The sequence below is a fragment of the Gopherus evgoodei genome, chromosome 1, assembly GCF_007399415.2.
Source record: "Gopherus evgoodei ecotype Sinaloan lineage chromosome 1, rGopEvg1_v1.p, whole genome shotgun sequence".
In the NCBI taxonomy this organism is placed as follows: Eukaryota; Metazoa; Chordata; order Testudines; family Testudinidae; genus Gopherus; species Gopherus evgoodei.
In genome coordinates this window covers 361,626,701-361,770,879 of record NC_044322.1, presented here as the reverse complement: position 1 = coordinate 361,770,879, position 144,179 = coordinate 361,626,701, and the positions used below count along the sequence as shown (strand labels likewise).

The 144,179-nt window shown below is 49.3% G+C and overlaps 1 protein-coding gene across 1 annotated transcript; it reads right to left on the bottom strand.

The window, feature by feature from the left end:
• Positions 1-50,965: 50,965 nt before the first annotated feature.
• On the bottom strand, positions 50,966-142,634 carry LOC115645307 (fibril-forming collagen alpha chain-like). The gene is made up of 20 exons (XM_030549760.1): positions 142,498-142,634; positions 141,904-141,939; positions 141,395-141,428; positions 140,425-140,550; positions 138,225-138,296; positions 137,716-137,751; positions 129,967-130,026; positions 120,330-120,374; positions 118,099-118,134; positions 117,276-117,311; positions 113,918-113,974; positions 112,299-112,370; positions 110,894-110,965; positions 83,301-83,417; positions 68,284-68,361; positions 65,671-65,724; positions 61,437-61,485; positions 59,463-59,471; positions 56,898-57,065; positions 50,966-51,045 (listed from the first exon to the last, which is right to left on the bottom strand). The coding sequence occupies exons 1-20, from the start codon at positions 142,632-142,634 to the stop codon at positions 50,966-50,968; spliced, it is 1,374 nt and encodes a 457-aa protein (XP_030405620.1).
• Positions 142,635-144,179: the final 1,545 nt, after the last annotated feature.

Sequence of the window (144,179 nt, the reverse complement as noted above, 5' to 3'; positions counted from 1 at the left end):
GAGCTGATTATCCTATAAAGAGATGCAGGAAGCTGGTGGATCATACCTCTCCAGTGCCCTGCATTGTACAGGACATCCCACACCTGGTCCCGATTTTTACAGCTGTCCCATATTGCCATTGCAAAGTCCTGGAGGGGCTGCTGGATGGAGGAGAGGGTGGTCCCTGCCCTTTGCAGCCCACCACTGGCCAAGTGCCTAGCTGTGGGGCTGGCCCAGTGGTGGGCAGAAGCATTGTCGGGAGGGGGAGGGGAATCAGTCAACACTGGGCAGTGACGAGGTTGGAGGCAAATGTGGTGCCTTCCCCTTGTGAGACCCCCCCATCCCTCCCCCCACACCAACTGGGGAGTGGGCAAGTGGCACAGCTCTTGGGGGTGGGTGTCCAGGGGAACTTTGAGGGGAATGGAGGCAGGGTGTGGAGGGTATGGTTGGGTAGATCTAGCTGGTGGGGATGTGGTGGGCAGGTGTGACTGGGATGCTCCAGGAGCAGGTGGGGGGCCAGGAGCTGATGAGAAGCAGGTGTCACTGGAGGTGGGGAGCAGATCTGCACATGTGAGGGATGGTAGAGGCCAGGTGGGGCTGGTTGCTGCTCAGTCAGTTTCCCTGGTTTCCCTACAGAGCAGCATGTTCAGAGGTAGATCAAGGTCTCCTGGGACCTTGGGCCGGAGCAAGTGAGGGGGTCCTGGTGCTGGAACTGTGGCACTGCCCCTGTTCTGCCCCTTCTGCCTGCGAGCCCGCCCACGGCCCCACCACATTCCGCCTGAGACCCCAACCACGGCCCCACCACATTCCACCTGTGATCCCAACCACAGTGCCACCACATTACACCTGTGATCTCGCCCACGACCCCATCACATTCCACCTGTGACCCCAACCACAGCCCCACCACATTCCACCTGTGACCCCACCCACGACCCCACCACATTCCGCTTGTGATCCCAACCACGGCCCCACCACATTCTGCCTGTGACCCCAACCACAGCCCCACCACATTCCACCTGTGACCCCGCCCACGACCCCACCACATTCCGCTTGTGATCCCAACCACGACCCCATCACATTCCACCTGTGACCCAACCACCTGCCCCACCACATTCCACCTGTGACCCCACCCACGACCCCACCACATTCCGCTTGTGATCCCAACCACGGCCCCATCACATTCCACCTGTGACCCCAACCACGGCCCCATCACATTCCACCTGTGACCCCAACCACAGTGCCACCACATGCCGCCTGTGACCCCGCCCACGGCCCCATCACATTCCGCCTGTGACCCCAACCACAGTGCCACCACATTCCGCCTGTGACCCCAACCACAGCGCCACCACATTACACCTGTGATCCCGCCCACGGCCCCACCACATTCCACCTGTGACCCCAACCACGGCCCCATCACATTCCACCTGTGACCCCAACCACGGCCCCACCACATTCCACCTGTGACCCCAACCACAGCGCCACCACATTCCACCTGTGATCCCGCCCACGGCCCCACCACATTCCACCTGAGACCCCGCCCACAGCCCCACCACATTCCACCTGAGACCCCGCCCACGGCCCCACCACATTCCGCCTGTGACCCCAACCACAGAGCCACCACATTCCACCTGTGATCTCGCCCACGGCCCCACCACATTCCGCCTGTGACCCCAACCACAGTGCCACCACATTCCACCTGTGATCCCGCCCACGGCCCCATCACATTCCACCTGTGACCCCAACCACAGCCCCACCACATTCCGCCTGTGACCCCAACCACAGTGCCACCACATTCCACCTGTGACCCCAATCACAGCCCCACCACATTCCACCTGTGACCCCAACCACGGCCCCACCACATTCTGCCTGTGACCCCAACCACAGCCCCACCACATTCCACCTGTGACCCCAATCACAGCCCCACCACATTCCACCTGTGACCCCAACCACAGCCCCACCACATTCTGCCTGTGACCCCAACCACAGCCCCACCACATTCCACCTGTGACCCCCCCATGGCCCCATCACATTCCACCTGTGACCCCAACTACAGCCCCACCACATTCCACCTGTGACCCCGCCCACGGCCCCACCACATTCCACCTGTGACCCTGCCCACAGCCCCACCACATTCCACCTGTGACCCCGCCCATGGCCCCATCACATTCCACCTGTGACCCCAACCACAGCCCCACCACATTCCACCTGTGACCCCAACCACAGCCCCATCACATTCCACCTGTGACCCCAGCCACAGCCCCACCACATTCCACTTGTGACCCGCCCACGGCCCCACCACATTCCATCTGTGACCCCAACCATGGTCCCATCACATTCCACCTGTGACCCCAACCACGGCCCCACCACATTCTGCCTGCGACCCCGCCCAAGGCCCCACCACATTCCACCTGTGACCCCACCCATGACCCCACCACATTCCGCCTGTGACCTCAACCATGGCCCCACCACATTCCGCCTGTGACCCCAACCACGGCCCCACCACATTCCACCTGTGACCCCACCGACGACCCCACCACATTCCGCTTGTGACCCCACCCACGGCCCCACCACGTTCCACCTGTGACCCTCCCCATGGCCCCACCACATTCCACCGGTGACCCCAACCATGGTCCCATCACATTCCACCTGTGACCCCAACCACGGCCCCACCACGTTCCGCCTGTGACCCCACACATGGCCCCACCACGTTCCGCCTGTGACCCCGCCCATGATCCCACCATGTTCCGCCTGTGACCCCAACCACGGCCCCACCACATTCCACCTGCGACCCCACCCACGGCCCCACCACATTCTGCCTGAGACCCCGGCCACGGCTCCACCACATTCCACCTGTGACCCCACCCACAGCCCCCCCACATTCCGCCTGTGACCCCACCTACGACCCCACCACATTCCACCTGTGATCCCGCCCACGGCTCCACCACATTCCGCCTGTGACCCCACCTATGACCCCACCACATTCCACCTGTGACCCCGCCCATGGCCCCATCACATTCCACCTGTGACCCAAACCACAGCCCCACCACATTCCACTTGTGACCCGCCCACGGCCCCACCACATTCCGCCTGTGACCCCGCCCACGGCCTCACCACATTCCACCTGTGACCCCACCCACAGCCCCCCCACATTCCGCCTGTGACCCCATCCACAGCCCCCCTACATTCTGCCTGTGACCCCACCTATGACCCCACCACATTCCACCTGTGACCCCGCCAACGGCCCCACCACATTCCACCTGTGACCCCAACCACAGCCCCCCACATTCCACCTGTGACCCCGCCCATGGCCCCATCACATTCCACTTGTGACCCCACCCATGGCCCCACCACATTCCACTTGTGACCCGCCCACGGCCCCATCACATTCCACTTGTGACCCCACCCACGGCCTCACCACATTCCACCTGTGACCCCAACCACAGCCCCCCCACATTCCACCTGTGACCCCAACCACAGCCCCCCCACATTCCACCTGTGACCCCGCCCATGGCCCCATCACATTCCACTTGTGACCCCACCCACGGCCCCACCACATTCCACTTGTGACCCGCCCACGGCCCCATCACATTCCACTTGTGACCCCACCCACGGCCCCACCACATTCCACCTCATCCTCTGTGGCTCTGCCCCGTTCTGCCCAGGGCTGCGCCCTGTTCCACCCCCTTCCCCATGGCCCTGCCCCCACCTCGCTTCTTTCCAGCCCCATTCTCGCTGCAGCACTGGGACTGGAGAAGCGAGAGTTCCTCCAGCCCTGGGGCCATGGCCGGGGGAGATTTTTTCCACAGCCGGGCCCCTGGTTATGGGCCCCATTGGCCCAGGGAATAATCCACTCAGTAAAACATCTGAGGTCCCTTATTTCCAGGCGTGTTGGCCTTTATTCGGCGCCTCACTGCCCATCATTGCAGAATCCAGCGGGTGTTTGTGTCTGTGTCTGTATCTCTGTGCGTGTGTGTGTCTATTTGTCTGTCTGTCTGTGTCTCTGTGTCTGTGTGTATGTGTCTGGGTGTTTTCATTGTGACCAGAACAGTAGGGAATGGGGCACAAGTAGCCTTAATTGACGTCCTCAATGGGGCTACTCGGGTGAGTAAACGCTCACCCTGAGAGTGAAGGCTTCACAAGGAAGGAGAGGGAAGGTTTCACCCCTTGCTCAGGCAAACACCCTTTGACTTGTCTAGTGCCCCAGGGCAAAGTGTCTCTCCTGGTTGGCTTGTCCAAGGCGGCGACATGAAACCCCTCAGCCTCGCCCTCCACACAGAGCGAATGTTGATAAATGAGACCTACTTTCAGCCAGGCCGGGCCCCCCTGCAGGGGCACTGTTAAAGTGATTTCCCATTGGACCCATCAGAGATATTTGAACTCGGAAGCCCAGTGCCCCTAGTTATAAATCCTGCCTCTGCCAGACAAGAGGCTGGGGCAGGGGACTTGAGTCAGCCTGTAGCTTAATTAGCCTCGCTGCACTGAAAGACACCTTGCAGAGCCAAGAGCAGAACTGGGCAGGTGCGATATGGATGTTTCCTGAATAAATGCATGTTTCTTAGGGTGATGGCCAGCACGGGGGTTCAGGGGGCGGAATGAAGAATGGGCTGGTCTGAAATACGCAGGTAGCGTACGGACTAGTATCTTATTAAAGCAGCTAAACGTGGGCACCGTCTTCTCTCCTTCGCTTGCAGTCCCTCGCTGTGATAACTGAACGTCTTCCAACCGCGTGTTAAGCAACCTGCCTAGAATTGATGGCATGGGGCTGTGGCCTGTTACTTTCCCCAGGTGGGAAATTGCCTGCCGATTACTTTGCGTGATGTCTGCTGTGCCCTGTGTGTTAGCGATGGCGCGGTGGAAGACGGGAGTGAGCTTGGCAGCGGTTCTTCAATCTTGTGGCATTCTGTTCCACAGGCTGGGACCGGCCTCCCAGGAAACCTCTGGCTCCTGCACAGATGAGCTAAACCCTGCCCTGGACAGGTCCATTGTGCCTGAGGGGCAGAGCTGTCGATGGCGGTCCCCTCAGGCTGGACTCTAGATAATCTTTTAGGTATCCTGGACCCAGGCTGTTGAGAGCTATGACTAAAAGAACTGATCAGAACCTTGTTCTTTAGATCCACCAGGTCCAATGGGGTGTGTCTGTCTACTCTATCTGCCAGGGTATTAGCGGTGACAAAATAGTCACAGAGGAATATGAACAGTACTATTCCTGTTTTGAAACGAGCACTGAGAGAGTATTGCTGTACATTGAATTGTTTGCCTGCTAGCCCTTGTTGAGAAAACTCCAGAGGCTACATTTACCGTCTCCCCCAGCCCTATCCCAGTTCCAATCCCAGTCCATCCCTTGATCTCTGGACTTCGGGCTCAGACACATTTTTTAATGAGATAATCACGTCTTTTTGTTGTAAGCTGGCAGGCTGTGGTCCTGATTCAGATTTTGGCAGTAGAAATCAGGCATGAAGCCAATGGGATGAGCTCAGGATCCGGCCTTGTGTGTAGTCATTTGATCTCGTACAGTATTTAGAGGTTAAAGCTACTGACTTTCCCGTATGGGAAGAGAGGGGGGTTTGTACCAGCTGGTTCAGAATGAACCCCAGTCCTATATTCTGTGGGCCTTGTGGCCATGGCCTCGGCTGGTGTAGTGAATGGGCTGCATCACCTTTGTTCTCGAGCTCTGTGCTAAACCAGCTGTGGCTTCTGCCCCACGGGGCTGCGCCGTCCTCCAGCCAATCAAAGCCGGGCTGAAAACCTCTCTGTAAATCATTGCGGCTCCTAACTGCTTGGGGCGACCTTTCCACACCTGCTCCTGCGGCTGGTAAAGAGGCGAAGTGAAACAAAGCCCGGAATGGAAGGCCAGGGTCCAGAAGGGGGGACGCCGACAGCCCACACCCTGACGTCACGCCCCAGGCTGTTAAAGCCTTTCTGATTTCTCTTTAAAGGGACCAGGGACCAGCTGGAAATGCCAGGGTGGCATTGGGGCCACTTCTTCAGGTGCTGTTGTGTAGTGTGTGTGTGTGTCTGAGAGCGAGAGAGAGAGAGAGAGAGAGAGAGAAATACTGTCATTTTGACAATGAGTTTGGGCTCCTTGCTGCTTGGCAACTGTGCCTTGCTACCGTCTCGGCCTGGCACAGTTCCCTTTGCATCCGTGGAACTACTCCCCTTGTTAGCCCTCCAAAAGGTCCTTGGGACCTTCCTGCCAGATCCCAGTGCTTAGATGTCAGTTTAGCATTCAGGAAACCTGTCTGCAATGCCCTGCTCTGCTCCAGACTCCCTGTGTGGATTTGGCTTCTTTACATTGTTGCCAACTCTCTTTAGTGTTTTGCTTAAAGCCTCAGCTGCTGGAATCATGGTATTGCATCCGAATCTCAGCTTTCATTTAAAATCCCAGTGGCAGAGAAAAGCTTGAAAATGTGAAACCAGTGCAGGCTGAAGGACGATGAGCCAAACGGCAAATCAAAAGAACCCAACCTTTTAAAATCAGTCAATCAATCAATCAATGAATCAATCTCACTCTTTTGAAGCCAATCTTGTGATTTGGGAGGGGGAGATCTGGGCTTTCTCATTCTGAGTGTTTGGGGTTGGAGATACTGATTCTCCCTCTGGCCGATGGGGCTGATAGCACTACCCTAGCTCATGGCGGGTGTTCGGAGGATAAACACATGACAGATTGTGAGGTGCTCAGACACTGTGGTAATGTGGGGGCATATTGAGTACCTAAGCAAGCACTGGGGTTCCAGTACATATAGCTTAATATAGAAGTGGATGAATTTGGGCCTCACTTTACAGCATGCAATAGGAAAGGCCTGAGGGCGTGGCTGAACGAACACGTAGGGTATGTCTACAGCAGGGGTCGGCAACCTTTCAGAAGTGCTGTGCCGAGTCTTCATTTATTCACTCTGATTTAAGGTTTCGCGTGCCAGTAATACATTGTAATGTTTTTAGAAGGTCTCTAGCTATGTTTATAATATATAACTAAACTATTGTTGTATGTAAAGTAAATAAGGTTTTTAAAATGTTTAAGAAGCTTCATTTAAAATTAAATTAAAATGCAGAGGTCCCCAGACCTGAGTGCCACTTAAAATCAGCTCGGCATGCATGCAGTAGGTTACCTACCCCTGGTCTGCAGTGTAAAGGAAAACTTGAGTCTTTAAACCACGATTTGAGGACTTCAGTGACTCAGCCAGAGGTGAGGGTTCTGTTACAGGAGTGGGTGCGTGAGTTTCTGTGGCCTGCGATGTGCAGGAGGTCAGACTAGGTCAGTGGTCCCCAAACTGTGGGGCATGCCCCCCTAAAGGGGGTGCAGAGGAACTTTCGGGGGAGTGTGGAGCCCCCATGGGAGATAGGGAGGAAGTGCCACACAGCCCCACCCCCAGCCTCACCTCAACCCTAGCCCCACCTCAACCCCAGCTGCAGTTCTGGCCCTGGCCTTAAACCCCCAGCTCCCAGCTCTGACCACAACCCCTGCTCCTGCACCAAAATGCTGATTAAACCTGTGCTAAATCTGAACACGTTAGCAGCCACAACGGAGCAGGGGGTTAGCATGGGGTGAACAAAAACGTTGAGCAACATGAAATTTATCACAGCAAAACTCCAATGCACACCCACAAAAGAGGCATCGGACCAGTGTGGAAATGTTGTTTAAAGAGACTAAATGCATCTTGTGGGGCACTGAAATGCATTGCACTGCACAGTCATCTCAATTAAGTTGATTTTTGGATCCTACTAAGCTGATCATTCAGTCTGCCCTGCCCTCATAAATGCTGTGTTCTGTCTGTCGCTCACTAATAATAATGTGTTACAGGTGGGGAAAATGAGGCACGGAGCCATAAAAGTGCCCCATGTCACACGGCTGAGCCAGGAAAAGAATTCTTACTCCTAATCCTGTGGTGTAACCACTGGACGATGCGTTTTTTTAAAATTCCGTCTGTACAGCTATTCCTCATTGTTTTCTTGCTGTGTCACAGAAACACAGACTTACTAAGAAATATCTGGTGAAATTGATAGTTTGGGTATGTTTTGAAGCATGGCATATTAGAGATTTCTAAAGCTGCAACCCTTAAACGGCTCTCTGTTCTCTTACTCCGTGCGGAATTCACGACAGAGGTCAAATCATAATTCCAGACATGGAGTCTTCAGTTTAGGGGTGATTTTATTAAAGGGAAATAAGAAAGAGAGGATATTGATTAATAAGAAAGATAAAGGAACTTGAAACATCCATTTTACCTCTGTTAAGCTGCTTAAAACACAAATGTTTTATCCACCACTGCTCAGCTACGGAACTGAGCAAGCAATTATACTGCTTTGTATTTTGCTTTTTGTTGCAAAACTAGAAACATCATGGCAACCCCCCTCCCACCCTAATGATCAATAATGCAGTGGTAGTATTGTCACAAACAGCCTAGTATATACATGTGGGGGAGGGATAGCTCAGTGGTTTGAGCATTGGTCTGCTAAACCCAGGGTTGTGAGCTCAATCCTTGAGAGGGCCATTTAGGGTTCTGAGGCAAAAATCTGCCTGGAGATTGGTCCTGCTTTGAGCAGGGGGTTGGACTAGATGACCTCCTGAGGTCCCTTCCCACCCTGATATTCTATGATTCTAACTCTTCTGCCAGTGCTTGTCAGCAGTGAAAAGAAACAGGTTCAAATAGCCAAGGGTTGCTCTAGAAATTATCATGCACCATTGGCTTGAGACCCTATCTAGAAACCAGGGAAAATGAAATCCCTTCCCTGGGTGCCTGTAATGGGTAATATTTCCCCCTTGCAAGCAAAGAGACAGTGTCTGTGTATGAAACAAAGACAACTTTAGTAAGGGAGAAAGGAACCAGGCATTAACCTAGGAAAACACAACAATAAATCAATAGTATGGTTATATGAATAATAAGTAAAAGGCCCACACACACACAGTATCTTTGCCAATAGTCCCATGCCTTAGTTTCCCCATCTGTTAGTGTGACCTTCTAATGGACAAATGTTCCTTTACACACCACTTTCCCTTTCCCTTCTGCTGCGCTCCATTCACAGTTTGTTGCCTGTGGTTAGAAGTCCCAGAGTGCACTTGAACAGGTTCATTTCCAGCCCCTAGGGGGCATGTTGTCTGGCTTCCATGAAGAGATGCCTGACTGCCAACTCTATGCCATCTCTTTCCAGGCTGCCACTTCTGGCCACGATGCCAGAATGTCTATGCCAGTCCCAGTACAAAGGCTCCACCACCAAACCTAGCTATAGTGAGTACAGCTCTAGTGGTGCTGGGTGGGGGGCATCTTGCTACATCACTGCACCATCTCTCACCACAGTGCAGTCTCCATGCCACCTCTGGATGCTTAGGCTCCCCCTCACCCAGCTCTAGCACTACCAGGTAGGGGAGAGAGGCTTATCAGAACTCCTGCATTATATGGTGGAGAGGAGTATCAACAATATATAGGACACTTGAACAGAATCCTTCCTACCAGGAATTCACTGCTAAAGAAAAGAATGGATAGAATTCTTTTTCCCCACCCTCACCTCTGGCTTGTGGCCAAATCTCATTATCCAGAGCTAGAAGAATGAGGTTTTGATTAGGGTGACTTTTCACTTAGGGCATATTCAGTACAGTTCCATTGTCCTTTTATCGCACAATAAGGACAATAACATTCCATTACCCCTTCACGTAAAACTTAAATCAACTTTAAACAAAATGACCAAAATCTTCACACTGAGATGGTGCTTAGCAACATGCAAATAAGGTTTGACTCATTCTGTGTCTTCCTCTAGCTTACCAATAGATGGCGACAGAGAGTTCCTTCCCTTTAGCGAGTCAGACCACAGTCTTACATGTGTATGATTGCCCTCTACTGTATGGAAATAGAATTGTGGGTCATACAGCCTTTACTACTAAACTCTGAAAGAAGATTCTCCTCTAGCTTGAGTGGCAGGAGCCTGTGCTTCTGGAGCAGGAAGATCTGATGATCGTGCTGTTGCCATGAAGTTTTGAGTGGTCAGGACATACAGTATAATTACAACCCAGAAGTTCCTAAGTGGGTGTAGCTATGTTACAGTATGTTATCCTGGCCATCTGATTTTCACTGCTGCTCTGTAAGGGAGCATAGAGTTGGCAGTCCACAGCACTGCTTACAACCCATGCTGAAAGCATATACGAATGACACAGCAGGCGGTCATGATGATTTAGCAGTAGATTTGCACACACTCATCATCAGGCTGAGCTCCCGGCATCCTAACACTTCACCACTGCTTGGTGTCGCTGGAGTGGTCCGAAGGACAAGGGCCTATCATTCTGATTCTGATCTCCTTGAGATCAACATAAATCAGGAGTCCTGCCACCAACCTCAACACCGGTAAGTCGATGCGAGTGACAGGAGACCCAGGCATTTTGCTGTAAACTCTCCGCAGAGCATGAAGACGCATTTCAGAATGCGGCCGAGTGCTGTGAAATTTCACTTTGCATTTTTATCAAATGAACGCCAACCCTCCCTTCTGCCCCCCGTGCACGTGTTATTCATCTTTAGCTCATTTGGGGCTATTTGTTCTGCACATTTCTTCCAGTCGTACCGCTCAGCGTCACCTCAGGGAATCCCACTTAAACAATGGCATCTGAATTCTGCTACAGCGTCTTCCCAAGAGATAAGTGTAATAATGGCTGTGAGATGTGAGGGAAGCAACAAGACTAGTAGAAATGGAAGGGACGGCTTCTGTGTTGAGTGTTTGGAAGCTAATTGTGTCCCATGCCTCCTCCCACCTTCCTCCTCTCTAAAATGAACTGAAAGTTTGAATATTTTAGGGGATTTTTAGCATGGAAGAATGAAAAAAGGAGAAATTTCTCGGCACGTTTGTGTCAGGGACAGCTGAGGTGAATGGGCATAGCTCCATTGACGCTGATGGGCCAGTTCCTCATCTGGCGTGAACTGATGGAGCTCTGTTGATGTCAACGGGCCAGATCCTCAGCTGGTGTAAATCTCCACTGAAGGCAATGAAGACAAGTGCCATCAGCTGAGGATGAGTTCCTAAGGATTTGCCAAATTGCTCCCACAGCTGAAATTGTCTCTACGGCCAGGTCCACGCTACAAGCTTTTGCCAGGGGTGCGATGAAGTGTGATTTGTGACTGACAGAGCTGTGCCAGCCAAAGCCGCTAGTGTAGATGCACTTTTGTCAATGTTGTGTGTTTCACATGGCAGGGCTGGTATACACTCTAGTTTTGCTGGTGTAGCCGCACCCACTCTAGGAGTGCTTTAAATCATGACTTGAGGAGTTTGGTCACTCCGCCAGAGGTTATGAGCCTATTACCGGAGTGGATGGATGATGTGGCCTGTGATGTGCAGGAGGTCAGACTAGATAACCATGATGATCTCTTCTGGCCTTACAGTTTATGGGTCTATGGGCTTGTCTATACTTGAACTCTACTGCGGCTTCAGGGTAGACACTACCTGAGGGTTTTCCCCTCAGCATGGGTAATCCATCTCCCCAAGAGGCAGTAGCTAGGATTGACCTAGAGCTGGGGGTTAGGTCATTGTTACTACATTGCTCGGGCAGGGGGTGGATTTTTCACACCCCGGCAGCTGGGTCGATCTAACTTTTTGGTGTAGGCCAGGCCTATGATGAGTCTGTGGTATGTATGCTGGTATAACAGCTATACAGGCAAAACCTTCCAAGCGCAGAGCTGTCTGTAATCTGCGGGAATAACACTGCCAGCACAGCAGACACTGGCAAGCTGGAGAGGATGGAGGTTCATGATGGCATCGCATCTGTCTCTGCAGGGCAATGGGTTTACAATCCTTTCTCTTTACTAGCCAAGGGCCCCAACCAAGACCCATAGCTCCAAACACCTGGAGAGTTTGTAATCTGAACCTGGAACTCGATCAGAGTGTTGCCAAGAGCCCCTGTTTTTATAATGAACTGAACTAAAACCTTGTGTCTTTGGAGTATTCACCATCCAGACTGGAAGATTGTACTGACCTTTTAGCACCAGAAGAATAAAATTCTGCTCTCATTTATAGTGCAAAGCAGCTCACTGAAATCAACGCAGCTCACAGTGACTGCAGAGTCAAGGAAAAGATGATCAACTACAGGTTTTTATCATCTCACGGGGCGTGGGTAGCAATGTTGCTGGCGGGGGGAGGTTGTCATTCTTTTTAGTCTGTGCAGCACCTCTAGATAGCAGGAGTCTCCCTGCGTGCTGCAAGGGCATGTGTGAGGCAGCTGCGGCTCTGAGTTTTGGTTCAAATGCAGACTGTTACTGAGTGAGAAACACACTCTGCTCTCTGATAGATGCCAAGCACCTTCACTGAATCTTTGCAATCTTTTACAGATGGTATTTAAACCACTGCTGTCCAGTGTTTGACAGCTGCCTTTGTAAGGGCCAGGTCAACTCACACTGACTTCTGGGCATCTAAGCCCCACACACAGGGATTCTCATAATGACCCTCTTGCTCACTTCTCCAGCACACGCAAAGTCCAACAATTTTTAAAAACAACTAATTGAACTTGTAACTCAGACTGAGCAGTGAATTCTCCACCTTTAGGGTATGTCTGCACTGAAGCTGGAGGCTGTTGGCTAATATATGCTGGCTATCAAATATGTAACAAATATATATATATAATATATTATATGTATTAAGCACTAGTAATATTAAGCACAAATATTGTACTGTAAGGTGATATAGCCTAAACTGGCCTATACCATAATCCTGTTCACTTATGCTAAATATCCTTGAATTTAAACACTTATGCTAAACACCTTGAATTTACTGAAGTAATCATTTGTCACCAGTAGATAAGAAACTTGTCAAAATCAAGAGACATTTGTTCTTTGGCTTAGTACAAGCTCGGGACATCCCTTCCTGGATCAGTACCTGGAATGCCAGGATCCAAAACAAAGCTAAGGAAGGAACAGAACAAGAAGCCAGGGAACTGGGACTTACTGCTGGGTTGGATTTTAGTGCCATGTAAAGAAATGTGTAACTAGTAAAATCGTATCACTAGTACTAGGTGAAATGTGTAACTCGGGGAGCACACCTGCGTAAGGTGAATGTGGCATCGCTCCATGGGACTGCACTTCGGAGACTGGAATCATCTAGAACCTCTTTCCTGTACCATATTAATAAACCTGATTGATACTGGCTATTTGGTCTCTTGATCATATTTCGTAGCAAAATAACGAATTCAAGTGTGGTCAAGCAATTGACCATATAATTAATCAATGAGGTGTAATCACCAGCGTGAGTAGACAGACCCTTGCTAGCTCTGACCAAGCAGGCGTGCTAAAAATAGAATTGTAGTAGTAGTGGGAGGGGCTAGCGGTCTGAGTATGTACCTAAAATCTGGGATGGGATTATACACGGGGCAGCTGGCCCTTCGCGACACTCTTGCTGCTGTGGCAACACTAGTGCACCATATCTCTCACAGCTAGCATGGGGATGTCTGCTGGAGCTGGGAAAGACCCTCCAGCTCCAAGAGCAGACAAACCCGTGCAGTGAAATTCTGCTTTCAGTTACAGCCTGGTCAGTCGGGAGGCTCTTGACCGACGTCCCTGGATTTACACCAGTGTCAGCAAGCTAAGCATCAGATCTGTTTGCATCTAGTTTTGAACCCATTTGAACGTTGTGGACTCCGGCACGTCAGCGAAATCCAAGCCTCGCCAGCGCTGTGCGGTGCTGGGGGTACTGTGTCAGCAGGAGGAGTGGAAAGACATGAGCCAAGGAGTCACTGCAGTCACCCAGACTTGCCTCTTTTGTGTCTATTTAAAGCATAATGGACCCAGCTCCTGAGTTCCATCCTCAGGGCTGGCCGCACTGTGCAGGACCCAAGAGACCAGGGGTCTCTGGAAAGCTGTAGCCACTCTGACCCAGCCCTCTGTCCCACCCACACCTCTATGGCAGGGACTGCATGGACGGAGAAGGGGGAAGAACTCTTCCTCTGCTGCCCGGGCATTTCTCCAGCTAACATCGCGGAAGATTCGGTCTGCACTGAGCATGCTCCAACCTGAGGTGGTCGGGTCTGAGCAGGGCCTTGCCCTGCAATTGCTCCTCCTGCCTGCTGCATTGCAGGCATCAGGTCTGAGAGCTGGGAGCATGTCTGTCTCATGCTCTAACTGCTCCCCCTGCCCGTGCCCAGGTCACATGGAGGCCTGTAATGCAGAGGGATGAGGAATGGGGAGGGGTAGGGGCGAGGCGTAAAACAGCAGAAGAACAGGAGCAGGAGGCAGTGAGGTGAGGCGGGAGCAGCAGCTGATGCGTGTGTGGAGGAGAGGAGGACAGGAGCCAGGATGGAAGTGGCTGGGGTGCATAGTAGCAAAGGGGGGTGGAGCAGGAGCTGAAGTGGGGTGGATAGGATCAGAGGGTAGCTCAGACAAGCTGGGAGCACATGAGCAGAAGGGTCTGTAATCACTGGAGTACGCTCATCTCCAAAACCTGGAACTGAACCCAGCAGTACTGACTCTCCACATTCCTCCGCTGTGAAACTATTCATAGACTACACAGCTTAGTTCATTCTTTGGGTACTGTGCAGCCTGAATGAGATAGGGCTTCTGGGGACGGGAAATACTATGTGATCATGTGATTAAAGTCTGTGCCATCATGAAGATGCACAAATGGGCAGAGTTAAGGTTGCACAGGCAACCTTAATTCTGGCATTTCTTAACTTTTGAGTGCTTGACTTTGAAACCTTGAAGTTCATTTAAAATAGATTTTTTTAAAAAGTAATAACTGGGTTTAGCAGATTTTTTTTAAATAAATTTCAGTGGATAATATGTTATTTGTAAGGATTTTTAATTTTTTTATTTATTTAAATGTTCACAGTTGTGCAAAATTATGAGTGTTAAGCTTTTTAAAATATTTGTATCTATTTAAATTTTCACAGCAGGAAATTGTGGAGGGGCTTAGATAATAATTAATTAAGAATTGTAGATGTTGAGATTCAAAGAGTTAAAACACAAACCGTTAAAACACAAACCTATTAAAACAGAAACTGTCAACATCACGTCAAAATATACAAAGTAAATAGCCTTAAATCAAACTCTAAGTAGTTCTCAAGCAACATTTTTCTCACTTTGCCTGTCTGTAAATTTTGATTTGTATCGATGACAATATTTATTCATCAGTTTATGCGTGTGCAGGGAAATTGACATTTATCAATATTTACCGATATAAATTTATTCCTTCCAAGCCTAATTAATAATAAATAATAATCATGGGCCACAAGGCTACGAGAAAGGCAATAAAATCCTCTTCTAGCTGGTGTTCCTGGAGGATAAAAAGAGACCATAGGGGGGTAGATTTTTCTCTCTCAGTTCTCTGGCATTTTATTAACATCGATAGAAGCCAGGGATGAAAGGTTATTCCATAGAAAATACTTCCACATCGTGAGATTCCCTCCCTTCCACGTCAGCTCTCGAATGATAACACGCTGCTCTTAAGCTGATGGCAGATCTGGACTCACCAGAGCGTGGACATATGGCTGTCAGCTGGCACAACGAGCTTGTAACTCCCTAACGACTAATTTGATCCAGTGGCAACCCTACTCAAGGCTGTGACTATTGAGAACAATTGACAAGCGAACCCTCCCGCTCCCCACTCTGCAGTTTCTTTTATTGTGGGATTAACTCTACCATTTGCCATGATTTGCAACTGCACACATCTCGATACTCCCCACAGGGCTTTGAAGGCAAAGGAAATGTACAGAATATTGTTGCCAACTCTTGTCATTTTATTGTGAACATTGACATATTTTTTGGTTTTGTTTGGTTTGGGTTTTTTTTTAAATAAAGCTCCAGCTACTGGAGGCAAGTGATTAGGTGAGACTCTCAGCTTTCATTGTAAAAAAAAAAAAGAGAGAGAGAGAGAGAGAGAGATTTCTAGCCCCCATGGCTGCAAAGAAAAGCTTGAAAGCATGGCTCAGGTCCAGGCTAAAGGCTTTGAAACCAGATAGAAAAAAGAGAGCAGCCAAAATGCATTATTTGGAAAAAATCATATGATTTTGAAGCCAAATGCTTGATTTTTTTATATTTTTTGTATTCTGATTAATTAATTAATTAATTTATTTTTGTGGCAGGAGGCACTCAAGATCTTTGACTGTTTGGACTTGGCAATCCAGCGATTTGCTAATAAAAGGAAAGAAGAGTAAAATAGTTAATCGGCTTGAGCCAGCCAGACTGTGTGTGTGTACCCCTCTACACCCGAGACAAAACGGGAGTACGGCCAGCGCTGCAAACAGGGAGTTGCAGCGCTGGTGGTGCCCTGCAGATGTGTACACCTTCAAAGTTGCAGCGCTGTAACTCCCTCACCAGCGCTGCAACTTTCTGATGTAGACAAGCCCATAGAAGCTGTGTGTTCAGTGAGCCAGCTGACCACATGGTGGAGGCACTGAGCATTCAGAAGACCAGCTGGTGGAGGGGTAAGACCCACCAGCAATGAACTCAATGGACCTACGGTGGGCCACTGAGTCAATTTAGGAGGGAGGTGTTCCAGGAGGGAGCTACAGTTATAGATTCAGATTTCTCCTCTATCTAGCTGGCTGAATTCAAATCTTTATAAACACAAATGTTTTGATACCTCAAGATCACAGTCCTAAAGGATATGTTTTAATAAGTTGCATGTATTTAGTAATACCAGGTGCTGAGATCAATGGCCACATCCTCTAGCTGGCCAAAGTTTGGGGAGTTTGAATCCGGGGCTTTGGTTCTACCTGTTACCGAGATGAGGGACAGGGCAGAGTCAGCGTTTGGATCTGGATCTAAACTTCCCCAAAGTTTGGGCTGATTTGGGTAAAGGTTTTGACCCTGCTGAGGCTGCCCACCGCTCCTTGTGTTGTTTGGTTCCACACTGGAAAACAAGTTTACAACCAGCCCGTCCTCCCGCAGCTCTGATTTGAATGAGTCCTATAAACTTTGAGCTCAGTGGGCAGAGTAAGATTGGAGAGCCAAACGAACGGTGTGGGGGTGTATGTGGTACCTTCCTGACCGCCAGCACGTGGCAACGGCAGCCGGCTTGGCAGTGAGGAAAGGGACCCATTCCGGGTGAACAGCTGCATCAGGTGATTGTAACTGCAAATCTGGGAGCCGTTCAGAAACAAAAATAAGCTGTAGCTAAGTGTGCAGTGAATTGAGTTAAAGCAGCTGACTGGAAGGCCAGTTCTGTACACCGGCTGCTGTTGGCGTCTAAATTTGGTAGGGAATATGGTGCTAGTGAACTAGTCACAGCGATTGAAGTGTCTATGTATGTGACGGAGCAGGGAGTGGGCAGTATTGACCTGGGGATGTTGCAGGGGAGTTTTACTGGGACTGTCTGCATTGTTGATGGGATATCAGGGGGTGACTTCACTTGAGGGATGATATCTGAGCATGTAATCTGAGCCCAGGAGGGGGCTGGGGCCAGGTGACACCTTCTGCCTGGGGAAACTGGACAAAGGCTGGAGAAGGAGCTGGGGTGTGTGGCTGGAGAGAGACAGCTGGAGGGGGTTTCAGTTTGGAGTTGAGTGAGGAAATGGAGGGAGGCCAGAACCGGGTCTGGCTCCCACCCCCCCAAGATGGACCTGACTGAGGGGTCTTGTTCTCTGTACCTACAAGCTCTGTTTGGGACTGTGCTCCTGTCGTCTAATAAACCTGTTTTACTGGCTGGCTGAGAGTCACGGTGAATCGCAGGAAGTGGGGGTGCAGGGCCCTGTCTCCCCTCAAACTTTGTGACAGTACTGGCACAGCACAGGCAGCTGCGGCAGTGGCCCAGTTCATACCCCACCCCATTCAGTGCATGGGGATCTCCTCTGTGCACATCTCTCTCCACCTGTCGGTGCAGGAAGGGGCCTCTGTGTGCCTGTCTATGCTACCAGTGAAGGTGGGACTGTGGGTAGCGAGCCCAGGCGAGCTTTAATCTACTAGCAGGGGTAACGATAGTGAAGTCATGGCAGCACAGGCTAGGAAACAGGTACACGCCTGCCTGGGACCCTGGCTCTGTATTCTGGTTGCTAGCCCATGCCACCGCGTCTTCATTAAAGCAAGCACTGCTATGCCAGCCCATGCTGCCATCAAACCTTCCCTTGCAGTGTGGACCACAAGCACTGACGTTTGTTTTTGCCAGTGGCTGCTCCTCTCTGCCCCTCTCGCCCATGCAAGCAGTGGGTGGGGCCTTGGGAGGAAAAGGCTGAGCAGAGGTGGGGCCTCAGGGGAAGCGGCTGAGTGGGGGTGGGGTCTCAGGGTGGAGCAGCGGGCAGGGGCCATGGTCCAGGTGCAGGGACCCACAAAAAATGAAGCTGACCCTGCAGGTGCTGAGCACCCCGTATCTTTTTTGGTGGGTGTTTGAGCCCTGAAGCATCCCAGAATTGGTGCCTATGGTGTGGACAAACCCTGGGACACTATTGTCCCAATCCCAGGGTACATGGATCCCCCTCCACATGCAATGGGATATGCTGGGGGAAGAGCAGGATGCTAACTGGGCCAGGAGAGGAATGGAACACACCCCAGCATCCTCTGGCCTGGTGGAGTTGATCGTGGAAAGGTAATGCAGCCCTAGGTTAGATACCCTCTCATGCTGCCCATCTTTCTCTATTTCTCTCTTTCTTTATAGGAGGAAATATCCAAATCTACTAACGTCGTAGGTGGGTGGGGACCCTAAAAGGCAGGTATCCAGTTTGTCCCCACAAAGGGGTCTTTTGGGAAGAGAATCCTCACTATTCTCAGCACGAGGGATCCAGCTGTGGAAGACGAGATTAGATGAAACCAGAGACCAGCTTGAGGTAACACTTCCAAACCTTCCTAGTTGATAAAGCTTTCCTACTCTAACCGGAGTGACCCTCACAGCGTCAGCCATCCACCCCCAAAACCCACTCTAAGCAGAGCATTGTATACCCTGAAACTGGAGAGAAGCCCAAGACTCCAGAAGTCTACTAGGCACCTCTTCTCTATTGCTAACCTATTTTCTGTGGAAGGCGCCTGGATACCATGGTGAGGGGCAGCAGTGCAAACCACACAGATGGAGGGAGCACCAGTCTGTGATGGGGCTGGCTTGGAACCTGGCCTGATCCCAGGTTTCTAAAGCAAGTCTAACCCATGGGTGAGGTCATTTACATTCGAGCCTCGTATTCTTTGGGAGGACTAGCTCCAGGACAGTCTAGCTGTTCAGTAGTTATTCAAGGTCTATCCAGATTACAGGACAGCCCATACCTGGGCTGCCTTGTAGCAGCTAAACAACTTTGGAAGCCTGAGGTTCCCTTCCCCTTTAAGCTCTACAAAGAGTTTTTCTTGCAACCCCAAGGTCTGTCTAAACACAGCATTGCGGCAATTGCCGGAAGGTACGGTTTTAAACAGAGTTAGGTCTGCACTTAAAAGTTAGGTTGACGTAACTATGGAGCTCAGGGTTGTGAAAAGTTAACACCTCCCAGCGCTGTAGCTATGTCAGCCTAGCTCCTGGTGTAGACACAGCTGGGTACATAGAAGCATGCTACCATTGCCTGGGGAGGCGGAATTCCTACAGCAACGGAAAAACCCCTTCCATTTCTGTAGGACCCCTTCCATTTCTGTAGGACCCCTTCCATTTCTGCACTAAAGCCACATAGCCATGGTGCTGAAGCTGTGCCACAGAGCACCTGTACCACAAGGATGGCCTGAGGGCAGCTTTGCGTGTAGAAGCTGGTTATGAGTCAGCAGTGTGCCCTTGTTGCCAAGACAGTCAACGGCATATTGGGCTGTGTTAGGATTGGGGGACGTGATCATTCTCCTCTATTCGGCACTGCTGAGGACACACCTGTAGTATTGCATTCAGTTTTGGTCCCGCCACTACAGAAGGGATGTGGACAAATTGGAGATAGTCCAGTGGAGGGCAACGAAAATGATTAGGGGGCTGGGGCACGTGAATTATGAGAAGAGGCTGAGGGAACTGGGGTTATTTAGGCTGCAGAAGAGAAGAATGAGTGGGTATTTGATAGCAGCCTTCAACGACCTGAAGGGGGGTTCCAAAGAGGATGGAGCTCGGCTGTTTTCAGTGGTGGCAGATGACAGAATAAGGAGCAATAATCTCAAATTGCAGTGGGTGGAGGTCTAGGTTGGATATTAGGAAACACTATTTCACTAGGAGGGTGGTGAAGCACTGGAATGGGTTACCTCGGGAGGTGGTGGAATCTCCTTCCTTAGAGGTTTTTAAGGCCTGGCTTGACAAAGCCCTGGCAGGGATGATTTAGTTGGGGTTGGTTCTGCTTTGGTTCTGCTTTGAGCCCAAAGCTCTTGAGCCCATCCGTAACTGACTTCTGTCGTGGAAAATGACCACCACTGAGTTGAGTTGATCAGACAGCCTGAGGCTCCTTTATTGATTAATCAGAGAATACATGCATATGCACGGAGAGACGACTAGTCCTCTAGCAAGAGGTAAGTCGCTCTGCCCTACAGCAATGATACCTGGGTTTATATAGCCAAAAACCGCAAATTACCATATGAACTTATACATCCGAGGATACCATATTTGGTTAATACAATGACATCTTTTAACCATCTGCTAAAACAACTACTATTAATATACCGGTTATGAGCTAATTTGCAAGCTTGCTCTTTGTAACTTCCCCTTTTTACGGGTTTTTGTATTTGTCAGGACTTTGACACCTGGTTTCCACCTACTTGCGGGTTACTTGTGGTTAAGCTGTTGCCTGTTGTCCAAGCTTTTTGAGGAACTTGTATTTAAAAATACATGTTGTTTGTACTTTTGGTCAAGTTGCCAAGAGATACAATTTATGCATAAGCAATTTTAATGAACTATAGCAACCTAGTAGCTGTTAGTCTATTCCGGCAGTGATGGATGGGTTATTTAAGGGATTTTATGTCAGTTTTTAACCCCATATAGCAGCATTTTTATTGTTTAGCAGCATTTGGTGGTTATTGTAGTGTTAGTAGCATTTAATAGTGTTATGATAGTGTATTAAATCAGAGAGTGAGCCTCAGGCGAGTTAGTGATTGATTATTTTCCTTACTCTTCTATATGTTAGTATGATTGAGGCCTATGGCCTTGATGTAATTATTAGCTTGATCAAGACCCGGCTTTTGGGCCTGGGGTTAGTTTTCTTTATCACTTCTCACCCCTTGTAAATGTCAGAATATTGGACTCTGGTGCTTTCATTATTCTGGCAGAGCTCGGAACCCAGCCCCTCCTTTGGGCACTCTGTTCATTTTAACTGAGCTATTCATCCCCAGATGTTTCATGTTTCTGACAATTAATTAGCTCTGCTTTGAACTTTCGAAGTGGAGGTACAACAGTAGCATCAAAAAGCTTATTCCTATTCAGCGTACATTGGGCGCCTCGGTATTTTATAGGTTCCTGAGCCCCTGTGAATATTAATGTTGTCTCAGTAAGAGTTTCCAGAGTCTAGCCTTAATGCTTCTGTGTTTGCATCGATAATCTTAAACCCAGAGACCAAACACAAAATGTAATATTCTGCGTTAAAACCCAGCACCTATTTAATCTGTTATTGACCGTTAGAAGTTAAAAAATCCCTTAAGAACTAAATAAAACTCTGGTTTTGATCTTGCCATCCAGAGGGGGAAAAATCCACACTGGAGCAGAGAAAAAGTATCTTAAAATACAGCGAGTACCTTGGTGTGCTGTGTTTGCTGCCTTGTTATTATTTACATTACAGCCACACCTGAAGGCCTCTGCCAGTACTGGAGTCCCACCAAGCCAGGCACTGCACATCCACAGACTCAGAGACAGTCCCTGTGCCAAAGAGCTTACAAGTAGCCTAGAAACGAGGTGAGAGAAAGGACAGCTTTTCCCTATTTGACAGATGGGAAACTGAGGCACAAAGAGTGAAGTGACTCACCCAGCAAGTACTTTAGCCTTGTGACTGTCCGACCTCTTCCTGCTTCACTGCTGGGTGCCCATAAGACAAATTCTCCCCCGTGCATCTGGTCTTTTTTCCTGTCTTCTACAAAAGCTGTTTGCCAAAAGCAATCAGAGAATTTAAGGGCATTGGACCAGGGCATATACGCTGCTTGAGTGCCAGCCACCTTTTCTGAAGAAGGGTGGGGGGGGAGGGTGTGGGTGTGTGTGGCAGTGAGGCTATCTAGCCTGGAAAGAAGGAAATATTTGCAGATACATTGAGGGGCTCCTGTCCACGAGTCCCCACGCCCAGATCCACATATTTGAGCCACATCAGGCTCTCACAGTTGATTCTGACAGGTGTTGTATAAAGAAAAACTAATGATACCACATGGAGCAAATGATTAAAAATAGCTTCCCCCCCTCCTGCAAGCCATGGCTAGCTCCAGCTAATGAGGCTGTCAGGCTGCGGAAGGGACAGGGGATTGGTAAACAGCGTGCTTTCCCATGACAGCTTCATCTAGTCCCTGGTTCAATGCAATTGCCTTTTGCACCTCTCCAGCCATCATGTTCCCGAAGGCTCTTTGATCTAATGACCAGGGAGTTGGTCTTCATTCTCCCGCCCCGTAACAAAGCACAGATTTCTATTTCCTTTGCAACCTCCTGCCGAGCAGCCTTTTTGTTTTTGTTTCTGAGCATCGTAGCAGTCAGGCGAAAAGCCCCCCACAAAAACGAGACACAGGTTTACGTCCCGTCTATGCATCCCCTTCCTCCGGGCGAGGCGTACAATTGCATAGCAGTGCCCCCGCTAGCCCGTCCCAGGAATTGATCCCCTCTTGCCCATCCTGCTCCTGCTCCTACTCCAGGGGGCTCCAGGCCATCCCTCCTACTTTCTCGCCCACCACCTCCCACCAGAATGGCTCTCGACCCCCTTAGCTCACCTCCCACGTTTCCACTCTGGGGTCCCTCTCTCCTCCCCTAGCTGCTGCAGTGGAGTCCAGCAGTCTCTGGCTTAATCACTCTCCTCCTGCCAGCCCAAGAGGAAGTTGGCTGCTCGGCAAGGATGGGTCCGACTGGCTGCCTGGCGCTGGCAGGCCAAGGAGCGTATGGGAGGCTGGGAGACCATGGTTCGGGGAAGGAGAGTGTTCTGATTGGCACGTGGGCCAGGGAGGGATAAAATGGGGAAGGGAGAGATGGAGAAGCAAGCAAAAATAAAGGCAAAGACCATTGAGAAGGACAGAGTTCCCCGGGGGAGCAGAGCAGAGGTTAGGACTCAGTGGAGGGGCCTCTGGGGTGATCTGGGAGCCACCATTGGGGGCTACCATTGCAGGAGACAGAGTCAGGCTGGTCCGGTGAGGAGGGCACTAGCCTAGAAGAGACCTGGGTTGGCCTGCTCTGCCCCTGGCTTCCTGAGTGACATTGGGCAAGTCACTTAGGCCCACATTCTCAAAGGTATTTAGGCCCCTTGGTTTCAGTGGGAGTTAGGAGCCTAAATACTTGACAGGAGCTGGGCCTTACCAGCTCCATTCCTCAGTTTCCCATCGGTACAGTGGGGATAACAGCACTGCCCTGCCTCACAGGGGTGTTGTGAGGACAGGGGCACTGCAAAGCGTGAGGTGCTCCGATACCATGGAGAAGGGGGCCAAGGGAGGGGCTCTCTTGCATCTCCCTGGGGTCCTGGTCCCCTATTGATCCTGGCTGCTGTCCTGAGCATGGTGGAGGAGTTTGCCCAGGAAGTTGAATGCATTCCACTGTACTGAGCCATCCGACACAGTGACGCTTTACACCACACAGTCCAGACAGGCGCCTTGTCCTGTCTGTCCAGGCGTCCTCCTGGGGGCCCAGGCCAGCCTCTCCACGGGGAGCTGTCGCCACAGACGCTGTGATGAGGTCTAGAAGGCTCCCCTGTCACAGGATCGCGGAGGCGCTTTCCTAAACGAGTCAGAGTGCAGAGCTGGTTAATGAGATTTGATACGCAGCGCTGCTGATACCAGCTCCAGCGATTCCCACATTGAATTAAGCCTGTCGCTTTCAATGAGGGAGACTGCTGGGGAAAGAGAGTCGCCACCCAGAAAGCCAGGTTTTAACCTTCCCCATCAGCTGCCGGCAGCTCGGTCATTCAGCATCCTTGTCAAGCATCAGATCTATCAGTGCTGGAATGGGGCGGAGGGGGGCAAGGGGCCCTGGCCCTCCCACTTCTGAAAGTAGTTGGTCCATTTTTCACCATGGGCCCGGCTCTTTGCCCCTCCTCTTCCCCCTGGGGTCCCTCCTCCCAGCCTGGCTGGAAGCTGGAGCCTGGCCTGGGTAAGTGCAGCCCAGGGAGCCAGGGCAGCTGTGGGAACTGTGGACTCTCCATCTGCCCCGGGCGAGGGACCTGGAGGGCAGGGACACAGGCCGAGGGCTGCTCTCAGGCCTCCTCCAGGCAGGTGGAAGGGTCTAGGCTCCCCGACCCGACTCTGGCTTGGCTGGGCACGGCGTGGCTTCAGGGAAAAAAGGCTGGGCAGGGGTGGGGCATGGAGAGGGCAGGGCCTCTTGCCCCTCCCACCATACACTTTTAGGAAGAATCCGTCACCCCTGTGTGACTAATACCGATTTTACCCCCCCCCCCCTCCTTTTTACCTCTGGCCGTCTGCCTGGCCGGGGTGGTGCTGAAAAGGACTAATCAGTGCTGCGCATGGAATGACCAACGGCCATTGAGATCAGTGGGAGACTTCCGTTGACTCGAAAGGGAAGCTAGATCCGGCCCTAGGAGAAGCTGCCCTTGCACCTAGTTTATTTGTTATATTCCCCTGGAATTACTGGGCTCTGTAATTCCCAGAAATGCATTAGGCCCTGGCCAGGACAAGCCAAAGGCCTCCAAAGAGGTTACGATTGAATTGTAGACGTGACACAATGGCGTGTGTGTGTGTGTGTGTGTGTGTGTGTGAGAGAGAGAGAGAGAGAAAAGCCAACAGTGGGCTAAGGGCAATGAAAGATCAAGGTGTTCCAGCAGTAAGATCACCTGGTTCCCCATTTTACACGGGGGTTATTGTAAAGGTGCTGTTATTATGATGTGTGTGAGGGTATAAAGCTCACTGGTCCAGGACAGGTTCTGTGTCTGCCTCTAATGGCTGGGACACTCACTAAGAGAAGCCCCTGCAGCTGATGACTGGCGTTACTCCATCAGTTCAAGTGCCTTTGGCATGGCAGGTTGCTGATTTGTTCTCCACAGAGGATCCATAGGGAGGAGGCACTGAAGTGGGCACAGTTGCATGTATATCTATTATTTAAACATTTTTTTAGCTCACCTCTCATAGGTGAAAAGGTGGAGGGGAGTGTCTCAGAGCACCTGAGTCAGGAGAGTGTGACCCACGGACCTCTGGATGCCAACTAGCAGAGGGCACAGGGGTTACACGGGGTTTTACAGGGATCCCCATGGTCAGATAGATGCATAATAATTCCCTAAAGGGTTGCCTAAAGCTGCTGCTGAGAGACAGTAGCCCCTGGTCATCATAATCACTTCGAAATCTATGTACAGAGCTATGTTTCTATATTGAAAATTATGTTCTTAAGGCAGGTACCCAGCAGGTGATGTGTTTCAGACAGGTTCTGTTCAGGCAGGGAGTAACAGGCGCTTAGCTGCCTAGCTGGTCACTGTGTAGTGTTTGCTTCACAATGTATGTTTATTTGCACCCTGAGCCAGATGTGCCAGGAATGGCAACATCTACAAGAAAGGCGTATACAGGAGAAAACCACCAGTGGGAGGAGAATGTGGGGGATAGGGAGCATCTTGCTTCCAGATCAGGACAATGAATTATTCTAATATCTGGGGGGTGGGAGGGGAAAAGACCCCCAGGATCTTTCCCCAAGTAGGCAACCTGGCGTCATGACTTGTCTCATGAATGGAAGATCACAGCCAAGCCTGGCAGTAAAACAGTGGAAGGACTTCACCTAAACTTTGGCCTATGAGACGTGAAAGTGTCTAGATACCAAGTCCACTACTGTTACTTGCTATCCCTGGAATCTCTGCACTCTTTTAAACCAACTTTGACCTGCTTTTGCTATCACCATGTCTCCGTGTTGGGTGTGAAGCGGAGCAGTGAGACAAGGTGGAACTGGTGAGCTTGGATTTGCTGTTTCTTTGGAAGCAGCGACTCTGTGAATACTGCGAGCATCCAGTGGACCAGGGGCTGGACGCTGCAGGTGGATGCTTGGAGGACTTGGGGGCTGGACTCTGCCAATCACTAACCTGATAGAGATAGAGAGTGGGGCCTGCGTAGGCCTGGAGCGGAGGGCTTGTGTTGCCTGTGGCCGGTGGAGTCATGGAGCTGACCCATGCTAGGCATAGCCAAGGCTTCCTCAGCCTAAGGACGGGGTAGTGAGGTACCTCACAGCTCTGGGACTCCTGGGAAGAGAGACAGCTTTGGTGCCCATGGTCTGAGAAGGAGTCCAATGGAGGTCTAGCAGAAGAAGGAAAGATTGGGGGTGTGGAAACTTGCCACTAGTGGGACAGAAGGGGCATCTATAAGGTGTTTTGGGATCCTTCAGGATGAAAGGCACTGCACAGGTGTCAGGATCTAGCCGGGGATACAACACGCACAGCCCCTGCCTTGGCAGCTGCCAAGTGGCATTCGATGTGCACTAAGGGCGCCTTCTGTGCTGAAGCAGAGGTCGCTCTCCTTGCAGGGAACTGACAGGCCAATAATTAAACAGGCATCTCCACCCTTATTTGCCAGTCACAATACAGGCCCAAGAAAGATTTGATTTAATTGCTCGCTATCCCCACGAGGAGCTGCCTGTCAGCGCAGCAGGGTGGCCGTTGGCGGCTCTGGGCAACAGGAACTCTGTCAGAGGGGACCTAGTGAGTGGCTGGTGCCGATGGGTTTGTTTGGCGGGTTCCCGTGCCGAGGGATGGGGCGCGGGTGAGCGATGCACCGCACGGCACCTCTTGGCCTTGCAGAGCGGCTCAGTGGCACAAAGAGAGGAGACTGGGGATCAGGAAGTGAGAGGCTGGCCCCTCCTGCCAGGGTAAATGCCCTACAGCATTACCAATTTATCATACAAGGGGAAGGGGGAGGAAACAACATTTATTTACGGTGGGGCCCACAGTGTTCATGGAGCTTTCCGGATGTGGAGGAAGGGTGGGGAGGTCAAGACAATGGGCAAGCCAACGGGGAACTTTTTATACAAGTCAATTCAGCTCACTGGAGCCAGCAGGGTTGGAGTCTAAAAGGGACTTGAAGGTGGGCAGGTGAGGGACCCATTGAGCTGCTCACCAGCTAGATGATGATTATTATTTAGCCGATGGCAGCACCTACCAGCTGCAGCTGAGATCAGGGCCTGGTGAATTAGGCACCGTCCCTACACATAGTAAGAAACTGTCTCTGCCCCTAAATAGACAAAGGAGGGGGAAGGAAACTGAGGCACAGGGAAGTTAAATGACTTACCCAAGAAGACTGTTCTCAGAGCCAGAAAGTGAATTCAGGCCAGCACCTTCCCCACAAGGCCCTGCGCCATAGGACTGTCCCTGAAGAGACGTTTGGGACATGATCCATCAGCATGTGTTGGATTTACACACCAGAAAGGAAGGGAATTATTTAGCCTGGCACCAGGGGAAACAGCTAGCGATGAAATAACTAAAATAGAGGTGGGCTAAATGGGGGAGGTGGGGCACACATCATAGACGTGTGAGCTCAAGGCTGGGGAGCAGTTTTCAAGGCCAGTGGCGAAAGCCTGACTGAATTGGTTTTGCTAAGAGCCCAGAATACAAAACCCTCTGCCCTCTGGTCCTTCTTCATCCCTGATGCAAAGCGACCATCTGGGGACTGGATTCTCCCAGCTAGCCGCTGAAGAGTGGGAACCTAAGCAGTACAAGTCCTTCTGCAGCTGCCTTAACAATGTGCTTCAACGTTGGCAGGGCAGGACCATGTCTATGGACAAGAGTGTAGTTCAGGACCCAAGACCCATTCAATCCCATTCAGACGTGTTGCCGGGACACAAGAACAGAGGGGCTTGCTTGCTTTAAGGGCGAGTGATGAGGGGGCGGGGCCTCGGGAGGAAGAAGTGTGGTGGGGGCGGGGCCTCAGGGAAGTAGCGTAGTGAGGGTGGGGCCTCAGGGGGGAAAAGGGAAAGTGGGGGCAGGGCCACTGTAGTAGCCACTAGGAATTGGATGGAATCCACCAATTGAGTCACCGTATTTATTTATTCTGGAAGGTGGGCAGGCCCAGCTCCAGAAAGGTATTTTAGATACTGTGACTAGTTCTCTGAAGATGTCCATGCAGTGCGCAGAGGCGGTCAAAAAAGCAAACAGGATGCTAGGAATCATTAAAAAGGGGATAGAGAATAAGACTGAGAATATATTATTGCCCTTATATAAATCCATGGTATGCCCACATCTCAAATACTGTGTACAGATGTGGTCTCCTCACCTCAAAAAAGATATTCTAGCATTAGAAACGGTTCAGAAAAGGGCAACTAAAATGATTAGGGGTTTGGAGAGGGTCGCATATGAGGAAAGATTAAAGAGGCTAGGACTGTTCAGCTTGGAAAAGAGGAGACTAAGGGGGGATATGATAGAGGTATATAAAATCATGAGTGGTGTGGAGAAAGTGGATAAGGAAAAGTTATTTACTTATTCCCATAATACAAGAACTAGGAGTCACCAAATGAAATTAATGGGCAGCAGGTTTAAACAAATAAAAGGAATTCTTCTTCACGCAGCGCACAGTCAGCTTGTGGAACTCCTTACCTGAGGAGGTTGTGAAGGCTGGGACTATAACAATGTTTAAAAGGGCACTGGATAAATTCATGGTGGCTAAGTCCATAAATGGCTATTAGCCAGGATGGGTAAGGAATGGTGTCCCTAGCCTCTGTTCATCAGAGGATGGAGATGGATGGCAGGAGAGAGATCACTTGTTCATTGCCTGTTAGGTTCACTCCTTCTGGGGCACCTGGCTTTGGCCTCTGTTGGTAGACAGATACTGGGCTAGATGGACCTTTGGTCTGACCTGGTACGGCCATTTTTATGCTAACTCCCATTAACATCTAGGGAGCTGGGCCAAAGATACCATAGTGAAAAGCATAGCCCAGGACAGCACAAGAGCCTCAGGAGACTAGAAAAGAGCTCATTTCAAGGAGTCTACAAAATAACCCTGAGGAAGTCAGAGCTTCCAGTCACCTCCTGCACGGGATGCTCACAAAAGGGTGAATATGGAAAAGGCAGATTTTCAGAAGCTGCTGGAAAGAATCACGCGCACAGGGCCCTCTCAGCCGATGGCAGACAAGTCGCTCTGAATCTGGCAGTTCATTGGTCGGGTGTGTCACAACCTGAGTCCTGCGGGAGGTGGAGTTCTGCGAAAGCTCCAGGAAGTTTCTCTCCAGCATCCATCTGAACTCAGCTCTGGTTAAACCCTGTGGCTAGATTCCCGACTCACCTCCAGACTCTAAATAACCCTTGCTCCAAACAAAGCAGGTAATTAGCCCGATTCAAACCAATGACATGGAGATGAACGTCTTCATACGCTGGTGTGGGAGGCAGGAGCCATTGCCAGCTTCCTTGCAAACAGCCGATCACCTGGGTACAGCAAGAAGACACCAGACAGTGCTTTGGCCCCTGCTGTCTGTACGCGCAGCCATTATACTGACTGTAACATTACCAAATTACTCAATTAGACTACCCTAGCCTTGTGATCTCACAGCCCATTTTCTTTTGTCAAGGTCACTCAAAAACTAGGCACTGACATTTTAATCCAAGATTAGTCAGCTCCCCTGCCCCCAAGTACTTTCTTACTCAATTCAGACAGCTACCCTGATAAAAACAAGCTGCAACGCAGTCGCTGCCCTGGCTGACCCAATGCTGTCCATGCTGAAATAACTAGCGTCAAGGAGGACTGGATCACCGAAAACAGACTCCCATGCCTAGTGAGCACACACGGCTGCAGCTGTTCTGTGTCGATAGGCCCAGCATTGAACTGGTTCTTGAAAACCCAGCAGTGGCAGGCTCTGGATTTATGTATGAAGTATCTGACTATTATCTCCCACTGAGGAGTATAGAAGACATGGGAGGTCATTTTCCCACTCTCCTCAGCACTGGGTGAGGCCTCAGCTGGAGTTAGGGTGACCCAGATGTCCTGATTTTACAGGGCACAGTACCATTTTTGGGTCTTTTTCTTATATAGGCTCCTATTACCCCCACCCCCGTCCTGATTTTTCACATTTTCTGTCAGGTCAACCTAGCTGGAATATTTTCCAGTTTAGGAAAGATGTGGCCAAATTAGGGAGAGAATCCAGAGGCAAGCAACAAAATGATAAAAGGCTTAGAAAATCTGACCTACAAGGAAAGATTAAAAAAACTAGTCCTGAGAACATAAGACTGAGAGGGAGACCTGATAACAGTCTTTAAATATGTTAAGGGCTCTTATAAAGAGGACAGTGATCAATTGTGCTCCAGGCCCACTGAAGGTAGGGCAGGAAGTAATGGGCATAATCATCAGCAAAGGAGATTTTGATTAGATTTTAGGAAAAACTTTCTAATTATAAGGGTAGTTAAGCTCTGGGAGATAATAATTGCATCCCCGTCACTGGAGGTTTTTAAGAGCAGGTTGGACAAACAGCTGTCAGGGATCATCTAGGTTTACTTGGTCCTGCCACAGGACATGGGGTTGGGCTTAATGACTTATAGAGGTTCCTTCCAGCCCTACAGTTCTGTGATTCTGTGTTTCTATGTATGTAGCACATATAAAACATTGAAACACACACACACACACACACGTACGTACGTATATGTCTAACATATGGAAGCAAGTGGGCATTTTTAGGTAGGTAGAGTATAATCGCCCAAACAGGCATTTGGATCAGCCGCTAGGGCAAGCACCATTGCGTAAGTGAAAAGTATCATGGGATCATTGACGCTAGAGATGGCAAAGACCTCTTGGTCATCCAAGTCAGGTCTGGATTAAGACATAGGGGCTATAGGCCCACGTTTAGGGACTCAGCTCCTGAAGTCATGTGATTACATCAGTTTTCATTAAAAAAAAAAGACAAGAATGTGTCTAGACAGGGAGTTGTTCCAGCACAGCTACTTCTGATTAACTCCATGTGTGGATGCTCTTATTCCAGAATATAAGTGCTTTATTCCAACTTAGTTTAATCCACTTCCAAAGTACACCAAGGGCTTGTCTACACTTACATTTTATAGCACTCTAACTTGCTGGCTTGGAAGGGGGTGAAAAATCACCCCCCCCAGCACTCGGAGCTAATCCCCTCATGGAGGTGGATTACCAGGAGCGCCAGGAAAACTCTCTCCCAGTGTTCGCGCACGACCACACTCGCACTTCAAAACGCTGCCATGGGAGTGTTCCCGCAGCAGCGCTTTGAAGTTTCCAGTATAGACATACTCTACCCTAATTTAGCGTAAGTCACTTTTATTCTGGAGTAGGAGACCCCACACATGGATTTAACCAGAAATAGTGAATCTGCTTTAAATTCACGCCCTACCTTTTTCCAGATTCAATTGCATGTGCAGACAAGCCTTAAATTTCTAGCCTTGATGGCAAGAAAGAAAAGCTTGAAAATGAGATCAATACACTGACACCTGCCTGAGCTTGAAGCCAGCCTGGAACCAGAGCTCTGAGACTTGTGAACTGCCCCATGCCTCTCCATGGGGTGTTAATGGCTGGACTCTGCTCTGGGAGGCTGCTGAGGCTATCCCAGTGGAAGGGCTGTGTATGTGGCATGGGGAGAAGAGTGCAGAGAACCCGGCCCACCTGCCACAATCGCTGCTGCTTCTGGTGAGAAGAAGGGGGCTCCATACCTCTCTGGGGGAAGGACCCCTGCTACCGTCCACCACTGCTGGAAGCGTGTGGGGGTGGGGCTGGGGCCTGGAGGCTCTGAGTAGCTATGTCTCAGTGTGTCTACACTCCTGGATTGCTTTAATCTAACCCAACCCCTTGCCAGCGTAGTATCATCCCCCCAAACACACTATTGTTTTGGAAGTTCCCAATGATGGGCCTGTCCACCTCTTCCCTTGGGCCAATAATACTCCACAGTCGAATGCAGCCCACTATCAGCAAGTCTTTGCTCCTATTTGGCTTTCTTCCTTTCTTAAGATTTCCTCCCCGTATTCTTATTTAAGCCCCATTGTACCACCCTTCATTTTTGCCTCCATCCTTGCTGTTTGAATGCCTCAGTGATTAATAGACTATCATGTCCCCAGGTTAGCTGCGTTTAGCCCATTCTGTCTTGCCTCGCATGGGACCCCTGTCAGACCCTACTTGAGCTTTCTCATGGCTCTTCCCTCAACCTCTTCCAAGCTCTCGGTAGGTTTCTGGTAAGGTGGAGCCCGGCACTAGATGGAGCACTTCAGCTGTGCTCTGCCCTAATCTACCTAGACAGTGGCACTGCTACCTCTCTGTCAGACTTTTGTACTGGTGACCCCTTTCACACAGCAAACCTCCGATTGCGACCCCCCCGACACATTAAAAACATTTTTTAATATATTTAACACCATTATAAATGCTGGAGGCAAAGCAGGGTTTAGGGTGGAGGGTGACAGCTCGCGACCCCCCCCCCATGTAATAACCTTGTGACCCCCTGAGGGGTCCCAATCCCCAGTTTGAGAACCCCTGGTCTATAAGGATCTACATGGGGAACAAATATTTGATACCAGGCTCTTCAGTCTAGCAGAGAAATGTCTAACAAGCTCCAACAGCTGGAAGCTGAAGCTAGACAAATTCAGACTGGAAATAACATGTAATTAACCATTGGAGCCATTTACCAAGGACACTGGTGGCGTCTCCGTCACTGGCCAGTTTTAACTCAAGATTGGATGTTTTCTATACTATGTGCTCTGTTTCAAACGGGTTATTTTGGAGACCTGTGGCCTGTTCGATGCTGGAGGTCCAGGGCTGCCCAGAGGATTCAGGGGGTCGGGGGTCTTCGGCAGTGGGGGATCCTTCCGCTCTGGGTCTTCGGGGAGCTTTGGTGGCGGGTCCCAGAGCGAGTGATGGACCCGCTGCCGAACTGCCGCCAAAGACCCAGAGCAGAAGGAGCCCTCACCACCGAACTGCCGCCAAAGACCAGGAGCAGAAGGAGCCCTCGGCACCGAACTGCCGCAGAAAACCCGGAGCGGAAGGAGCCCTCGCCACCAAACTGCCGTCAAAGACCCAGAGCGGAAGGAGCCCTCGCCGCACAACTGCCACCGAAGACCCAGAGCAGAAGGAGCCCTTGCCGCCGAACTGCCGCCAAAGACCTGGAGCGGAGGGAGCCCTCACTGCTGAACTGCCGCCGAAGCCCCAGAGCAGAAGGAGCCCTTGCTGCCCAACTACTGTTGAAGACCCGGAGTGGAAGGAGCCCTCGCCGCCGAACTGCCGCCGAAAACCCGGAGCAGAAGGAGCCCTCACCGCCGAACTGCCATTGAATACCCGGAAAGGAAGATGCTCCGGGTCTTTGGCAGCGGGTCCTTCACAGAAGCTCAGTTCAACCCCCCCGGCTTTCAGAAAGGCTACGAAATAACCTGCCGATGGTAACAGCTTTCAGTCATGGCCTTCATGTGCTGCCCATGAAAGGGTTAATTTGGAAAAGGCAGCGTTTAGAAGCGGTCGAAAGAGGTAGGCTCGCAGGGTGTGAGCAACTAAACTTGTTCTGAAGACAGAGCTGCTCTTCACCTGATGTTTCATTGGTTGAGTGCGTCATCCCCTGGTCTCTTGGTGCCAGCTGCTTTGTTGTGGGAAGTCATCAGGTGACAGCCTGGATGATTCAGGAGCATAGCATGAAAGTCATGAAACTTGAGGGCCATCAGGGCAGCTGGGGAAGAGCAACAATGTGCATTTATACTGCATAAGGTGGAGGGTGGGAATAGCTGCACCCCGTGGTTGTATTTACCTTTGTGAGGTGCCATCGGATGGCATTAGAAGAAAATAGATATTGGGCCCAGTGCTGCCTCCACTGAAGTCAACAATGGTGAAACCCCAGGACTTCAGGGTCAGACTTGTTCGCTTCAGGACATTTTCCACTGCGTTGCTAGCATGCAGTATTCCCGTCAATGATTATACACTCACCTTGAAATGACAGTGTGTTTCAGGATTCCCTTCTCGCGTCAGGTCACGCAGAGGAAAGTTTCAAAGAGGAAACTGAATCTCTCACTGCGGGGGGAGAGGGGAGCTCCTTTCCACTGGAAATGGGGGGGGGGAATCAGATCTATGTGTAACCCGTCTGCCAGGCAGAATCAGGACAGGTTCAATATCTAGGAGGTTCCTTTTGACAACACAACACAGAACCATGACCCCCCCAACCCGGTAATCTGGGAAAACAAAACACCACCCCGGGTGCCTCTAAGAGGCAATACTTCCCCTCTCACGAGCGCTCAGTTTGTGTGTGGAAAAGAACACTTTTCATACAAGAGAAAATGAATTCATTTGGGAAAACACCACAAGAATAATTCTACAACATATAACCAGGAGCAGAACACCCACCCCAGAGTACACTGAGCAGTGTCCTTTGCCTCAGCATGGAAGGCCGACAAACAGACATCCCTTTAAGACGTCATATTCCCCTCTCCCTCCACTGCTCCCCAGTTGCTGTCCTTAGTCAGTGACGACCCCAAGTTTAAAGATGTGTTTGCCTGAGTTCATCTCCCACCCCGGTGGGGGGAAAACACCCAGCAATGCCTCAGCTGGTGCTGCTGTTCCGATCACCCTGCGTTGCTCAATCCACCGCCAGCCACTCCACGCTCTTTGCTATAACCTCTAGGCTGTCTTGAGGTCACAAAATTTAGCACAGCTCCCAGTGATTTCAGCTGTTAATAGGGGAGCCTCCTGCTAGCGCAGGCTGGGCAGTCTCTTTCACCAGAGACACTGCCCCGAAAGCAGGTCTAAGGGTATGGCTACACTTGCAGATGTAGAGCACTTTGAGTTAAACCAGCTTTTGGAGAGCGCAGCAGGGAAAGCGCTGCAGTCTGTCCACACTGACAGCTGACAGCTCACTGGCGTGGCCACATTAGCAGCCCTTGCAATGACCACAGAGAGCAGTGCATTGTGGTAGCTATCCCTGCATGCAAATGGCTGCAACGTGCTTTTCAAATCGGGGGTGGGGTGGAGTGTGACAGAGCGTGTGTTGTGTGTATGTGGGGGGAGAGAGAGTGGGTTTTTGGGGGGGCTGAGAGCATGTCAGCATGCTGTCTTGTAAGTTCAGACAGCAGCAGACTTCCCCCTTCCCCCCCCACCTCTCTCTCACTCTCAGCATTCCACAGTAACGGTTGCTTTGTCTCCGAGCAGATAAGCAGCCGGCTGTCAGAAACGGAGCTTTCAAAGGACATATCCAAAACAATGAGAAGAGTGGCCTCTTGACTTAAGGGGATTATGGGACATTTCTGGAGGCTGATCAGAGAGCAGCAATGCAACACCTCGTTCACACTGACGCTGGGGCGCTCCAGCAAGGGCGCATCAAATGTTATTCTACTCGCCGAGGTGGAGTACCAGGAGCGCTCTAGCCGTGGAGTCAGAGCGCTCTACGGGCCTCGCCAGTGTGGACAGGGAATGAGCTAGGGCACCTGGGTCTCTTTTAATGCATTGTAACTCGCAAGTGTAGCCAAGCCTCAAAGCTTAGCACTTGGACCTGGTTATCAGGGATGTCAGCTCTATTGGTCCACAACAAAAGATTCATAATCGAGTCTTAATCAGTTGTGTTCTCAAACAGTGGAGAAAGAGAGGATCAAATGGTGCTGAGGGCCCTTCAGTAGAGCCCATACCACCAGGAACAAACACCTGCCCCCACCTCCTCTCATCTCTGCTGGGCTTTGGTGACCCTACTCCTTGCATAGCATGTGCAGTTCAGTTGAGTGTGAACCCCTCAATCAAGGCATGTCAAGCACAGCTCTGCTGCCCTTGATTCCCACAACAAGGATAACAGCACTTTATTACCCCTGCACCCAATAACAAAGTGACTTGCCACCCAACCCCAACCAAAAGTGATCATGTGGGCAAAGCAGCCCCACCATGCAGCGCACCTAAGCAAAGTGGGCGTGTCTATGCAAACAAGGTCAGTTCCTGAGGTCTTCTTCCCCAGCTCATCAGACTCTGCTTACAGATATTTCTGCCCACTATATCGTACAGAGGCTGGACTCCCTGGCCCAGCCCAATCCTGCCTTCTAGCCACTGCAGGTCCTGGCAGAGACACTTGGCCTGTAGGAGGGGAAGAAGAAGGTGAACCAGCTGCTGCGGGTCGGGGATGAGACAGGGCACCAGCACCTGGGTGCGGGGAGGTGGGCGTTGGTGCACAACGCCACAGGACGGGCAGGGGCACAGTGTACCAGGCATCAGCCACTGGGGAACTGCCATAGGAATGGCAGTAGGAATTACCGGGACACCCCTTCCCAGCCTGGAAGCCAGCCGCTTCCCTCCCCAGCCAAGTCTCAGTAACTCCCCTTCCTCCTCCCCTCTCCTATCCCTCTGCCCCCCATTCACCCACTTGCCTTTCTGTACACCAGCTAGAGCATAGTTCAAATAGGAGATTGCACCGTTGCCAATTCTTGTGATTTTTATCACGTCTTGCACTAGTTGGCGTTGAAGCTCCAGGACCTGGAATCGTGATTCTGCATGATACTTAGTTTTCATTGCCCTTTAAAAAAATTCTAGCCCTCATGGCTGCAGAAAAATGCTTGAAAGCATGATTTGAATACAACCTAAAGACTCAAAAGTCAGAAGGCAAATGAGAAGAACCCCAAAGGGAGTTTAAAAAAAAATCTCACATTTTTAAAGCTATTCACATGAGTTTTGGGGCTCTCATTCAAGCTATTTTGAGGGCATGGAGTTGTGCCTGCTGGGTTTGTTTGGTTTTTTAGAAGTATTTCTAAAGGATACGTTTCAGTATTTATGGACTCTCTAGAATGCTCCCCATTTACAATAATGCCACCTCCTGCATGTCTCAAAAGCAGCCTGCTCTGCTGTGGATTGTTGTGCCCTAAAAGTCTCCTCTATCACAGAATCAAATCAGCTAGAGAAACTCAATTATAGTGGCATGACATTTCCAAGGAAACGTGGAGGATACATTCCAGTCATATTTTGGCCCTACCAAAGCAGTTCAGATGGTAAATCAATAGTAAACATTTAGGGCTAGATTTGTTTTGAAAAAAATCAAGTTACCCAATTCCCATTATGTCCAACCTCCTAGAGCACTGATGGGAAATCCTAGCTGCCTTTAATACACCCAATTCAGGAACAAACAGTTTGATCATCTATAGCCACTGAGCAGGGTTTGTTCCAGGTAGCTACCAGTGATACTAGTTTGTGTGACTATCACCTTCCCATCAAGGATCTCAAAGCACTTTACAAATATGAAGTCTCACAACTCCCTTGTGAGGTCAGTGTAAGTTTGATGATTCCAATATTACAGATGGGGCACTAAAGTTAAGTGACTTGCCCAAGACTTGGGTATAGAACCCAGGTGGCTGGATTCCCAGGGCCCCAGCTCTAATCACTGCAGAATACTTGGCCAAAATGTCACATAGGCATCCAAGAATGCAATGCTTGTAAGGACAGAGAGGGGTGACCACTGGGGCAATTTGCCAGATCATTCATGGGGGTAAAGGATGAGAGTCACAAAGGCATTTAGGTGCCTAACGCCCATTGGTGCTCAGCACCTCTGACAGTCACCACTTTTATTTCGGAACCTAAGGTTAGGCTGTAGATTTAAAAAAAGAAAACTCCACCAATTGCATCTTTCTTGTAGCGAGTAAGGATATGTCTACACTACCCATCGGATCGGCGGGCGGGGATTGATCCAGCGGGGATTGATTTATCGCTTCTAGTCTAGACACAATAAATCGACCCCCGAGTGCTCTCCCGTTGACTCCTGTACACCAGCACCGCGAGAGGCGCAGGCGGAGTTGATGGGGGAGCGGCAGGAGTCGACTCACCGGAGTGAAGACACCATGGTAAGTCGATCTAAGCACGTCGACTTCAGCTAAAGTTGCTTAACTTAGATTGATCCCGTCTCCCCCCCTCCGCGCTAGTGTAGACCAGGGCTAAGGAAAAGTGGGAGTGAAGGAGATTTCTGCCTCTCACATTCTCAGGTAGCTCCTGTATCCTCAGGCCAAGAAGTCAGATAGTTCAGAGACCCTGATCTTTGTCAATGGGTAAAAACAGCCGCAAGAGTTGGCAGGGTGTCTCGTCAGTTATAAATGTGCCTTAGATTGTAACGCTAGCTAGCAAAGAAGGTTCAGACTGGAATAAGCTGCCTCTTTCCCAGGCATTCCAGTCCTAGATGTGCTCCTTGTGCCCGTCCCAGTCCTGGAGTGCACTTCATAATCCTGCTTTACTGTCACCATTTCCACAAGCCACGTGGTTTTCATTTAATATCACGCCCCCAGCTACCACCCCTCCACCTTGGCTTCCTGGCCGCCAGGTGCATGAGGTCTGAAAGGCCATGTATGCCCTGGGACTGTGGGAGCTTTTGAATGGTCCAGGCAATGCTTTGCTCTAGTTTTTTCCATTATAGGGACTCAGGATGGAGTCAGGGAGGCCAGTGACATGGTAATCACTCTGAAAAGACCCATGGGCACAGACTGGGGAGCCATTATAAGGGGGGAAGCTCCAGGGGCAGTCCCATTTATAATTGAGCGGGAGGATTAGAGTTCTAACTCTACTAGTGCTGGCCGGGCCGTGCACCATATCAACAATCATGAATTCCTGTGTGCCCGCAGATTTGTTATGGCCTTATCACTCCAGTCGTGAAGATGGGCAAACTGTAACCCAGGGAAGCTAAGGGACTTGCCAGAGGTCACTTAGCAGCTCAGTGTCAGAACCTTGTAAGGACAGAAAGATGTGACCCCCCCCAGGAACAGAACCTCCAGGCTGCCTATTCTTCTGGAAAGGACTGAAGTGGATGGTTTCCTTCAAGCCTTTGCTCCTTCCCTCACTTAAACTAGAGTAATACCCCCGAAGACTGCAGTATCAGCATTATACGGCACAGGCTCTGTGTCCAGCTCACTTCATTCTCTTCCATCCCATAGGAGTATGCCAGGCTGTTCACCCCACACTGCTGGGTTGTGGACCAAAAATTCAGCTCCCTCCTCCCTCTTCTCATGTGGTTTATCCTCTGATCCTTGGAGCGCTTTGGTTGCCCTAGGAATTCTCTCTCATTTCTCTTCCTAAGTTGTGGTGACCAGGGGGAAACCAATTCTCTGACCACGTCTCTCAGGACTTGCTTGCAGAAGAAGCAGTTGGCCAAAACCTTCTAGCTAAGCGGCGGACTGGTGTGACACATCGTGTATAAACCCATTGTAAACTGAGACTTGGCATGCTGCTAATTCACAGTCATAAGAGACATTGAGAAGATTGTTAATCCTCCCTGTACTTGATATCCCTGTTAATCCTCCCTGTACTCTAATGCGCCTCCCAAGGCATCCCACCGGGCAAGGATGATGTACCCTTTGTTTTTCTAACATGCTGCAGTTCGCAGCCTGTTGGAAGAAAATGAAACACGCAGCCAGATTCACCGAGGGAAGAAGACACTGGGTAGCGGGACGTTTTCTGCTTGGAATTTTAACAAGAAGAGGCATCTTGCTTTATTCAAATAATGAGCTCTCCCGTGGCAATTATCCCATTTCATTGCATGGGGAAAAAAAGGTGCCTCCACCGATCACAGCACAGGCTGACGTTATCACTGAATCAGAGACACATAGGGCTGGAACGGACCTCCAAATGTCATCTAGTCCAGTTCCCTGTGCCTGAGGCAGGACCACATAAACCTAGACCATCCTTGACAGCTGTTTGTCCAACCTGTTTTTTAAAACCTCCAGTGATGGGGATTCTACAACATCCTTTGGAAGCCTGTTCCAGAGCGTAACTACCCACATAGTTAGAACGTTTTTCCTAATATCAAACCTAAATCTCCGTTGCTGCTGATTAAGCCCATTACTTCTTGCCCTACCATCGGTGGACAAGGAGAACAATTGATCACTGTCCTCTTTATAACGGCCCCTAACTAATTTGAGAACTGTATCAGGTCCCCACTCAGTCTTCTGTCCTCAAGCGCAACCATGCCCGTTTTTTTTAAATCTTTCCTCAGATGTTGGGTTTTCTAAACCTTTTATCATTTTTGTTGCTGTCCTCTGGGCTCGCTCCAATTTGGTCACCTCTTTCCTAAACTGTGGTGCCCAGAACTGGCTAATGGACTCCAGCTGAGGCCTCACAAGTGCTAAGTAGAGTGGGACAGTTACCTCCCATGTCTGACATGGGACACTCTGTTAATACAGCCCACAATGATATTAGCATTTTTTGTAGCTGTATCACATTGTTGACATATTCAATTTGTGAACCACTCTAACCCCCAGATCCTTTTCAACCATTCTACCACCTAGCCAGTTATTCTCCATTTTGTAGCTGAGCATTTGATTTTTTCTTCCTAAGTGCTGTACTTTGCACTTGTCTTGAGAGAAGTTCGTCTTACTGAATCCTGACCAACTCTCCAATTTGTCAAGGTCGTATTAGCCAGGATGGGGAGGGATGGAACATCATGCTCTGAGTGTCCCTAGCCTCTGTTTGCCAGGAGCTGGGAATGGGCAACGGGGGATGGATCACTTGATGATTACCTGTTCTGTTTATTCCTTCTGGGGCACCTGGTATTGGCCACTGTTGGAAGGCAGGATACTAGGCAAGATGGACCATTGGTTTGACGCAGTATGGCCGTTCTTATGTTCACAGAAGCCTTACCCTCAGCAGCCCCTGCCATTGCGTTCTGTAAGAGAGCTGCAGCTGGACTGCGAAGGTTATTTAGAAACAATACAGCACTCTCTCGCTCACCCTGTGCTTATCCAATCTACTGGAAGAGGTGTCAGTACAACGTCGAAGCAGTAAGGCCCAGATCCTCCAAGACAGCAAGGCACCTAACTCCAATGGAGCTCTACAGGCTAATGCCTGTTCAGCCTAAATATCATTGAGGGCCTGGGTCTAAGTTCTATGAACAGCACAGTGGCACGTAATGAGGGTCATTCTCAATTTGGATCGACAAGGGTTAATCGGATTGGGGCTGTGGTGTCACAATCCCCCTGTAAACTTGTTTTTGCTTTTTTAAGTCACTAACATTTACACTTTGTAAACTTAAGTGTGTGGTATGTGTGAGACCCTTTAGATGGGAACAGCTTCCGCCAACAAAGGGACCGTGGTTTCTGGCAGGGACAAAGCAATACCTGTAACTGGCTATCCTTCTGGGTAGATTTGGTAGGTGGTGTTTCTGAATATCCTGTAAGATGCAGAATTTAACCTTTGCAGCCTCCTCACAGGCCGTTTCAGTTAAGATCTTACTAGAAACACCTCTACCTCAATAGAACACTGTCCTTGGTCGCCAAAAAATCTCACCGCATTATAGGTGAAATCACATTATATTGAACTTGCTTTGATCCGCCAGAGTGCGCAGCCCTGCCTCCCCCCCCCCCCGGAGCACTGCTTTACCGTGTTATATCCGAATTCGTGTTGTATCGGGTGGCGTTATAGCGAGATAGCGGTGTACTTCTCTACTTCCTCTCCCATAACACTTATTAAAACACTACTCCCATCGGGGTTGTCTTGAAAAAAAATATGTGGGGAGTTTTCACTCAAAAATTCACAAAGACAAGTTGTCCTTTAAATGGTTTAATGAAAACTAATGATTTCTCTATATACAGAACAAAAGAATACACATTCACAGAGGAGACGGGCACAGTTATTTGAAGAACCATTAGAGAGAGGGTGTGTTCTGTACAAAAAACCCACTCCGTTTAAAGTCATGGGTATTAGTAAATTTAGCCTTCCTTCTATTTAATCTCTACCGTTGGCTGGCTTTGGACACCATACTACAAAGCAATTAAACCGCACAACACTCCTGTTAAATGAATGAATGGGTATCGGAACAGTCATTATAATGGCCATGGAGAGGTGAAGTGACTTGCCAAAGTCTTCAGAGGCTAGTCAGTGGCAGACGCTTACTGGGAATTCAGGAATGCCATGCTTCCTGTACTGGACTACATTGCCTCTCCTGTACAGGACCAAGTCAAGGGAATTTAGCACGAAATACATAAATTAGAGACCAGAACGGTTATATTAAGCCAGAAAATTTGCCAGTTCAGGAATTGCCTTTGTTAACCAAGCCCCATTTAGTGGGTGCAATTTTTAGCTACAGTATATATATTGGAGATAATTAATATTTCCTTACCAACTCTAAGTTGTTTGTAATTTCCTTTTTCATTTTCCCATTGGCAATGAAATGATTAAAGATTTAAAAAGATCTAAGAGTCTCTTGTACCTTAAGACAGATACAGACGCATCTCATGCTGGGTCACCCTGATGACAAAGAGTGGCTTCTCTGATAACTCGTTACTCCTGCCTTATGAAATTCAGTTCGAAGGATTCTATTCTTCTCATCTGAAGGGGACCACTCAGCCCATGTTACTTAGACTCAAGACACTGGAATCTTTACCACAAGCCCATCTATCCCTGCAGCTGCTGATCTCAGCATTTGGCAGCTAAATTGGGAACAGTTAGGATTGCCCTCCAAATGTATCCAAAACACTTTGATCTAGAAACTGGGTTTGAAATTTCACAGGACAAGGCAATGATTTCCAGAGTGGTATCGCCCAATTTGAGAACAGCCTTTCTCATGAGATTTTAGTAACACTTGGCATGTTTCCTCCGCAGTGAGATTAACTAATTAGTGCTCGACACATCCCTGTACTACCGGTGGGAATCTGAAGCAGAGAGAGGCTAAGTGACTTATCCAAGGCCACAGAGAGAGTTTAGTGGCATAGCTGGGATTAAAACTCAAGAAGTTCAATGCGCCCAGTTCTGTGCTCAGATCATGCCCCCTCCCTCACAACGGCTTCCGATTCTGGAGGAAACCGGGAAGTGGAGAGACACGTGAAAATGGCAAACAAGCTAGAGTGAGCGATGGCTGATGGCTGATTTGAACAATGATCCAAGTTGTCCCAAACTGGTTCCATATCCCTAATGATGATTTAATATGAGCTTCACAAAACATTTACCAGCAAAACTGTCCTGTCCTTCCTTACCAAACTGATGGTAATAGAAAAACAATTACATTTGACTTGCCCATCACAAAAACTCCCCGGTGAGCAGGTGACTGGAATTAGGCAAGGTTGGCTTAACCTACAGTTTAATTTTTAAAAATAAAATAACATTTAGGTGTCTGTTGGGTTTTGTACAGTCTGAATGGGACCGTCAAGCGCCTCTGAACACTTCAGCTTTTCCAGCCAAACAAAAGATTCCCTTATCAGTCCGATTCATTACATATCCATAACCATAACGATCTCCTTGTTTGCAGAACTAACATCTACCACCTCTTTGTGTTAAATGGCTCATCTTGATGTATTTCCAACCTCTGAGCTGTCCTGGATTCACCTCCTGCAGCTCTCTTGTCATTTATATCACCTGTCTGCAGCCAGTCACGTTCCTGGGAGAGATTTTGGAGAGAAAGGAAAGAGAAAACAAATGGGTTCAGTTGGGGGCTGGCTGGAAGGTCCGCTCCTCCCTGAGTTTCTTGTGACATTGGCATTGCAGAAGGAACAGTGTTAAGACTAATGTTTAAGTCATTTTTCAATTCTTGGGCTGTTCTAAACAATTTTTGGGGAGTTGACCACCCCCACAGTTTTTGTTTCAAAATTTTCAGTGAACCAAAAAGTTGACCAAAAATTCAATTTGGGGCTGAATGAAACTTTTTGTTTGACCCAAAACAAAACGTTTTGTTTCGATGTCTAGCTGTCTCTGGAAGATTTTTCGAAAACTGGAAGACGTTTCAAAACAGAAATGGCAATTTTCCCCATGAAAAACAGACATTTCTTTTTGAAAATGTCCAAACAAAAATCTTTCGATGTTTTCGGGTGTGGGTCTGCTCCTTTTCTCACTGAAACAATTTGCCAAATTCACAAAACGTTTCCATTGACCCGGGTCTGCATTTTTCACCGACAAAGAGGTGGGGTCAAAAAATTTCATCCTGCTCTAGCCATTCTCATGCTGCCTGCCCTGCCCTTCCAATGTCCTCCCTTCTGCTGGCTCCCACATGGTAAGGAAATATACTAGACTTCCCGGACCAAATTCAGCCCACCGTTCAAAATGCGCTAACTTTGGCAGAATCTGTGTGCCCCGACTCTATTCCCTGATTGTGATGCATCGTCAGACTGTTAATACTTACTCCCTAGTCCCATTGCCTTGATCGCCAGAGGAAACTGGCAGGGTAGACTGTGAGCTACTATGTTTATGGGTGGATGCTCAGATAGAAAAGGCATTCCTTTCCCCCACATCAGGCGCTCACCTAGCCCGGTGGCTGGGATTTGATGAGTATCAAACCAGTGACTGCACAAGGCACCACCACTGTTGCTAGGCTGTATTTCTCGGCCATTTAGAATGTCATACTCGGTGGCTCAGACAATCAAGAATCATTATGCTCCAATACGTCTGTTAGCCTATAAGGTGCCACAGGACTCTTTGCTGCTCTTACAGATCCAGACTAACACAGCTACCCCTCAGATACATTACACATTTGCTGTCCTAAGCAACCAGCTGCTCTCCAGTAGAGTGATGCAGGTGCTGACCTGGGTCGGATCCACTTAATCTCTCAGTAGATTTGTATGGCACCATAGCATTTGAGCCTTTGACTAAGAAAATTCTTTTGCTCACCAGAAAGATGTAACTGAGGTCTGAATCCATGCGAAACAGCGACTAAATGAGTGTATTTTATACATATTAGGAATGGGCTTAAATCAGACACCGAGATCCAAGCACCTGCAAACTCTGAAGTGAATCTGAACTTTGTGTCTTAAGACTCTTAGACCCACTCTCCACCCCCAACACATCTACAGCTATATCTAATGAACATCATCAGAAACTCTTAGAACATCATCAGAAACTTGACTGTGGAGAGTGAATTTTGTCTAGACTGCTACCCACAGGGCGATTTTTTGGATTTGATCTAGGCAGAGGCCGAGACAAATGTCCCTCATTTTAGCCACTGATAGGCAGCAGATAAAATTGGGGTTATTGTCGAAAGCAGCATCCTATTTCCTCTGGAATATCTCTGCAAACTGACAGCCACCCTGCTTACCTGTTTATCTAACCCCACAGACTTTAAATTAGGCAATGGAAATCCAGCTGTGCTTTCAAGAACAATTTTTGCCATGTGAGCCCCTGCATGAGGTTTGATTCTGAGCACAAGGAGCTTTGGGGCCAGATCGGGTAGACTGGTGACTTCAATGGAGCTATGCCACTGGAGATTGGACCCTTGTCTGCTGTACAGACCAGAGAGAGAGTTAGATAGGGTCAGAAGAAAACTAGAGAGGTCAGAAGAAAACCTGAGACGTCAAAGGGCACAGACCCTAGGGTTCCTGTGAAATTTAGCCATAAGAAATGTTTGTTGTCAGTTTCAAACATTAAGGGGGAACTTGCATTACAAAGACTGCTTCTAATGAAGATTTCCTTCTATGCACTTAAATAATGCCACTGATTAGAACATTTTGCATCCGCTGGATGGAATTCTTAAGGGACCAGATTGCGTTCACAGGGAACACGTTAACACATGTCAGCAGTGTCAAAGCAAGTTTCCATAGGCGCAAAGGAAACCAGTGCTGACTTATCATTCCAGCATCTGCTTTGTTTCTGGCAAGAAAGATTAAAGGGACCTCATCCACATGGAATTGAGCCAATTAAAAGGGTTCAAAGTCATTCCAGAGTGTACACCTGCCCTCCACCCCCGGGATCACCCAGCCAATTTGTAAGGTTTTACCGTCACCTTTTTCTGTTGCAGCATGAAAGACTGGCACAAACAACAGAGGGAAAGGACCAACTCTGCAGGCTCACCCGTGGAAGTGACTCTGCACAAAGTCAGCACCACCAACATTCAAAGTTAATAGATTGAAACTGGGAACTTTGGTCCCCTCCTCTCTTTCAGAACCAGCGATGTGGCCTTTAATAATGGGAGGCAGAGAATCTCAGATGGACGCATGGCTTTTCAACTGATGGTGACTCCCACTTCACAAGTTAGACCTTTGGGTCTGTTGTGTCTTATTTCTACTCCCTGCTGGGATCAATTTCCTCCCATTGCCCAGTCCGTTCTGCTGATGATGCCACCCTGTGCTTTTGACATCATCACTATTTCCATGGGCGAGAACTGTGATGTCACAGCACGGAAGGGCTCAGAGGAGCAGGATCAGCTTAATTTAAGCAGCACTTTTCTAAAAAGGTTGGTAATGTCGCAAACTGGTGGATGTGGGCATGTGCGTGCCACTGCCATAAGCGAATGGAGGAGAAGTCCCCCTACCTGTTGTGATTTTACACCAACGCTCACATGTTAGTTTGGACTGAAACCGATTGCTGTTCCCTCCACAGCCTCCAAACACGAACGGCCTGCAGGCATTGGCTTCTCCATGGTAATACCAGAGCAACGTGTAGTGCAGGCAGGAGCCCTCGTCCATCGGCAGCCGACAAGGGTCTGAAATGAAACAGGTCCCCACCCAATGATTGACGCTGGAACGAAAAGCAACGGGCCAGATCCTGCCCCCTTACTCCTGCTGAGCAGCAGCTTACTGCATAAATAGCCCTGTTCATTTCAATGGGGATTCAGAGGGAGTAAGGTAGGCCCAGATCCTCAAAGGGATTTAGGCCCCTAACTTTCAAGGGGAGTTAGGAGCCTAAATACCTTCCAGGATCTGGTCCTGACTGCTTGCCGTGGCAGAATCCTGCCCTATGTGAGTTTTCCAATGGTGTGTCCAGGCCAGCTCGTTGCTTCACAAGTAGCACCATTGAGTTCAAGAGGATTATTTGCAGAGTAAGGTACTGCCCAGTGTAAGCAAGGGGGGCAGGATATGGGCCTTCAGGAGTGGCGTGTGTGTGGTCTGAGCTGGCATGGCAGGCCGGATTGTACTGAATGAATAGGATACTCAGGAAAAGGAATGAAGTGCCGAGCAAGCATCCCCTCCAGGCAGTTCTGGCAATGCACGGACCTGCCTCAAAGCCCACTATTCCTGCAGGCAGCCCCATTCCAACCTGCAACCCCCCTGCGGCTCCAGTTTGGCTGCATCTTGAGCAGAGACAGCCTGGGCTGCTGAACTGCCTCATGGATTTTTTGCAGACGGAGACTAAAACATCTCACTGTCTGTGAGCATCCAAGCCAGTTTCATCTTGGCAGGAAATCAGATTTCCAGGGTTGGAAAGCAAGAGAACGCTTTCCTGCCCTAGACCTCGCAAACTCCACTAGGTGCTAGCTTATGTCTTCCTAGGGGGCTCATCCCCTTAGCGTCTGATCTCCAAATGTGCAGCTGAACCCTTCTGTCATAAACAGATAGCTAAGGGTTAATGTCTCTTTCACCTGAAGCACCTGACCAGAGGACCAATCAGGAAACCGGATTTTTTCAACTCTGGGTGCAGGGAAGTTTGTGTCTGAGTCTTTGTTTTCTGTCTGCCTGCTTTCTCTGAGCTTTGGAGAAGTATTTCTGCTTTCTAATCTTCTGTTTCCAAGTTGTGAGTACCAAAGAGTTTGTTTCTTTTGTATTTACATGAATATAGTGCTGGAGTGCTTTGATTTGTATTCTTTTTGAATAAGGCTGTTTATTCAATATTCTTTTAAGAAATCGACCCTGTATTTGTCACCTTAATACAGAGAGACCATTTTTATGTATTTTCTTTCTTTTTTATATAAAGCTTTCTTTTAAGACCTGTTGGAGTTTTCTTTACTGGGAAACTTCAGGGAAGTTGAGGCTGTACTCACCAGGGAATTGGTGGGAGGAAGGAGTCAGAGGGAGATCTGTGTGTGTTGGATTTGCTAGCCTGATTTTGCATTCCCTCTGGGTGAAGAGGAAAGTGCTTTTGTTTCCAGGACTGGGAACGGAGAGTGGGAGTCACTCTGTTTGGGTTCACAGAGCTTGTGTCTGTGTATCTCTCCAGGAGCACCTGGAGGGGGGGTAGGGAAAAAAGATTATTTCCCTTTGTTGTGAGACTCAAGGGATTTGGGTCTTGGGGTCCCCAGGGAAGGTTTTTCAGGGGGACCAGAGTGCCCCAAAACACTCTAATTTTTTGGGTGGTGGCAGCAAGTACCAGGTCCAAGCTGGTAACTAAGCTTGGAGGTTTTCATGCTAACCCCCATATTTTGGACGCTAAGGTCCAAATCTGGGACAAGAGTTATGACATGGTGGTAGTGGTGGGATAGACAGAATCCAGAAGCCAGTAGGAATATTATATTTTTCTTTTCTCTGCTAAGGGCTTTTTAGCAGAGAGAAACAGTTTGGTTTTAAAAGGGAACCAGAGAGAATTTTTTTTTCTGCTCTCTCTGGCAGTTTGTGGCTTGCATAGTAAGCAAGAAGCCATTACCAGACTGTTAAGGGTCTTTTGTCACACAATAGCCTCCCATTAGGAGGCAAGTACCAGCACTATATACATGCAAATAAAGTGGTTTTTCTGGTTTCCTTTCATTGAACATTAGCTAGAGAGAGAAAGGGAAAAAAGCATTGTTGCTAGGCAGACCCCAGGAGGCAACAGAGGCTGCAGTTCAGAAGATAAACACCGGAGGGCACCCCAACACAAGAAAACAGAAACCATGTCTACTAAGACAAAAATGGAGGCCGAAGAACATATCAAAGAAGCTGAACACAGGCGACAACTGGAAAAAAGACAAAAAGAGGTGGAGCTGAAAGAAAAGGAAGAAAGCATCAAACTGGCAGCCTACCAAAGAGAACAGGCAGCCAAAGAGGCAGCACACAAAAGAAAACTAGAAGAAGAAGAGGTGGCCCACCGAAGGAAACAAGCAGAAGAAGAGGTGGCCCACAGAAGGAAACAAGAAGAAGAAGAGGCGGCCCACCGCCGAGACATGGAAAAACAACAAAAAGAGATGGAACTCCAGAGGGAAGCCCACCGACAGGCCATGGAATTAGAAAAGGCTAAGCAAAACACAGCCAACCCTAACAACCCTGCGCCAATTATCATTCCACAGCACAGGAAATTTCCCACCTACAAGGCAGGTGATGACACCGAGGCCTTCTTGGAAAATTTTAAAAGAGCCTGTCTTGGGTACAGCATCCCTGAAGACCAGTACATGGTAGAATTGAGGCCACAGCTCAGTGGACCTTTAGCAGAGGTGGCAGCTGAAATGCCTAAGGAGAACATGAACGACTATAAACTTTTTCAAACCAAGGCCAGATACAGAATGGGGATAACCCCGGATCATGCCCGTCGGCGTTTCAGAACCCAAAAGTGGAAACCAGATGTGTCATTTCCCAAACACGCCTACTATGTTGGGAAAAATTATGAGGCCTGGATATCAGGACACAATGTTAAAACCTTGGAAGAACTGCACCTTCTCATACAAATGGAGCAGTTCTTGGATGGTGTTCCTGAGGACATCACACGGTACATACAAGATGGAAAACCCAAAAATCTCGCTGAGGCGGGGGAGATTGGAGCCAGATGGATGGAAGTAGCAGAAAGCAAGAAAGCTACGGTCAAGGGGAACGAATACCCCAAGGGGCACACCGACCATAAACCCTACAACCGAGGACAGCCAAGGACCCCACATACAACCCAAGTAAAGCCACAGACGCCCTATTCTTCCACCTCACCAGTCTCCAGTAACTCACCTCGGCCCAGTGACCCATCAGATGGAAGATGCTTTAAGTGTAATGAACTGGGACATATCAAGGCCAACTGTCCAAAGAACACCATGTGAGTGCAATTCATTACACCACCATCACACCAAAGATCCCCAAGCCCGGATGCCTCTCAAATACCCTTGGAGCGAAGGGAAAATTTGAGAGTAGGAGGAAAGAAGGTTACTGCGTGGAAAGACACGGGGGCACAAGTGTCAGCTATCCACCAATCCTTCGTTGACCCCAAATTCATCAACCCAAAGGCCAAAGTTACAATTTACCCCTTCATGTCACAAGCGGTAGACTTGCCTACAGCTGAACTGCCTGTCCAGTACAAAGGCTGGTCAGGAATGTGGACTTTTGCAGTCTATGACAATTATCCTATCCCCATGCTGCTGGGGGAAGACTTGGCCAAACAGGTGAAGCGGGCCAAGAGAGTGGGAATGGTTACACGTAGCCAAACCAGGCAAGCTTCCAGACCCATTCCTGTTCCTGAGCCGTCCACAGACGCCCAATCTGTGTTACCAGAGACCCAGACAGAGGTAGTGGACCCGGATTCCATGCCTACCACTGAAACAGCCACAGCACCTCCAGTCCCAGGCCCGGAACTGGAACAGCAACCAGCACCAGCAATTGCAACCACAGATTCAAACTCAACGCCAGAGGGCGCCAGCGAGCCAGAACTGGCAGAAGCAACAGACAGCCATACCCAAAAGGCTCAGCCAGAGCCTGAAATACCCTGAGGTGCACCAGCGGAGAGCGGTTCACCAGCAACGGAAACAACCCCATCATCTACATCGCTTCCAGAGGGACCAAGCCCAAGTCCACAGTCTGAGGAAGAACTGGTGACCCCAGCCTCAAGGAAACAGTTCAAGACTGAGCAGGAAGCAGATGACAGCTTTCAGAAAGCTTGGGCGGCGGCACGGAGCACCCCACTGCCTCTCAGCTCTTCTAATCGATCCCGGTTTGTTATAGACCAAGGACTTTTATACAAGAAAATTCTTTCTGGTGGACACCGGGAAGAATGGCAGCCGCAAAAACAGTTGGTGGTTCCAACTAAGTACCGGAGGAAGCTCTTAAGCTTAGCCCATGATCATCCCAGTGGCCATGCTGGGGTGAACAGAACCAAGGACCGGTTGGGGAAGTCCTTCCACTGGGAGGAGATGGGCAAGGACGTTGCAAAGTATGTTCGGTCTTGTGAGGTATGCCAAACAGTGGGTAAGCCTCAAGACCAGATCAAGGCCCCTCTCCAGCCACTCCCCATAATTGAGGTCCCATTTCAGCGAGTAGCTTCCACTTTTAAACTCTGCTGAAGGGTCTTTGTGGCACTCTCTGATCCCAGCAGCATCCTGAGACACTTGACCCGGTTTGCAGGGCCACTCAGGCTGGATGGACAACATTGTCTCAGGGGGCAGCAGGTTGCAATTAGTTGTCTCAATTGGCTCAGCAACTGGGGAAAGGCCGGCTCCTAACTTCACCTGCTTCATGCAGAAGAGATACCGAGATTTCCTGTGGCGCTAGTTAGCAGGAGTAACTGTTTCCATGTGTGTGTCCCTTGAGCTCAATTTTAAAAAGCACTTCCTCTCCCAAAAGTGACTTCCCTAAATGCCATTTAATTCAGTACATTTCACCTTCTAATGGGCGGGCACGTCGCTGCTCGCGCCGAGCCTGAGCCATTAGCTGCTTATCACTGGGAGCTGCAGAGAAAGAAAATGGAAATCACAGTTAATGAGGGCGTGCAAATAAATCAGCCGTGATTTAAATATTGATCGTTACAGGTTTACATGGTTTTCCATTGTATAACAAGCTCTTGATAAATGTCACAGAACAACTGGTGAGAGGTGGAAATCGGTGGCAATAAAATTCTTAATGGCTTTTAACAACTCAGTCAGAAAGGTCAGATGTTTGAGAACACTGAAGTATCTGTGGTGTTTGTGGGAGAAGAGAGATAAATGTCAGATTGGGGTTCTGTAAATGTGAGAGGTTTGAAAAGCCAGAAGCGACGGTAATCCAGCAGTAATAGGTGCCTGACTGCAGAATCCTGTTAGCACTTAGAATGTCTGTCCACACTCATCACCTAGCAAACCCATTTGTGTGCCCTGTTGCTGGCAATCCAGGCTTTAATGGTATTGCCAGCTGGAGACAGCTACAGCTTTGATTCAATAACATGGAGTCCGGGCCACTGATCTCAAACGCCCAAGATCCAAAATGTTTCTTTAAAGTAAATTTAGACCCAGACGGGTGATGCCATCAATGTATGATAAAGACCCCGAAGTGGAGAAGGAAGCTCCTTAGAGGACAAAGCAGGGAGGCTGCAAAATTTGGATTCAGAGACCATGTTAGGTGATATTTGGATTTAGCTGATAGTAAGATCCATAAATGGGTTTCTATTTCAAGCACTCTTCCCCAAACTCAGGGTAGTCTGGCCACAGGAGGTCGGTCCGGGCCTGTCTCTCGATGTCGGGGCTCTTTTCTTTAATGAGTCTTGTAAACTTTGCTTCCGTTACATGAATGAAGAGAAGTGGTGGCACAAGCAGGGACGGCTTTAGGCCTATTCCACCAATTCTCCCGAATTGGGCCCTGGCTAGAGGCGACTTTTTAATTTTTACGCATCCGGCGGCGCTCCGGGTCTTCAGCGGCACTTTGGCGGCGGGTCCTTCAGCGCCACCGAAGATCTGGAGCGAGTGAAGGACCCACCGCCAAATGCCGCCGAAGACTTGGAGCACTGCCCGGTGAGTACAAGCCCCGCGTGGTTTTTTGACATTTTTTTTTAAGTTATCCCTGCCGGGGTCCTGCCGAAACTGTTTGAATTGGGCCCCGCACTTCCTAAAGCCAGCCCTGGGTGGCAGGTTTGTGAGCCAGCTCCATCCTAGAATGTGATAGGTGCAGTTAGATATGAACCTCCCAGGAAGGCAGGTGCCCCTTGAAAATAAAGCACAATGGGTTAAAAAAAAGGAAGGGAAATTTCTTTGTTGCTTTGCACCATCTGTGAAAAGTCTCTCAGGGAACGTCTACATTTAAACACTCTGGTGGCGCCGAGACTGCCTATGCCGACGGGAGAGATTCTCCCATCAGCGCAGGTAACCCATCTCCCCAAGAGCCAATAGCTAGGTTGACAAAAGAATTCTTCCGTTGACCTAGCGCTGTCTCTGGTGGTTACATTACCAGAGCTACTTCTCTCAGGAGGGTGGGTTTTTCACAACCCTGAAGCACACAGTTGTGCCGAGGGAAGCTCCCTGTGGAAACCTGCTCTCGGAAGCCCAGGCATTCTGTTTCCATCTGCATCTCAATTGTTGCTATTTTGAAGGCACCTCTCACTGCGGTACCTATGGGCAGGGTTAGATACTATGCCCATTTTGTGGTGCGATACGGGGCCCACATGATTTTGGGCTGCAGATGCAGCGACATGGAGTCACGAAGCGAGGAGGTGCGACAGGCCCCACTCCACACTCCAGCCACTGCTGGGATTGTGTATCTGGTTAGAAGGGAAGTCGCCTGAACCACTTTCAAAGAGCTTGGTTCAGTCTGTTTCCCCACAGCAGCAGATTTCCTGCTGTGGGCATGGTAGTGGCACAGCCACATTTCCTATGCTGCCTTTTAGTGCCTCCTCAGAAAAATCCGGGCCGCTTTCCCACCATGGTGTAGCTGTGTGACTCTGGTGAGTTCAGTGCCATTAGTCTTGATTTACACTGGTATGTTGCACAGGCACTGCTGGATGGCTGCTCCACACCCACTCCACCTGAGGCCCTGCCCCACTCCGACCCGTCCCCCAAAGCCCCACCCTCGCTCTGCCTCTTCCTGCCCTGCTCTGCCCCCTCCCTGAATATGCCCCACCCTCGCTCCACCTCTTCCCACCTCCACTCTGCCCCCTCCCCTAGAGCCTCCTGCCTGCCGCAGAACAGCTGATCGGCAGGTGACTGGGGAGTAGTGTAACGCCAACAGACCCTGGTTGCCGGCAGGCAGGACTGAACCAGAGAGCTCTGGAGCTTAGCGCATGAGCCTGTACAGCATGAGGTAAAAGCCACCTGGCTGTTAGCTAAGGCTTTAGAGCAGATTCATTAATCTCTCTAAGTGGTCTTGGTGCCACTAGATGGGACAGAGCACCACACCCAGAAGGTGTGTATGGGTTACAGTACCACCCACTGGTGTTTTTTTTCTGTGGGTGCTCCAGCCTCGGAGCACCCACAGAGTCGACGTCTACGGTATGTTGGTGGAACATCAGGTCCAGTGTGCATCTGTCATGTTCTCATGCCAGAAAATAGCTGTACATGAGCAAGCGATTCAAGGGGACAGATGCACACTGGACCTGATGTTCCACCAACATACCGTAAACGTCGACTCTGTGGGTGCTCCGAGGCTGGAACACCCACAGAAAAAAAAACCCAGGTCTTCACTACCCACCAGATCAGCAGGTAGGGATCGATCTATTGGGGATAATTTATCACATCTCGTCTAGATGTGGATAAATTGATCCCCAAATGTGCTCCCTGTCGACTCCAGAACTCCAGCTCGCAAGAGGCGGAAGCAGAGTCGACGGGGGAGCGGCAGCAGTCAACTCGCCACTGTCCTCATGGCCAGGTAAGTCGACCTAAAATAGCATAGCTGAAGTCGGCATATCTTAGGTCGATCCCCTCATCCCACAGTGTAGACCAGGGCTAAATCTCCCAAGCCTACGCTAGTATTAAGTGGCTTGGGTTAAATCACATCTAAACTGCTGTGACCGCCACCCCTCATGAAGACAGTTGTGAGAGACAACTCATCAGCCCCACCTAAGACAAAGCAGGTATGGATGCCCACCCATAAGTCAGACTTTGTGGGCAGAGAGCGCCACTGGGCAAGGTATTTGGGTTTGTTGCCACTTGAAACACTACAACAGCACAGTTGCAGCTACGCCCACAGGGGGGGTTCTCCCATCAGTATAGGTGTAACCCTTCTGCCCCTCTGAGTTGGCAGCAACAAGGGCCGGGTTCCGTTTCCAGGGGTTCCGTTTCAATAACACAATGCATAACCAGCTCGAGCCCCCACCCAGTTACCTGGGACACTTACATACCACGCCCCCGGGCGCCTCTCATAGTTCCTCATTCACATAATCAGGGTAACACCACTTTATTCTTCCTGCCCCAATAACAAAGAAATTGGGGATCCCAGAGCTGTCAAAATAGCCATCCCAGGCTGCCATGGGCTATGCTAGGTGAGGTGGGTGTGCCAATGCAAATACCTGAAATTCCTTTCCACACTCCCTGAAATTCTTTCCACACTCCCCATAATTCACCACCAGATGTCAGGGTAGAGCTCATCCTGACTCTGCTTACATAGGATACAGATTTTTCACACCCCTAAGTGACGTAGTTGGGTCCAACTAGCTTTTTAGTGTAGACCAGGCTTTTGTGTGTCTAGCTCTGTTGCTGGGACAAGATGGGGGCCCACAGGTGTCAATTCTGTGGGTGCTCTGGTGCTGGAGCACCCATAGAAAAAAATAGTGGGTGCTCAGCACCCACCAGCCACAGCTGTTTGGCAGCTCAGGGAGGGGTTTGGGGGAGAGCAGAGAGCAGTGAGTGGTGGACAGGCAGGGGCCTCAGAGGAGGGGGTGGAGTGGGGGCAGGAAGAGGCAGAGTGAGGGCGGAGCCTTGGGGAAGCAGCGGAGTGGGGGTGGAGCATCAGAGTGGAGTACCCCCAGGGAAAAATAAAAGCCAGTGCATATGAATGAACCAACTTCTGATGGTCAGAGAGACAAACTTTCATGCTACAAGGAGCTCTTCCTCAGGTCTGGACGGAGACCCAAAGAAGAGCTGTGTAGCTCGGAAGCTTGTCTCTCTCGCTAACAGAAGTTGATCCACTAAAAGACACTGCCTCACCCAAATTGTCTCTCTAATATCCTGGGACTGACACAGCTACACCACCACACACAATCTGTGTTGGCGGGACAGAGCCATCGCACCCAGAGAGACATAGGGACAGATGCAAGACAGCAGCAGCAGAGAGAAAGCTGAGCAGTAATGCAACCCTGAGATAAAGGGTAGAGAAATAGCATTCTGGGTATAGAAAGGCAGGCTTCAGATAGCTAACAAAGGAACTGTCTCCTGCCGGTTGATACCTGTATCGGTTTGCCATCCAGAGGTTCCTTTTCCCGTAGATTTAAGGACTAATGCCGGGGCCAGGGAGCCATGTCCCCCCGCTTTTTAACAAAGGAAACTTAAGTGCAGAATTCATGTCCCTGCAGATTCCCCTCCGCCCCCCACAGAATAATAGATTCTGCTGCAGAGGTGCTGCATTAACACCTTTCACCCACCAGGGGCTGCTGTGGTGCCATAAGAGAGGGCAGCTGGCTCACCCCAGAGCAGCCAGCCGCAGAGAGGGAGGGGAGACTTTGGCCTTGACCCCGCACACACACACATGCACTTCTACAAAGGGTCCAGCGCCCTTGGCCAGAAGGACAATTAAGATCATCTAGTTGGACTAAGATCATTTAGTTGGGGAATAGGTCCTGTTTCGAGCAGGGGATTGGACTAGATGACCTCCTGAGGTCACTTCTAACCCTGATAGAGTCATATAGTCACAGACTTTAAGGTCAGAAGGGACCATTATGATCTTCTAGTCTGACCTCCTGCACAACACAGGCCACAGAATCTCATCCATCCACTCTTGTATCAAACCCCTAATCTATGTCTGAGCTGCTGGAGTCCTCAAATCATGGTTTAAAGACTTCAAGGTGCAGAGAATCCTCCACCAAGTGACCCATGCCCCACACTGCAAAGGAAGGTGAAAAACCCCCAGGACCTCTGGAATGAGGAATTCCTTCCCATCCCCAAATATGGCGATCAGCTAAACCCTGAGCATGTGGGCAAGACTCACCAGCCAGACACCCAGGAAAGAATTCTCTGTAGTAACTCAGATCCCACCCCCTCTAACATCCCATCACAGGCCATTGGGCATATTTACTGCTAATAGTCAAAGATCAATTAATTGCCAAAATTAGGCTATCCCATCATACCGTCCCCTCCATAAACTTATCAAGCTTAGTCTTGAAGCCAGATGTGTCTTCTGCCCCCACTGCTCCCCTTGGAAGGCTGATATTCTATGATTCTATGACCTGTGCATGACATGGGCCAGAGAACTTCACCCAGTAATTCCCACCTCTATCTAGCCCTACAGCTTGGCCGAAAACAGCAACACATTGTCAGGACTGAAGTTTTACCTCCCTCAGTTTCCAGGGCAGATTGCAGCCTACACTCAGTGATGGTCCTGGTCTCTCCACCTTACCAACACACTCATACAGCCTATGGGATCATAGCTGCAACTAGTTACAGGTTTGTTTCCCAACAATCATCTCTGAACTGTTTCCATTCATGGTCTTCCAACCCTGTCTGTCCTTCCTGGCTTTCCAGTCCCATGCCATCAGACATCCTGACATGGCCCTCGTTCCATTGGTAGACTGGAAAGTGGTCTTATTACTACAATTCCCAGGCTGCCGTGGGGAGGTGGGGAAGGGGGTCGTCGTCAACTGTAGCCAAAGCTAAAATGCACACACAACCACATCAAAATAAATTACCGGGCATAAATGGAGTTGATTCCATGATAGGCATCTCTGGTTCGGTTGTATTCTGTATTTCACTAAGTAATTCTTGTTGAGCTTCATCGGCCTTCCCAATGAGTTCTGGCAATTGAAAATTCTCTTTGATATTCCTGCTGATTTCTCCTGGAGAGTCTGCACCCAGGTCTGCAGATTTAATTAGTAAGTGAAAGTCTTTCCCTGAATGAAAAGTATTGGTATAGATTGGAGAGGGGACCTCAGCAATCCTATGATGGCAGAAATCTATAGACAATGGTAGGAAAAGCCTAACTTCAAACCACATAGAGTTCTACAGCCATGTCATTCATTGGGGAAAGATAATCCTGGCTAATATTTCAGCTGAGTATGAGTAAAAAGGGACACTCAAGTTATGTAGATCGAAAGCTGGATCTACAGTGTGCACCGACCCAAACTTAACAGCTGTGTCAGAAACGAAGCTGATTGAACAGTGCAAAGCAGGGCGTGGATGTGTGCACACGCGCAAACACATGTCCCAGTACTGAATGGCTGATTGGGCCAATCCCATTCCCGCTCTGTGTTGCTCACTCGTGAGGAACCTTTGCACCATTGATGGGTTGATCACACAAAATGTGGGAGGTTGCTGCTTCTATGTATGAATCCAAGGGGAGTGTGCGAGCGCACCAGGGTGCTTGCATGGGAACAAAAGCAGTCACTACCTGTTCCACTGTTTAAAACATGAAGGTGGCGATTATTGGTTATTTATTTGTATTACGGTAGCACCTAGAGCAGTGATTCCCAAACTTTTCAGGGTCACACTCCTTTTACCCCTGTCTGGACCCTCCCCCCAGGGCTCAGAGTAGGGGCATGGCTCGGGGAGGGGGAGACATGGACAGGAGTAAGGGGGCCAAGCTGGGGGCAGGGAAGGGGCTGGAAGTGGAGCCCTGGCAGGGGGCCGAGACTGGCAGCTAGGACCCTGAGCGTGGAGCCCTGGGTGCGGAGCTGGTCTCCGGGACCCCGGGAACGGGGCCAGCAGCTGGGGCGGCTGGGAGCAGAGCCCAGGGTGTAGGGCCAACATGTGTGGGGCAGACAACTGCCGGGGCTGGGGCCAGGAGAGGGGCTGGGTGGTTCTCCCTCCCTGCTCCCCATGGGGGCTGGCCCAGGCCCCAGCCACACACCCCAGAATGTTCCTCCATGCCCCCCAGTTTGGGAACCTCTGACCTAGAGGCTCCAGAGGACACTTGAAATGTTTGTCCAGCATGGGACAAAACTTCAAAGGCGAGACTAAGGGAGCCCCCACATCAGAATACCCCATCGCTCAGTGGTTAGGAGACTTCCTGAGAAGCTGGAGCCTCCCCCCATTCAAATTCCATTCCCCTCATTTGGCAAAGGGGGAACTGAATCTGCTATTTAGGGTTTTTTAATTTAAAGTAGTGGCAATTTAATAATTTTTTTTAGGAGGCGTTAGGAATCAATGAACAGGGATAAAGGTTTTTTGGTTGATGTATGATTGGTATAAGTAAGTGTGTTTTTACTTCATATTACTTTTTTAATAGATTTTAAGCACATACACATATACACTATAGCGACAGGTTTAGAGCACTTTAAATATAATAGTTACTTAAACTTTTGAGATGGTTTTGAGAGATTAACAGCCGGGTTTCCAGGGGCCCTCCTTCCATCCAGCTGCTGGGGAGTTTAGGTGTTAGCTTTTGCCTTGAAGAAAAGATTTTTTTGGATTGTTTTGAAGTTTATTTTGATTTCATTTTTTATAGTTAATATAAATAAAGTATATCATTTATAGTGATTTTTAGTGAGTTATTATAGTAATCCCTACTGGATAACTATTTTTTTTTGTTTTAGCAAATTGTTTATTTTTTATTAGCAAAGTATTTTTAGTTATAATAATAAAATGTATATGTTAGGGGTATTTAAAATTAAGGTTGTTGATTTTTTTTATTTTTATGGTATATTCATTTTTTGATTTTTTTAATTTTGATTAGTAAGACTGCAGACATGCAGCTATTTGGCTTTGCTTTTTAGAGTTTTAAAAATTATTTTAGTTATGTGGTATTTGGTTTTTAGCTAGCAGTGGCTGAACACACAAAATGGCTGACTGCAGTAATGTCAAATTTAATTCTCCCATAACACCACACGCCAGGTATGTGCTCTAACCACTAGGCTAAAAGTTATAGGGGATCTGCCTCCTCCTCCACTTGCCTTCAGGAGAGGGGTTCCTGGCTGCAGTTTGCTGCAAGAGGGGACAGGGCTTAGGACACACCCCTCTCATGAGCACCTCCCATTGGCTAGTATAGGCAGGACACCACCTCACTGCTGGTTTTCATGGATCGCGTTCTAAGGTGCCTGTCTCTCCACATCATTGTACAGGAAGTGTAGACACCTAACTCAGACTTTGTGCATTCCAGTGATTTTCTAGGTGCTTAGAAGTTAGGCATTACAACACCTAAGTCTTTTGTGGATCTGGGCCCATGTCTTTTATTTGACTGTAAAACTCCACGTATGTTTTCCAGGTTACATAAATGGTGATAAACTTACCGCTGTTTATGGGCATTCGTCCCAACTCACCTGCACAAACTGCAAAGATAGGAAAGACAGGGATTCATGAATAAAGCACACACGAGACCAAGCAAGCCAAGGCATTGTGAGGTCAGGGCAGGGTTAGGGGTGGGCAAAGATTTTCCATCAATACTTTTTTTTTGGTGGAAAAGTCAGATTTTCAACTAAATGAAAATGTTCACAGAAAGTCTCTGTTTTGCTCAAAAACGTTCAGTGTTTTTGTTTAATAACTGAAAACTTCATGAAAAGTCAAAATTTTCCATGGAGAAGAAAACAAAAATTGCAACCAGTTCCAGTTAGTCTTAATAAGACATGCCATTGACAAGAAGGAAGGAAGGAATGTCATGTGGCTTCTTTGGTACAGGGCACAGGTTAGGGACAGAGCTCACTGTCCGGAATGGTGGTCCCCGGAACAGAGGGGAACAGGAAACAAACAAAGGAGAAAGATTCTGGATTTGCAGCATTGTCTTAACTCTTATGAAAACCCACCAAATTCCATCCTATTTAGCCTGAGCTGCCTTGTCTGACAGCAAAGATTCATAGAGATTTTAAGGCCAGACGGGACCATTATGATCATGTAGTCTGAGCTTCTGCATTACTCAAGCCAGTGAACTGTGCCCTTCACCACTCTGATTACATGGGCAGCGGGTAGCACAGGCAGGGGAAGGCTGTGCCTCCCCAAACAGCCTGGCATGGCACTGCCCGCTCTTCACTCCCAGGCTCCCTCCTGCCTGCTTCCACCAATTCCCGTCCTGCTCTTCTGTGGCCGAGAGACTGGGATAGGCAGGGGCCAGTGCATACCACACCATAGACATCAACCTTTCCTGGCACCAGTGGGTGCTCGACACCTGCCCCCTTCCCCACCCCCGCCCTGCCCCCATTCCAACCCCTTCCCCAAACTCTCCACCTAACTCTGCCCCCTCCCTGCCCCCATTGGACCTTGTTGAATGGAATTCAGTATGGTTTGCTGCAGAACTAAAACAAACTCAAAACACAATGCCACTTCTGAGTAGTTTAAGAAAACAAGATACCTCTAAACTCCAAAGAAAACTTCAGAGCTTGCGTCCATGTCTATTTGCTTGTTGTGTGTATCTTCTAGACTAATACATAGCCTGACTTCAACAGGCAGCTTTGCACACACACACAGACTAATGTATTATCGTAACAGATAGATCTCATGCAATGGGTTGTGTTTTCCTAATACAACACGTTATTTTTTATATATTTCAATGATACAAGAATAGGGTGAAAAAAATCGGGAAAAAATGAATAAGAGTTTTTATAAAGCCTGGGATTTTTTCGGTAAAAATCGATTGAAACTGAAAACGAAGGGGCTTAAGTATGATTTATGGATTATCTCTCCGATCTTCCATTATCCAAAACGCTTTGTTGTTGAAACAGGGTCATGCTCTGTCTATGAACCCCAGGGAACAGCATTTCCTGTGACATTGGGGTAATGGGAGTTGCGCCATATATTGAACTCCAAACACCTGCATCATCATCATCATGACAGAGCGTCTGCCGAAAAGGAAATGCTTTGTATGACCAGTTACTAAGAAAAGCCAGAAGACTGGCATGGGAGTAAGAAGTGGTTTGAAGCCATCATCAGGTATATGCAATCATCCTGTGATCCTTATCCATGGTACAATACCATCAGCCAGCTAGGAGATAGCCGACATGGCAAGACAGGAAAGGCTTTGCTATTGAAGCCACATGAAAAGAAATGGAAAAATTGAATGTTTAAAGGGAGAAATTACAGCTTGGGAAGGAGGTCAAGACTGCAGCAGAGCCCTCGTGCCCAGTGGACGCTTGTGTTCATCTAGGGGGCTGGACTGGTAATGCGTCGCTGTTTGCAGTTAATGGGACGATATTAGCTCCGTCAAGCAGGGCTGTGCTGGCATTCAAATTGCTCCAATTTAGACACTGACAGGACTCCCGGCAGTGCCGCGTCTCAGCAAATGGGGCTTCCTTCGGCTTACTTACTGCATTTGTCACTCATTTCGCTCCTGACCACATCCTTCACTTCTTCTTCCTGTGTTTGCAGCAAGCAAAGCTTGGTTTTAGAATTAGTTTCTAAACTCACCAGGACCTCCTCTTTGATTCCATGCCCCCCAGCTACCTGGAGCTACACATATCTGACTCTGCCCCCTTGGCCAGTGGATGTAAGTTACACCCACTTTACTCCTGCTGCCGGACCCTGGTGTCACTGGGACCCTGGTGTCACTGAGAATCAGGTTCAGGGTGCGCAGCGTGTGGATAGCTCATCTAAAGCAATTTTGAAATACATTTGATTAGGGCTGTTTTATAATGTAACTAAATCTCTCTTCAGTGGTAGGTGTTGCCTTGCACAGGTGAGAATTTACACAGACCTAAAGCCACATAAATGCCTGTTTCTGCCTCCAACACTATTTCATGATTGGAGATGTTGGTTTCTCAGGGTATGTCTACACTGCAGACAGGAGGTGTGACTCCAGCACACAGCAGCATACCCAAGCATAGATGACTTGTGCCTCCCCATACTGGGGTGGGTGGGGGCACAATCTAAAGGGGAGGACATGTGATTGCCCCATGTGTCTCCTCTACCCTCCCTCAGCCCTGGGTTCAGCCCGGGGTCACAGCGCTCTCCCCTCCAGCACTTTAGCTGCCAGGAGTGGGGGGCGGCCTCTGGCCTTCTCCCACTGTGCCACACTCCCCACGCCCAGCATGGCTGGGGTGGTGGCATCAACCCACTCTCTCCCCAGGCCCAGCTGCCGTGGACAGGGGCTGAGTGAGGTGGAAATGCGCTGGCGGGGAGAGGGGACTCCGGCTCGCTTGGCCCCTGTCCCTAGCAGCTGGGCGGGCAGCGGGTGGCCCCCACCTCCCCAGCCGGGCTCTCGCAGGCAGCAGCTGCACTGCACGGAGCAGTGACCCGAAGAGGCCAGCTTGAGCTGTGTGAGCAGCGGCGCCCTCCCGCTCCCCGCCCAGGCTCAGCTGCCAGGGAGAGCGGCTGAACCAGGGGCATAGCCACAGGTGGGCCCACCCACTTAGCACCCAGGCCCACCTTGCCAGCCCCGGCTCTGCTCTAGCTACAGTGCTTGCCCCGCTCCGCCTGGTGCTCCTGCTGGGGCAGGGGCTCGGGGGAAGGGGCGGCGCAAGGGCAGAGGCTCGGGGGAACGGGAAGTGCGAGGGTGGGAGTTTGGGAGAAGGGGCGGTGCGAGGGCGGGGGCTCGGAGGAAGGGGCGGTGTGAGGGAGGGGACTTGGGGGAAGGGGCAGGGAGGGAGGAGGCTCGGGGGAAGAGGTCATGCGAGGGCAAGGGCTCGGAGGAAGGCGCGGTGTGAGGGCTGGGGGAAGGGGCAGTACAAGGGCTCAGGGGAAGGGGCAGTGCAAGGGCAGGCTTGGGGGAAGGGGCAGTGTGAGGGTTCGGGGGAAGAGGTGGTGCAAAGGGTCGGGGGAAGGGGGAGTGCAAGGGCATGGCTCCAGGGAAGGGGCAGTGCGAGGGCAAGGGCTTGGGAGAAGGGGTGGTGTGGGGGGGTGGAGCCTTGGTTTTGGCCCCAGTGGTCCCTGCACTGTTAGGAAGCTTCTGCCTCCCCTACTTCAGACATGTCTGATTCGGAAGCCAGGCTGGGAATCTTAAGAAAACAGGTTCTCTGGTGAGATTTCGGATGCTTCCTGGTTCCAGGGGGATCAGATAGAATCAGAGAACCATAGAAGATGAGGGTTGCAAGAGACCTCAGACAGTATCTAGTCCAGGGGTTCTCAACCTTTGTCTTTCTGAGGCCCCCCCCAACGTGCTATAAAAACTCCATGGCCCACCTGTGCCACAACAACTGGTTTTCTACATATAAAAGCCAGGGCCGGTGTCAGGGGCGGCTCTAGACATTTCGCCGCCCCAAGCAGGGCGGCGTGCCGCGGGGGGCACTCTGCCGGTCACCAGGAGGACGGCTGGTGGCTCTGGTGGACCTCCCACAGGCGTCCTGCGGAGGGTCTGCTGGTCCCACAGTCCGCTGGTCCTGTGGCTCCAGTGGACCTCCCGCAGGCATGCCTGCAGGACGTCCACCGGAGCCGCGGGACCAGCGGACCCTCCGCAGGGACCCCTGCGGGAGGTCCACTGGAGCTGCCTGCCGCCCTACCGGCGACCAGCAGAGCACTCCCCGCGGCATGCCGCCCCAAGCACGCGCTTGGCATGCTGGGGCCTGGAGCCGCCCCTGGCCGGCGTTAAGGGGTAGCAAGCAGGACAATTGCCTGGGACCCCATGCCACAGGTGGCCCCATGAAGCTAAGCTGCTCAGGCTTTGGCTTCAGCCCCCAGTGGCAGAGCTCAGGGCCCATGCAGCGGGCCTTCAGTTTTCTGCCCTGGGCCCCAGTGAGACTAACACTGGCCCTGCTTGGTGGACCCCCTGAAACCTGTTTGAGGCCCCACCAGCGGCCCCCAGACCTCTGGTTAAGAACAACTGATCTAGTCCAACCCTCTGCTCAAAGCAGGACCAAACCCAACTAAATCATCCCAGCCAGGGCTTCGTCAAGCCAGGCCTTAAAAACCAATGAGAATGGAGATTCCACCACCTCCCTTGGTAATCCATTCCAGTGCTTCACCACCCTCCTAGTGAAATAGTTTTCCCCAATATCCAAGAGCATCTTCTCTGATTGTGTTCCAGCACCTCTGCTCCTGTGCTGAAGCCACAAGGAGCCATGGCAACAGGTTATATATTTACAGGCTTTTCTACAGCGCTCATTTCCACAGTATGTGAATGCCTAGTGGAAATGAATGTATTAAACCTAACTGCATCCATTTCATTTCCCTCATTTAACAGATGTGGAGACAGAGGCCCAGAGACATTAAGGGACCATCTCTGAAATCACACAGAGAATTGGTGGCAAAGACAGGGAGAGAACATCATTCTCCTGCATCCCACCCCTGAACCTTAACCACCAAACCCTCCTTTGCCCAAGTCAAAATACAAAATAAACCAATCCTTTGGGAGCCTCACTCACTTTCCCAAGCGTTGCTAAAGTGTTCCCACTGATCCTTATTATATAGGTACCCATCCTGATTCTCTTCACCTTCGTTCCTCACTCTAAGCCAGGCCTAACCCATTGCTCCATGTGTGTCATCCCCCCCTGATCTTAATGATTCCGTTTCATGATATGGGAAGGGACACCTCCTGGCACCTGAAAGTTGAGTTTCTCCTCATCATCTTGCTGTACCTTCATCTGGAGTTAAAAGCATTGTGGCTCCTGTTTTCTTTTGCCATCTCCCTTCTTGGGTGGCTCTGACCATCATCTTCATTTCATCAGCTCTAAGTCTCACTTCCTTCCTGGCAGCTGTTTCTTCACTGACTTACCTTCTCCTGCATGGTTCCATGTCACATCTCTCTCATTCACACATTTGCCCTATCTACCAATCTTAGGGTTTTTACACAGCCGACCAGCTGTGGTACCTGCACGCCTTCCATGTAAAACCGATTAGCAATAGCAAAGTCCCTATTTGAACTTCATGGAGTCTCAGCCTCTTCGCCCTTTTATGAAATAAACAGTCTGCTGGTGGTAGGGGTATGCTGTTGGTGGATTGGTGGTATGTCAGTTTAATTTTGGGGTGGAGGGGATAGGTGTCAGCATTATGAATGTCATTCCTCTTACAGCAGCAAAAAGAGTCCTGTGGCACCTTATAGACTAACAGACGTAGTGGAGCATAAGCTGTCGTGGGTGAATACCCACTTTGTCAGACGCATGGTGCCACAGGACTCTTTGCTGCTTTTACAGATCCAGACTAACACGGCTACCCTCTGATACTTGAGTCCTGTTACAGGGGATAGGCTTTGTCAAAGCTTCTTTTTGCTGCTCAAAACCAAGGGCACACTTCTGTCTCCCCATCACTGTTGTACAGTCTGGTCTTGTCCCACCCATGGAATGCCTACCGATGTCAACAAAAAGCAGAGGATCCACACTGAGGATGAGAGAGGAGAAGTTTGCCCCTAGTCCCGCACGCTCGGAGAGCAGAGCTGCGGACTGCTTTGCTGTGACACTGCTCTCTGCATTCTCTCTGACTCAGCGTGCATCTAGCTGACATCTTATAAGCCACTAATGGTCCAATGCGCTGCAAACTCATCTCCTGGAGCCATTCGGAATGAATTTGCTCTGAGTGTCTCTGTCCTCCCCTGTACCTCTTAGGCATCATTTGCCCTATTTTCTCTATTCTGGCTTATGCAATAGGCTGTTGATTTGGGGATAAAGTACTCACAGAAAGGCCAGGACCTCCTTTCTCTCCTTTCACACCAGCTGGACCATTTCCTCCCTGTTAAAAACACTTAGGTAATTACAGAGGTTCAGCAGATTAGGCAGAAAATGTCTCCAACAGTAAATGCATCCTGAATAGAAAAAGATGCTAAAGAAAGATGGGGAGGGACCACAAGGTTCAAATACGTTTTCCCGTAAATTTAAGAGACATCAGAAAATAGTTCAGTAAACTGAAATTGCCAGATTCATCCCAATGCAGGAGAGGAGGGGATACATTAGGGGGCTGGTTAAGTCCCCCTGCTTCTGTGGACTGATCTGAACTTGCCCCAGCCACCAAAGGAGCTAGAGCAGCCCAGGGGCTGCTCTAACATATGCCATTTACATATGGTCCCTAAGGTACCATAGTCCAAATGAGAATCTGCTTTGCACTGATGGTCCCCTCCCAGCTACCTGAATGGACCTCCTACCCCTGATGTGCCCCCAACTTTATTCCAGATCTCCTCATGCCAGGTGAATTCTCAGCTAGCCAGCTACAGACAAAATTCTGGCTCTGTTGCTTTATCTGAGTGGAGCAAAAGTTCTGGGTTGGGTAGAGAATCTGGCCTCAAAACTGAGCTACTTTACAGTCCTGTAATTCAAATGCCAGATAGACGACTGCACCAACAAGCCTTCTGATGGCATCGTAGTTACAACCTTGGGAACACAACGCCACCGCCCTCAAGGGAAACAACAAGCAGGATGGAGGATTTCTCTACTCAGTGCAGACAACTGTCTTGCAAAAGTTGCTCTGAGCCATTTCCAAACAAATTTGTTGATTAAAAATTGCTACGCTAAAAAAAAGCCTACACGGCACAGGGCGAATTATCCGAACAGGAGCCGTGATGGCCATTTTTCTGAATCTGTGACTACTTAACGGAGGCAAAAGCACTGGAACAAATTGCATCAGCCTCAAAGGCTAAACCTGTTACGGGGCAGAACTGACATGGCCACTCACTGCCGCAGTAAAACAGTGAGTCAAGGACGTTGACATCTGTGGCAGATAAAACCTCAGCCAGAAATATGACTCAGTAGCAAAGATCTAAAGCTGTCCGAGAAGGGAGGATAAAGAGACGGTGATTTCAGAATCAGTCAGCCTTTTGCCAGTCAGTCCTCGAGCTCTGCCACCATACCCAATTCCTGGCCAGACTAACAGGCACGAATGATTTACGTTGCTTGTCTCTGGCCTTGTTTTGCCTTCCGTCTGGCTAACTTTGTTACTGGAGTATGGGCAATTTTAGGCATTTGACTTGCTTGCAGAATAACATAAAACCCTTCAGTTCTTGCATCTGTTGCTTTTTTAAGGTTGTCTGGCCTAGTCATAATTTCCCTCTCGCTAGCAATGCAAATAAAGAAAGCCAAGACGGTCAAAACGGGAGACTAAAGTTGGGCTGATTCCATAGTCAGACCTCTCAATAAGTGGCCCAGTTTTCTGTAGTGAGAGCAATCAGCAGCTTGCGGGGTGATCTGCCCTCTGGTAAATCAGACCGCTTGTTTAGAGGCAAACACACGGGCTCAGAATCCTAATTTTAGGCTCCCGTTTTTGAAAGTCTTGGCCCTGGCTTTTTCAGCTAGACTAGCTGGGTGAAATGAGCTCTGTCGAGCTAGCTAGTCAAGCTCTTTCAGGAACCCTCAGAGGATGTAGCATTGCACCATTTAATTGGACTGCGCAACCCTCTCCAGTCAAATAAAAGGGGGAGGCTGTCAAGGAGGGTGGGCCCCAAATATAGTGTTTCCCAAAGAAGCGTTACAAACATCGTTAGCAACGAGGGTTGGCACATTGCAAATGCCTAAAACAGACAGACAGTCTAGCCAGGATTGTGCCGCAGGACCCGGATCACTGACCCTGAGGGTGTGTCTGCACTGGAGCCGCTGGTTGTGATGGAGCTAGCGTGCTAACAAGAGACATATGCCTGCAGCGGTGAGAATGGTGGGACAGGCTGGCCACTTGAGTATGCACCTAGGATTTCAGACAGGATCAGATTCGGGTTGGCTAGCCCTGCCTGCTGCTCGCGCCACTGCATCTACACTGCTATTTTCAGCACGCTAGCTTGATTAGCTATGTCTAAGTGAGCTGGAAGTTATGTCTTCCAGTGTAGACACACCCTGAGAATGCCAGCACTCTGGGCCAACACACTGTCTGTACACAGAGCAGTGACAGTCCACAAGGCCAGCAAATCAAAACCGAAGTCAACAGCCTTCACCCAAGACCTGATCTGATGGACTTTTCTCCTGACCCAGCAGGGGGAACGATACTAACAAACTCTGCTCCCAGAGCTCAGCTGACAGTTGGCCTGACCCTCTGTGTATCAAAGCCAGGGGACAAGTTCCTGCGGAGTTCAGTGGCAGAGCATGGGACTGAATCTGGATGTCCCAAACCTCAGTTCAGTGGCCTATTATATTCATTATTTGTATTACTGAAGTACCTAGGAGCCCCAGTAACAGACCAGGGCCACCATTGTGCTAGGCATGTATAAACATAGAACAAAAAAAGAAGGTTCCCTCCCCATAACCGCCCCTCCCCCACACACACAGCTTCAGCTTCATTTTCTAAGCTAACTGAGCAGTTCTCAGTACTCACCTTTTCTCCTTTGTTGCCAGGAGTACCTGCAGGACCCCTGAGGCAGAGCTGAGGTCTTCCTCTTCTACCTCTTGCACCCTAAAAGATATAGCAAAAAGAATCATTGTATTCTAAGTGACCGGCCAACTTCCACAGATGCCTTTGAATTCATTCTATATTTCTGGGTGTTCCCCCCAAATGCTATTCTCAGCATAACAAGACTTCAGACATCAAAGGCAATTTGGGGAAAACATCTGGAGTTCAGGTGTTGCCAAAATATTTCCTCTTCCACCAAACGTATTGGTTTATGCTTCAGCCGCAGTACCTGCCTCATCCCCTGCAAATAAAACCCCAGGGGACAGTAAACTGAGCAGCTCTTTAGAGTTTCTTCTGAGTCATCCCAGCAGGAGGGTGAGCTTTGCTCCTTCTGAGCCCTCCAACAGCCAAGGACGTCAGCCCCCCCTATACCCATGACTCTCAAGCAATCAGCCATTGCCCCCTGCACCTCTTGGGAGCCCCCCCCAGCAGACAACTCCCCCTAACCCTGTCCTTGGGGGTTCTCCATGGAGGACCCAATTCCTATCCTCCACCCAGTGTGACCCAGGACCAACCTCTTGCTTTCTTGTCCAAGTGAGGCTGCTAAGAGTTTGTTGAGTCCTGTCTCTGTTGGGATAGGTCACTTGCTTTCACACACATAGGCAGCAGTCCCCCCACTAATTTAAGAACCACCGTCTCGGTGGGAGGAAGACAGCTCCCGGGGCTTTGACGGCTGCAGCTCCCTCCCATGCGGGCATCTGGAGGGCCTTGGTGCTGTTCCTGAGGCCTTTATCTTTTAATTTAGGGGAAACACAGGAAGCAGCGTGGGTGGGAAAGACAGCATCTAATGTGCGCTTTAATCAGTGCCAAAGCTGGCATCACTAATGATCTCTTACACAGCTTTTTCAGTGTGTGTCACTTGTACTGCTAATAGAAAAGATCCGGCCTTTTTAAACATATATGAGGGTATCTCTTGCTTTCAGTTCTTTCCACCCTCTCGGCTGCTTTTAAATAGTTTTCAGCTCCAGGGACGGCAGAGAAAAGGAACAGGGCAGGAGTGCTGGAAGCTCCCACACCCCGCACCCCAACCCCCTGCCCCAGCCCTGAGCCCCCTCCCACACCCAAAGTCCCTCCCAGAGCCCACACCCCCTCCTGCACCCCAACCCCCTGCCCCAGGCTCAGCCCAGAGCCCCCCCCACACTCCAAACCCCTCGGACCCTCCAAGAGCCCACACCCCCTCCAACACCCCAATCTCCTGCCCCAGCCTGGTGAAAGTGAATGAGGGTGGGGGAGAGCGAGTGACAGAGGGAGGGGTATGTATGGAGTGAGTGGGGGTGGGGCCTCGGAGAAGGGAAGGGACACGGCCTTGGCGAAGGAGTGGGGCAAGTGTGTTTGGGTGTGTGTGATTAGACAGCATCCCTAACTCCTCTACAGAAGAAGCCAAACTCAGCACTCTTGCGAAGCAGCGCTGGGTACAGTGGTGGGCTGCAGCAGAAGCAATGGAGGGGATTCTGGGCTTTGCCTTCTTTACAAAGGAGCAAGAATTAGAGATGAAAGATGTTATAAGTTTCAGGAGGGGCACAATTTAGGGTTGCACCAGTGGCCCAGCAAGCCAAGCCAAGCCAAGCCAAGCCAGGTTCCTTACACAGAAATGATAGATTCTAAGCACGTAACACTGGCCACTCCGCAGGCCTCACAAAAATCTCTTTCCCGTGGCTTGGCCTGCCTGCCACGTTGCTTTTTGCTAAGGAAACGGAAAACATTGGGCATCTGATTCACCCCCCATCCTCCAAACACAGCTCTCTGAGGCTTGCTACAAGACAGGCCTTTACTAAGAGCAGCTGCTAACCCAGGCCCCGATCCTGCAACTCATTGTGTGTGTGGGCATCAGCCTCAACATGAGTGCCAGGGTCTACCCCTACACAGGCAGTTCCAGGATCAGGGCCCGGGCTTTCTGCAGAGAGATCTCCGCAAAATGTATGGCACGCAAAATGATGCTGATGAAGCCTCACCGATGGAAAGAGAAGAAGACAAGGAGATAGTGAAACAGTGTGTAATACCATAGAGGTGCTACGGACATGACTGCAGTCGCTGGTGGAACACTGTATCCAGTTCTGGAGTCCACAATCCAAGATGGAGGCTGATAAATTGGAGAGGGTCCAGCGAAGTGCCAGTAAAATGATTAAAGGATTGGAAAACCTGCCCTATGATGATAGACTCAAGGAGCTTAACAAAGAGAAGGTTAGGGTGTGACATGATTACAGTCTTTAACGACCTACATGGGAAACAAATATTTAATAATGAGCTCTTCAATCTAGCAGAAAAAGGTGTAACACTGTCCAATGGCTGGAAGTTGAAGCTAGATGACTTCAGACTGGAAATAAGGGGCAAGTTTATAACAGAGAGGGTAATTAACCACTCGTAGAAGTGGTTGTGGTGGATTCTCTATCACTGCACACTTTTAAATCAAGATCTGTAATTAACAGTAATTAACTCAAGGAAGTCCTATGGCCCATGTTATACAGGAGGTCAGACTAGATGATCATAACGGTCCCTCCTGGCTTTATAATATATGAATTCCTATGGAAGCACAAAGCATGGAATGACATTACAAACACACTGACATTTACTACTTGTGTCAAGGTTTCTTTCCCCACTCTGAACTTATGGGTACAAATGTGGGGACCTGCATGGACACGTCTAAGCTTAATTACTAGCTTAGATCTGGTATACACTGCCACAACCCAGAATTCCAGTGCACTCTCTGTCCCCCCAAAACTTCGTCCCCTCCCTGGGTTGCCTTGAGGGACTTTACCAATTCCCTGGTGAACACAGATCCAAACCCCTTGGATCTTAAAACAAGGAGAAATTTACCATCCCCCTCCTTTGCCCCCACCAGTCCCTGGTGAGTCCAGATCCAATCCCCTTGGATCTTAAAACAAGGAAAAATCAATCAGGTTCTTAAAAAGAAAGCTTTTAATTAAAAAAAGAAAAGGTAAAAATTATCTCTGTAAAATCAGAATGGAAAATGCTTTACAGCGTAATCAGATTCCTAAAGACAAGAGGGCTCCCCCCACCACTAGCCTCAGGTTCAAAGGTACAGCAAACAGAGGTAAAATCCTTCCAACAAAAATAAACATTTACAAGTTGAGAAAACAAACATAAGCCTTGCCTGGATAATTACTTACAAGTTTGAAACATGAAAGACTGATTCAGAAAGATTTGGAGAGCCTGGATTGATGTCCCGTCCCTCTCAGTCCCGAGAGCGAACAACGAAAAAATAAAAAGCATAAACAAAGACTTCCCTCCACCAAGATTTGAAAGTATCTTGTCCCCCTATTGGTCCTTTGGTCAGGTGTCAGCCAGGTTCACTGAGCTTCTTAACCCTTTACAGGTAAAAGAGACATTAAGCCTTAATTATCTGTTTATGACACGGCCCCCAAATCTCAGACAGTGTGGAACCACACTGGCAGTGATTTCTTCCTAGAAATTTAGCATAAACAGATTAATAAAACACATGCACCTTTACATATACTACTAATTATGTAAAACTACAAGATTTTCCACATTTCAAGGACAATTTTTAACCAGTTGATTTTGGGAAACTTTCACGGGAGAGTGCATCAGTTACTTTGTTAGAAGCTGCTGAAATGTGTTGAATTTCAAAATCAAAATCTTGGAGAGCTAAACTCCATCGAAGCAGTTTTTTGTTGTTTCCCTTGGCAGTATGAAGCCACTTTAGCGCAGCATGGTCGGTTTGTAGCTGGAAACACTGTCCCCAAACGTATGGGCGTAGCTTTTCCAGGGCATACACAATGGCGTAGCATTCTTCTTCACTGATTGACCAGTGGCTTTCCCTCTCAGACAGTTTTTTGCTGAGAAACACGACAGGATGGAATTCTTGATCCGGTCCTTCCTGCATTAAAACTGCTCCTACACCACGCTCAGACGCATCCGTGGTTACTAGGAATGGTTTGTCAAAGTCTCGGGCCCTTAGCATAGGGTCAGACATGAGGGTTGCCTTAAGCTGGATAAAGGCCTTCTGACACTCATCAGTCCACTTAACTGCATTTGGCTGTGTCTTTCTGGTCAGGTCTGTTAGTGGGGCAGCGATTTGGCTGTAGTGTGGTACAAATCGCCTGTAATATCTGGCCAAGCCTAAGAAGGATTGGACCTGTTTCTTTGACTTTGGGACAGGCCACTTTTGGATAGCATCCACCTTGGCCTGTAGGGGGTTTATTGTTCCTTGACCCACTTGGTGTCCAAGGTAAGTCACTCTGTTTTGGCCTATTTGACACTTCTTAGCCTTAACCGTTAGTCCTGCCTGCCTGATGCGCTCAAAGACTTTTTCCAGGTGTTCCAGGTGTTCTGCCCATGAAACAGAAAAAATGGCCACATCATCGAGGTAGGAAACTGCATATTCTCCCAATCCTGCTAGGACACCATCTACAAGTTTTTGGAAGGCGGTAGGTGCATTTCGCAGCCCGAAAGGAAGCATATTAAATTCATACACCCCTGCATGGATGATGAAGGCTGACCTTTCTTTGGCGGGTTCATCTAGCGGTACTTGCCAGTACCCCTTGGTTAAGTCTAATGTAGAAATGAACTGGGCACGTCCCAATTTCTCCACTAGCTCATTGGTGCGTGGCATTGCATAGTTGTCGGGACGAGTTACCGCATTTAGCTTATGGTAGTCCATGCAAAAGCATATGTCCCCATCTGGTTTGGGAACTAGAACCACTGGAGATGCCCATGCACTGTTAGAGGGGCGGATTATACCCATCTGTAGCATGCTTTGGATCTCCCGTTCTATAGCAGCTTGGGCATGAGGAGACACCGGGTAGGGTGGGGTTCTAATTGGGTGAGCATCACCTGTGTCAATGGAGTGGTATGCCCATTCAGTCCATCCTGGGGTGGCTGAGAACATTGGGGCGAAGCTAGTGCACATCTCCTTGATCTGTTGGCTGCTGCAGACGTTCCAGGGTGGTGGAGAGGTTCACCTCTTCCACGCCACCATCATTTTTTCCTTCATAGTAGACACCTTCAGGCCACTCAGCATCATCTCCTCCCTGGGCTGTAAACTGACAAACCTTAATGTCTCTGGAATAAAAGGGCTTTAGAGAATTAACATGGTACACTTTAGGCTTTAGGGTGGAGATGGGGAATGCCATAAGATAGTTAACAGCTGATACGCGCTCTTGGACAGCGAATGGCCCTTCCGATGATGCTTCCATCTTATGGGCCTGTTGCGCCTTCAAGACCATAACCTGGTCCCCTACTTTGAAGGAATGCTCTCTGGTATGTTTATCATACCAGGCCTTTTGCTCTTCCCGAGTATCCTTTAGGTTTTCTTTAGCAAGGGCTAAAGAGTGTCGGAGGGTGCTTTGTAGGTTGCTTACAAAGTCTAGAATGTTAATTCCTGGAGAAGGCGTGAACCCCTCCCATTGCTGCTTCACCAACTGTAATGGCCCCTTAACCTCGTGGCCATACACAAGTTCGAATGGTGAAAACCCCAAACGGGGATGTGGTACAGCCCTGCAGGCAAAAAGCAACTGCTGCAACACTAGGTCCCAAAATAGGAGTGTTCATTTATGAATGTACGTATCATGGCCCCCCAAAGTTTCATTAAACTTCTCCACCAGGCCATTGGTTTGATGGTGGTAAGGGGTAGCAACCAAGTGATTCACCCCATGAGCTTCCCACAGATTTTTCATGGTCCCTGCCAAGAAATTAGTTCCCGAATCTGTAAGGATGTCGGAGGGCCAACCTACCCTGGCAAAAATGTCTGCTAAGGCCTGGCACACAGTTTTAGCCCTGGTGTTGCTTAGAGCTACCGCTTCCGGCCATCGGGTAGCAAAATCCATGAAAGTCAGTATGTTCTGCTTTCCTCTGGTGGTCTTTTTTGCGAAAGGACCCAGAATATCCACAGCTACTCACTGAAATGGGACCTCAGTTATGGGGAGTGGCTGGAGAGGGGCTATGACCTGGTCTTGGGCTTTTCCACCCGTTGGCACACCTCACAAGACTGGACATAATTAGTCCTTGCCCATTCCCTCCCAGTGGAAAGACTTCCCCAAACGGTCTTTGGTTCTATTCACCCCAGAATGGCCACTTGGATGATCATGAGCTAAGCTCAAGAGCTTTACCCGGTACTTAGTTGGAACTACCAACTGTCTTTGAGGATGCCAGTCTTCCTGGTGTCCACCAGAAAGAGTCTCCTTGTATAAGAGTCCTTGTTCTACAACAAACCGGGATGGGTGAGAAGAGCTGAGAGGCAGTGGGGTGCTCCGTGCCGCCGCCCAAGCTTTCTGAAGGCTGTCATCTGCTTCCTGCTCAGTCTGGAACTGTTCCCTTGATGCTGGCGACGTCAGTTCCTCCTTAGACTGTGGACTTGGGCTTGGTCCCTCTGGAAGCGATGTAGGTGATGGGGTGGTTTCCGTTGATTGTGAACCGTTTTCCGCTGGTGCACTATGTGATATTTCAGGTTCTGGCTGAGCCTCTTGGGTAGGGTTGTCTGATGCTTCTGCCAGTCCAGGCCCGCTGGTGCCCTCTGGCGTTGGGGTTGTAGATGGTTTTGCAAGCGCTGGCGTCAGTGCTGGCAAAGGTTCTGGTGCTGGTTGCTTTTCCAGTTCCGGTTCTGGGACTGGGTGCACTATGGCTGTTGCAGTCGTTGGCAGGGGATCCGGTTCTACCACCTCTGTCTGGGTCTCTAGTAACACAGATGAGATCCTTGTGGATGGCTCAGGAACAGGGATGGGTGTGGAAGCTTGCCTGGCTTGGCTGCATGTGACCAACCCCACCCTCTTGGCCAGCTTCACCTGGTTGGCCAAGTCTTCCCCCAGTAACATGGGAATGGGATAATTGTTATAGACTGCAAAAGTCCACATTCCTGACCAGCCCTTATACTGGACAGGCAATTCAGCTGTAGGCAAGTTTAACGATTTTGACATGAATGGGTGAATTGTCACTTGGGCCTCTGGGTTCAGGAATTTGGGGTTCACTAAGGATTGGTGGATAGCTGACACTTGTGCCCCGGTGTCTCTCCACGCGATAACCTTCTTTCCACCCACTCTCAAGGTTTCCCTTCACTTCGAGGGTATTTGAGAGGCATCTGGGCCTGGGGATCTTTGGTGTGATGGTGGTGCAATGATCTGCTCTCGGTTGGGGTTCTTGGGGCAGTTGGCCTTTATATGTCCCAGTTCATTACATTTAAAGCTTCGCCCAGCTGACTGGTCACTGGACCGAGGTGGCTTGCTGGAAACTGGTGAGGTGGGACAATAGGGTGTCTGGGGCTTTCCTGGGTTGTAGGTGGGGTCTTGGGTTGTCCCCAGTGATAGGGTTTATTTTCGGTTTGCCCCTCTGATATTCGCTCCCCTTGCTAGTAGCTTTTTTCTTTTCTGCCACTTCCACTCATCTGGCTCCAATCTCCCGAGCCTCAGTTACAGTTTTGGGCTTCCCATCTAGGATGTACCTTTCTATTTCCTCAGGAATACCCTCTAAGAACTGTTCCATTTGCATTAGGAAGGATAGCTCTGCCAGAGAGTTAGCATTTGCTCCTGATATCCAGGCATCCCAATTCTTTCCAATGTGGTAGGCGTGTCGGGTAAACGACACATCTGGTTTCCACCTTAGGGTTCTGAACCGCTGGCAGGCATGCTCAGGTGTTAGCCCCATTCTGATTCTGGCCTTGGTTAGAAAAAGATCATAATCGTTCATGTGTTCCTTAGGCATTTCAGCTGCCACCTCTGCTAAGGGTCCACTGAGCTGTGGCCTCAGCTCTATCATGTACTGGTCTTCAGAGATGTTGTACCCAAGGCAGGCCCTTTCAAAATTTTCTAAGAAGGCCTCAGTATCATCACCTGCCTTGAGGTGGGAAATTTTCTGGGATGGGAAACAGTACCTGGAGAAGGGTTGTTAGGGTTGGCTGGTCCATCCTGCTTAGCCTTTTCTAATTCCAGGGCCTGCTGGTGGGCCTCCCTCTGGATCTCCATCTCTTTTTGTTTCATCTCCATAGCTCTCCTGTGGTCAGCCTCTTTGGCTTTCTCTTCTGCATCCAGCCTAGCCATTTCTAGTTTGTTAACTGTTTCACTGGTATTCATTTTCCTGCTTTCTTGTGCTGGCCACACCCCCCGCAGCTCACTGACTGGGTTGCACTCAGCTCAGGGCTGCTTGGTTAACAGAGATTTTCTAATAGCTATACCGGAGAGGTAGAAAGAAAGCAAACAATTCAGCTTGAAAATTCCTTTGGCTGTCTGCTTGCTCACAGCGTGAAGCCTCCTCTTAACAAAGACCCTTGTTAAAAAACTTAACACCTCTGCCCTTAGGTTGCTTTCCAAGCAGCTAGAAAGGAGAGAAAAAAAAATTCCACTGGCTTTTGGTTCCTAAAAAAAATCCCAAACCGCTGCTCACCATGTCAAGATTTCTTTCCCCACTCTGAACTTATGGGTACAAATGTGGGGACCTGCATGGACACGTCTAAGCTTAATTACTAGCTTAGATCTGGTATACACTGCCACCACCCAGAATTCCAGTGCACTCTCTGTCCCCCCAAAACTTTGTCCCCTCCCTGGATTGCCTTGAGGGACTTTACCAATTCCCTGGTGAACACAGATCCAAACCCCTTGGATCTTAAAACAAGGAGAAATTTACCATCCCGCTCCTTTGCCCCCACCAGTCCCTGGTGAGTCCAGATCCAATCCCCTTGGATCTTAAAACATGGAAAAATCAATCAGGTTCTTAAAAAGAAAGCTTTTAATTAAAAAAAGAAAAGGTAAAAATTATCTCTGTAAAATCAGAATGGAAAATGCTTTACAGCGTAATCAGATTTCTATAGACCAGAGGCCCCCCGCCCACCCCTAGCCTTAGGTTCAAAGGTACAGCAAACAGAGGTAAAATCCTTCCAACAAAAATAAACATTTACAAGTTGAGAAAACAAACATAAGACTAACACGCCTTGCCTGGATAATTACTTACAAGTTTGAAACATGAGAGACTGATTCAGGAAGATTTGGAGAGCCTGGATTGATGTCCCGCCCCTCTCAGTCCCGAGAGCGAACAACGAAAAAACAAAAAGCATAAACAAAGACTTCCCTCCACCAAGATTTGAAAGTATCTTGTCTCCCTATTGGTCCGGTCTGGTCAGGTGTCAGCCAGGTTCACTGAGCTTCTTAACCCTTTCCAGGTAAAAGAGACATTAACCCTTAATTATCTGTTTATGACAACTTGACATCAACCCTGTCCTGAATTCGTGGGAGCAGGATCTGACCCAGTGTTTCCAACGACTATGTATCTATGCATACTGCACGGAACTACCACAATGATGCTAAATTTCAATGTAGGTGACTGCTCTAATGGCTCTGGGGCAGAGGAGGTTTTCCCATGCAAAGGGACAGAAATCTTCATGAGGTTCTCCTGCTAGAAATCCCAGGGAAGCATCTTCTCAGGAGGGAGGAATTGAGAGCTGGCCGGAGGCGAGGCCTCCCAACTCCACAGATCCAGGGGATCCCAGGGGAAAGGGAACCCCACAATTCATGGCAGCAGGAATAGACCCATCAGAGTTGGCTCCCATGCCTCGCTGCTCTGCCTTCCATTTCCCTATGAAGCATGGCTCCTTTGTAGCATCTGGGGAGAGCATCCTATAGGAGGTAAAGCTGCTTTGGGAAGCTTTAACTGCAGACGGGATTGCCAGGTGGAAATCCATGGGGCTGAATAAAAGTTCCAGCCTGTGTGAAAAACCAAGCCCATTGTGCTACCTTCTCTTGTGCTCAGCCAAGCCCTGGGACACCCCTTCTGTGTGGAGCAGTGCTGCTTTCTTCTGTTGCATGTTCTGAAGGGAGTTGAGCCTGAGTGAGGTCCCCTGTGCCTGCATAAGCTGAAAGGACAACCTGGGACACCAGGCTCAAATTCTGGAACCTCTCGAAAACATGTGGGGCCATGCACTGGCGTAACAGAGAGCAAGATCTGGCCCTGTGAACATGCCAAAGCTAACTGCACGCCTCCTATTGCAGAAAAAAAGATTTAATGAACATTAGGATAGCACCACTGGACAAGTGTTACTCCCTTTGTAAACTCCTTTTCTTGGGGTTTTAGAATTTGGATGGGAATCTTGATCTGGGATGGATCTTCAGTGATAAAACTGAGTGTGGATTTTAACTAAGAAGAGCAAACAAGGAAGTTACGCCTCATAAGCCAGATGACTCCAAACGTGCTTCCTACTGGGACACTGGGGCCGGTTTCTGTATCACGTTCTCCCATAGTGGTTTGGATGTTTGCTACAGTAAGGGACGATATAAGCCCATCTTTTGTACTAAAGATACTTCAGGAAATGAAGGCCTGTTACTTTGTTTGAGCTTCTGCATCACAGAGTTTATTTTGTCTAGATCAGGCCCCTCTTTTATAGTATCTCCAAGTACATAATTAAACTATTAAATCTGACAATTACCATAATGAATGCAAGCTAGAATTGTGTTCACTGCATTTGCCCTTATCTAGTTGTCTCCTCTCTAGGGTCATGATTCCCCACTGCCCTGCACCTGCATCAGTATCTACACACCTGTGCCAAAGGGCATGATGCTCTACCAGCATTTTATACCTCACTCACTTTGTACAGAGGTAAATGATGACACATGGTGCAGGGCAGTGGAAAAAATCAGGCTGCAGATTCATGCACACTGCACTAAAGACATATTCACTGCCTTTGTGTGGTCCAAGATAGGGGTCCAGTGAAAGCTAGGAGAGGACATTCTTGTGACTAATTATTGCTCATTTCAAACAGTGGATTTGGAAGCACTGTTTGCATCCCAGGCTCAAATAGAAGCCAAGGGGAAATTGGGGTGTAATGTCAGTTGTTCCATTCAGTTCAGTTCCATTTGGCCAAATTTTGAACCACTTGGAAACTATGCGTCCTAGATTAATGGAGGAAACAGAACTCTTGAGGTGCAAGCAGTTTGACGCCAATGTAACAAGCCCAAGGCTGCTCTGTGTTCCGCTTTTCTGTCTGTCTGCTTTGGGTCATCCCAGGAAATAGGGTTTGAATGACTTCCACAGGAGAATCTCTATTGTTTGTATAGCACAGACGTTATAGAATTGTATCAGTCATACCAGCTCTGCACATCAAATTCTCCGCATCTCTTTATATGATGGGATTTTCTATATGATACTTTATTCCTCCTCCTTCTCGCCCCCCCACAACTGACAGGCTGACGGTGAGAGAGTCTTAAGTACTTGGGTAACACCGCATAATAGTTAAAAGCAAAAATATTGGGTCTTTGTCCCCTCCTCCCCCAGTGTGTTGTTTTCCTGAAGCAGAGACACAACTTACCTTTCCTCCAGGAGGTATTTTACAGACCGTATATTCAAGAATCAATTCACCCACCTGTGACGTTATGTGATGAAATATGACTATTTATACCATTGATATTACCACTGTTATATAACTTATAACCATAAATCTTGTACGAAGTGTATCATGTAAGTTATCAATGGAAAAGTTACACTCTATTAAGTATGATTATCCTGGTTAAATCCATGTATCATCTTTAAAGTGGACGTTATGACTTTTGGCTATGGAAACCTGTGCTGTATTCCTGGGAGACACCCACCAGATGGATTTACATCAGAGCTAGACAGCTATGTATTTATGGTCCATCAAGGACACTCAGATCTGACAATGGGCCTTTGAAGAAACTCATCCTGCCTAGTAGGTCTTCCTGCAGGATGCCCCAGACAGCAGGGAGCCAATGACTACTTCCCTGTGACACAGCAAACCATGTAAGCAAACCACATATACTCATGTGACCCTAGACTCCACCTTGGGCCAGTAATTTTCTACACACAGTGGCTGTTGTCTTTGTTTGGGACAGTAAATTTCCATGCACATGGCAGAGGACATAAAAGACCCCTGAGATATCTCCATTTTGCCTCTCTTCCTGCTCTAATTCTCTGGACTGTGGATTTACAAAAAATGGAGCATCTTGAACTGTGGACCGAGGACCTTCCAATCTTTTGGAAGTTACCAGAGATACCTTACAAGCCAGCAAGCTATTCCATCCCTGCTACAAACCTGAGAGAAAGGCTTTGCAATAATTTGTATGTATGTGATCTGTGTACCATTTATAACCCTCTTCTTTCCTTTTACTATTACAATCTTTAGTTAGTTTACTAAGGATTGACTGGGAGCGTGCTATTTGGGTAAGATCTGGGATTCATATTAACCTGGGGGTAAGTAAGTGTCTGATCCTTTGGGATTAGAAAGAACCTCACATCTGGCAAAACAGGTTTTCAATAACTTCTCACTATATTAGATTGGGCTGCCTGGATGGGAGCCAAGGCCTGGAGTGCCTAAGGGGGACTTTGTTTGGCTTCTGGTTAATCGGTGATGCTGCAGAAGCTCTTTTGTTACTGGTTTGGTGAATCCAAGTATAGGGTGAACCACCAGCTCTGGGGATTGTCTCTCCTATTTCATGCAGTCTGCCCTGAGTGTGACATTTTCAGTGTGGCTCATCCTGGGCATCCAGGGTCCCACCACTGCTGATGTGCAACATGCAGTCACCTATGGTGTGAAACATGACACACTACAGGGGACTGGACTAGATGACCTCTCAAGGTCCCTTCCAGTCCACCGATTCTGTGATTCTATGAGCCCTCACCTATTCACTGATAGTGATTTTTAAATGCCTATTTACAGATTAATTTATGGGAAATGGTCAGCCTTTCAGACATTTACCTCTTCTATGCATTTCTCATGTTCTCCATTCTTTTGACATTCATTTACTTTTATCGTCTAGCTGAAGGCTGAAACTCTGCCTTTCCCCACAGCACAGTCGAGAGGTATGTTTTTATTTTTAGTCCTGTTTCATTGGCAGATTTCTTGCTTATTTAATAAATGATGCTCGTAGGTTGCTGATTAGCATCAATCTACGGTATCCTCCGCTGTATTGTGCTCGCATGCACTCTTCATTATCATAAAATCTGGGGGCAGGACATTTGCATTCCTCAATAGCATTAGCATGTCTCATTTCCAAGTCTTTTTGTTATATTTCAACAGGAGCCCAGCGTGTCTTGCGTGCAAAGACACATCTTAAAGATGACCCACAAATAGAGCTTTAAAGCATCCAATTGCTTCAGAACCATAGGCACCAAATACCCCAAATGTTTAGGGTTGTCGGGGCACATTCACCACGCTAGCAGCTTAAAATTTACCATGTTTTCCTTTCTTATTTAGGTGCCAGTTCCTGCCCTGGAGGCTTTCCAACATGGACAGGAAAAGGATGTGAGAACGGGCATGTTGTTACCCCCATTTTATATATGGGGAACTGATGCACAGAGAGGTTAAGTGACTTGACCATGATCACAGAACAAGGTGGTGGCAGAGCCGGGATCAGAACTCCGATCTCCTTCAGCTGTCTAGAGGTCTTAGTCCTTTATCTCTGCGGAGGCGCGTCCTGCTCACTTTGAAGAGTTAAAAGAACAAGAGAAGCAGCAAAGCCTGCAGACATGGACTGCTCTGAGTTCACGTTCCCACAATGAGCAAGATTTGAGACACCTCCAGCCCATGCCACCTCTCAGGGCTTTCTTTTGTTCTAAACGTGCTTTCGCCAGGTGGCTCTGTGTAGCAAGCCCACCAAAGCCCAGTGGGACTGGAGGACCAGGCACAGGGTCTGTCATGCCCACCTACAGTTCGCAACCTTCCTCTGGCTTAAGTACTGTTTCCAAGCAGTATCTAGCTGGCCCCCATTGCCATAGTGATGGGCAGTATTTATCCTCGCAACTCCCCTGCAAGGCTGCCAATACCCACGTTGTAAAGATGGGGAACAGAGGCTAAGTGACTTGTCCAAGGTCACACAGGGAGTCTGTGGCAGAGCAGGAAGTCTCCCACATTCCAGGCTAGCATCATAACCCTGGGTCTGTCCTTCTTGCTGAGTCAGTAGCCCGCAGGGGGGATCCTTGAAGAGGTTGACACATGTGAGCTTTCTGTGGAGAGTTTTGCTTCAACTGGTTATTTCCCTCTCACCACTGATTTTAAATCTTGCCTCTTGGGTTACAATATGCCCCAGAGACTATTGGTGAGGGCCAAACTCTGTCATCTGCCACGTACCAACCATGCTGTCTGTGGAGAAGGCTGTGGTTAGAGCTGGCTATGTTGCTTATCGTTGTCAGTTAGGTGCCTGTGTGCTGTCCGTATGCTGTCCCAGCCCTGCGCAGATAGCTGGTTTGGAAGACCTCGATCATACTACCCAGAAGGAATGACCACTGGCACGGTTCAGTGACAAAGGCACTCGGCCAGGTTTATTGCCCTCATGACACGGTACTAGTGCCCTGGCTCCAGGGTTACAGGGACACTAACCCACGAGTGTCCAGTGGCAAGGAACAGATCAGTCCCCAGCAGCAGGAATTTCTGCTGTCCCCAAGGCCACACAGAGGGTTAAGGCGAGGCACCCCAGTATTTATAGATAAATAACTCATACCATCTTAGGTGTTTCATGACATCTGCTTATTACCTCCCCTTGTATTGTGCTCCAGGTGTCTCTGGCACAACTTCCCTATTCATTACCTCTAGCAGACCCTCTGATCTGGCACTGGCCAGGATGTCCCTGGATTAAGCTTTTGGGGTGTGTTCTTGCACATACCCAGTATCTGTCACTTCTTAAGAGTGCCTGTGTTTTAGCCACACTGGCAATGCTTTTGCAAAGGTCATAGAGTGAATTTGTAAACATCTGCTTTAATATATGGCCTGACTTTGGGTCACATTCTCTTGTCCAGGCCTCAGATCTTGCACCAGGCCCCATGCTCCAGGCTCTCTTTTTCTCCTACAGTTACCGACTCTTAAAAGCCGAAGCCAGGGGGGTTATATGGATGCTCAGCTCCCCTGAAAAGCAAGCTGCAAGTGACCGGCCTTGGCTTTCAGGCTGCACTCAGCCCGCTAGCTCACACCCCTCTAGACAGTCGCCGGAGCTGTGTGAATTCTGCAGAGCATCTAATGCAATGTGCCCAGAATGTCTTACCTGTGGTCCTGGGTCACCCTGTGGTCCTTGAGATCCAGGTGGTCCAGCCACACCAATCTTCCCCGGCAATCCAACCTGCCCTTTAAATCCGCCCAGGCCAGGAACTCCTTTGGCCCCCTGAGAATTCCAAACAGAGAGTGGGTCAGAGATTTCCCTTCAAATACAAATGCTACAGACATGCTCCCCAGAAAATGGGGGTTTGCAAAGGCCTACCCAGCCCATGCTGTCAGTGGGTTTACTGGCAGTGGGACATATATTAACCCTTTACATCTGGTTGTCCTATTAATAATGCAGTGAAATGATTTGAATGTGTATGGGGGGGTGCCCTTTGCCAACACAGACGCAGGGCTTAGTTAATCCATCCCTTGCATTCACTCAGGGCTGGCTCCAGCTTTTTTGCCACCCCAAGCGGCGAAAAAAATAAAAGAAGAACCCAACTGAGCTGCCGCCAAAGTGCCACTGAGGAGCAAGACAGAGAGTGAAGGGCCAGCCACTGAATTGCCGCCGATCCGGAGCGGGCCGATTTTGCTGCCACCGAAGTGCCGCCGCCGCCCAATCCGGACATGCCCACCTGACAAGGGACACATTGCCACCCCTTTCTATTGGCCGCCACAGGCACCTGCTTCTTTCGCTGGTGCCTGGAACCAGTCCTGCATTCACTACAGTTATGTCTCTGTGCCGGGCCCTCTGCTGCAATATCAAAACAGCAGGACAAATACATTTGTGTCAGATTACACTCCTAGAGCAACCTCGTTATCTCAGAGACACTCTAGCCAAAGAGCTGCCCTGTGCTAAGAGATGAATGGAGATGGGAAAATTTTCCTTGCAATACCCATTTCCATTCCCATCAATGCCAGGTGCAGGTGGGCACAGCCTCTGCTAAGGAACAGCGTTGATGATCTTGGCATCTGAACTCTTCTATTTACCCACAGAACAGTGACTAACCATCGAGGTACTCACCTGGCCCCCATCACTGAGCACTTCACAGATGTACTGATCCTCCCAACCCCGCTCCCCACCGCGAGGCAGAGCAGTGCTTTTATCCTCATTGTACAGATGGAGAACTGAGGTGCAGTGTAGATTAAGTTACTTACCCAAGGTCATGCAGGGAGTGTATGCTGGAGCCAGAATTTAAACCCAGGTCTTAGGAGTCCAAGTCCTGTGCCCTTTCCACTACATCATCCTGCCGGCCAGTGCCTGGCCTGCCAACGTGCTTCAACAATCTGGTGTGCCCATCTGTCGGGCTGAGAGGGTTGTTCAGACAACCTGGCCCAGTCAATCCCCGACCTTTCTGAAGAGGCTGCCACCAAACATGCCAATTGTGACAGTGATGGCCACACCCAATGGCACCGTCACTACTTTGTGACATGGACATCATCCATCTACTGGGCGCTAAAGTGAGATGCCTAACTCATTTCACACGTGCTACCCAACACCCCCTGGAGGGTAACATGCTTCTCACTCCCTCTGGACCCGGGCTGGATGAGTCAGCAAGCCCAGAGGTGGAAAGGCTCAGTTACTAATATTTCAGCCATTAAATGCACACTAATGTGCACTAATAAGAATTCTCCTGAAGTTGCTCCGAGAAGAGAGAAGAACTTGAAGGAGGTGGAGGGGAAGACCTCAGTGACTCAGCCAAGCTGCATTTCTAATTCATGCAGCTGTTTCTTTTGAACACTAAGAATAGAAGCCCATCCATCTAAAGCAAGGCAGAGTCCCAGTAAACTATTCTGAAGGGAGAGTCAGCTCCTTCCCTCACCCTCCCCAACCACTCCAAAGCAAAGCTCTCTTGGGGAATGAGATGGAGTGTGAGTCAGTCGGGTCGCTGAGTGTTGGAGGATCAAGATGGGAGCCCCCCTGACATGATTGATGCAACGCATTCCCCCTGCCCAACAGAGCCTGTTTTCTCATTTAGCACAAGTGACCCCCGGTGACTCTCAGTTTAATTGTGTTTCAGGCACTGACTTGCATAAGCTTGTGCGTGGCTGTAATACAAAGGAGGCGCTCACAAGCATGGGTGGCAGGCTGGGTAGCCACAAGGCTAGAACTTCTAAAGCAAACTAGCAAGAAGAAAAGTACGAAATTCTTCTTCTCTTTCTTCTTTTATAGGATCCCATGGTCAAGCTAGTCCAGGTCCATGGTCCATCCACTCCAGAATCCCAGCTCCAACTGGGTCCAAACAGATGCTTCAGAGGAAAGTGCAAGAAACCCACAGCATGAAGAAGTGGGGTAATGTGCTCCCAATGAATATGTCCTCCTAATCCCTAGCAGAGATTGAACTGAGCCCTGATGCACTGCGGTGTTATAGCCCTTTCCAAACTTTCTAGCATTAACTGTTAAAACTCTGGATATTTTTGCTATTTATATCAAGGTCCAACTTCCTCTGACTCTTGGCAATGCTTTGGCCTCAACAGGTTCCTGTGGCAATGAGTTCCACAACCCAATTACACACTGAGTGGAAAAAAAATGCTTCCTTTTATCAGTTTTGAATTTGCCACTTTCAATGTAACTGCATGTCTCCTTGTCCTTGAGAAATGAGACTGGGAGAAAAGAAACTCTCAATGTACTGTCTCTATCCCCTTCACTATTTCACATAGCTTTATCACGTCCCCTCTTATTTATCTCCTTTCCTAGGTAAACTATTCTCTCTCTTCTCTCTTATCCTGCTCCCTTCATCTCTTCTCCCCTCCCTGTAGCTTTCTAGCCTTCTCCATTTCCTCTCACTAGCTAGTAGCAGACAGGCAGGTATGCTGCATTAATTGTGTCGCTAATACGTCTGCATTGTCATTGAGCAATTCCGATGGCTGGAATTTTAAGTGCTGAATTTGTCCACAGCCTGGATTTCCAAGTTAACAACCCCCCCCGCAAACCAATATATTTGAGTTTTGCAAAGCCTTGATAATGACACCATTTAGAAATACCATTTAAGGCTAAGAAGAGAAACAGCCAGCATGAATTCTCCTTCAGATAAATTTCCACCACACATAATAATGCATCAATTAGATTGTGATAAGAATAGAGTGTGTGCAATTCAATTCAAAGGAATTTTTTTTAATGTGAAAAAATCTGTAAAGGTGAACAGAAAAGCTGTTTTGATGTTAAAAACTCTTTAGGATACAAAAGCAGCAATAACCTAGATATTGGTATAGTCTGCAAGTGCAGAGAATGAATGAATGGCTCCAGTGACTGGTCGTGGGAAATACAATAGAGCTGGTTGGAACATTTGCATCACACCAGTTTCCCCATCAGAAAATGTCGTTTCTACAAAAGCAAATTATTATTTTTTATTTTTGCAAAATTGTTTCGGGGAAATGAGCAACAGGGAATGGATCACTTGATGATTACCTGTTCTGTTCATTCCCTCTGGGACACCTGGCACTGGCCACTGTCGGAAGATAGGATACTGGGCTAGATGGACCTTTGGTCTGACCTAGTATGGTCGTTCTTATGTTTTTATGTTCTTATGTAATTTTGACAAAATTGCATTTAGAAAAAAAATTGGAAAAAACATTTAGAAAGTGTCAAAACATCCTGTTTCAACCTTTTTGCAAAAAATCTCTCACTTTTTCATTTCAAAATGACTTTTCATTTGAAACTTAATTGTATACAAGACCAAATTTCAAAATTCAAAATTTTGGCTTTTTTTCCTGATTTGGGACCATTTAGAAAAAACACGTCAAGTTTCATGGGGCAGGAAATCTGTTTGCTAACCTGCTCTAATATACGTTCTTTCAGCACTAAGCCACAGACCGTGATAATACTGACTTCAAGTTGCAGCCATGCAATGACGGATTTGATGACCAACATGAAATGAATTGGTGGGTCTCAGTGTTATTCCAACTAGACAGTTGTCCATGTCCTCAACCCCACCTCACACCCATGGGCATTAGTAGAGAGTCTGAATGTGCTAAGAGCCTGAACTTCCTTTTCATCCCTAGAGGTGGCGCTAGAGGACAGCACCATTACTGGTGGTGGAATAAAAAGGGGTCATCAAGCATGTACACTTGGCACCTTTCACCATCACTAAATTCACACACGATCATGCACGCACCATTATTAATGAGAAATTACAAATGCGGTGATAAAACAATAGAGCCGAGAAAAAGGCTGCCCTGGCACAGCACTGCCAGCCCCAAGCATTCACAAAACATGAGTCAGGACCCCCGAAAAACAATAGATTGGCTTTAAAATCATGAGGCTTTAAAAATAACGCCTTTGGGTTTGCTTTACTTGCTTTCTGGAGTTTGAGCCTATAGGTTTCAAGTTTTCAAGCTTTTCTCCTCCACACAAGGAGCAGAAGCTTAGCCTTGGTCCTTTAAATGAAAGTTGAGATTCTAAAGTAATCACGTGACTCTGGGAGGTGGGGCTTTAAGAAAAAACACCATATATATGGCAAGATGACTCAGGATAAGTCATTAGAGTTGGCAACACCTGACATTATCCGCTCCGTAACTGCTAGGGAGTGTAAGGAGGAGCAGCCAAAGCGTGCATGGAGGGAAGAGTAGTTTGGAAGGAGAGCCAAGAAGTTTGGTGGGAGGGGAGCTAAGCAGTGAGGCACATGTGAGAATTCGAGAGGTGGACGGGGTTGGAAGAAGCAGTAGCACAAGCAAGCCAAGGGAGCATATGGGTTTAATCTGGCCATGAATAAATTTCGGCTGAAATTGAGAGGAAGGCTTTAACCATCAGAGGAGTGAGGTTTTGAAAGCCTGCCAGTAGGAATAGTGGGGACACGGAGCCTAACTCATTTTCAGATGGAGCTTGGTAAGTTTATGAACTTCATAGAATCATAGAAATGCTGACCCCGAGAAGTCATCAAGTCCAGCCCCCCACATTGAGGCAGGACCAAGTAACCCTAGACCATCCGTAACAGGTATTTGTCCAACCTGTTCTTAAAAAACTCCAATGATGGGGATTTCACAGCCTCCCTTGGAAGCCTGTCTAACTTAGTTAGATAGATTCTAACCTAAATCTCCCTTACTGCAAATTAAGCCCATTACTTCTTATTCTACCTTCAGTGCACACGGAGAACAATTGATCCCCATCCTCTTTATAACAGCCCTTAACATATTGGAAGATGGTTTCTACTAGAATCATAGACTCATAGAATATCAGGGTTGGAAGGGATCTCAGGAGGTCTTCCAGTCCAACCCCCTGCTCAGAGCAGGACCAATCCCCAACTAAATCATCCCAGCCAGGGCTTTGTCAACCTCTAAGGATGGAGATTCCACCACCTCCCTAGGTAATCCATTCCAGTGCTTCACCATCCTCTTAGTGAAATAGTGTTTCCTAATATCCAACCTAGACCGCCCCCACTGCAACTTGAGACCACTTTTCCTTGTTCTGTCATCTGCCACCACTGGCAACAGCTGAGCTCCATCATCTTTGGAACCCCCCTTCAGGTAGTTGAAGGCTGCTATCAAATCCCCACTCACTCTTCTCTTCTGCAGACTAAATAACCCCAGTTCCCTCAGCCTCTCCTCATAAGTCATGTGCTCCAGACCCGTAATAATTTTTGTTGCCCTCCGCTGGACTCTCTCCGATTTGTCCACATCCCTTCTGTAGCGAGGGGACCAAAACTGGACACAGTACTCCAGATGTGGCTTCACCAGTGCCGAATAGAAGGGAATAATCACTTCCCTCAATCTGATGGCAATGCTCCTACTAATACAACCCAATATGCCATTGGCCTTCTTGGCAACAAGGGCACACTGCTGACTCATATCCAGCTTCTCGTCCACTGTAATCCCCAGGTCCTTTTCTGCAGAACTGCTGCTTAGCCAGCAGGTCCCCAGCCTGTATTAGCTGCATGGGATTCTTCCTTCCTAAGTGCAGGACTCTGCACTTGTCCTTGTTGAATCTCATCAGATTTCTTTTGGCCCAATCCTCCAATTTGTCTAGGTCACTCTGGACCTGATCCCTATTCTTCAGTGTATCTACCTCTGCCCCAAGCTTAGTGTCATCTGCCAACTTGCTGAGGGTGCAATCCATCCCATCATCCAGATCATTAATAAAGGATCATTATAAAGCAAATGCCAAATCTAATCATTCTACTATGACTTATTTCTAAAATATTTAAACTTTAGCTCACATTTATGACCCAAAAAATTTCATATTCATTAACTGCTATCAATTTGGACCCCAAATTACCATTGCTATAGAGACAGACCCCAGATGCACCAACGTGGCTACCTATGATAGGGTACTGGAGATGATGACTCAGGAGATCCAGGGCCAGCGCTTCCATTTAGGCGACCTAGGTGGTCACCTAGGGCGCCAGGATTTGGGAGGGTGGCAGACTACTCCGGTGGACCTCCCACAGGCATGCCTGCAGAGGGTCCGCTGGTCCGGCAGCTCCGGTGGAGCATCCACAGGCATGCCTGCAGCAGGTCCACCGGAGCCATGGGACCAGCGGACTGTCCGCAGGGACGCCTGCGGCAGGGACGCCTGCGGCAGGTCCACCGGAGCCGTGGGACCGGCGAGTCGGCCCTGCACCTAGGCTGCCAAAAACCCTGGCACCGATCCTGAGGAGATCCCTTCCAATTATGTTCCTATGGAGCAGCACTGCAGAGCAGGTGGATGGTGGGTACTGGACCAACCAGCAGGCAGACAGCTTGGGAGGCAGGAGGGGATATAGGAGAGAGATGGGCAGGTGAGGATCATGTACAGTGGCTGCACAGGAAGGGTAGATGGTGTGGAGGAGCAGAAGCGGCATGTGGGATAGGACAAGAAGAGAGGTCAATGGGCAGAAGGGAACAGGCAGCTGCAGGGTGGTCAGGAGACATCTGGTGGTGTGTTGAGGTGAATAGATTTGAATGAAAGCTTTCCAAGTCTTTCCCCACTTGAGAACTTTGGCTGAGAGGGCCTGGACCTCTTAAAAACATCCCCATTATTACAACTGATGCAAATATTTGTGCAGAGAATGTTTCTTTCAAGCTAGTCCAGGGAGCTGCATGGTTGGGAAGCATTTCCCTCCCTTTCCCTGCTCTGCTTTGGGTGCCACCACCATCTCACAGAACCTGGACCCTGAGTCCCGGCACAAAGGATGAAATAACAAATAAAAACGACACCCCTGCTGTAACTGATGAGCCTTCAGTATGAGCTGGCACAGCAGTGTGGATCGTACCTCCTCACTTACATAGTGTCAGAGCCTTATTTACCTCCTACATCGGCGCATCTGCAGAATGCAGTGGACTTGATTCTTCAGGGGCTTAAACCAGTGGAAGTCAGGAGTGACTCCAGGGAGCAATTTAAATTAAATTGAATTAAAATTGGTACGAGTGAAAGGAGAATCAGACCCAGTATGTTGGATGTAAAGAGTCAACACTGTGTGTATTTCAGTCCTTTAAGATCAATTTGCGATTCTACAAAAATGGCCTGGGGTGTATACACCACACCAGGGTTTCCACACCAAGGCCTAATTTACACATAGATTTTGTACCAGTATAACTATATTGGTTAGAGGTGCAATTTTTTACCAAAACATTTGCCAGTGTGGACACAGTTATACCAGCATGAAGGTATCTTATACCAATATATTCTCCTTCTGCATAGGAACGGCTATTTATGCCTTTATGCTGCTATAACTGCACCCGCACTAGGGGATTTGTACCACTTTAACTATACCGAGATAGATAAAGCAGTAGACCAGCCCCAAGGGTTAAATGCATTGCCACAGAGTGAACTTAAGGAGACATCTCCCCAAGTCCAAGCTTAATGCTTAAGACAGGTGACACTTGTCCTCTGGAAAGGGTACATGAGATTTAGCAAGTGTATAATTTCGTTAACTCAACGTGATGGATGGTTCATTCAAAACATGGCCTCTCGGTGTTCTTCTGAGAGTACTAACCTTTTCTCCTTTCTCCCCAGAAACTCCCCTGGGGCCATCTGCACCTGACATTCCTTGCTCACCCTGGAGGTAGACAAGAGAAAAATCAAAGCCAATGCATAACCGTGTCATTTTCCAAGCCAGCTGTAATTCAGTGACAAGTGCACACGCTGTTTGGAACGGGCCCTAGTACCACTTAATGCAGGAAAGAATTCATTAGATGTCACCTTAGAGACTAACAAATGTATTTGGGCATAAGCTTTCGGGGGCTAAAAACCACTTCATCAGACGGATGGAGTGGAAAATACAGTAGGAAGATATACACTACAAAAGTGTTTTTTTTCTTCCTGCTGATAACAGCTCATTTTAATTGATTTGTCTCATTAGAGTTGGTATGGCAATCTCTCATCTTTTCATGTTCTCTGTGTATATATATCTTCCTACTATATTTTCCACTCAATGCATCTGAAGAAGTGGGTATTAGCCCACAAAAGCTTATGCCCAAATAAATGTGTTAGTCTCTAAGGTGCCACAAGGACTCCTCATTCTTTTTGCTTATACAGACTAACACGGCCACCACTCTGAAACCTGTCATTAGATGTTGTGGCTCGCTAGGTTCCCTAAGATGGCAGTTCTATTTTGGGAGAGAAAAAATAAAGCATGGTGGGTTGTTAGCAAGAAAACCCAAGGTCTGTGGTTTTCCTTATCAAACAAGCCAATCTCCCACACATGCACAGCATCCCACCCAGGTACTAGGTGGTCACAGGGTCAGGTATGTTGTCATGGCGCCCTATTGAATCCATGTGTTGCAGTTCGCGTTTACTAGAATTTGGTCAGCCCAGCAGAAATCCTGATGAGTAACATGCAGCGTCTGCCTGACTGTCTGTCTGACTCCCTTTGCAACCCCTCTGACTGGGTGTATCGCTGGCGGCAGACACGGTGGCAAGTTACCAGCTTTGGTTTGACACAATGAGGGTCTGGTTCGATGCCATTGAAGTTAATGGAAAGAATCTCATTGACTTCAGTGGGCTCCAGATCTGGCCCTGAGTGAGTGCTCAGAGCAAGCAAACTAACGCATTGGCTGGCAAAGCTTGACATCTGCCCTCCCCTCCCCGACCAGCCATAGAGGTGAGGAAAGAGAACAAAAATCAAGAACCAAACCCAGGGTTCGCTGACAGATATTTAGCATTCAGCTTTTGCTGTTCAAAAAGACCCCCCCCCGCAGTGTTCACTAGGCAGAGGTGCTGGAACAATTTGTACAGTGGGGGTGCTGGGAGCCATTGAACCAAACTGGAAACCCTGCATATGATGGAAACCACTTCAAGCCAGGGAGTGCTGCCACACCCCCTAGTTTTAGCACCTATGTCACTAGGCCTGGTCAACTGACCGAAATTTGCAGCCATTTAACTGTATTTGGTAACAAACTGAATTTAAGCTAAAACCAGCAGTCTGAAACTGATTTAAGCACATCCACACATGAGCTTGCGCTGATTTAACTGCATCCGTCTAGAAGCAAATTGTGTGAAATCAGTACCATTTCTGTCCTTAGACAAGCCCACGGAGAGGGACATGGGCATTGGGTAATCATATTTCAAACACCTGTAATGCCCTTACAAAGCTTCCAGCTGACAGAGAAGAGGGGCCTTCCTACTCACCTTTGGCCCAAGCAGTCCATCTGACCCTGGTATCCCTGGTTTTCCAGGGCTGCCAATCTCACCCTGCATGTGGAACAAGATATTGGAAATGTAAGCAGGTTGGGAACAGAAGGCACCAATTAGAAAGATGATGGAGGGGTTAATACATGTGAAAATCAGACCGAATGGAGAGTATTGCGATAAGGCGTGTTTAAACCTTCTCCAAACTGGTGAATGGATCAGCTGTCAATAGAATGGGCCATGGAATGTGACCTCTGTTCTCCGGGCTGGGTCTGAGACAGGTTGGCAGAACATTATGACAGGATCTGTCATGGCCCAATGCTGGGCCTGACCTGTGGATAACTAGGAGGACCTCATTGCCCTGGGCTGTCATGGGCACACACTTCACCTGCACTAGATCCCCTTTAAACTAATGTTAAAAGGAAGAAGAACAATAACAAGTCCTCACCTTTATTCCATCTGCACCAGGGCTACCCATCCGCCCGGGAAAACCACGTAAGCCCTTGGACAGAAATGACAACTAGCTGGTAAAGATACGTAGGACAAAACACAGTGATATTACCCCTGTGGAAAGGGCCAGCACTAACTCATGCATGGCTTAACAGACCCTGTCATAAACAGATGGTTAAGGGTTAATGTCTCTTTTACCTGTAAAGGGTTAAGAAGCTCAGTAAACCTGGCTGATACCTGACCAGAGGACCAACAGAGGGACAAGATACTTTCAAATCTTGGTGGAGGGAAGTCTTTGTTTGTGCTTTTTGTTTTGTTCGTTGTTTGCTCTCAGGACTGAGAGAGACGGGACATCATTCCAGGCTTTCCCAATCTTTCTGAATCAGTCTTTCATGTTTCAAAATAGTAAGTAACAGCCAGGCAAGGCGGATGAGTCTTATGTTTGTTTCCTCAACTTGTAAATGTGTGTTTTTGCTGGAAGGATTTTTATCTCTATTTGCTGTAACTTTGAATCTCAGGCTGGGCGGGGCGTGTCCCTCTAGTCTATATGAATCTGAGTACCCTGTAAAGCATTTTCCATCCTGATTTTACAGAGATTTTTACCTTTTCTTTCTTTAATTAAAAGCTTTCTTTTTAAGAACCTGATTGATTTTTCCTTGTTTTAAAATCCAAGGGATTGAATTTGAACTCACCAGGGATTGGTGAGGGGAAAGGAGGAGGGATGGTTAATTTCTCCTTGTTTTAAGACACAAGGGGTTTGGCTCTTGGGTTTCCCAGGGAAGGTTTTGGGGGAACAAACAGTGTGCCAGATACTACTACTGGTTGGTGGCAGCGTTACCAGATCTAAGCTAGGAATTAAGCTTAGAAGTGTCCATGTAGGTCCCCCACATTTGTACTCTAAAGTTCAAAGTGGGGAAAAAACCTTGACAGAGCCTTTCTACAGAGTTGTGTAAACACTGCACTGCTCTCTTCTTCACCTGCCATCCACCTACCTAGCAGAGTGATCCACTTGCCATTTTCTACAATCATTCAGGTCAACCAGTTTTCATATTTGTTGCACCATCTTCCCCTCTGCCCCTGAGAATAGCCAAGGCACTCATTATTTCTATGATGATGCTCGTTTCTTACCTTAGATCCTTTCCGCCCAAGGTCTCCAGATATACCAGGATCACCTTTCACTCCCTGAATAAAAGACAAACATGATTCTGAGAGAGAGAGAGAGAGAGGGAGTGTATGTGTGTGTCACTTTCCGCACACAGGGCAGAAGAGATAAATTAGGCCAAAGGGACACTACGCAGAACCTTCCAATCAGAGAAGTGCTCACTAAGCAAGCCAATCTGGAGGTGGCTTGTTGCAGCAGCCAATCAGGGCCAGCAGGGGCCATATATAAAGGGCTGCAGAAGGCAGTCTCTCCTTGGCCTGCTAGGGAGAAGGACTGGCTGCCTAGGAGCACCATGGCTAGAGCAGTGCTGGGCAGGGTAGCAGAAAAGAAGGAGCTTCTGGCTGACTGCTGCCAGACTGAGACCCTGGAGGAAGGGCAGATACGGTGCTAGGGCTGCCCCCACTCGCCCTGAGGGAAGTGGCCAACATGGACTGCAGTTTTCCCTTGGAGCAAGGGACTAGACTGGTGACTGCAGCAGGCAACCAAGGCAAGTGGCTGGATTATAGACTGCCGGTTCCCCCAAAAGGCCCAGAAGAGGATGCTGCGGTCCGGGGAGCGATGCAGGTCTCAGAGAGGTGGAGACAACAAAGCGGGCATAACGGCGAGTGAGACACCACCAGAGGAGCGCGCCCTGCGGAAGGACTTGAGCTAATTCCAGAACGGCTAGCAGGAGGCGCCATGGTGGTGAGTCTCGCACCACCACCGTGTGTGTGTGTGAGCATGTGTGTGATACACACGCATACACACAATGATCTGCAACTAGAAAGTTAAAAATACAGGTCTCCTAATAGCATCATCTTCAATTTATATTGCCCCTTTCACCCCAAAGGCTCCACTGCATTTTATAAGCTTGAATAAAGGAATCATTTCCCCCATGGAAATGCAGCCACCTCTGGGATGGAAAACACAGCAACACACACAAGAGCGGAGTACACTCGAACACAAAGTGACCCCAAAGTGACTCTCCCTCTCTGTCTTCGCATCGCAAACAATCTACTGATTTCTACATAGCTGCCAGGAATATGGTTGGAGTGTGATGAGGCTGAAAAAGTGCCATCACTCATCACAGGATGGCAGCTTGTTTTACGGGGATTCCTGATGCCAAGTGAATTGGAATAACGAACAGCCTTGAGTGTCTAGAGGTTTGGAAAGATCATATCAGTGCTGCGACAGCTAGCAGTTATTAGACAGTCTTCGTTAGCTCATTGTAGTGGAGTGGTTACCCTGCTTCTGCCCTGAAGGGCTTAAAATAGCCCTGGGAGAGGGCTGTGGCAGGGGAAAAGCTGGGCTGATTAGGAAAGCAGCCACAGCTGCAGCCAGTGCAATCAGGGCCCAGCTGACTCTTATAAGAGGGCGGTGGGCCGGAAGGACAAACACACACTCTCTCTAGCCTCCTGAGAGAGAAGGACCTGGCTACCTGGGCAGCTGGGAAGGGTACCTGAGGTGGAGCAGTGCTGGGGAAAGGCAGAGGGAGCTGGGGAGCTCCAGCCAGGAAATACCCCAAGCTGCAGGCCCTGCTAAAAGGGCCAGATAGGTACTAGGGCTGCGGAGGGGCAGCCCAGAGATAGGCAAAGGCAACTGGCCCAACCCCCCTTGACAGTGATGAGTTGAATCCTTGAGGGGGAAATTTAGGGGACTGGTCCTGCTTTGAGCAGGGGGTGGGACTAGATGATCTCCTGAGGTCCCTTCCAACCCTGATAATCTATGATTTCTATGTTTACAGATTGCATTCGGCCCCAGTGAGCAGGGGCTAGATGGTGACTGGCAGTAGCCACTGAGGCAAGGTGGGGATAGAGGGTTGGGGGTTCCCCTGTGAAGGGAGACCCAGAGCGAGGGGTTACTGCGGTGGGCAGAACCCCTGGGCAAAGGGTAGCGGAGTCCGGGAGGGACACTGGGGCCAGTGGCAGGCAAGACACCAGCTGCAGAGGGCGCTCTGGGCTGGAAAGATTTAATTCCTGAGACGGCCAGCAGGAGGCGCCACACAGGTGAGTCATCACCACACCACACTCACATATTAGTTACTGCTCTGAACATTGTAGTGCCTGGCTCATTCCCTGACTGAATGCTCTAAAGGGCTCTGAGGACTTGTAACACAAGCAGTCTGATGTGCTGCCCTGGCTCTGCACAGAGCTGGCTTTCGATATATTTGCAAAACTTTTTCAAATTCTTTTGCAAAAGATTTTGGCCACTTTCCAGAAAGAGTCAAAACCAGAAAGAGTTCCCTTTTCCCCCCTGCTCCATTTTGGAGATGTTGAAGGCATTTTAAGGGTTAATGAGAGAAAAGGACAAAATTCCAACAGGAAACAAGAGCCAATTTACAGACCTTGCTTTGCCCCAGGGGAAAAGTCACTTTTGCCTGCAGAGGAAAGCTCCAACCACAATTCCCCTCGCCTTCTGTAACAAAAAAAATCTCTTTCCTAGAAAAGTTTGCAGAACTAGCAGCTGGCTGATTTTTTGCCCCTTCTCCCCACACCAGTTTTACCAGCGCTGTGGATATTGTGGTTGGAAGTAGCATGCAGGTAAACATCTGGAAAGCTGAACTTGCCCTGGGAGAATGCAAAACTGTCACAAGAGACTCAGGGCAGATTCTCAGTGGGTGCTAATCAGTTTCCAATGGAACTACGCCAATTTATACATGCTGAGAATCTGCCCACAGCATAGCTCAGAGTTCTCCAGTGGTGTCATTCAGTAATTTTGCTTACAGGAAGTCTCACAAACAACAACAAAAGCACTTGAGGGCCTGCACCTAATGCCGAGGATTCGTTTTTTGGCGGGAATTCCAAATCTGGGTCAGAAAAGCAGTGTTGCCAACTCTCATGATTTTGTCACGAGTCTCATGCTAATTATTGTCTTCCTTAAAGCCCCAGCTCCTGGAGTCACATGGATCTGTGATGATTTCAGCCTTCATTCTTAAAGAAAAAGCCAGTTTCTAGCCCTTGCAGCTGGGGAGGAAGTTTCAAAATGTGACCCCCAGTGCACTCTAATGGCTCAAAAAGCAGAAGGCAAATAAAAGACCCCCACATATATTATTTGTACATAATCTCATGATTTTAGAGCCAATCGCATAATTTTTGGTGAGCCTGACTTGTGATTTTTGAACACGTTGGGGTTGGCAATACTGGAAAAAGCACCAAGCTGGTTTTTCAGCCTTCAGAATATCCCTCTGTCTTTCTTTGCGAGACTCACCGGTTCCCCCTTTTGACCCTGCAGACCTCTGTCGCCTTTAGTTCCTTTGATTCCATTCTTCCCATCAAGGCCAGCCATGCCCTGTTACAAGAAGAGTAATATTAATTTCTCCATGCTGCGTGCTGGGAGGCTTCTGGGTATATTAACAAAAACAAAACCTAAATGATAGGACTAAGGCAGCGTGTCCTCCTGGGCATAGATCAGAAGCAGAAAAAATGTACTAATATTAATGCTGCAACTTTGTATTCATATCGCACTGTCCCCGGAGGGTCTCCAAGGCTTTTGCACAGGTCAAGCCTTGCACCTGTGAGAAGTTTTATTATCCCTATTTTACAGATGAGGAAACTGAGGCATGCAGCAGTTGAATGACTTGCCATAGGTCGCAACACAGTTCAGTGATAAACATGCATCAAAGCCCTGAATATCAAACTGGGCAAAGTGACCCATTTTTATTTCGGGAGCGAGGAGTGCACAGAGGAATGGAGATTCGCTCGCACTTGTAAAGTGTGTCTGAAGCAAAATTTGGATCTATCCACCAGTGAAAGCAGGATATTACTATGAAAACAGGGAAAGTCAATCTCCCCCTCCCCCCAGTCTCCCTATTGGTTACAATCTTGTCTTTGCATGAAATTTGCCAATAAAGAAAATAAACAAACAGCAGCAATTCTGAGAAGTGCATAAATTCATAGATTTGAAGGCCACAATGGACCATTATGTTTCTCTAATCTGACCAGGAGGCCACTGAATTTCTCCTAGTGAATCTTTTATCAGTCCCATGTTGTCACCACCTCCTGTTATTTCTGATCTTACCTTGTGACTGTTTGAGGCAGGGCTATTGAATTTTCTCCAGCTGTACTTTGCCATGCACCCTATGGCCCCATAAACCTCTTGAGCTTATTCTCCAAGTATCTCGCGGAAAAAAGGTCAAAAGTTTGCTCTGGAAAAATCTGCGTAAGGTTGTGAAAGGTTTCACCTTTCACTGCAATTTCCTTAGGAACTGGACTGGGAGCAGGAGCTCTGGGTTTGCTTCCTGGCTCTGCCACTGGCCTGCTGTAAGACTTTGGACAAGCCACTTACCCATGCCATGCCTCAGTTTCCCAAATCTGAACAATGGGGATAGTGACACTTTGAGATCAATGATTACAATGACATTTTCGCAAGGCTTGAGCCCACAGTTTGACCAGGCCTGGGAACTGAGCGAGTAGAAATGTCCAACATTGCAAAGGCTGCTGGTTCAGCTGCAGTTTATTTATCTAGTTTTGCCACCTTCAACTTCACAATTAAGAACTCCAACATTTCTGCTGACTGAAGTTGGACTCGCCCCCACTTCGGCAATGATGACTGACTGCAGAGCACTCAATGCCAGGCGAATGAGCGCAAGCCGGCTGCTTAAACAGCTCATGAGATGAGTAAGTGGCACTCCGCGGTTTGAATCAATTTGCAGTCCTTTGTTGAAAAAAAAGATTCAGTTATTAAAAAGAAATCAGCCACCAGAGTCTTATTTAGAGAGAGTCCATTACCTCTAAAAGGGCCATTTCCCTGCCTGAAGAATGAACATCAGATCTAATCACAACAACAGGTGTGTAGGCTGCTGCTTCAGTCGTCGTCGCCCCACCAAGTCTCTATCTGACACTTCTGAATCATTTACAGTGACCAAAGGAAAGTATCCAACACAATTACCATAAACAGGGCCTGATTTTCCTATATGATGCCTACAGATCGAGTCAGCAGGGCCAGTGGTTTCAGGAACCACACCGCTCCGGCAATTAATCGCTATAATTAACCAGAAGGCATGATACCCTCTACGTCCTTTTTATTTCCACGGAGACCAGTGATTGTTTAATGACATGGTCAATTCTGTGTTGTAGCAGGATAAGTAAATATTATGTACAAACAAAGCAAATAACAGGGTTCCATTTGCTGTCTAAGCCGGATTGTTTATTTACAGGGTAAATGTCACCTGGGAAGGGAATGAGAAATAAACCTCTTTGGTGTGTGATTAAACCTTGTGGGAAGCTGAGATGTTGGAGAGTCTTCCAATATTTGATGTTTTGACTTCAAGCCCCAGCACTTGGAGTCATGTGATTATATGAGAATCTACTGACTCCAACTGGGATCAGAGCCCCATTGTGCTGGCTGCTATATGCACACACATATTCTGAGACAGTCCTTGCCTCAAATCATTTACAGTCTAAACAAACCAAAGGTGGGAGGGAACACAGATGGCTTGCCCAAAGTCACACAGCAGGGCCATGGGAGCAGCAGGATTAGAACTCAGCCTCCTGACGCCCAGCCCTGTGATCTATCCACTAGACAACACTGCCTCCCCTAAAATCAAATCCAGTCTTGGGTGGGAGAGGCGCATATTTTACATTCACTGTAACTGACTAAAATCCATTTCTTACCATATAATATTTGAGAACTGACAGGCAAGGAGCAGTCTGCAGCTACAAGCAGTTACACAGAGTGGGCCAGATTCTGCCATCTGTTATACCAGTGAAAATCCAGAGTAGTTCACATTTGTTAGCGTCTGAAAATTGACTGTGCAAAGTGCAGTCCTATCACACCGTTTGGACCACACTCCCCTGGCTCAACACTTCTGGGCTTGGGGGGATGTTACCCAGGGGTGTTTCTCTGGATTTACAGTGCTACTAAAAGCAGAGTCTGACCCCAGTCACTGTCTGGGCGTGGAATTTGCCAATTTGCCCATTGCATTTCCACTGAGATCAGTATATTCTGCGCTGTCTTTGTGTCCTGAAACTATAAGCACCCATGTCACATGGGGGTGACACTAAGCTTTTAGACTGCCCCTGTATGACCACTCCGTGCACAGATCTCTCCAGTAAGAGAATCATCCAGCCCCTGGGTAAATACCTGTAAGTGGCTATTTCCATCCCAACTAGAGCCTCATCACAGGAGCTGAAAAGGGTCACCAAATGAAATAGAGGTCACCAAATGAAATTAATAGGCAGCAGGTTTAAAACAAAGAAAAGGAAGCTCTTCTTCACGCAGCGCACAGTCAACTTGTGGAACTCCTTACCTGAGGAGGTTGTGAAGGCTAGGACTACAACAGCGTTTAAAAGAGAACTAGATAAATTCATGGTGGTTAAGTCCATAAATGGCTATTAGCCAGGATGGGTAAGAAATGGTGTCCCTAGCCTCTGTTTGTCAGAGAATGGAGATAGATAGCAGGAGAAAGATCACTTGATCATTGCCTGTTAGGTTGACTCCCTTTGGGGCACCTGGCATTGGCCACTGTCAGTAGACAGATACTGGGCTAGATGGACCTTTGATCTGACCCGGTACAGTCATTCTTATGTTCTTATGTTCACACTGGAGCTATAACTTCCAGCGTGGGCAGACACACCTGCACTTCCTCTGTTGTGCGAGCATACAGAAAACAGCCATGTAGCCACTGCAGCCTGGGAGGGGTGAGCTCGCCACACCAGGTACGTACTGTGATAGACCCAGGCCAGTTGGGAACAGCAGAGTAGTAGAAGGGAGATATACTGGCCACTGGATAAGCAGTTTTCTGTTCCCTGAGTGACCAGAGCAGGGGCTGCTCCAGGCTAATGAGAACACCTGACTCCAGTTAACCTGCTAAGAGTCAGGTGAGGCTGTTAAGCACCTATTCTAATTAAGGCCCCTCTGATGCTATAAAAGGGCTCACTGCAGTCAGGCCAAAGAGAGCTAGGGAGCCAGAGGAGAGGAAGTGTGTGTGAGGAACTGGGAACAAGAGGTGTGCAAGAAGCTGAGAGTGAGTAGGCATACTGCTGGAGGACTGAGAAGTACAAGCGTTATCAGACATCAAGAGGAAGGTCCGGTGGTGAGGACAAAGAAGGTGTTGGGAGGAGGCCATCGGGAAGTAGCCCTGGGAGTTGTAGCTGTCGCGCAACTGTACCAGGAAGCACTCTAGACAGCTGCAGTCCACAGGGCCCTGGGCTGGAACCCGGGTTCCCCCCAAACCTCCCAACTCCTGATCAAACACCGGAGGAATTAACCTGGACTGTGGCTTCTACCAGAGGGGAAGGTCTCTGGGCTGTTTCCCGATCCCCAGGATGAATCTGTGAGGCGAGCAAATCTGCCAATAAGTGCAGGATCCACCAAAGTAGAGGAGGAACTTTGTCACAGTACCTAGAGCAGGGCTGGTGCAACCATTTAGGCAAACTAGGCGGCCGCCTAGGGCGCCTAGTGATTGGGGGCACCTAAAAGCCCTCTCAGGCGAGGAGGTGGAGGTGAGCTGGGTAGGGGGGGGTGCATGGGTTGCCCGCAATAACGAGGGGGTGGCACACAGGGGAACAGCTCCCCGCCCCAGCTCAACTCCGCTCTGCCTCCTCCGCTGAGCACACAGCCCAGCTCTAAGTCTCCTCCAATCAGCGCCACAAGCCTGGGTGGGGAGGAGAATTAGAGCAGCGCCGGCGTGCTCAGTGGAGGAGGCGGAGCTGAGGTGAGCTGGGGTGGGATACCCAGGCAAGGTTAGCTGCGGGGGGGGGGGAAGGGGGGAAGTCTCCCCAGGCAGGGTTAGCTGCTGGGGGGGGAAGGGGGGAAGTCTCCCCAGGCAGGGTTAGCTGCCGGGCGGGAGGGAAGGGGGGAAGTCTCCCCAGGCAGGGTTAGCTGCCGGGCGGGGGGGAAGGGGGGAAGTCTCCCCAGGCAGGGTTAGCTGCTGGGGGAGGGAAGGGGGGAAGTCTCCCCAGGCAGGGTTAGCTGCCGGGGGGGGGAAAGGGGGGAAGTCTCCCCAGGCAGGGTTAGCTGCTGGGGGAGGGAAGGGGGGAAGTCTCCCCAGGCAGGGTTAGCTGCTTGGGGGGGAAAGCGGGGGGAGTCTCCCCAGGCAGGGTTAGCTGCCGGGCGGGGGAAGCGGGGGGAGTCTCCCCAGGCAGGGTTAGTTGCCGGGGGGAGGGAAGGGGGGAAGTCTCCCCAGGCAGGGTTAGCTGCCGGGCGGGGGAAGCGGGGGGAGTCTCCCCAGGCAGGGTTAGCTGCTGGGGGAGGGAAGGGGGGAAGTCTCCCCAGGCAGGGTTAGCTGCCGGGGGGGGAAAGGGGGGAAGTCTCCCCAGGCAAGGTTAGCTGCCGGGCGGGGGAAGCGGGGGGAGTCTCCCCAGGCAGGGTTAGTTGCTGGGGGCAGGGGGAGTCTCCCCAGGCAGGGTTAGTTGCCACGGGGGGGCGGGGGGGAGAGGGTTTAGCTGTCGTGCTGGGGGGGTTAGCTGCTGTGGGCGGGGCTCCCCAAGTGGGGTGGAGTTAGCTGCTGTGGGGGAGTGGGGTTAGCTGGGGAGGGTGCAAGTTCGCCTAGGGCGCGAAACTTCCTTGCACCCGCCCTGACCTAGAGACCTGGACAGGACTGCACTTGGGGCAGCTACTCAGTTGCCAGGCAACCAACTTTTCGGTCAATTGGTGACTTTGGCATATAGTTTACGAGCAATAGGAAAAGTGGACTACTGCACACATAGAAGACACAAAAGGGCCTTAATTGCCTGCTTTTGAAATTCTCAAACTAGCCCCTTCAGGCTTTCTCCCAGGCTGCCCCTCAGACTGGGGAGGTATTCCCCATACACGTCCTCAGAGCCACTTCGGTCCCTGGGAAAAGCCTTCCTTTGCTGAGAGGCCTACAAAAACCTTAACAACAGGCGGGCTGAGACCACTGCCTACCGTGCTCAGTAATACTGTCTCATTGCTTCCCTGCATCAGCCAGTCTGTATCCAGGTGTTGTCTTTAGCTTATACTTAGATAGCAAGCTTTTTGGGACAGGGACCGTCTTCTTGTTCTATCTCCGTACAGCACCTAGCACCCTCGGGTTCTGGTCCGTGACCAGGGCTCCTAGGTGCTACAAGAATACACCAACACTCATAATAAAAAGAGGGGAGAACAGCATTCCCCCAAGGAAGGCATGCTGAGCCCTGCCACTAGGAGTGGTGTCCTGGAAGTGATATTTTTCCAAGGCGATTTGTATGTAGGGCATGAAAAGAAGCTTTGAGAGCGCAGAAGGGTTGGGGGAAAGGGAGATGACAAAACATAAGGAGATGAGTGGGGAAGAGGGAAGCATTTGGGGCAGGGCTGGGGAACAGTTTGATGGTGTTTAAATTCACTCTCCGAGATTTACATTTCAAGCTTCTCCAGGCAAGTCAAGGCAGGGCAATCGGAGCTCCGAAAAGGGCCATTTAAAGGTAATTACTGTGGTGGTTCTGGAAATAACTACCAATAAGTGGACACAGTCATTAAAGCACTGCCTCAGACAGGTTTCAGCTCTCTGTATAGATATTAGGTAGCACAATAGCGAAGTGATGTAGATTAGTCATGAATGCTGAGTGCTGGTGTGATGCAAAGAGATGGTTGAACAGCCCCGGAGCACTGCCTCCAGCTACAGCACTGGCCAAGCTTCGGGTGCAAGATGAAGCCCCTTGGTTACTGAGCTGCTGTTGCTGCTAAAGTGAGCAAATTGGGCATTTACTTCACTCCCATCGGGGAAATGTGAACTGCAAGGGAGGGAACGGGACTTCCTAAGGACAAGCTCAGGCAGGACACCTCTGCTCAGAACAGCAGTAAAAAGCCAAATAAAAGAGCTGATTTGTTCCCAAGCCACAGGGTGGTTTGTAACCACCACTCACAGGCTCACTGCCTACCAGATTTAGAGAGATATTTGACAGGAAGTGTCTAGAGTCAGCATTCGCACAGAGGCCTCGGCGTTGCCGACTCTTATGATTTTGTCACAAGGCTCACGATAATCACTGTTGACCTTAAAGCCCCAGCTCCTGGAGTCACGTGGATCCATGATGATTTCTGCCTTCATTCTTAAAAAAAAAAAAGTCAGCCCTCGTGGTTGTGGGGGAAGCTTCAAAATGTGACCCCAGTGCACCCTAAAGGCTCAAAAAGCAGAAGGCAAATGAAAAGAACCCCACATCCATTATTTTTACATAAGCTCATGATTTTATAGCCAATCTCAGGATTTTGGGTGAGCCTAACTTATGATTTTTGACCACTTGAGGTTGGCGATCCTAGAGGCCTTGATCTGCCAATGACACCAACCGCAAGCCTCCTTCCTTCCCCCATATGACTAAGCACTTTCTTCCACTCCACCCCTGCACTTGCAACATCCTTGCCCACATCCCTCTCCAATGAACTCTCCCTCTCCTCAGTCAAATCACTCCCCAGAACACCCATTTACAGCAGCAGCATCAGAATAGCCTTGTAATCACATAGTCACAATGTGTCCTTCCTTATTGTCCCCCTGCTCCTGAAGTATATATCTTCACTTGTCACTCATGTCCACCAGCACTCAAGTCCACCAGGACCTTAACCCAGGCTCCACCAGGGGAATGTGCTACTCTGCTTTGGTTGGCAGAACATTTTGAAGGTCTCCCTGGGCAGCAAACCTGATGGTCTTTGTTCTGCAAAGTGCCAGGCACACTGATGGAGCTATGTTAATGACTCACAGTAATGTGCCCTCGCTCCCTTCTCCAGCAGTGCTCAGGGTAATAAAAATTGGTGCATCTGAGGAGATGCATGTCCAAGCGTGACCCTCCTGGTGCTAATAAGGCACTTGACTGTATGCTCCCCTTTGGTCTTACTCTTGCTACTGAAGTGGGGTAACCTAGCATCAGCTTGGCAATGGCTCATGAAGACTGGAATCGCTTGTCTGGCTCATCACTTTTTTTGGCCTAGCACATACACATGCTCGGCACTATTGCCCTGCAAGATCCATCTCTCAGTACCCATCAGCGACAGGCCAAAAGGTTTAGATTCATAGATCATTAGGGTGAGAAGAGATTTCAGGAGAGCATCTAGTCCAACCCCTGCTCAAAGCAGGACCAATCCCCAACTAAATCCCCAAATAGCCCCCTCAAGGGCTGAACTCACAACCCTGGGTTTAGCAGGCCAATGTGCAAACCACTGAGCTATCCCTCCCCCAGGTATGTAGTCTCCTGCATCCGTGCTGAATTTTGGGGCTTCTGATAAAATGGAGCCTGGCTGCAGTGCTGACACAAGTTTCACAAAACCAAAAAAAAAATTTTACAGTCCAATCCCAGCTCCAATGACAATACAGGTACTCTTCCGAATGCAGAAAATATCCCCCATTAACTGCATCCTAATAAGGATTATTAGCCGGCGTTCCTGAACCATGAAAATTTACAAGGTACCGATTTCCAGTGGTTATTTGTCTGATACGATGAAATTTGTAGATGTCAGGAAATCAGCACGATACAGAACCACGTCATCCAAAGTGTAGCACAGAATGAAGAGACCATTGGTTTGGATGCAATTTGCAAGACAAAATGACTCGGAGCATAACCCCCACAGCCATTCAAGAGGGTCAAGCAGCTGGTGAGCTAACTAATGGCTCAGTTTGCTTTAGTACGGTGAGTCATTTTCTTTGGGGCTGTGTATATAATCTGAAGGGACTCCCAACAATGTATCCAAACACAGGTCTGCAATTTCATGCCCAAATCCTGCTGAGATTGACCAGATGGGATCACCGCTTTCTTGTGCACTGCTCAGGGCACAATATTCCTTTTGGCATCTAGTCAGGAAAGCATGTAAGCTCGTGCCTAAACTGACCTCAGTAGCACTCAGCATAGGCTTCAAGCTAAGCATATGCTGGAGTACTTTACTGAATCAGGGTCTTTGTCATGGGAGGCAAGTATCAAAGGCCAGGGGAGGTTAAGCCTCCCCTAACCCAGGCCGTGGCCCCACCCACATGTCGCCCTAAAGCCCCTTCCTCTCCCCTAAAGCCAGTGGGGTCTCAGCTCTGGTTGAGGGCCTGGAGCTGGGGGTCGGCTGGAGGTCTGAGGCTAACTTGGGCCAGCAGGTAGCCTGGGTCAGCCAGTGGCCCAGGGCAACTTGGGCCAGAGGGCAGCTCAGGGCTGGCCGGTGCCCTGGGGTGGCTTGAGGTCAGACAGCACAGCTGGGGCAGATCGGCTGGGGAAGGCTGGCTGGCAGCTCAGGGGGCAGGCCAGCCAGTGCATCTGGGGGTCGGTCTGGCACTTGGGGCCAGCTGGTTTGGCCAGGGCTCCTCCAGCCATGGGAGCGGGGGTGGCACTCAGGGTGCTGGTGAGCAAAGGGGTGGGGCCTCAGGCAGAAGGGGCGGGGTCAGGGTTTAGCATCCCCAAAGGGGTAGCTGACACGCTGCCCATGGTCTTTGTTACACTTTGATGAGAAATTAAAGCTTTGGATCACACGCGCATAACTAGAACGAAATCCATGGCTTCCTAGAAGTTCCATGACAGTCAGCATAGAATGGATACAAGGAATTTCACAGGAACGGGGTGATAGAATCTGTATCCTTTTAGGTCCCAAGCACCAGCCCCTATCACTCGAGCTAAAGGAAAACACTTTCACACAGGGGAACTATTTGAAAAATGGAGAGCATCTTTCATGAGCATTTCTGAGAGACTCTAAAGTTTGCTCAAAGTTTTTCATTACATTTTTAGTATTTCATCAAAAAAATTGAAACAAAAATGTCTTTTCACTTGGTGGGAAAATGCCTACTTTCTGTCATCTTTTGAACTTCTTTCCCTCCCCCCCCATGAAACTGGTGGGGAAAAAGTCAAGAATGGCAAACAGATGTGGGATTTTCCCAACAAAACAAAATGAAAAAAAAATGGAAGCCCTTCAAGAATTTTGAACAGAAATTTTTCATTTTGAGTTTTTTCTGAAAAATGGGGAATTTCAAAGAATATGCAATGCTTTCCTGAAACATTTCAGTTCAGTCAAAACATCATTTTATGATGAATTGTTTCGTTTGGCTGAAATAGTACAACCAGCTTCTAGTTTGCAGTATGTGGACTATGAACAGAATTGAGTAGTTCTCATCCCATCCAGCAGAGGGCACTGGTGCACATTTCCAGTAGCCAGTTCACTACAGTATATCCTTTTCAGAATTCATGTGCATGGCAGTATTCTAAGGTTTAACTACTACTGTGACATATATAAGCCTATATACATGTGACGTTTTGAACATATATTAGCTTCAGTTCTGTCCATACAGTACACCCTGAAATAGGGTGACCTGACAGCAGATGTGAAAGATTGGGACAGGGTGGTGGGTTATGGGAGCCGATATAAGAAAAAGACCCAAAAATCGGGACTGCCCCTATAAAATCGGGACATCTAGTCACCCTACCATGAAAATGCTAGAGTAGTAAAATGGGGAAATGCATATTTTAGGTATTCTTTGATGCAAAATGCAACGCCCTCATTAAATTGGATCTCTGATCTCACTGATCCATACAGCCACCCTCGAGCTGTTCAGATCTCCCTTTTCATGCAAGTGTTCAAGAAAGTTTTACCCAAATTATTTCCTTCCTGGAGGCGTCTTCTGCCTTTGAAACCCACAGCGTTAAGCTGTCAGTGAGTCAGAGAGGAACACACTGCACATCAAAGCCCCCCTAGCACTTCCACCACAGGAGTGCACCTGAAAAAGAACAGGATGTGCCGTGAGGGGGCTATTCATGGATCCCCACATAAGGAAGGGATGTACCAAGAGTCCTGCATGTACTGTGATCCCAGCTATCAAAGTACCTGAATACCAGGCAACGTTAGCACATCTCCCTCATTCTTAATAATCTTTCAAGAGTCTGTTGACTGCCTGCTGAGAAAGTTAGAGCTCAGGGTGCTCTCATCAGCAGTGTGCAGCATGAAGCCATTAGACTAAATGGACATTATCCCAATGCTACTAACATAGGGTGACCAGACGTCCCGATTTTATTGGGACAGTCCTGATTTTAACACATTTGTCCCACATCCCCACCTCACATTGGTAGGGATGCTCACCATGAGTCACTGCCAAAGTCCCGGAGCTGGCGGGGTGTTGCTTCCTGGGGCAGCTCCCAGTGGCGCGCCCACCCGCCAGCAGGAGTCTGCAGTGCTGGCAGCCCCTAGGCACAGAGGCGGAGAGGGTCTCTGCATGCTGCACTGGTTCCCTCTTGCCCAATCAGAGCTGCGGGGGTGGGCTTTGCAAGCGCCAATAGCGGGAAGAGAGCCTTCTGCCCCCCCACACCATCCACCTGACATGACCTGACCTGACCTGACCCTAGGAGCCAGAGGGACCTGCAGCATGCTTCCCGGGAGCCGCCCCAGGTAAGCACCGTGGGGGACTCCCCACCTCGCCCCTCAGCCGGTCCCGCTGGCTGTTAGGGTCTGGGCCCCGTATGCGGCACAATGAGCCAGAGAGCACTGTCCTGGGCTCCCAATATTAGAGGCTTTGTCTTACATAGGCAATTATTCCCTTCCCCCTCTCTGCCCCCCCACCCCCCAAAGTGTCCTGATTTTTTACACTTGCTATCTGGTCACCCTATACTAACATGAAACGCTCTCACAACTCACAGCAAATCCAGGCAGGCCAGGTTCTCCGGGTTCTCCCTGGGAGAGAAGGAACAATGAGTTAAACACACAGGAAAGTCTTCTCTACACTGTGCAAACAATTACCATTCAGTCACTTGATATTCTTTATCCCTAGTAAGGATTCCCCTCCAAAACCAATATCGTCATCATTTTAGCTTCTGAAGGATCCCAGAGCACTTTGCTAGCTGTACGAACACAGACATCGCTTATCACGCTGACTGCCAAGATAGCCACCTCTGGGGTGGGATGTGGCAGCTGTCTAGCTACCGCACAGCATCACAGCACACAATTTGGGATGGGAAGTGAAAAATAAAACATCTGATTGAAGAAACTGCAGGGGGAATTGAAAGTTGTTATTCAGTTCGGAGATGGAAGTAACACCGTCAACTCTTGCAAAATGTGCCCTGAGACGACAAAATGGTCTGATGTCAGACGGATTTCATTTATCGTCTGAAACACAACGGGTCTGGCTGACCCCATTCCCTTCGCAATTTGATGTTCTGTGGACTTTGCTCCAATCCCTTCTTTTGCAGCAACTCCTCCTATGGCAATGTGCATCCTCAGAGCACATTAGGAACCTCAGTGAGGGCATCCAGCACCCCAGCGAGGTAGCATTGTCTCCAGTTGATAAATGGGGTAAGTGAAACACAGGGGCCTGATTCATCCTTCCAGCTGAGATGCACTCAGCGCAGGAACCTCTGCACCTGCTGGTATTCTGGGCCTGGCTGGGGGACCTGGCCAGGCCTGGTGTAAGTTAGAGCAGCCCTCAAGATTGCTTCAACGCACATCCGAGCTGCCCATGTGCCTCCCTAGGAGGAGGAGTAGGGGGCTGGCATACAGCCTTTCCACAGGCGGGCTCTATGATGGCAAGGGAACTCGCTTACTCAGAGGCATTTCACAGGAAGTTGTGGAGGAGAGGGAGAAATCTGCAGCCTTTAAGGTCTCTTTACACCACTAGGGACCTTAGAGCAAGGGGGCCCAGAGAGTTTGAGTGATTCCCAAGGCCACAAAAGGAGTCAGCACAATCCCCAGGCTCAGGACTTCCTGCTTCCAGTCTCGTGCCCCGACCATTTGGAGAGCACTACAGCACATGGTTCCTGATCGCCAACCCTAGCAAGATACAACTGTGCGCTTTCCACTGGAAACACTGTCAGGTCAAGCACTAACTCCAGCTACCCATGGGATGGTACAATCCTGGAGCACTACGAACATCCAGGGTACCCGGGAGTCACATTAGACCAAATACATTCCAAGAGCACATCAGGAAGCTGAACAAGAAAGTGAACTCCAGGGACTGTGTACTCAATAAACTAGTCAAATGACCCCAAACCACTCCAAGTCACCAGTCTCTCCCTGTGTTACTCGACTGCAGAGTACGGTGCCCCAGTAGGGTCATGCTCAAGCCAGGCACACAAAATTGATACTGAACTCAAAGATCATCACCAGAACTTTGAAACCTATTTCCACACTGTCCTTATACTATGTAGCTTGGGGGGGATGCACCACCACCAATGAGCTAGTTGCCTTCAGTCAAAAGGAGAGTCAAAACCAGGTGTGTGATTGGAGACTCCCACTGCATGGACACGTTCCACCATCAAAGAGGCTGAAGTCTAGAAAGAGCTTTGCCTCTGAAAATCCCTTAAATAGCAACACCGAGGAAGACTACAGAAGAACAAAATGGCAGGAAACGCTGGACAACATGGCTCCTTCAGAACACTGACCTCAAACAAAACTACTGGCGTGCTCTAAATGGAGTCCGGTTGGGGTGGCAAAACCTGGTAACAATATGACCGAAGTGGAAGCTGGGGCATGTCCGGCCTAGACAAGCGTGCTGCAGTGTCCCACTGTGAAGATCCTGCCCCCCACCCCAGCCCCCGAACTATTCAAGGTAAGTGACAAAGCCAGGGTTCGGTTGCAGTAGTGGAGCGACAAGCTAGGATGGTAACCATGTAGGTTTCTCAGCATTCATTTGGGCCATTGTACTAACCTTCTGCCCCACTGGTCCTCTGGCGCCGAACAGCCCTATGGCCCCTTTCGCACCTGCCTTGCCTTTGACCCCCTAAAATCGAACACACAAACCATGAACCTTGTTTATTCAGAAATTGTCATTTCCACTTAAAAACATACCTCGCCTCCTGCCCCCTTACACCTTTACTTGGGATTACAGATTGGGGCCTCCTCGACATTCAGCTGGCACCCATGATTTCCCCAAGGGGTGAGGTTTTCCAACGTTTTTACTCTGTGGATCACCTCATGAGAAAGATCACCACCCCATCCCCACCACCCATTGCCACCCTCCCAATCCCCCACTGCTGGCTTCTCAAACGCTCATTCTGCACCATCATTTAGAAGCGCTGATCCAGATGTTTGATTAACAGGGGTCACTTGGTGAAGCTCTCAGATCCCTGGGGAATCCTGATTGATGAGGCAGGGAATTTACTTCTTATGTAGAATATGCCACAGAACCAGTGGCTGCCTCCTTTCTAGGAGCTGCATCAAATACATCGCTGGCAGCTATTGCTCCTGAATGGGCAGTCAGTGGAAGAACAGGTGGAAATGGCATAGAATTATAATAGCACCCTGCATTTATATAGAACCTTTAAGGATCCCAAAGCACCATACAACTATACATGTGCGTAGCTGAGGGAACCAAGCACAGCATGCTGCATAATAGCTGCATGTGGGGAAGAACAGAAAAGCCAACCAGCCCACACTGAAAACGCCCTGGGATCTGCAGCAGCCACACAAGGCAAAACCGATATCCATTTTTAAGGAATCATAATCCCAGTTCTCCAGTGAAGGGGAAGTTACACCATTTCCCCTGATGATACCGCAGTCAATTGGCTAGAGTGGATGTGCACTGCTGCCTTCTAATGGAGAGAATCAAAACTTTCCAACTGTTGATATAGCCACCACAGTCATTACATCACTTGTGCATGTCTACACTTTGCTCCCTATGTCAGAGATGTGCATCCTCACCAGGAGAGCTTGAGCTGTCAGTGTAAGGCATTGTGGGATGGCTCTGAAAGCCAACCACAGTTGAAGTAGGCAATGCAGTGTCTACACTGACACTGTGTTACCCTAACTACATCAGTGCTGACTTTATGCTTCTTGTGGAGTAATGTTATTAAAATGTTGCAGTGGATGAGTTACGTCAGTGGGAGCGAAATTTTAGTGTAGACGCTTAGAGAGTTAAGGCAAAGTAAGCTGCCTTGTGTCAACCTAACTCTGTAGTGTAGACCAGGGCTAAATGAGCCCCTGTACACCAGCCAGTAGAGTGTGTTGAGCAGATACTATGCAAGATAGCCTATAGAGGGCAGCAGTGCACATATACGCTCTGTATATCACAAATGAAGCCGTCTAAGATCCGCAACGGATAAGGAGGTTCCTACCTTATCTCCTGCAGGCCCATCTTCCCCTTTCTCGCCTTTGTCTCCATCAAAGCCTGGCAGGCCCCGTTCACCCTACGGGATCAGACAGAAGCTCCATGAACTACACTCGCAACGCAAGAAGGACGAGCCAGCATCTTCCAAACCTAGTCATGCCTCTTTGCTGTGCTTACACCAGGCGTGCATCTAAGGAGCTAGCAGCCCTCAGTGACCACAACTCACAGAGGTCTAGGTCAAGCTTCCCCACCTAGCTGCCTGCCAATTCTGCTTGGGGTGAGAAGGCAGCTCAACTCCACGCCCTCTAGGAATTGGATCGCCACCCAACTTGTTTCGCACATGCAACCAAACTGCAAAAATTATTCAGCAGCAGCTTGTATAGCCGCAGATAAGTATGATTAATAGCACTTGGCACTGTGCAGCTGCAATCATCTGCAGATATCAAAGCATTTTGCCAAAGGCTAATAGGTATCATTAACCCCATTTTCCAGAAGGTCGAACCTAGAAAAGAGAGAAGTTAAGTGACTGCCTAAGATTGCACAGTGAACCAACTGCAAAGATGGGAACATACTCCAGATCTGCTGGACTCCTAGTCCCATGCTCTAGCCACTGTCCCACACTGCTTCTCTGTAGACAATCAACCCAGGGTCGAAACCAGCCACGTAGAGGTGAGAGGCCCTTTATGCTCTACCCAGTCCCTGGAGCTCTCCATCTCCCCTGGCTCAGCATTTTATCAGCTAGCCAGCCCCCTGAGCTAGTCACCAGACCTGTTCATCAGCTCAGCCAGGGCTCCCATCTCAAAAGCCACTGAATGCACAGAAACCAGAACCAGGACATGGAATACACAGGAGAGCAGTAAACACCAATCAAGTAAGTTAAGACTGTGGGCTGTAATACTTGGGTCTAATTCTGGCAGTTGGCTTGGCGCGGGGGGTGGCTAGATGGTGCTTGGTGGCCTGTGATATACAGGAGGTCAAATTGGATGATCTGGTGGCCCCTGCTAGCTTTAAACTCTGTGACTCTTAGGTCCGTCTACACTGCAGTGTAAGCCCAGGGTTAATAGAACTCGAGTTAGCAGACCCTGGGTTTGTTAACCTAGGGTTTGAGTGCCTACACTCATTTGTAACCCCAGGTGAGAAATTGTTGAACCTTGGGTCCCAGCCTGGGGCTTCAGCATCTACACTGCATTATGCGAGCCCAAGTCCAACAACCCAGACCCCAAACTTCCTAACAATCTCCCCAAATGTAGTCGCTCTAACCATTTGTTCATGATGCAGTGCGGGAAAACTTGACTGTCCACCAGCCAAAGGGAGTCAGTCTGTGGGATACTGTTGGCAGGCTCCCAGTGCATGAGTCTACACTACAAAGCAATAGGGCTTGAACCCTGGGTCCCAGCTTGACTCGGGCTCGGACCCTCCATGCCCGTGGAATCCTAGGTCTGAGCCCTGGCTTAGCATGATGTGTGAGCAGACGTAAGGGGGGTTAGGCTGGTGCCTGGGTTTGAACCCTGGGTTTTCACTGCAGTGTAGACATATATCCAACGACTGCTACTGCAGATGAGAGACTGAACTGCTCCCAATTACTGAAGGGCAGGCATGCTTTCAAAGAGAACCGTCACAACCTACCAGATCTCCTTTGTTGCCTTTATAGCCTTGAGGTCCAAAAATAGTAATGGGGTCACCCTAGGAAACAGACAGGCAATAACGATGGACACCCAAGCAATGATGCAGAATTGCAGTTACCATATGCCCCACTGGACAGACCAACCTTTGCTGTGAATGGCTCATCAGACAACATGCTGGGCGATTTACAAAGCAATAACAAAGGTATACAAATATCCACCCTGCCCCTGAGCCACAATACAGATTTCATGGGCTGGCCGAGAACTGCACGAGGCAAAGCAGGAGACCTAGGTTCATTCCTGAGTTTGGGTGGCAGATGCTGCGGAGATGAGAGACTTCCATCCCAGTGTGGCAAACTGGCTCCTCACCCTAGCGTGGTGCTCACTTGAAAGACAGAATATAACGCTAGTTCACATTGATCTCCCCAGCGCTGCACTAGGACGAACTATACCGGTGACGTCTCACTGCTCCATGCGTGGTATCCCGTTATACAGATGGAGCCGTGGAGGGCAGGATGGGGTGTTCCCTCTACAGGAGTCCCAAGCAGGTTAATGTGGGCCAGAAGGGGAAAATTAACCCTATTTGCTGCACCTGGAGGGGAGCCAGGGCTTGAAAAGGCCTAATTGCAGATGAAGGCCTGCTAGGGAGGAGGATAATACAGCCAGGAAGCGAGAGCAGGAGGGGGCTACACAGCAGCGGCCTGCAGCCACTGTCTAGAGGGAAAGTGACTTGGTCAGGGACAAGGAGGAAGTCTAGGGGGAGAGCACACCTTGGAATCTGGCCCTGGTCTAGGGAGTCTGGCAAAAGGACAAGAGGGGTGAAGTAGCCATGGGGATCTGAGGAAATTCCAGTGGAAATCCGGAGATAGAGGGGTGGGGTAGGAAGGAGCTCAGGGAAACAGCAACAGGGACTGAGACTAAGCAGGGTCCCTGGGCTGGAACCCAGAGTTGCCTGCAAGCCTGGTTCTCCTACCAGCCACTGGAAAGTGGTACAAGGCCTAGAGGTGGAACAGAAGACCGTCTGAGGTGGCATCCAGACAGTTTGTCCGGTGGGAATTTGATACCCCGGACAGGGGACTGTACAGTGGCCTGGCCAAGAGGGCCGAGTCACGAAGAGCAAGCACTTCGAATTGCAAAAAAAGAGTGGGACTGACAACACGGGGCGCCACAACGGGCAAAAGCTAATTCCTGGCCCCACCCAGAGGAGGGCGCACTTGCAGTGAGCGGAGCCCTTCACACCAAGTGAATCGGTAGCAGAGCTCAGGTTAGAATGCAGGAGTTCCTGGAGCAGCAGTCCCCAGCTAAGTGCACAAGACCGTGTTTCTTTCTTTGAGAGGGGAGGACTAGGGCAAGGATGGCAGTTGAAGGGGTCAAGGGATGGAGAAGTATCAATGGATGATGGGCGAACTGCAGAGTGTGGGGTTCAGGCATGTGCTAAAATGCAGAGCTGGGAGAATAGTGCAAACACTTTTCAGGGAGTTGCTGTTTGAATTTTGCAATGAATGTGTTTCAGTCGTGCTCACACCCTGTCAACATCCCAGCACTGGGTGACTGAGCTGTATTAGTGGCAGCTTTACAAACATTAATGAGTTACGCCCCATACTTAATGGTGATGTCAGCAATGTTAAGTGGATATACAGCCTAGGGAGGACACCAGGGAGGTTTTGCCTTACAGCACGAGTCTGGTGATGGATATATATCGATTTCAATGTCTGTTGGCGAGGGAAGTGAAACCCTCGTGGAGCACTGCAGTGTATTCCCGACCATGTAGCAGGCAAGATGATGCTGAAAAGGAATGCACCACTTCTTATTTCCATGCTTTTCAGGTTTGGGATCGATGGAACATGTCTTGATGACGCTTTAGCTGGCACCAAACATAGGCTTTGTTTGGTAATTAACTATGAACTTTAGTAGCACAAAGTGCACATTTAAATTGTGCGGCCTTCTTGTTAGCTTCTCTGGAGACTGTAAACCATTTGCGGCAGGGACTCTACTGTGAGTTTGCACAGCACCCAACACAAAGAGGCCCCTGATCTTGACTGCAATACAAAGAATACATTAATCATCATCATCATCCCTTCCAGTTTGAGATACTCTTCCACTTTCCTGGGCTTGAAGGGTTCCAAAGCAAACTGGATTGGGATTAACAGATTTTTAAGACCAGAAGAGACCATGGGCTCATCCATTCCGAGGTCCTGCATAACACAGAGTTTCGCACAGGTGAAGCAGGAGCTAGAAAGAAAGTTAGGAAGCAATAAATTGGAAGAACTAAGCACACCCAATGATCTCCCCCATCCTGTTTTATCTCACCAGCCTACCTATATTTTATTAAGGCATCCTTTGGAGAAGGCATTCCACATTCCTTTAGGTTGGGAAGTATTTTCAGGTACCTTCAAGAAAGAGATTAAGAATTGATTTGTCACTGGAGCAGGGCACCTTTGAAAGTAGATTCTTGAGACACAAATCAGCCTTAATCATTTAATACTCTTTGGCTTAACTTTAGAATTGCCATGTAGGTTTTCTAAACCTCCTTTACTAATAAGCTGTTTCACCCAGGAGAAAAGTTAACAGGAAACTTGACAGAGATTCAATACTTCCTGGACAAAGGCAATGGGGCACTTTTCAGATCTCTTCTTGGTGTTGGTTTAATATTACTTGATATAATCAATCTCATGATTTTTAAGACTCTAACATGTTTTGAGATGACCTGTGAAAACTGTAATCAGATATATTTTTCACTTCCTATCCTAAACTATTACAAAGCAGTACAGCACAACATTAATCAGCTGCCACATTCCATCTCAGCGGTGGCTGCATTTTTGTGGTGGGTGAAGAATTCCTTCGGAATTCTGATGAAAGCAAGGTTTCATAGCAGTGACTCCAGTCAGCCATGGTGCTAACAAAAAATGGTTGAAGCTTCTTCATACAGCCCTGCCAACTCAGCTCATATCTAACTTAGAGTACTGGGCTCGGTTCTTGGTAAAGACAGAAATTTACTAGGGACAAACTTGGGTCTACAAATGCCATGCTTTTCATCTGTGAACCAAGGCAGAAGTTGAACCTAGGTCTTCTGAGATCAGAGGCCAATGCAGACACCAAAATTCAGGATCCATATCCAGAACTTGCTTCAGATTAGCTGCACCACTGTTCAGGGACTATACAGCTCTCTCTTCTACTTGGTAAGAAAACAACAGAGGTCCCAGATGTCTGAAAACATATTTTTTTCCATTTATGTCTCTAATTTGTCCACTCATTGACATTATTTTAGACACGTGTCCAGCTGCCAACTGGCATGCATAAAGCCCTTCCAACTTCTTACATCCCACCTCTCCCAGACAGTCAACATTTTTTATGTCCCTTACTCTTTCTCCCTTGGGTCCCAGGAGGCCACGATCACCCTGAAACAAAAAGGACAATGAAAGGCTTTTTCTCTACCATTGGCACATCACTCAATGCACCCATTTGTTTATGAACTGCTCTTATGTATAATGCTCAGAGAATGCAATTCAGCTGAGCATCTCGAATTGCTTTGCAATGACTAACTCATCACACAAAGTTGCATGTAATGCAAGTATCGCTATACCAATTTTATAGCTGGGGAAACTGAGGCCCAGAGGACTTAGGTGACTTGCAGAACAGGGTGAAATGCAATACCGGGGGTTTTCTTCTCAGCAGGTGTCTATAAACAGGCATTGATAATCCCACAAAAGGCAGAGTCCTGGGATTCCTCACTGTCTGGCAGGAAGAATAATCCGCACTATACTTTGCCCCTAAATACCACTTTACGTTCTCAAAGTGCTGCGCAAACATCAACCAGCTTCCCCATTGTCTACAGCGCCATGAGGCAGCTCAGTGTTATTTTCTCCAACTCACGTCTAGGGATCGCCCCCCATCTAACCGACACCATGACCGGATTTAAGGTGGTTGTGAACATGGTTTTGTTTTTGTCTGTATTAGGGAGCGGTATTTTAGCCTGGGTAGCTCCCATGGCTCTCGCCCAGGAATCTGACCCTGGAAACCAGAGCAAAGGGAGAGTGAATAATGTGTGGATGGAGACTGGCTGAAATATGCATAGGAGCATGTGTCCTCAGCAATGGGTCTGGGGAACATGGCGTCCACTGGAGGTCTCTCTGGATGAGGTGACCAGGCACCGCAGAAAGTCCAGCTAAGATGCCCTCTGCTTACTCTTTCTCCTTTCGCTCCGGGCAGGCCTTTCAGACCCTGAAAACACATGAAACAGCATGTCAGAACGAACACCTGGTGGAGGCAATGCAGCAGGCAGCAGCAACCTCCTCGGGTGAGGGCAGGGCTCTGGGGACGGGATGAATGCAGCACAGAAGGTTTGAATCACCTCTCACTCCCACCAGGGAGGCTTGGTAGAATGGCTCTGCTGTCAAAAGAGGAGACTCAGACCCCGATTGTGGCGAGTGACTGGATCCCCAAAAGGATTCGGGCCCGTCTCCTCATATGCATGGGGCAAAGCGATCTATCTGTCTGAGATACTGACACAGCCCCTAGTATCTGAGCGCCTCACACTCTGTAATGTATTTATCCTCACAGCACCCCAGTGAGACGGGGACGTGCTGTTTCCACATGGCATAGGGCAGGTGAAGTTAAGCATCTACATGCCATTGAGGATCTGGGACCTAAGCACCTGGCCCCATGTCACACAAAGCTTGTACCAAAGCAAGGAATTGGACGTTGGAATCACAGATGAGCACTGCCGGGCATCCCAACTCCCCGCTGCACTGTGGAACAGGTAAATAAAGACTTGCACTTTTCTGACTTCCCCCATTTAGCACTTTTCCTTCTTTTGGGGCTGCTGATTCTCAAAGTGGTGCAGAAGAACAATAGCTTCTCCATTTATAACCATCTGTCTACTCCTGGTGGGTGTATTCAATCCTTCCTGGGAACACTGCAGAAGAAGCAGTGTGAGACCCACTCTAGAGTCACCAGTGGCTCCATTCCATCCTACCCTCCGGCTCTACACAACCAGGAGGCAGGCTTCCATGGCTTTCGGCATGCTAGCCTTTGAACTACATCCTGACAAAATTGTCTGCACTAACATAGCATCCAAAGATCTCAAAGCGCTTTCCAAAGCTGGGGAAGGATCATTATCCCCATTTTACAGATGGGTGGGGAAAGGGGGCTCAGACATTTTAAACAAATTCCATAAGGGTACACGGAGGTTACCTACAATGGCATGAAGCCAACCTGCAATCAGTAGCAGCAAATATCTCCAATGGCTGGAGATGGGACATGAAACAGAGACGGCTCTGAGCTACTGTAGAGAATTCCTTCTCAGGTGTCTGGTTGGTAAGTCTTGCCAACATGCTCAGAGTCTAACTGATCGCCAGATTTGGGGTCAGGAAGGATTTTTCCTCCAGGTCAGATTGGCAGGGACCTGGGGGTGTGGGGAAGCGGGGGAGTTCGCCTTCCTCGGCAGCATGGGGCACTTGCAGGTTTAAACTAATGTAAATGGTGGATTCTCTGCAACATATATAGTCTTTAAACCATAATTTGAGGACTTCAGTAGCTCAGCCAGAGGTTAGGGGTCTGCTACAGGAGTGGGTGGGTAAGGTTCAGACTTGGTGATCAGGATGGTCCCTTCTGGCATTAAGGTCTTTGAGAGCACACCGAGTGGAAGAGCAGAGAATAGAACTCAAGTCTCTAGACTCCACTCTGCTGCTTTAACCACTAAATTATTCTGCCTTAATAATGTAAGAGGTGCCCTCACCAAGCACTGCGTTTATGCATGAGATTTACCGCCAGGCCTTGCGATACAATAATCTCTGGGTTTCCACAACTGTCACTATTTCCCATCAGACTCCATCTACTCCTCCTTTATTCCCCTCTGCGGGTACTCCCTGGAACCTTGTGTTGTTATTGCTGTACCTAGTCAGGGATTTTTGGCCCATAACTCAGCCCTTTGGGAACACGGGGCAAGAGCTCATATGGACTCGGAGCTCCATGAAATCATGCAGAGAAAGGGATGCAGGGGGAACGGAGCTGCATGCTGAATTAAAAAGCCCCTTGTGGATGGGTCACGCTGAATGGGCGAGGAATGCAAGTCAGTTACACTCAGCATTGTGCCCCATGTTTCAAACCCACCTATAGGATCTGCCCACCCAACTCCCATTAAAATCAGTGGGAAGTGGGCACCTGTCCCTATGTGGCTTTGAAAACCTCATCCTATAGCAGCGTCCACATCTAGGGCATCTCGTCTGCCAGCCTTGGGCCTGGTGCCAGAAAACCATCCTCATAGACTTCAGAGGCTGGATCACTCGATAATTGCCCTGTTCTGTTCACTCCTTCTGAAGCATCTGGCACCAGCCACTGTCAGAAGATGGGATACTGGGCTAGAGGGACCACTGGTCTGGCCCTCTAAGGTCGTTCTTTTGTTCTGAGTGACTTACCATCATGCCAATGGGGCCTCGGACTCCTGCAATGCCCTCCTCCCCCTGTTAGCAAAGAGAGATTTAGTTTCATTACAGTGTCTACAAACACCGAAGCATGGATAATACACACAAGCCCCATCCTGAGAGCCCTCTGTGCATGGTGCTCCCACTGAAATCAATGGATGATCTGTGCATAGAGGCCCAGATCCTCAAAGATATTTAGGAGTCGAACTCCCATTGATACCACTGGAAATTCAGCTCCTAAATACCTTTGAGGACTCGGGCCAGAGAGCCTGCAGGGTTGGACCCTCTGTCATCGGCCTATTATTCAGTGCTCAGTTCCCTTGCCGTAAGTGGAGAACGATGACCTGGACAGCTTCAAAGTCACGGTGCGTTCATCACAAAGCTGCGTTTCCAGCTGTCCTGTGCATGCGGCATGGGGAACAGGAGGCAAGACAGTCCCTGCCTGGTGGGGTAGGGAGCAGTGGGTGACCAGCGGAAAAGGTTGAGGCAGGGAACGATCTTCTCAGCTCCCAGTGTTTCCAGGAGGGATCAGATGCTTTCCTATGGAGTTGTTCTGCGACAAGCAAAGGGCCGAGTTCTGTTTGCATGAATGTCAGGGAGACCAAGCACCGTAAATAAGGCAGCCCAGAGTCTGGCCTGGAATGCACCTCATTGCTCTGTCCCCTCTACATTTGTTGATAGGAATTGTTTGCCTGTTATCTTCCCATCCCTTTACAAAATGTGTGCACAGGTAGCCTTCCTATGAAGTGTAACCCATGTGCCTATATCCATCTATAACACACACCCCATGTCTCTACCCTGCTTAGAACACCTATTACTCATGTATTAACCCTTCAGAAACCTTCACATGCAGTGTAGCCTTGCCAGCTAATTCATCCAGTACATTTTGGCCTTCCAAGCTAAATTCTGGAAGATCTGTCTGACCGCAAGTGCCAGACCTTTATACAGACATAAGTATGCCCCAGGAGGCCAGGTTCTCATCTCAGTTACACGAGTGTAAACCCAGCGTAATGCCAAAGAATGCAGTGAGTCACTCTAGATTTACGCAACAGTACTAAAAGTAGAATTAGCTCCTCATTGTTTCATTACCTCCCCCCACTCACAAAAAACACCCAAACATCTTAGCAAGATTTACACTAGACCTTACACAGCTGTTGACATTCTCAGTCAGCGGCACTTCCCAGGTGCCTATTTGAACAGCTCTCCTGGCAGCTGGTGGGTATAAACGTCTTGCATGATAAAGTCAGTTTATTCATAGAACGGCCACAGAGGAAGCAGCGTATAAAGACGTCTTCTCTAATCTAGCTGCATGAGGCTTTGCATCCCGCCCTGGTACTGTACCCTGGGGGGGTGTTATTCTGCTTAAGCAGCTCAGCTCTCACTGTTCAAATGTACTAATAAGATGTTTATTTTTTATCAATAATTATTTCACAGAATCATAGAATATTAGGGTTGGAAGAGACCTCATCTAGTCCAATCCCCTGCTCAAAGCAGGACCAACCCCAACATCCCAGTCAGGGATTTGTCAAGCCGGGCCTTAAAAACCGCTATGGATGGAGATTCCACCTCCTCCCTAGGTAACCCATTCCAGTGCTTCATCACCCTCCTAGTGAAATAGTGTTTCCAAATATCCAACCTAGACCTCCCCCACTGCAACTTGAGACCATTACTCCTTGTTCTGTCATCTGCCACCACTGAGAACAGCGGAGCTCCATCCTCTTTGGAACCCCCTTCAGGTTTATACAACATTTATACGACAGTAGCACCTACAGGCCCAGGATTGGGCCCCTTTACGGTTGGCACTTTACAGATATATCTGTTCATTTGTTAAAATTTGCGTGCATTTTATTCCAGGGGTGGGGAGGCAGAGAGGAATTCATGTGTTAATTCTTTTAATTAATTTTAAATTAACAGAAATATCTGGGATGTCAGGCTGGCTGGACAGCCACATGTTTAGGGCAGTGTAAATGAGGAGTGGGGCGTATGGGGTGCCCAGGGAGGGGTAGTACCTCTGATGGGGGGACTTGTCGTACCCCTTCAGGGGTAGTCTGTCCACTTTGGTCCCCACCTGTCTCTCAGCTCTCACCTGTGGCTCCAAGTAGCTGCAGCATGCGCAGTGGCCACATCTGGGCAACGGCTTCGACAGGCTGGCCAAACCAGGTGAGTGTAACTGATGGGACTCAAACCCTCAGTGAATTAGGGATATGCCTACCCACATGTGACGTCAGCTCCGGCGGACTGGGCAAAAGAGATCACTATGATCCAACAGCCAAGAAGGTGGTTCTGCAACGCTTTGTGGAAAGTGAAGGGCTTGACGAGGCAGAAAAGACGTCAAGGCCATTCACTGCAACCAAAGAAGTTACCAGTCGTGATGATTTTTCGTACCATTGGTGTTTGGCTTCTAAGGTCGAGAGAGTGGGAATGCGCCTGTGCAACGGCTCTACCACTTAAAAAGCTTTCACACACATGGCCTGTGCAAATCATCAAACATCATCATACCACCCAAGTTATGTGGCGATGGGGGAGGGGCAAAGCGACAGGTGGAGGTTACCACTGGGGGCCGTAGTCCCAATCCTGCCCACAGGCGGCATGTGGATAGGTAGTCGTCCAGCTCTGTACTTGGGGCAGCAGAGATTCCCCGGCAGCATCCCAGGCGTCTGAGCAGCCCTCTTTAGGAGAGCACTGCTCACCCTAGTAAGGGAGGGGCCTAGAAAAGGTGGCCTAAAAATTGCCTGCCCTACAACAGCGGCCAGCAAGCCACGGCTGGCAGTTTAACCCAATCTGCGGCCAAAACCAAAAGAAAAATTTGAGAAAACCTACCATTGGTGTATGGAATGTTCGTACCCTCGTGGATCGAGAAGCTGTTGCAAGACCTGAGAGAAGGACAGCTCTCATTGCTCGAGGACTAGCCCATTACAACACTGATATAGCGGCATTAAGTGAAACAAGATTGCCTGGGGAAGGTTCCTTGAGTGAACCAGGAAGTGGTTACACCTTCTTCTGGAAGGGTAAGACTGAGACAGAGGACAGAATACATGGAGTTGGTCTGGCAATAAAAACCTCATTGATGCATCAACTCCCAGACCTTCCAGTGGGTATCAATGAAAGATTGCTGAAACTACGCTTCCCACTAAATGCCAAACCTCATGCCACCATCATTAGTGCACATGCACCCACTCTAACATGCTCTGACAACTCAAAGGAACAATTCTATGAAGATCTCGACAGACTGATCAAGGCCACACCTGTAACAGACAAACTACTCCTACTTGGAGATTTCAACACCCGAGTCGGGGCTGATAACGAGAACTGGAAAGGAATAACCGGGCCACATGGTGTAGGCAAAATGAACAGCAATGGACTACTCCTTTTGAGCCTTTGTTGTGAAAATGACCTGACCATTACTAACACTCTGTTCTGACAAGCGGATAAATACAAAACTACGTGGATGCACCCTAGGTCCAAACAGTGGCATCTGATAGATTATGCCATTGTCAGAAGGCAAGACATCCGAGACGTAATGATCACCAGAGTAATGCGAGGCGCAGAGTGCTGGACAGACCACAGATTAGTCAGGATGTCTCTCCAACTTTATATCGCTCCCTCTCGGCACAAACGCCCTAAGCATGTGTGACCTACTTTCAACATAGCCAAACTGAAGGATGCTCAATGTTTCAACAACTTTCAGAAGAGTCTTCATAACAAACTGACATCCCATGGGCAACTGATCAATACTGCAACTGAAAAGTGAGACCAATTCAAGCAGATGGTGACTGACACAGCAATAACATCTCTTGGACCAAAGAAAAGAACACATCAGGATTTGTTTGATGAGAACCAAGAAGACATATGCTCAGCTCTGGAAGTAAAGAGAAAAGCCTTTATCAAATGGCAGAATGATCCCTCCTCAGTCTCCAAATGGGACCATTTCAAGTACCTTCAGAGCAAAACACAGAAAGACCTCTGTCAGATACAAGACAAACTGGTGGGAGAGCAAAGCCAAAGAAATCGAGCACTATGCTGAGACCCACAACTGAAAGATGTTCTTCAGTGCTATTAAGACTGTCTATGGACCTTCTAAATTAAGGACAACCCCACTGCTCTCATCAGACAACACAACGCTGATTAAAGAAAAAGAAGGCATCAGTGAAAGATGGCGAGAACACTTTAGCAACCTTCTCAATAGACCATCAACCATGAACAAAAACGTCCTCAATGAAATTCCACAACAACCTGCTCTGACAGATCTTGACTCTCCGCCCACTATAGATGAGATGAAGAAAGCTGTTAGTCAGATGAGTTCAGGAAAAGCTCCTGGAAAAGACTGGATACCAGCAGAGATATACAAAGCAGCAGGTCCAGCAGCACTAGCAGCATTACACAGCGTGATCATCAGCATCTGGGAGGATGAAAACATACCACAGGACCTCCGTGACACTAGTATTGTCTCTCTTTTCAAGAACAAAGGTAGCAAAGCAGAATGTGGAAATTATAGAGGCATATCCCTCCTCTCCGTTGGAGGGAAAATCATCGCCTGCATCATCTTGAACCGCCTAATAGCCAGTATTTCTGAGGCAAATCTACCTGAAAGTCAATGTGGTTTTCGACTTGGCCGGAGCACAGTCGACATGGTGTTTGCTGTCATACAAATACAAGAGAAGTGCATTGAACAGAACATGCACCTGTATGCTGTCTTCATAGATCTGACAAAGGTGTTTGATACCGCCAACAGGGAAGCCCTTTGGACTATTCTAACATGACTTGGCTGCCCAAGAAAATTTGTCCAGATTATACGCCTTTTTCATGACAGCATGACAGGCAAAGTATTGTCTGATGGAACCACATCTGCCCCCTTCAACATCACCAACGGCGTGAAATAAGGATGTGTTCTCGCTCCTGTCTTATTTAACCTGTTCTTTGCATGCGTCCTCAACCATGCAATGAAAGATCTGGATCGAGGTATATATTTGAAATACCAGCACGATGGTTCACTTTTTGACCTCCGTCGCCTGAATGCAAAGACTAAGACAGTGCAGAAACTCCTTCTTGAGGCACTCTTTGCCGATGACTGTGCCCTCATGGCTCACACTGAAAATGATCTTCAGCACACTGTCAACAAGTTTGCCGAGACCTCGCAACTCTTCGGACTATCAGCCTCAGAAAGACAGAAGTTCTCCATCAACCTGTACCTGGATCAAATGCTTCTGTCCCATGTATCTCCATTGATGGCACTCAGTTTAAAGTAGTGGAGAACTTTAAATACCTGGGTAGTGTCATACCCAGTGATGGATCACTGGATAATGAGATCAACACACGCATATCCAAAGCAAACCAGGCACTTGGCTATCTGCGTGTCAAAGTTTTAAACCACTACAACATCCGGATGTCAACAAAACTGCTTATGTATAGAGCTGATGTTCCTTCATCTCTTTTGTATGGATATGAAACATGGACACTATATAGGCATCACATCAAGCAGCTCAAAGCATTTCACAGGCGTTGCCTCCACAACATCATGAAGATCCGCTGGCAAGACAAAGTGCCCAATCTTGAGGTCCTTGAGAAAGCCCAGATGACAAGCATCGAAATGATGATCATGAAGTCACAGCTATGTTGGACCGGTCATGTCAGCCGCATGGATGCCAACAAAATCCCCCGCCAGCTTCTCTATGGTGAGCTCTCCTAGGGCATCCGCCGGGATCTGATTTGGATATGGATAGAGACTTCTTTAATGTTTTTAATGAAGTAAACACTAATGGGAAATGTGTGATCATGAGAGACTTTAACTTCCCAGATATAGACTGGAGGACAAGTTCTAGCAAGAATAATAGGGATCAGATTTTTCTGGATGTGATAGCAGATGGATTCTTCACCAAGTAGCTGAAGAACCAACAAGAGGGGATGTCATTTTAGATTTGGTTTTGGTGAATAGTGAGGACCTCATAGAAGAAATGATTGTAGGGGACAACCTTGGTTTGAGTGATCATGAGCTAATTCAGTTCAAACTAGATGGAAGGATAAACAAAAATAGATCTGGGACTAGGGTTTTTGACTTCTCAAGGGCTAACTTTAAAGAATTAAGGAAATCAGTTAGGGAAGTGGATTGGACTGAAGAACTTGTGGATCTAAATGCGGAGGAGGCCTGAAATTACTTTAAGTCGCAGCTGCAGAAACTATCAGAAGCCTGCATCCCAAGAAAGGGGAAAAAAACCATAGGCAGGAGCTGTAGACCAAGCTGGATGAGCAAGCATCTCAGAGAGGTAATTAAGAAAAAGCAGAAAGCCTACAAGGAGTGGAAGAAGGGTGGGATTAGCAAGGAAAGCTACCTTAGTGAGGTCAGAACATGTAGGGATAAAGTGAGAAAGGCTCAAAGCCATGTAGAGTTCGACCTTGCAAAGGGAATTAAAACCAATAGTAAAAGGTTCTATAGCCATATAAATAAGAAGAAACCAAAGAAAGAAGAAGTGGGACCGCTAAACACTGAGGATGGAATGGAGGTTAAGGATAACCTAGGCATGGCCCAATATCTAAATAAGCACTTTGCCTCAGTCTTTAATAAGGCTAATGAGGAGCTTAGGGGTAATGGAGGGATGACAAACGGGAATGAGGATATGGAGGTGGATATTACCACATCTGAGGTAGAAGCCAAACTTGAACAGCTTAATGGGACAAAATCGGAGGGCCTAGATAATCTTCATCCAAGAATATTAAAGGAACTGGCGCATGAAACTGCAAGCCCATTAGCAAGAATTTTTAATGAATCGGTAAACTCAGGGGTTGTACCGTACTACTGGAGAATTGCTAACATAGTTCCTATCTTTAAGAAAGGGGAAAAAAGTGATCCGAGTAAATATAGGCTTGTTAGTTTGACATCTGTAGTATGTAAGGTCTTGGAAAAAATTTTGAAGGAGAACGTAGTTAAGGACATTGAGCTCAATGGTAATTGGGACAAGTTACAACATGGTTTTACTAAAGGTAGATCGTGCCAAACCAACCTGATCTCCTTCTTTGAGAAGGTGACAGATTATTTAGACAAAGGAAATGCAGTAGATCTAATTTACCTCGATTTCAGTAAGGCATTTGACACAGTTCCACATGGGGAATTATTAGTTAAATTGGAAAAGATGGGGATCAATATGAAAGGTGGATAAGGAACTGGTTAAAGGGGAGACTCCAATGGGTCATACTGAAGGGTGGACTGTCAGGCTGGAAGGAGGTTACTAGTGGAGTTCCTCAAGGATCAGTTTTGGGACCAATCTTATTTAACCTTTTTATTACTGACCTTGGCACAAAAAGTGGGAATGTGCTAATAAAGTTTGCGGATGACACAAAGCTGGGGGGTATTGCTTACACAGAGAAGGACCGGGATATCATACAGGAAGATCTGGATAACCTTGTAAACTGGAGTAATAGTAATAGGATAAAATTTAATAGTGAAAAGTGCAAGCTCATGCACTTAGGGATTAATAATAAGAATTTTAGATATACATTGGGGACACATCAGTTGGAAGCAACAGAGGAGGAGAAGGACTTTGGAGTATTGGTTGATTACAGGATGACTATGAGCCGCCAATGTGATATGGCCGTTAAAAAAGCTAATGCCATTTTAGGATGCATGAGGCGAGGTATTTCCAGCAAAGATAAGGAGGTGTTAGTACCGTTATATAAGGCACTGGTGAGACCTCATCTGGAAGACTGTGTGCAGTTCTGGTCTCCCATGTTTAAGAAGGATGAATTCAAACTGGAACAGGTTCAGAGACGGGCTACTAGGATGATCCGAGGAATGGAAAACCTGCCTTATGAAAGGAGACTCAAAGAGCTTGGCTTGTTTAGTCTAGCCAAAAGAAGGCTGAGGGGGGATATGCTTTGCTCTTTATAAATATATCAGAGGGATTAATATTAAGGAGGGAGAGGAATTATTTAAGCTTAGTACCAATGTAGACACAAGAACAAATGGGTATAAACTGGACACTAGGAAGTTTAGACTTGAAATTAGATGAAGGTTTCTAACCATTAGAGGAGTGAAGTTCTGGAACAGCCTTCCAAAGGGAGTAGTAGGGGCAAAAGACATATCTGGCTTTAAGACTAAGCTTGATAAGTTTATGGAAGGGATGGTATGATGGGATAGCTTAATTTTGGCAATTGATCTTTGATTATCAGCATGGGATGGGATCTGAGTTACTGCAGAGAATTCTTTCCTGAGTGCTGGCTGGTGAGTCTTGCCCACATGCTCAGGGTTTAGCCAATCGCCTTATTTGGGATCGGGAAGGAATTTTCCTCCGGGGCAGATTGGCAGAGGCCCTGGAGGTTTTTCGCCTTCCTCTGCAGCATGGGGCATGGGTCACTTGCTGGTGGATTCTCTGCAGCTTGAGGTCTTCAAACCACAATTTGAAGACTTCAATAACTCGGACATAGGTTAGGAGTTTGTTATAGAAGTGGATGGGTGGGGTTCTGTGGCCTGCTTTGTGCAGAAGGTCAGACTAGATGATCATATTGGTCCCTTCTGACCCTAAAGTCTATGAGTATATATAGGTCGTCCACGAAAACATTACAAGGACACGATCAAAGCCAATCTGCATTATAGCAGTATCAAACCCAGAGACCTTGAGGACGCCGCCAGTGACAGAACACAGAGGCGTGCAACAGTCAGAAATACCTGCATCACCTTTGAGGAAGACCACTGCTGGCGTCTACAAGAGGCACGTGAACAACGTCACAGAGCACCAGCAGCGCACAACCCACTGACTGCAAACTTACCACGCACTATCTGCAGCCAAATGTGCACCTCTAGAATTGGCTTGTATAGCCATCAGAGGGCACACCATGAGACCAACAATAGATGATTTGCTCAGATTTGTCATCATCGCATCGATGGACTACCAAGAAAGAGGAGTAAATCCACGGAAGGCCATGAAGCTACATGAGTATGAGTGTAAGTTTACATAGCAGGAGCTGTGCACCAGGCTAGCCTACCTGAGCTAGCTTGAAGCCATCTACCGCCGGTGATGTTAGCAGTGAAGTGTGGGCTAGCAAGCTAAGAATGTACCCAGAGTCTGTGCCAGGCTTTGCAGTGAGTATCTGTCTTCACTATTGCTGTTACCCCACTAACCTGGATTTAAGGTAGCTAAGGGATAGGGTAGCCCGTGATCAGCTTTTCCTCTGCAGAGACATACCCTCCATGAGATCAGCATCAGGCCCTCAGCCTCTGTTATGTTCACTTACTGAGGAGTGGTTTCCATCTGTGCCACCTGGAGGCAGGGTGGGGTGGCTGAGTGCAAAGGAGTAGGGCAGGAGATCATGGTCTGATGGCTCAGAGAGAGACACAGCTAGTCAGTGTAATTCCCATGACGCCTCCTTTGCACCATGGGGGAAGATCAGTAGTGGTGGGAGGGAGCATTAGCTTCATGCCAACTCCACAGAGGCACAGGTGTGTGGGGGGTGGACAGAGCCCATCGCCTCTGAGCATGGCCAAATTTGGTCTCAGTGAAAATTCAAAGGAATTCAAAGGGTCAGCACCTGAAGGGGCTTTTGATATGAGTGGTTATTGCACAATAACACGTTTAGCATGTTTGGAACAGACGTTGCAATGAGAGAACCGAACGGAACCTGGCATGCTGATGGAACAACCTACCCCGGGGCCTGGCAGTCCACGGGGACCTCTCACACCTGCCACACCGAGGCCAATCTCCCCCTGCACAACAGAAAGGAACACAAAGGGGTCATTTCAGGGACACAGCTGCATATTTCTCCTCTTGGTGCCAGAGCTCTCTGTTATTACGTAAGACATGAGGCAAAGCCCCCTGAAATCAATGGGCATTTTGCTATCAGTTCCAGCGGGCGTTGGCTCAATCTTTTGTATCGCAAAGACCACAATGGCTGGGCCCAAACCACTCCTATCTCCCTTTTATTGCTCTCGTGCCCGGTCTTGCCCGGAAGGGCCCGCAGTTTAAGAGGGCAACATCAAAGGGCACATCTACCCATGTTAACCCAGGCTCTTATCCACACACACCCCTACAGTCCACACAGAAAAACCTCGGATCTGGGTTTGGAGGAGGCTTAAGCCAGGGCAACTTCCCCAGTTGGAACTTGAGTTTACTTTGATGTGAGGACACTGGCTCAACCATTCAAGTGGTGACAGTCCTCCAATGCCGTGCCACAGTTTCCCCTGAAGGACAGAGAAGTTCTCCTGCAATTGACCAGAAAAGAATCCTAGATCATTGCAGCACAAAGAAGCATGGGCTATGCCCCTGGTAGACACGGGCAAGTGCAGAGAGCACAAGGACACAGTGACGCAGGAAGGGCTCGCCAGCGGGGTTGCTCACACCTGGACGAGGCTAACAAAGGGGATCAGACCCAGATGTCAATCACCCAGGTTAACTGTGCTGCACAGACACAGCCTAAAGCACAGGTATGTGACTGGCGTGCAACAAAAACACAGCGGGGTGGGGCAGCTCACCTGGATCCCATCCGTTCCAGTGTTTTCTTAATTAATTTTTCCATTTTTTACAAGTTAGTGGGAAGTGATAATCTCTCAAGCAGGGCTCTGATTGGAAGCCCACTGCAATCCATGGAAAAAGCTCCCTGGGCTTGGGATCAGGCCTCTCATCTGTTAACACTGCTTTAGAGGACACCATTCGGGTGTGTGGGTTCTCAGGGGAAAGTTCATGAAGGGGGGGCAGGTGTAGGATTGCCAACTTTGAATTTCTGAAAACCACACACTACAGGAGGAGCACTGGAACTTTCTGCCACCCCCTGCTCTGCCTCCCCATCCTGAGTCCCCACCCTCTGCTCCGCCTCTTCTTGTGTCCCGTTGCTGCTCTCCCCCTTCCTCATCACTCGAGCCTCTCCACCACCCTCCCGCCCCCCGTTCTGGGCTTCCTCTGCTCCAGGGCTGGGACAGGAGCTGCAGTCCTTGACATGGAGCCTGTCTGCCCATGAGATGCAGGTAGGAGGAGGCGGCCCTGGCTGAGTAGGAGCTGGTGCGGGTTGTTGACCTGGTGCCTCTCCCTGTCCCCACCCACCGTAAAAGACGGTTACTCACCTTTGTAACTGTTGTTCTTCGAGATGTGTTGCTCATATCCATTCCAGTTAGGTGTGCGCACGCTGCGTGCACGTTTGTCGGAAGACTTTCACCCTAGCAACATTTGGCGGGTCAGCTGGGTGCCCCCTGGAGTGGCACCACTATGGCACCGGATATATACCCCAGCCAACCCAGCCACCCTTCAGTTCCTTCTTGCCGGCTACTCCGACAGTGGGGAAGGAGGGCGTGTGTGGAATGGATATGAGCAACACATCTCGAAGAACAACAGTTACAATGGTGAGTAACCGTCTTTTCTTCTTCGAGTGATTGCTCATATCCATTCCAGTTTGGTGATTCCCAAGCCTTACCTAGGTGGAGGGGTCAGAGTGAGATGTGGCAGAGTGCAAAACTGCTGAGCCAAAGGCTGCATCATCTCTAGACTGTTGGACCAGAGCATAGTGCGAAGCAAAGGTGTGGACAGAGGACCAGGTAGCTGCACAACATATCTCCTGGATTGGTACATGGGCCAGGAAGGCGGCTGATGAAGCCTGAGCTCTGGTACAATGTGCAGTGAGATGGCCTGAGGGAACGTGATCCAAGTCATAGCATGTGCGTATGCACGCCGTCACCCAAGAGGAGATTCTCTGGGAGGAGACAGGTAGGCCTTTCATCCGGTCAGCCACTGCAACGAAGAGTTGGGGGGATTTTCAGAAGGGCTTCATCCGATCAATAAAAAAAGCGAGTGCCCTACGGACATCTAAGGAGTGTAACAGCTGTTCCCGTCGAGATGAGTGAGGCTTCGGGAAGAAGACCGGAAGGAAGATGTCCCGATTGGTATGGAAGGCCAACACCACCTTAGGGAGGAATGCCGGATGTGGTCGCAACTGTACCTTGTCTTTGTGACAGACAGTATACAGTGGGTCCACCATAAGTGCTCCAAGTTCAGAGACCCATCTGGCCGATGTAATGGCTACTAGAAAAACTGTCTTCCAGGACAGGTGTAGCAGTGAGCAAGTTGCCAACGGCTCGAATGGCAAAAGCATAAGCCTGTTTAGGACTAGGTTGAGGTCCCAGGTAGGGGCAGGGCAGCGTACTTGGGGGTAGAGGCGCTCTAGGCCCTTGAGAAATCTAGTAACTAAAGGGTGGGAAAACACGGAGTGGCCACCAAGTGCACCCTCAAAGAAGATATTGCCAGGCCCTGCTGCTTAAGGGACCAGAGGTAGTCCAAGATAGCGGGGATCAAGACCTGAGAGGGAGTAGTATTCTGCGTTTCACACCAGCAGGAGAAACGTTTCCACTTGGCCAGATATGTTGACCGAGTGGAAGGCTTTCTGCTACTCAGGAGTATATGTTGTACTGGAGCGGAGCAGCGTAACTCCGACCTGTTCAGCCACGCAGGAGCCACGCCGTGAGGTGAAGGGCCTGCAGGTCCGGGTAGCGAAGATTGCCATGGTCCTGCGTTATGAGATCCAGGTGGAGAGGCAGGGTAATTGGGCTGGCTGTGGACAGGTTGAGCAGTGTGGTGTACCAGTGCTGTCTGGGCCACGCTGGCGCGATCATGATTAGGTGCACTCTGTTTTATCAGGACCTTGTGAACCAGCAGGAATGGTGGGAAGGCATAGAGCAGCCGGTGCTTCCACGACATGAGAAATGCGTCCGAGATTGATCTCAGTGAAAGACCCTGGAAGGAGCAGAACGCTTGGCATTTCCTGTTCGTGCGAGAGGCAAACAGGTCTATGTAGGGAAAGCCCCACTTCTGGAAGACAGAATGAATAACATCTGGTCTTATCGACCATTCGTGACAGAGGAAGGATCTGCTCAGCTGATCCGCTAGAGTGTTCTGAACCCCTGGGAGAAAGGATGCTACCAGGTCTATCGAGTAGGCTTTGCAGAAGTCCCAGAGTCGTATGGTCTCCTGACAGAGTGGGGACGATCGAGTCTCTCCGTTTGTTGATATAATACATGGCCGTTGTGTTGTCTGTGAACACTGAGACACAACGGCCGTGTAGATGCTGCTGGAATGTTTGGCACGCCAGGCGGACCACTCTCAGCTCTCGGACATTTATGTGAAGCTTCAGCTCCTGCGATGACCAAAGGCCCTGGATATGAAGGTGTCCAAGGTGAGCCCCCCATCCGAGAGATGACGCGTCCATCGTCAGGGACAGTGAGGATTGTGGCGGATGGAACGGTAACCCTGCACCTACCAGGGAAGGGGTTAGCCACCAGTCGAGGGAGTGCAGGGTGCTTGGGGGAATGGTGACTATTGTGTCTATTGGGTCCCTGCCCAGACGGTAGACCGAGTTGAGCCACGTTTGGAGGGGTTGGAGGCAGAGCCTGGCATATTTGGTCACATAAGTACAGACAGCGATGTGACCTAGGAGACCGAGACAGGTGCGAGCCGAGGTCGTTGGGAAGTTCTGCAGACCTCGAATGATCATTGCCATTGCTTGGAATCGCGGCTGGGGTAGGTAGGCCTTGGCTAGATTGGAGTCCAGGGTAGCTCCTATGAAGTCTAGCCTTTGTGTGGGGACCAGTGTGGATTTCTCCGTATTGAGCATCAGGCCTAAGCGTGTGAATAGGTCCCTGACAATGCCTAGATGCTGCCTGACTTGTGTCTTGGAGGTCCCTCTGATGAGCCAGTCATCCAGATATGGGAATACGTATATCCGACGTCGGCAGAGGTGTGCCGCGACTACGGAGATACATTTTGTAAACACCCTTGGGGCCGTGGAGAGGCCAAAGGGGAGGACCGTAAATTGGAAGTGCTGGTGGTTGGCTACAAAGCAAAGATACCTCCTATGTGGAGGAAAAATGGCGATGTGAAAGTACGCGTCCTTCATATCGAGGGAAGCATACCAGTCTCCAGGATCCAAGGACGGGATAATGGTCCCCAGGGAGACCATGCGGAACTTCAACTTTATCATGAACTTGTTGAGGCCTCGCAGGTCTAGGATGGGCCTGAGGCCTCCTTTCGACTTGGGGATCAGAAAGTAACAGGAGTAAAACCCTTTGCCCTTTTCGTCTTGTGGTACCTCCTCTATTGCTCCTATGGCGAGGAGTGTCTGCATCTCTTGTAGGAGGAATTGCTCGAGAGAGGGGTCCCTGAAGAGGGACTGGGTTGGAGGGTGGGAAGGTGGGGATGAAACAAATTGGAGGTGGTATCCTTGTTTCACTGTGCATAGGACCCAGAGGACTTAGGTCAATTGGGACCATGCCAGGAGGAAGTAGGAGAGGCGGTTGGAAAAGGGAGGAAAAGGATCCTGCCCTGAAACTGGTATGCCATCCTTGGGCGTACCTTCAAAAGGTAGACTTAGGTCCCGCTGGTGGTTTTGAGGGGCCGTGGTTTTGGCCCCCTTGGGGTCCGGACTGGCATCTACAGCCACCCCGCCTGCACCGTCTGTTAAAGTCTTGCCTGTGTCTGGGCACAAAGTACGGGCGGTGAGTCTGGGGACGGAAAGATCTGCGTTGGGTCACAGGTGTATGCATGCCCGAAGAACGCATGATGACCCTGTTGTCTTTCAAGCTTTGTAGCCTGGGGCCAGTCTTCTCCAAGAACAGACCCTTACCATCAAAGGGTAAGTCCTGGATGGTATATTGTAACTCAGGCGGGAGATTGGAAACCTGTAGCCATGAGATGCATCTCATGGTGATACTGGAGGCCAGAGTTCTGGCTGCCGAGTCGGCCGCATCTAGAGAAGCCTGGACGGAGGTTCTGGCCACCTTTTTCCCTTCCTCCAGGAATGCGGCGAATTCCTGGCAGGAGTCCGGGGGGAGTAGTTCTGTAAATCTATCCACCTCTGCCCAGGTGTTGTAGCTATAATGGCTCAGTAGAGCCTGCTGATTTGCCACCAGGAGCTGTAGGGCACCTGCCGAATACATCTTACGGCCGAGCAGGTTCATTCGTCTAGCCTCCTTTGACTTTGGGGCTGGCACCTGTTGGCCATTGCGCTCCCTCTTGTTGACCGATTGGACAACTAGCGAGGAGGGAGGAGGGTAGAAATATAGATACTTGTACCCCCGAGAGGGTACCATGTATTTAAGATCAATCCCCTTTGCTGTAGGGGGGATGGAGGCTGGGGACTGCCATAAGGTGTCTGCATTGGCCTGGATGGTCCTGATGAAGAGCAAAGCCCCCTAGTGGGGGGTATCTGCCAACAGGATGCTCAATACAGGGTCCTCAACCTCCGGGACCTCCTCCACCTGGAGGTTCATGTAGAGCGCTACTCTCCTGAGGAGGTCCTGATGGGCTCTTAGGTCTATTGGAGGTGGCCCCGAGGAGGAAGTCCCTGCCACTGCCTCATCTGGAGAGGAAGAAGATGAAATGCCTGGGATGAGCAGGTCCTGTATGGCCTCTCGCTCATGCGCCGGTTCCTGCTCCAGCGGCACCGGGGAACCCGGTGGGTGAACTAGTGGCTCCTCCGTCCCAGGTGGAGGAGGACGGCTAACTGTGGCCTCTGGTGCTCGATGCTCTGATGAAGTGGAGCAGGTCGGAACTAGCGGAGCACCTTGGGCCTGGTAGTACGCCCAAGGTGTCCAAAAGGACCACTGGTGAGGTCCTTGGTCCTGAGACCGGGCTTCTTGAAACACTCCGCTGGACACATCCGAATTGCGGTCTTGGCCATAGTAGCTGTCCGCGTGGGAGGACACCGACGTATGTCTCGATGGCCATGGAGGAGCAGAGAAGCCTTGTGCAGATGTTCCAATGGACCTCGCTCCCCTACTTATCGGGGATCGGTGCCGGGACGCATATCGGCACAGGGATTGAGAGTGGGACCTGTGACCAGATCGGTGCCGGGAGGTCGACCGAGCTCTCGAATCCTGGCGATCTGAATGGCTTCGGGAGGCACGGTGCCTGGAGCTGCTCCAAGAACTGGAGTGGTGCCACGGGTAGTGAGCCAGTGAACGGGAGTCTAACCGGTGCCATGAGTCTGACCGGTGCCATATAGTAGAACGGTGCCAGGACTGCGAGCGGCGTCGAGAGTGGAAGCGCCGTCTGGATCTGGAGCATCTGCGGGACCGCGATCGTGAGCGGTGCCAGTCTGCTGTGCTGACGGAGGGTGGTCTAATCAAGGTCGACTTGCCTATGGATTGGATTATCCTCACTGGTGGTGCCGGGGGTAGAGGCAGTGCCGAGTCTGTCAAGGCGATCAGCTCCCTCGCCGCTGAGAACGCCTCTGACGTGGATAGCATGGTGAGCTCTACCGCGACGCGCCGGGAGGTAACAGGCGCCAGACTGGACAGCCTTTGTGGGAGCAGAATCGACAGTGCCAATTTAGTTGGTGCCGCAGCGGGTGTCGGCGGCGGGCGATCCGACCTAGGCATACTCTCTGGCTGTGGTGCAGGCGGTGCTGAAGCAGCAGGAGTCTTGGCCTTCCTCAACCTCGGGGAGAGGCAGCGTCATGGAGCCGACTTCAGAGCCGGTGACGTCTGGTGCCGAGAGTCTTTGGGTGTACCGGTGCGGTCCGGTGCCACGGAGGTGCTTCTGCTCACCGACTGACCAGCGCTGGGTGCTGAAGGTGGAGGGGTGAGAGCCGCCTCCATGAGGAGCTGTTTAAACCTGATGTCCCGCTCCTTTTTTGTTCGCGGCTTGAAAGCCTTGCAAATGGGGCTCTTAGCTGTCAAGTGCGATTCCCCGAGGCACTTTAAACAGGAGTAGTGCGGATCTCTTGTCGGCATCAGCCTGTGACAGGCCGAGCACAGTTTGAAACCCGGTGAGCCGGGCATGGGCTCCGGCACCGGGTGCAGGAAAGGGACTACTCCCCGAACCCCGCTAACTATTACTAAACTACCTATGCTATTAAGGAAGAAACGTATAACTATATATATATATACACGAGTAGCTAGGGGAGTGGAGGTCAGCTAAGCCGCACTCCACTGTTCCAACGACCGACAAGGGTGGTAAAAAGGAACTGAAGGGTGCCTGGGTCGGCAGGAGTATATATCTGGTGCCATAGCAGCGCCACTCCAGGGGGCGCCCAGCCGACCCATCGAGCGTTGCTAGGGTAAAAAGTCTTCCGACGAACGTGCACACGGCGCGCGCACACCTAACTGGAATGGATATGAGCAATCACTCAAAGAAGAACTGGACTTTTGGTGTCCAGTCAGTGCATTTGACCGGACACTGTACAGGTCCCCTTTTGAACAGAGTGTCCAGTCAAAAACCAGTCACCAGGCAACCCTAAGCAGGAGGGGATGTGGGAAAGGGTCAGGCATGGCTTCCAGCTGTATGGGTGTTTCCTTTCAGTCCTCCTCAGAGTGCAATTCCCATCCCTCCATCCCTGCCCATAGCTTTGGGCAGAGGCTACCGTTTTGGGATCCATACTGGCATCGTCTCTGTCTTTCCCACCATCCGCAGCTCACCTTGTTGCCATTCGTCCCGGGTAGCCCTCGGATCCCCTGCCGAGCAAGGAGACACACACTTTGGTTTGCAACACTTCTGATGCACTTTGCCCCAAGGAACGGAGCCGGCGAGCAGCAGGCAGATTGTAATACACACAGCAAAAGGAATTCAGTGCGGGTGAAAACAACTAGGCTGAGAGCCAGGGAACAAAGCCCTCCCTCCCTCCACGGGACAGATACAGCATGGGCAGCAGCAACACCAACCTCCCTGCTGTGATCCCTCTGCCATTTGGGCCTCATTCCTGATCAGAGGCCAAATCTGCATGTGGAAGGATCCATGCACCGTCCCCTTCCAGCCCCTGTGTAGGACTCCCCCTCACAGTCTGGGGTCTGTGCACTAAGAATCTGTGTTTGTACAGCACCTAACCCATGGATCCTGGTCCATGACTGGGGAGCACACAAAATATACAACAACAAGGGTACGTGTAGCTCACTCAAGGAATGCAACAGTGAAAGTAACCAAAGGTCACCTGTTTTCCCGGGGGCCCTGGACGTCCTGCTGGCCCAGTGGATCCATTCCTGCCTCTCTTACCACGCTCCCCCTTCAAAACAGAAAAGCCATTAAGAGGGAGATGGGCAGTAAATGGCCAAATAGTAAAAGAAGCTTACAACAGTTGTAAGGCAACTGGGCAGGGGGTTGGGTCAAAAGAAGGGTGCAGCGAGGTGGTGTGGTTCCCCGCCAGCCTTGAGAGGGATGAGCCTCTCTGGACCCCAAAGTGGAAGGAGCCAGCAAATCCTGCGCCCACCTCCCGGACATCAAGGCACAGGACAGGAGGTATAAAAACTCAACCCCAGAGCTCACTAGAACAGTCGCCAGGGAGGCCAGACGCCTGTGGCCTAGCTCCTGATTGGGAGATCCCGTTAACTGGTGGCAGACCCGGTGACTGGCCTGACCTGCCGACGCCTGACCCTGACCAGAGCCCTGAGGAGCTGTCAAGCCTGCCCCTCACAAGTTACCCAGAGGAGCTGCCAAGCCTACCCCTCGTCAGGTACCCTGAGGAGCATGGTGCTGGACCCCCTGGAGGACACCATCCAGACCCAGGTACCCACACGAGGAGGAGTTAGGCAGTAGCCCAGGGGCAGCTGACCCTAGTCTGGCTGCAGCACTGCCAGATCCGATGTCCACGTGTTGCAGCCAGGATCCCGACAGACACAGCAGCAGGTCTTCTGCTACTGCTCGGGCCTGGGCTGGGATGCAGGGGACTGGGAGGGCCTGTGTTCTCCTTGCCACCCAACTTGCAAGTGGCTGTCTCCCCTTCTCCCAGGCCCTTTGGAGCCAAGAGTCTGGACTTGCTGTCTACCTGCCTTTGTTCAGCCCTGCCTGAGGGCCTGAGCCATTGACCCCCTGACCCGGGGCCGGGGCCTGCTCATTATATAACAGTTGCCCAGCTCCTGTCTGAGGACCTGAGCCCGTGACTCACTACTGCCCGCTGACCAGGCATGAATAAGTATTCGTGTTTTGCCTCTACTGCTGCCGCGGCGAGAGACTCCCGTGGCCAGGGTAATTCCCTATCATAACTGAAAGGAAGTAGCAAGGAGGTGTGATTCGCTGCCGTCTGGAGAGGGAGGAGCCCCGGCCAAACCCCTCTACAAGGGGGCGGCTGAGGAACCGCCTCCACCTCCCCAGATCACACTAAGCAACTCTGAGCTTTTCTAGGAATTAAAAAGAAGATCCCTTTGGGCCCAGAGGGTGGCTGGCTCTGCAGGCAGATCTGGAGATCCATCCCAGGGAGAAAGCTTGTTTGGACAATGTCAGAGATCGGCTACTGAGCTAGATGGAGCGTGGGTCTGATGCAATCTGACCATCCCTAGGTTCGACTGTTGAGTAGGTCATTTGAAATTCTCCAGCGTACTACCATCCGCACAAGCTGATAGAGACAAGATGCTCTAGCTCACAGACTAGGTCTGGGCTTGATGCTGGAATCTCTAGGGTGAGGTTCTCCAGCCTGTGTTACGCAGGAGGTCAGCTTAGATGGTCCCCTGTGGCTTCACAGCCTCGAGGAGTTAATAAATGGGGGAAAGAGTGAAGCACTGTTGGAGGGCAAGTGGAAACAGTGATCGGGCACCATGCAAGGGGCGCAGTGCTTGGGAGGGGGTTACTGTTGTTTTTCCTGCGCTGGACTGGCTGATGTGGTCTAACATTAAATACAGCAGCTTCCAAGCGCCCTGGTGATTCAAAACCTGGGACTGCTCTCGGTGTCGCATGGAACAATCGAGCAAAGGAACATCTCAACCTCAGCAGCGCCTGGCAAGGATTAACTGTCCCCGTGCATCACGCAGTTCTTCGCTCTCAACACGAGAGCTTGCTCACTACGCTGGAACTGCTGTGCTTGTAGCACTGAGACTGATGAGCTGGGAATCCGGTCTGTGTCAGGGTGACACAGCCATTTCCTGGGGAGGAAAGTCTTTGTGCTCCTGCAGCAGGACACGTGCTGAGAACAGCTCTGCCTCCTGAATCTCTCAGGCAAGATTTCAGCTGGGTGTGGGGGAACGGTAGTGGCCCTTGAGACTCGCTGTCCCACCTTGCGTGAAGTCCCTCCCACCATACGTCTTCTCACAGAGCCTCAGCATCTGTTTGCACCCTTGTGCCTTGCGATTGTGGGTACAATGCAGTCCTCTCTCCCCATCCCCGACACACTCACTCTTTAGTGCCCATGACTTGTCACCTACCTTCTGCCCTGGCATGCCCAGTGGACCTGGGGGTCCCCTCTCTCCCGGTGATCCTGGAATGCCAGGGTTGCCACGAATACCCTGGATGCCCTGCACTCCCGGAGGTCCGGGGGCCCCAGGCTCCCCCTGTGGCAAAGGAATCATGTGGATGTAGTCACAACGCAAGCCATGGGCTCCCTGGTAACACAGCTCATTGTAGCCATGACCAGCAGGCTACTCGCAAGGAATTCTCTGCTCCCTTGTCATCTACTGCTCCTTCCAGATTTAACTGGTGTGTCCACCGACTGCCCATGCAATGACACTGGCCTGAGCCGGGCACAGGGCTGACAGGGACCTCTCTGCACACTGTTGCCCTTGTGAGACCTGTAACACCCCCCACGACTCTAGCCCTCAGCTCCGACGCAGCTCACACACCCACCTCTGCTCTGCAGCTGCACCACTCTTCCCCCCCGGCAGCCATTGCAGCCCCGATGCCCCACGCTGCTCTGCCAGAGCATCTTAACGCTGACCTGCGAGCTCACCTCTATTATTCCAGCCCGAAATGGCTCCACCAATGCCCCCCAATCCTGACATGCCTGCAATGTCCCATTTATTTCAGTCCTGGGATCTCAACAAGCGCAGCCAGGCTAATACACTTCACCCCTGATTCTTCAGCATCCCACTCTGGCAACGGTAAAACGACCCTCCATCTGTCCACCCCAAAGGAAACGTCTGGTGTGAAACAGTGCCATGCAGGACACAGTCCCCAGAGCTGTTTGTTTGGAACACACGGGTGGTCTTGTCCTCCAGAGCCTTGACTGGCTTTGGTAGCCCATCTCTGCAAGCCCCACTGAGCCCCATGGCCCCTTAATGCCTGCCTGAATGGTGGTTGTGCGATCAGCAAGGGACACAAGGAGAGAGCATCTTGGATGATGTGCACACAAAGTGAGATCCTGTCCACTAACCTTATGCCCAGGGGGCCCAGCCTGACCAACGGGGCCTCTGAACCCAATTCCTGGTTCTCCCTGTAAAGAGAGACAAGGCGAGGAGATCAAGAACAATCAGAAACACACCACTTCCTCCATCATGGGCCTGTCAAAATCATACTGGACACATCACTACGTGCTGCTCACTTCAGGCCCAATCCAACCCCCGCTGAAGTCAATAGTCCGGAGACGGGAGCTACAGAACCCACCCAAGATAGATGGATGTAAGGCTGCTGCATCCGCCATTGATGGAGGAGAGTTATATGGCCCAATCCCAGAGGGAGAGAACTACAGAGAGAAGCTAAACAGTTCGATGCTGGAGAAAACGGAAGAGACAGCGGTAGGCAGCAGTTGATCGTCTACAATTATTAGCTCTATATACGCATTACTGACCAAAGCCCTTTTGTGTACAGAGAAGAACCAGGAAGGGACAGCAAGACATGAATTCTAATGGTGTAAGTACAGCGGCCTAAGCAGGAGAGTCCTTGAGTATGGTACCAAAGTTGTCTTTTACCTTTTGACCGTTTTCTCCTCTGTCTCCTTTAGTGCCCTAGGAATGAAGAGAACCCATGATCATTGCTGGGGAAGAGGGCTGGCTGAAATATGCCCTGCATGGGACCAGGAACCGTGTCAGAGATTTCTGTGTAATCTGCAAGGGGCACAGAGAATCTCCGGCTGGTCATAACTGGGGGCTAGGAACTGCTGCTTCCACTCACCACGAGGGCACAGGAAGCATGGTCGTGGAGCAAAAGGGACAGAGAGCACTAGCTGAATGATCCTAAGTGTATACAGATAAGTCGTAGATCTTTCCTGCAGTCTAACCCTTGGAATCACCAGCAGGTCCTAGGCAGCTATGAATGAGTGGGTTTTAGGAACAGAATTACTGCTTTGGGGGTTAAAATCCAGGAGCTTTCATTTGTAGGAAGCAGCTTCAAAGGAGCTCTTAAGCACCAAAAACAAACAATCTTAGGCCAGCAGCCCGCTCTTTCGAATTCACTGTGGATCTGGTCAGTACTAGAGCTAGGCAGGAACTAAAGAGACTCTGAATGCCCCAAACACTGGGGGAATTTGGATCTGAGTCTTTATCTTTCCTATGGGCAAAACCCACCCGCTGGATCCCAACAGTAAGAAACTTCTGATATGGATCCGGATGTAGACTTTGCGGCTTAAGTTCTCTCCCGGCTCCCCCATCTCCCCTGGCAAGGAGAAGACATCACCTCTTCTAGATGCCCAGTTCTTCCTCATCTCCCTCACTACAGAGCATGCACATTACAAACAGCTCTGCAGTGTGATCATTTAATGACACAACCCCGTGAGAAAACCATTCTGATGCTTGCAGTTTCCTCCCTCCTCGCTCCCAAGACACTTTTACAGTGACATGCCTTCGACATGCCTACGTAGAACAGGTGGCCCAGCCAGCTTTCCGATCATCGTTATCCCAAAGACACGCAGCCTCCTTGCAGATTGAACGCCAATCAGGTCGATCCCTAGCTAGGTCCTTAAGAAGGTCTTGCTAGACGTTCAGTCGATGTCCATCACTGGTGAGCTTATTGTGCCACCAAATTTTTAGCAACCGCATGATTGCTGGCCATGCAGTGGCATTCCCATCCTGGTTGACCCATCCGCCCATTCTCTGGATACAAATGGCACGGCATAGACTCAGTGCAATCCACTTCAATGGCCCTAGATGCTGGACACATGGCTTAAAAGGCCTGCCCAGCACGGTCTTTCATTGATACTTGGTGGGAACTATTGTATGATCCCAGGTACCTCCCGCTCTGTCACCCTGGGTTCACACCAGCCCATCGTCTCTCCTAGTCTGCAGCAATCTTTTGTGCTGCTTCCTTGCCCTGACTGAGAACCGCATTCCCCTCTCCTTCGCATTCTGGAATATTTGAATATTTCCACCTTGTTTATTTCACTAGAGCCATCTGAAAAATAAGAAAGGCCACACCCCCTAGGACAGCGCATTGCTACCAGCACCTGGATCAGCACAGCAAGAGCTTCGGGGGATCCTGCTTGAGGTCTGCCACTGAGCCGGACAGACTGGGCCCATGTCCCACTGCCTTGCACCTTCCATCATCCTTTCCACCATGCGAAGAGCCTGTGAGATGCTCCCCGTTCTGAGCTGGTAGCTCAAACAGAAGTCCCAAGGCAGTAGGGAACTCAGGTCTGCTGCAGAAAGGGGCAGACATATTCTTAGGCACTATCTATTGGCACGTGATCTTTAACTAATTACACATGTGCCGACACAGGTCATTCTCGTAGCAATCAGGGCCCCATTTAAATCTCCCGGGCTCCAGATTCATCTAGGACTTGAATTAGTAGTTGGCTGGCAATGGATAGCCAGATCAGCCCCCTAGGGAGCTGGGGACTCGCTCCCCGTGTCAAAAATTGATGCAACACACAAAACAATTGAAAGGTACCTTTTCTCCTTTGTCTCCCCTGGCTCCGGGAGATCCCTTTTCTCCCTGCAAAGCAAAAAGCCACTCCTTCACTCCTTTGTGCTAACCTTAGTGACTCACCAGAGCCCTCAATCTGTCCAGTCGATGCCTAGATACCACAGTGATGGGCACAATGGAAATACATAGAGTTAGAGTACAGACATGATGGAGGGGGCGGATGTACATTCGTTGTGGTGTGGGTGGGAACAAGGGAGATTGGCTTTTATTCTAACACAGGGAGAGGGGCCTATAGGATAGAACTGGATGAAACATGATTCCCCCCGCAAAGAAAATTTCAACCAAAAAACTCTAAATCTCTTTTCATTGGAAATTTCCAAGGAAAATT

What these genes read in the sequence shown, in the direction of transcription:
- LOC115645307 (XM_030549760.1), bottom strand. Translation starts at nt 142,634, where the DNA reads ATGAGGAAGAACTGGGCATCTAGAAGAGGTGATGTCTTCTCCTTGCCA. An exon ending in GAGGAGAAAACGGTCAAAAG is followed by an intron (nt 141,429 to 141,903) that starts GTAAAAGACAAC and finishes CTCTCTTTACAG; the next exon opens with GGAGAACCAGGAATTGGGTT. An exon ending in ATCAACTCCATTTATGCCCG is followed by an intron (nt 51,046 to 56,897) that starts GTAATTTATTTT and finishes CTTTCTCTGCAG; the next exon opens with CTCCCAGTGATAAGCAGCTA.